Source organism: Pinus tabuliformis, chromosome 3_1, assembly GCF_031772625.1.
Source record: "Pinus tabuliformis cultivar Carrire ecotype Pingquan chromosome 3_1, CPIR1, whole genome shotgun sequence".
Lineage (NCBI taxonomy): Eukaryota > Viridiplantae > Streptophyta > Pinopsida > Pinales > Pinaceae > Pinus > Pinus tabuliformis.
The window spans coordinates 344,244,031-344,388,209 of record NC_142301.1 but is presented as its reverse complement, the minus strand read 5'-3'; positions in this window follow the sequence as shown (position 1 = coordinate 344,388,209).

Sequence of the window (144,179 nt, the reverse complement as noted above, 5' to 3'; positions counted from 1 at the left end):
GTAGCAGATGCATTATCTCGCCAATTTGAGGAGGAAAGTACCCTGCTTGCAATTTCCCTTCCCATTCCAGAATGGATTGAAGAGGCTCGCAGGGAATGGTTTGCACATCCCTGGCTCTCCCAACTCATTACTCAATTGCAGGCGGATCCAAATTCCACCAAGGGCTACTCATGGCAGGATGAGATTCTTCGCTACAAGGACAGAGTCGTAATATCACCAACATCCACCCTCAAAAGCCGTATTTTGGAGGAATTGCACTCATCCCCCACTGCAGGACATTCAGGCTTTCAGAAGACGTATGCTCACACTAGAAGATCATTTTTTTGGACAGGCATGAAAAAGGACATCCTTACTTTTGTAGTGGAATGCGATGTCTATCAGCGCCACAAAGGGGAGACAGTCAAAGCACCAGGCACATTACAACCATTGCCCATCCCGGCATCAATATGGACGAAGGTTTCTATGGATTTCATTACAGGTCTTCCAAAGTCAGGAAACAAGTCAGTCATCATGGTGGTTGTGGACCGACTTTCTAAGTATGCTCATTTTTGCGCCCTACCCCACCCTTTTACAACGACTTTGGTCGCTCAATCTTTCATGGATCAGATCTTCAAATTGCATGGCATGCCCACTTCTATTATGTCTGATCGTGACCCAATCTTCACCAATAATTTTTGGCAGGAACTCTTCAAGCTACAAGGTACCCAACTAAAACTCAGTACTTCCTATCATCCACAAACGGATGGTCAAACTGAAGCAATCAACAAATGTCTAGAAACCTACCTTAGGTGTTTCACTTCAGAAAAGCAACATTTTTGGGTACAGTGGTTACCTCTAGCTGAATGGTGGTATAACACCAACTATCATGCCACCACCAAAGTGACTCCCTATGAAGCAGTTTATGGTCAACTCCCTCCTTCCCCTAATTCTTATATCAAGGGGTGCTTAAAGGTACAAGCAGTGGATCAACTCCTACAAAGCCGCACAACCATGCTCGCCCATCTTAGAGAGAATCTTCATCAAGCTCAAAATCGCATGAAGCAACAGGTAGATCAGCATCGCTCAGAGCGTCAATTTCAAGAAGGGGATCAGGTATTTTTGAGGCTGCAACCATATAAGCAAACATCACTCAAAGACAAGGGTTGTCCGAAACTATCTCCAAAATTCTACGGACCGTATCAAGTACTTCAGAACATTGGAGAAGTGGCCTACAAGCTAGCTTTGCCACCCACTGCGAAAATCCATCCAGTTTTCCATGTCTCATGCCTCAAGAAAGTGATTGGGAACAATTGCAGAATTCAAACCAGTCTACCTGAATTGGATGAAGAAGGGTCAATCTAGCTCCAACCTTAGCAGGTCCTAGACACATGAGAACGGCACCTGCGTGGCTGCATGATCAAGGAAGTCCTCATCAAGTGGAAAGACACCTCTCTGGAAGAGGCAACCTGGGAACCAGCCACTATTCTTCAGCAGTTTCCGCAGCTTCAGCCTTGAGGACAAGGCTATTCTTAAAGGGGAGGGCATGTTAGGGTCCCACCCTAACCCCCTTATTTATGTAGTAGGATCGAGTCATAGTTATAGTTAAGTAAAGATTCAATAAAGCCCATATTAATAATTGTAAGTGGTTAACCCGCATTTAATGACGGGACCACAGTTAGTTGCAAATGGGCCATGGTATTAGATAGATGGTATTAATAAGAACCATGGTATTGCTCCATGGTATTGCATGTATGAGTCATATATAAAGGATAGAGACTCCCTGCGAGGAGCATCGTGTCTTATTCTTGTAATCGAGCTCTGCTCTATTGAAGGTTTCCCCCTCGAAGAGGCAAGTGAACATTGCTTTTTGAATAATAAAATACTCGCTATTGTTTCCACTATTCTATGTTCTAGGTATATTTCTTTGCATATTTTGTATTCTGGTATCATCTTGCAGGTTAAGAGCATAACAAAGACGAGGACCGTACACTGGTAGGTTCGTTGACCGGCTGCGAGCTCGTTGCTATAGTATTCCTGGTCAGGCGGCGGTTGAAAACCGGACTCGGGCGTTGTTCTGTATGAGAGCTCGAGGCATAGTGCATTGCATTGAAAACTCTGTTTTATTCGTTTTATTCAGAAAAACACAGGTGGGTGGGAGTTTTTCATTTAATTGGGCGGATGACGTAAGCAGTACCTGACCTGACGTCAGCGGAGGGCGGTAAGCAGTTTGCTCGCACCTCTTTTGGAGCTGAGTGGTATTGAGTGGAGGGCGAGCAAGCACATTAAACGGATGATGTGTGGCTTTTGTACGGGCAGAAAACCACCTTGTGATCACGAGTTAAAGCACGGTCACAAGGGAGGTCACGAAATTGATGTCAACCATTGGATGAACGAGCGGGGATCAGACGGCAGATGGGTGTTAGCGATGGCAGGATTTTAATGCTGTGGGTCCGACACAATAAACAATGTTTAATCACATCGGGGCACGTGATTGGTTAAGGAAAGGCTATTAATTAACCGGGGTTAACTAATTCCTTTATCGCGGTGGGGATAGGTTATTAACAAATTTTGAATAAATCCATTAATTCCTGTTTAAACTATGACTACGGTCGTATTCGACCGGGGCGGGGTATTTATAATATCGGGGTTTTTTTAAAGTATTTACATATTACGGGATGGGTTACGTTTGTATGGGAATTATATAATAAGTGTTGATAGTTAATATGAAAATGAAATGAAAAAGCGCCAATTCAAAACACTTTACATGTATTTAAACTTAGGCTAAAGTGGGAATGGGGTTTTTAGGTGAGATTGTGCATCTTCCTAAGTAAAAATAGGAATTCACTTAGGCAAACTTTATGAAATGGACTGAATGGTTTATGAGTGATATTAAGCACAGGTCTTAATATTTTAGGGGGAATTAGTGAATGATTAGGGAAAAATATGAAGGGGAGTTAGTAATTCAACCTTGTCTTGCTTGAGCTGCATCAGGTATAATTTCCTCCTAGCACTTGTGATAGAGATAAAGATTAACACATTTAGAGACATAATCTATCACAAGTATCATTCTGCAACACCATCTACCTACCCTGCCTACTTTGGCCTAGCATTTTTTCTTCTTTATTTGGGTGCACCTAGACTGGCAAACCCTTATCAATCTTATTTTCTTTGCCTGGCAAGCCTACCTAAGTCTACACTTATTACATCCAAGGGCTCAGATTAAACTGTTGAGCTCCTTTTTATTTACTCTACCTATCTACTTATCTGCCAAGATTAAACAGTTTGGTCAGATTTTATTCACTATCTCTAAAACATGAAATTCAAATATGAATGAGCCAAGTTTAAACTATTTGACTCTTCATCAATTGTGGCATAAATTAACAAGCTGCACACAATGCTTATTACAGAAAATAAAAAAGTAGTGGCATTTTGGACTTGCACACTTTCCTGGTCTTTCTTTGTTTGGGGTTCATTTCTTTCACTTTTTTTACCATTTTATTCTTTTTACCCTTTGATTTCTCTTTTAGGGAATACCCTCTTTACATTTTTATTTTTTTTTTGATAATATGGAAAACCTTTGCAACAAGGAAAGGTATGAACATATTACAAATCTCATCAAGTCAATCATGAAATATGACACCTATTGGTATAGGAGCATAACACCTCCTACAACAACGCAAAAAATACAGATGATGAGATCCGAACCACGCGACGACGAACCCATGGTAAACATGGTAGTGTGAAGTGGCACAACCACAAGAGAGGTCAATGGGAAAACCAATATGGAAGCTAGGGAAAGCTTCACGGGCGTCTCTACCCAAGGTAGTAGGGATCGACCTGAGCCGGATAGGGATCCCTCGATGTTGACTACCTTTTTAGAGACATGCATAAAACTGCTTCGTGACAACAGGGCAGTTAAAGGGTTACAAGAAGTGATTAATAGGTGCACGAGGTGGGGTGAACCTCGTGCAGTCTGGAAAGTAGGAAGACACACATCACAGATGGGTCGGGAGATGCGGTTAACGGCACAAATTAGCGACTACGAGATGGATCCGGTCATTCTGGACCTAGGCTCATATGCAAACGTATTAACTAAACAGACTTGGGAGCGCATGGGTAAGCTTGCACTATAATGGTCTCCTATCCAATTGCGGATGGCCAATCAGCAGAAGATCTTGCCCATGGGAAGGCTGCAAGGAATTACAGTAGATATTGATGGCGCAAGTACCCGGACGGACTTCGAAGTTATTGAAATCGTGGATGAAAATAGCCCGTACCCTGCGTTGCTAGGGGTCGACTGGGCTACTGACATGAATGGGGTTATTGACCTCAAACAGAGGAAGATGATATTTGAGAAGAAGTCGCTCCATGTAGTCGTTCCACTAGATCCAACAGAAGGACCACGCTACACAGAACCTGTGCGCAACGACGAAAGGGATGATGCATTGGATTGTATCTACAAGATTGTTGCACATAGGCCAAAGGAGGAGAGGAGACCCTCGTGGGGCTACGCCAGCTCATGCACCAGCGATTCAGATGAAGAGGACGAGCAAGGGAAAAACAGGGTGAACAGGGTAACCATGCTACACTATAATATGGTGACAAAATCCTTGTATTGTGTTAAAGATCAGACCTGTGAACTGCCAATGTATGATGGACTAATAGAAGTGGATGAATTCCTGGTTAAATTCAAAAGCACGGTACCATAGTACCAACGGTTTGATGCGCTAAAATGGGCATTGCGCGTGACACCGGCGCGATGGTGGGGTACCCATGAAGGAACCTTTGTAGATTGGCGAAGCTGCAGGTGCATGATGCAGATAAGATTTGGGAAGCTAGCGCTATGAATAACGGAGAAATATGATGGATGAAAGAATCCGCGCACACACCTGAGCAAATGGACCAAAGCTTATGGTATGGAGCGTCAACCAGAATCGGTGCACTTATTCTATCATACCCTGGATGTCATTCCAAGGACCTGGCATACAGAAATAGAGCTCTGACATGGCACCAGCGAGTGGGATATCCTGCGCAAAGGGTTTCTGTCGACATTTCTCTTTGAAGATCAATGGATGGATACCGTGGATGACGCATTATAGTTAGTAAAAACCACCATCTTCAGAACACCGCCGGAACCAGAAGAAGTCATGACGTCAGACTGGTCACGACAATTGAGCCAGGCCTTAACATGTTACAATGTACAAGTAGAAGATGATGAGGATGACCCGCGTAACATCAATATACCTGAATCCAAAGGTAGTCGTGAGGTGCACAACCCCGAGATAGAAGATCCAGACATCACGACGCCATTGAAAACAAAGCAGGTAAATATCGAAACAGAGGAAGAGCCGAAGTATGCTACTCTTGGGGGCTATTGGGATGACGCCATAGTGGAAACGGTCGTTGAGTTGCTCCGTGAATACCAAGATTTAGTCCCTACAAAAATTACGGAGCTAAAAGGAATTCTAGGAGACTTAGGGATGATGAAAATAACTTTGAAGCCAGATGCAAAGCCAGTGAAACAGCGACCCTACCAACTGAATCCAAAATACAAAGCAAAGGTCTGTGAAGAATTGGACAAAATGTTGGCAGCAGGAATTATTGAACCAGTCGAGGAGTCCGATTGGGTAAGTCCTATGGTCGTGTAGGAGAAGAAACAGAAGGGTGAGATCCGCATCTACATAGATCTGTGGAAGCTCAATGATGCTTGTGTTAATGATCCATTTCCAACACCCTTTACAGATGAGGTACTAGAAAATGTGGGCGGGCAGGAAGCCTACTCCTTCACAAACGGATTCTCCGGGTACCATCAGATCAAGATCGTGCCAGAGGATCGAAGCAAGACAACGTTTGCTACCGAATGGGGTTGTTTTCAGTATATGGTAATGCCCTTTGGGATAAAGAATGTGTCAGCGATATTTTCCCGCATTGTGGTAGATAGGTTCAAATAATTTATCCACAAGTTCTTAGAAGTCTACCTGGATGACTGGACCGTATTTGGCTTGGTTAAGAAACACGTCACGAGTTTATGATTGATGCTGGATACCTGCCACTGGCACCAAATTGCGCTCAACCTAAAGAAGTGTACTTTCCTCATCCCTTTCGGGAACTTGCTAGGCCATGTGGTTTATAAGCAAGGACTGATGATGGATCCGGAAAAAATCGTTGTCATACTAAATTTGCAAGCACCGCAAAGTGTAAAGTAGCTACACGCTATATTGGGACACACAGGCTACTACCGGAAGTTTATAAAAAACTACGCCCAAATCACGGCTCCAATGAAATAGTTACTGAAGAAGGATGTTGCGTATTTCTAGAATGAGGAATGTAACAAAAACCTAGAAACGCTTAAGGAAAAGATGGCATATGCCCCTATCTTGGTCTTTCCAAAGTGGGACGTTGAATTTCATGTACATGTCGACGCATCGTGTATCGCATTGGGTGCGGTACTCACTCAAGAAGGCGCAGAAGGAATTGATCACCCGATTGCGTTCACAAGTCGCAAGTTGTCCAAAGCAGAAAAGAATTACTCTACTACTGAGCGAGAAGGATTGGCGATGGTATATGCACTCCAAAAGTTCCATCACTATCTACTTGGCGAACATTTTAAGATGTATATTGATCACTTTACGCTAAAATACCTAGTGAATAAGCCTGTGTTGGGGGGGCGCATCTATCGATGGTTGCTACTGTTTCAAGAATATGACTTTTAGGTTGTTGTAAAGCCGGGACGTCTGAATGCAATTCCGGATCACCTGTCCCGAATTGAGACTGGCGAAGAACCAACAAATCTATAGGAGGGACTCCCAGACGCCCAATTATATGTCGTGCGCATTGTAGATGGCCACTTTGAAGATATTATCCACTTTTTAACTACGGGCACTGCACCGCAGTGGTATTCTATCCAGAAAAAGCAGGAATTAGTGATACGCACAGCAGATTTTACCGTAATTGCAAGCCACCTCTACAAGATGGGAAACGACGAAATATTTTGTCGATATGTACCGAAATTCGAGCGTGGATAGATCCTGGCCAAAACACATGGAGGGGTTGCTGGCAAACATTATGCGAGCCGCACCACAGCCCAGAAGATTCTTCGCACCGGATTATGGTGGCCTACTCTACATCAAGATTCGAAAGCATACTGTCGGGCCTGCGATGTATATCAACAGACGAGCAAACCGTCGCGAAGGGATGAAATGCCACTTCAGCCACAGATAATGCTACAGCCATTTGAGAAATGGGCGATCGACTTCGTCAGGCCTATTGAACCACGAGGAAAGACGGGTGCATGTTATATCATTACTGCGACCAAATATTTGACCCGATGGGCTGAGTCGCGGCTAGTTAAGGATTGCATGGCTGCAACAGCAACAAAATTTTTGTTCGAGAACATCCTTACCAGGTTTGGCTACCCCAAAATTCTCATGAGTGATAGGGGAATGCATTCTCTAAATGAAACGATCAGCGCACTCCCGAAGGAATTTTAGATATATCACCAACAAAGTATGCCCTACCATCTGCAAGCAAATGGGATCATCGAGGCCTTCAACAAATTTTTGGAGACCGCGTTGACTAAGGTCTGTAATGCGCGACGCAATGACTGGGGCTTGCGCATCCCTGCTGTGCTATGGGAATACCAAACAACGTGCAAGAAGCTGACAGGCCAAACACCATTTCTCTTAGTCTATGGCAAGGAGGTTGTTATGCCTATGGAATATATTGTGCCTAGTCTGCGGATCGCGGAAATCACAGGTATGGCAGATCGCGGGGCCCTGGAAGAGAGGCTCGCACAGCTAGAAGAATTGGAGGAGGAATGATTTTTTCTAGATTCCATCAGCAAGTATAGAAACAGCGTGAGAAAGCATGGCACGATCGCCATATCAAGGTGTGCACCTTTAAGGAGAATGATCTAGTATTGCTTTATGACAGTAAGTTTGAAAAATTCCCGGGAAAACTCTGCATGCACTGGTTGGGACCCTATGTCATCAAAGAAGTCACCGATGGGGGCGCGGTTCAGCTGGCTAAACTCAATGGAGACCCCTTCCCAGGAAGAGTGAATGGCAGTCGCCTCAAGCTCTACACGGGTGGGCCGACTACCTGACTAGCCGTTCAGAAGATAGTCTCACCACTCCACCCAGTTGCAAGAGAGCGGGGGACGATAAAGTAGCTTGGGGGACAAATGCACGAGTACTACGGTGCACATACATTTGACCACACACAAGGGTCGCGGTCGCACGAGAAGGCTCATGCAGACGCGCTGATAAAAGGAATGATGACCGTTGATATCACTATTCATGACAAGATGTCTGCATCATGGCAAAAGGGAGCGGGCAGTGGGAAATTAAGAGAAACAATACGAACTAGATATGGAATGAGCTACCATAGGTTTTACACAAAAATTTTACACGAACTGGAACAGACGACAATCAGTGCATTCGAAATTTGCATGGCTTATAAATCACCAAGGGGAATCCACTGGGTGGCCTACACTTCGGAAACACAGATGGATCTATTCATTATCTCTACACAAGGCATGTACCCACAGGTAGTAATCTGGCCAATAGAACAACAGGACTTTCTAAGGAGTATGGGGGTGACAGCTGTGGGCATCCTACAGGCTGCAGCATCACCAATACGAGATGTACCGAAAAAGAGGGAATACGAAGTCAAATTGTTCTGGATGTCGTCGCCTCGCCCACGGTCAGGACGGCGCACTACAACAGAACAATGAAAGGAAAAGACAGACGGCGACCATGGGTAGATATGCAGTTAATAAATCATCTCTGATGTCCCTCGAAGATTGGGATCTTGCAGATAGTAGCCAGGATATTGCAAAATTGCAACACAAGCTGCGGCAGGCAATGTGAAGAAAAGATACGAAGGTCAGAAGTGGCTGTGGTGGTACCAGGATGTACCATATGCGGTTCCCACGCTCGTGTTAAAATATTATGAGGGGGTGTTCTGTGTTAACCAAGCAGAGCAGAATGAGCATCATCGGTTGCGAGATGTGGTAGAAACATCGAAGCAGGAGTCGAACGAAGCGTTGTAGGAAACAATGAAGGAGTAGCAGGACGATGAGCGCCACTCACAAGGAGGCAAACCGCGAAGACAAGGCAGAGCGTCTAGCCATGCCAGCAAGTGACTCGGGACGAGTCACGATGATTGTGTTGGGGAACCGTTGGGTAGCAGAGGTCCTACGAAACGGGTTTTGGGGCAGAAAGCCTAAAAAGTAGAATTAAATTATTGTAAAAACTCCGAAGTATGTGGAGCGTAAATTATAGTAGGATTGAGTCAAAGGGTAGTCCGCCCGAAAATAATGTAAAGAAATATAAATAGAGTCGGCCCGCACAGGGATCGCGGGCCAAGGAAGGGTATAAATAGAGCGCGACTCTATGAGGGAAAGGCAGTTCTTTTGGGGAATATGAAATATAATGGGTTCTTGAAAAGATATTTGGAAAGCATCTATAAGTCCGACTCGAGGGATTGGGGTAGTAGGTAGAGGCTCTGCAGTTGTGTGCGCAGAGGCCTGGAAAATCTGCAGCTGTGTTCGCGGACCCCTGCAGCTGTGTTCGCGGACCCCTGCAGCTGAGTGCACAAGGCGGATATGGATGTATTAAGGACAAAGTGGAAATAAAGATAAGTTTCTTCTAGAATTTTGTGTTTCTTCTGAACTTTCATACTATTTGTTTAATCTCATCTGCTTATGGTTGGAATGAGTATAAATCTGGGGTTATTTTAATACGCGAATCAATTGTGTTGGTTAAATTTTTTTCTTAAAGACCTTGGTAATTGATAACCACATCATCTAATAGAATAGCACACTAATAAGAAAGATATACTCAAGCTGGATCCCTATGAATACTGAGTAGCGCAGAGCTGTAAACCAGTGCCTGAAACCTCCAGACCACACCAAGACATCCCTAGGGTGTGGAAACCTGGTTCTAGCACCCTCCCCTGCTACCTCGGGTGCGACCTCAATTCGCGTTCCGCGGGTTGTTTCCGAAAGGGCCGGTAGCTGAGGGATTTGCTTGGCTAAATAACTCTTCCAAACCTGGGTTAGGCCCATATAATCCAACAGTCAGACCTCCTAATTATCTCCAGCCTCAGTGCTATGGAGCATTTGCCAAACCTCCATAAATCAAAATATTTCAAACAATCTGATATCGTGTTGTTAAATGGGTGTCGTTTCCTTGATCCATCGCCTTCTTTCTTGGACGTGGTGTAAGTTTTTACGTGGTATCTATATTCACCAAGATTCCCCTAGATGAGGCTATTAAGGTTATAAAGGAAGTTATTGATCCAGAAATTGCAAGACTTGTTGAGATTTGTTTGTGGTCAATTGTTTTCACTTTCCAAGGAGGATATTATGAGCAGACATCTGGGGTGGAAATGGGATCACCCCTCTCACCAATTGTGGCCAACTTATACATGGAATACTTTGAAAAGAAATCCCTTGAATCATATCGTTTGAGGTCAGCTTGGTGGAAGCAATTCGTTGATGATAACAACGTTAAATGGACTCATGGTAGGATAGAGCTTGATAAGTCTTTTTATGCACCTTAACTCTATCTCTCCTGAAATAAAATTTACTATGGAGCTGGAGGAGAACAGGAGCATCCCATTTTTAGACATACTTATCATCAGAAAAGAGGATGGCTCTTTAGAGCATAAAGTATTCAAGAAGTCAACTCACACAGAAAGCTACCTCCACGCTGAATCCTACCATCATCTTTCCTAGAAGTTTGGTTTTCTTAATACTCTTGCTATTAGAGCCCTTCTAATATCTGACTCTGAGCATCTAGATGAAGAAAATAAGCATTTATCTTCAGTATTTAAGGGTATATGCTATAAAGAAAAAGAAATTAAAATTCTATATAGAGAGCTAAAAGGAGGGTGTTATCCCAAGAGCCTCAGGCTCAAGACCAACCTCAGTGTGGTAGAGTATTCCTACCATATATTCAATGGGTGACAGATAAGATTTCCAAAATCCTAAGGAGGAAAGACATAGTCACGCAGTTCTCAGCACTTGGAACAATTAAACAAGGTATGAGGTCCATCAAGGATAATATTGATAGACATCAACTCAAGGGAGTTTATAAAATTAATTGTTCTTGTGGAAAGAGTTACATTGGTGAAACAGGTCATTCCCTGCAAAAAAGACTAAAAGAACATGGAGCAGATATTAAGAATGGAAGGTCTCACACTTCGGCCCTTGCAGAACATTCCTCAAAAACTAAGCACAATGTTTGTTTGGAGAGCACCTCAATTATCGTAAAGGAAGAGCAGTATCAAAGGCAGAAGATTAGGGAGGATCTTGAGATTATCAAGCATCTGCAGAATCTCAACAGGGACAATGGGATCGAGATCAGTGGAAGTTGGCTACCTTTCACTAGGTAGATCAGGACCACCAATTCATCTCAAGTATAGCATCTCAAGTAACTGTTTTCCTCTCCTATCCTTATAATAATAATTAGTTATTATTTATAATAATAATTAGTATATAATCTATTACTTAATTAATTATTTTCTCAACATTAATTGTTTCATTAATAATATTAATCAAATATTAATGTTATTAATAAACTAATTATTTCTAATAATATTATTACTAATAACCCTCATTATTTATAATAGTATTTATATCTATATTATTATAAAATCTATAATTATTAAAAACATCAATATAATTGTTTATTAAAAAAAAAAAATCATTTGTTTATAATAACATTATAGCATTATAAATTTATAATAAAAACTTTAAATACTGTTATAAATCTGAAAGAACACGATTGATAATAATTATTATTATAAAATTTTAGGTTTTTAATTTATTAGTGGCCGACCTTTATCTCATCCTTCAAACAAATTATCTTATGACTATTTATCCTCCGATTAAGCTCTTCTATTATCATCATTCAAAAAAGTCTTGATGATGGATCCCTGTAGGGATTTGAAACGTTGACAAAATATGGTTATTACTATGGATACTTTGAAGCTTAACTCAACAGAAATGAACCACAGATGTCTAAAATCTAGATATTTCATTTCCAATCAGTATGGTATGAAGATTTATGGTAGAACCCGAGGAATTGCATTGGAAATCAGCAAAGAGGATTTGAATATATTTGCGTGGAACGGTTGGCTATGGTTTGGTATACAAGTCTACAGAAGATTTCATTTTGGTTGGTTATACAAATTCATATTGGGTTGGATACATGGATGACAAGGAATCAACTTCAGGGTATTCATTTAGCATAGGTTCAGCATGAGTTGCTTGGAGTACTAACAAGCAACCTACAGGTTCTTTCTCCATAGTAGAAGCAAAGTATAAAGCAACCACATGTGAAGGAGTTTGATTGAGAAGAATTCTCGAGGATCTACATGAGAAATAAGAGATGTTGAAAATGGCAACAAGAAATGCTAAAAATAGCATTGCTATAAATAGCAGTTCAGGTACCAGTGTTGGACATAGCAACAAGGAATGAAAAATGGAAGTGCTAAAAATAGCATTGCTATAAATAGCATTTCGGGATGGATTCCAATTTTAGTTAGTCCCTGAACTAAAATTGAGAAGTAAAATCCAAATTTGATCTTAGTAGCTATTTGTAAAATAATTAATTAATTCATCTTGAGTTAATTACTTGGAGAAAATCAAACATGAAGTCTATGTGAAGACATGCAACAATTTCTCCATTGATTGAGGAATTTATCCCTTAGTTAAGGAGATGAGGATGAGTTGTAATTAGTTCCAATAGTTAGATTAGTTCCAACAGTTTGTAGAATTAATTGTGAGTTCAATTAGTTAATGCTTGCATGCATGTAACTGTTGCTCTCCAGATAACTGAATATTCTCTAATAAATAACTCATGCATGTCAATTCAGCCAGAGACCCAGTTGAGATCAGAGGAATGGACAGTGTACTATCAATTGGAGGTTTTTTCCTATATAGGAAACTCATCCATGCAAAAGGAATTATCTCCTTCAGGATTGCCAGTTAGATCAGAGGTTAGTGAGTGTATGAAGAGGCCAATTCACACAGGTGGCAACATTGGACCCCAAGGAAAAATGCGCAAGGAAATAGGAGGCTTGGAGGGCAGAGGAGAAGGTTTGTAAGAAGCCTTTGACTGTCTATGAGTAGCAGTTGTATTGCAGGGAGAGCGGGATATCTTGTGAGCTGACTATTTTTTGTAATCTGAACATATTTCCACTTGTATGATAATACAGAGATTGGGGTTTTAGGCTGAGGCTTTCCCCAAGTTATTCTTTTGTGTTCATGTGTGATTTATTTCTCGTTCTCAATTATATGTGTTCTATTTGATCTTGTTCATATTCGATTAAGCTTCCGCAAAGTTTGTTGTAGAAGTAGATCTTGTATTTTGCTTTAGTGTATTACATAATCTATTGGTCTACAGTGGGAATTTCTACATGGTATCAGAGCAAGGGTGACCAAAGTGAAGAACAGTATACAAGAAGGGAGAAGGGAGAAGTTTGAGGTTCCTGAATATAGAAATCTAGTTCTTATCGCATCTCAGTTTCACCAATGGCGTTCAACGGTTTAATACTCGAGTATGCTGTTGATGGCAGCTCGAATTATATAGCCTAGAAGGATCGCATGAAAGCAGTATTAGAGGACAACGGTCTAAAGGACTTCATTGATCAAGAAGTCCCCAAGCCCAGAACAGCTAATGCTATAGAATTGGAGGAATGGAGGAAACGTGTGGCTAGAGCGAGGAGAATCCTCCTCGAGGGAGTTCAAGACCACATTGTCTCGAGCCTCCATGGGAAGGACACACAGTTTTCGATGTGGAAAATAATGAAAGATCTATATCAGAATAGCAGTGATCAGAGGAAGCTGGCACTAAAAGACAAGCTTCGAAAAATCAATTGTGAAAAGGGCGATACAATCTCTACATATCTTAACAAGCTCACCACCTGCAGGGATGAGCTTGGAAGCGTAGGGATCACAATAGCCGATGACGACATGGTGAGTCTAGCTCTCCTTGGTCTTCCTAAGAGCTGGCATAGCTACAAAGACTCGGTAAACGGAAGAGAGAAACTGCCAAATTGGGAATGAATTTGGTCGTATCTAAAGCATGAGGAGATAAGGAGAAGCACCAGAGATGGTTCTTCATCCAAGGAGGATGAATAAAATTGTGCCTTAGCGAGTATGGCAAAGAAAGGGAAGGAGAAGCTTTCTCATCCCAAATCTAGTTCTTCCCATGGTGGGAAGAAGTTTGACAAATCGAAAGTGCGATGCTTTCATTGTCATGAGGTGGGCCATTTTGCTACAAATTTTCCATTGAATAAATCAAAGAAGGGATCCTTGGAAGGATCAGAAGGTGAGGCACTGGCCTCACAGTTTGAGTTGGATTTCACACTCATCGCATGCATGGTTTCTTCCATGGTTGGATGTGGTTGGTTTCTTGACAGTGGAGCTTCTTTCCACATGACCGGCGACAAGAGTTTGTTCAGTACCTTGGAGGAGAATGATCTCCAGATACTCAAAGAGATGGGTAATGATGAAACGTATAGTGTCTCAGGTGTAGGCATGGTTGTTCTTCAAAGGGAGCATGGAGCTCGCATTACCTTGACCAATGTCAAGTATGTGCCAGGATTGAGGAAAAAATTGTGTCGATCACAATGCTGGAAGACAAAGGCTATGATGTAGTCTTCAGTAAGGGAAAGGTTTTCCTTCGACACATCACCACTAGACAGGTGAAGCAGATCAGTTCACGAGTCAAGAACCTGTATGCACTTGAGGTACAAGATGCATGAAAAGCCTTGAGGAGCAAGGCAAAGGTTATCGACTTGGTGGTTGATATGGAGAGTACATTGCCTATCAATATGCAGCGCCAGAAGAAGTCTCAGACAATTATGGAGGAGCCACAATTGGTGAAGCAGCTTCAGGAGGTTGTGGAGCAGCCACAACTAGAGAAGTCAAGAGGAGACTGAGTGGAGGCATCCACTCATGCAGAGACCTCCAGTAGGGGAAAATTTTTAGCCAAGTGGGTAGAAGGATCACATGCAACCATACCTCTAGGTCGAAGGTGGGGCGATGTGGAGTGACAGTCCCAAAAAGGTTGGAATAAGGGAAAGATCATTGAAGTACCCAACCTCTTTGATTAGACCTTGCTATGGGAGCCCCGACAAGGAGTAGTAGGACTGGCTGAGTGGGTAGAGACATATGCGGATGGAGTGATAGAGAGAGCTACTGTGCAGGAGTCCCAAGACTGTGCAAAGCTAGCAAGCTGCAGCAATGTAAGAGGAACAGGAGTGTTGCACCAGTGCAGGATGGCACAGAGAGGTGTGCAATGGTGAGAGATGCATGGAGTGTTGCAGTAGCTCAGAGGTCACAGAGGGAGCACTTGTCAGCGACAGAGGGAGCTTCAGCATCAGAGGATGTTTCTAGCCCAACAGGGAGGTCAGTTGGGAGATTTTTTTGTTTCTAGAGTTTCTGGAGAAATAACACTTGGGAGAAGTGTTGCATGCAGAACATTCCAAAGGTTCAGGATCGGGTTTGAGTTGAATGCCTTTCTTGTTGAGAGGGAGTGTTGAAAATGGCAACAAGAAATGTTAAAAATAGCATTGCTATAAATAGCAGTTCGGGTACCAGTGTTGGACATAGCAACAAGGAATGAAAAATGGAAGTGCTAAAAATAGCATTGCTATAAATAGCATTTTGGGATGGATTCCAATTTTAGTTAGTCCCTGAACTAAAATTGAGAAGTAAAATTCGAATTTGATCTTAGCAGCTATTTGTAAAATAATTAATTAATTCATCTTGAGTTAATTAGTTGGAGAAAATCAAACATGAAGTCTATGTGAAGACATGCAACAGTTTCTCCATTGATTGAGGAATTTATCCCTTAGTTAAGGAGATGAGGATGAGTTGTACTTTGAGTTGTAATTAGTTCCAATAGTTAGATTAGTTCCAACAGTTTGTAGAATTAATTGTGAGTTCAGTTAGTTAATGCTTGCATGCATGTAATTGTTGCTATCCAAATAACTGAATATTCTCTCATAAATAACTCATGCATGTCAGTTCAATCAGAGACCCAGTTGAGATCAGAGGAAGGGACAGTGTACTATCAGTTGGAGGATTTTTCTATATAGGAAACTCATCCATGCAGAAGCAGTTATCTCCTTCAGGATTGCATAGTTAGATCAGAGGTTAGTGAGTGTGTGAAGAGGCCAATTCACACAGGTGGCAGCACTAGACCCCAAGGAAAACTATGCAAGGAAATAGGAGGCTTAGAGGGCAGAGGAGAAAGTTTGTGAGAAGCCTTTGACTGTCTATGAGCAGCAGTTGAATTGCAGAGAGAGCAGGATAGCTTGTGAGTTGATTCTTTTTTGTAATATGAACATATTTCCACTTGTATGATAATACAGAGATTAGGGTTTTAGGTTGAGGCTTTCCCCAGGTTATTCTTCTGTGTTCATGTGGGATTGACTTCTCGTTCTCAGTTATATGTGTTATATTTTTCTTGCTCATATTCGATTAAGCTTCCGCAAAGTTTGTTGTAGAAGTAGATCTTGTATTTTTCTTTAGTATATTGCATAATTTGTTGATCTACAGTGGGAATTTCTACAAGAGAAACCCACTCAGTTGCTACATGATAATCAAAGTGTTATTCAAATGACCAAAAATCTAGTTTTTCATAAGACCAAGCATATTGATATCTAGTATCATTTTGTTTGAGATTTGGTTCAACAAGGAGTGATCGAGATAGAGTATTGCAGAACAGATGAACAGGTAGTTGATATATTCACAAAAGCACTATCTAAGGGAAAGTTCTACAAATTCAGAGATGATCTTAGGATATTTTCAAATGTTCATTATGGGGGGGAAATGTTGGAATAATTATCCATTTGAAATTATTAAAGGTTTTATTTTAGTGAGAGATTTGTGGAGAGATTTATGAGGGATTGATGAGAGATTTGTGGAGAGATTTAAGAATGATTCATGAGAGACTTGTGGAGAGACTTATGAGTGATTGATGAGAGATTTGTGGAGAGATTTATGAATGATTCATGAGAGACTTGTGGAGATATTTATGGAGTGATTTTTGAGAGATTATAGGAAATGACTTAGAGATCCTCATGTATAAATATATGTTATTGACAATGAAAAATTGTGATTGTGTGTGCATTATAGTTAAATAATTTTGCTCTATCATTTGTCTTTTGTTGGAGTGCTTTTTCATTATTTTCCACAAAAAATTGACTTGGATTTAAAATAATGATTCACCTTATCTTTTAGCCTTTACAGTAGGTTTATTTCTCCACTTAGACTTTTCACTTTTCTCTTGATTGAAACTAAGAATTAATTTTATGACTATATAATTGAACCTTGGAAAAAATAATATATTTAATAAATTTATATCCCTTTAAATGAACCTTGGAACATATTTTTCGTAATAATATTTCAACCTCTTAAGAATGTGAATGTTTTCGCACATTGTTCGCTTTTCATTTCAACTTTGCAAGTTATAAAAGTTATGGACATTTCCACTTATACGTCACTACTTATGAATCTTATCCTAGAGATTTATATTTCCTTTGTTATTCCCCTATGCAAAAATATCCCACATAAAGACTCAAGAGAAGTTTATCTATATATATATATATATCCTTCGCTGAAAATATAAAATGTTTTTGTCATAAATGTTGATACTTCATCATGCAATTTAAAAGCACTTAGAAACTTTCTGTTTTTCAGTCACTTTTTCTATCTATGCACTTGAAAATTCACTTTACATATGCCAACTATGTAATCTTTGTTTGAATTAATTTTTCTAACCATGCACATGACAAATCACTCTACCCATGGAAACTATGTAATTTTTGTTTGACTTGATACGTTTTATGTATACTTTCATCAAAACTTTCCCTTTTTTATTACATTTTATTGCCATGTAAGTGGCAACTAATTTTACTTATTGTCAAATAGGGAATCTTTGTTGGACTTATAATTGTTTTCACAATCACTCTTTTAATTAAATTTTCTTACTATGTGCATGACAATTAACATTATGTAGAAATTCTGCAAATTCTCTACAAATCTCGCTCTGAGACCTCTGTAGAAAATCTAACTGTAGATTAACCCAATAATGCAATATACCAAAGAAAAATACTATAAACTACTTCTACTATCAATTTTGTGGGAGCTTAAAGATCGATTTTGATTTAGAGTTGAACAATATAACCAGAAGAAGAAGAATCAATGCACATGAAACACAGAAAATACTCAGGGGAAAGCCTCAGCTAAAAACCCCACTATCTGTATTATCATACAAGGTGGAAATACATCAGAATTATACAAATCCTTAGCTCTCACAGCTAGCCAGCTCTCAGTACAATCCTCTTGGATGCTCATAGGCAAACAAATCTTCTCACAACCCTTCTCCTCTACCCTCCAAGTTCCTATTTCCTTGCGCAAATTCTCCTGGGTGATCCTCCTATTACCAAGTGGAAGACTGATCTCTCACACTGATCCTACACCCTGTCAGAACTGCGCAATCCTCAAGGAACCTTTTCTTGACTTCATGCATGGGTTTCCTTTATAGGTAAACACATGAAACTGATAGTACAGTATCCTTGACATTTATCTCAACTGGGTCTTTCTCAAAATAGACATGGATAACTTTCTGATGAGGGAACCTTCAGTTATCTGGAATACACTAGTTGAGTGCATGCATGCACCAACTGACTAATAACTCACAATTAGTTCCTCAAACAGTTTGGAACTAATTTAACTGGACTTAACTCAATAAACTGAGCTAACTAATTACAACTCAAATATAACTCAATGTTATCTCCTTAATTAAGGGATAACTATTGCATGACTTCAGAAAGACTTCTAACTTGAATTTCTCCAACTAATTAATCCATAATGAATTAATTGATTATTTCCAAGAAGCTGGTGAGACTAAATTCGATTTTAATTCACAATTTTAATTCAAGGACAAATTAAAATTGGAATATTATGGATTCTATTTTTATCATTTCTTGTTGCTATTTTCAACACTCCCTCTCAACAAGAAAGGAATTCAACTCAATCCCAATCGTGAAACTTTGTAATATTATGCATGCAACACTTCTCTCTAGTGTTGTTTCTCCAGCAACTCTAGAAACAAAAAAAACATCCAACCTGAATCAGTATGATGCATCTATCATCAAAGTCTCAGACTGCTATTGCCTCTATCAACTGAAAACTTTGCGCTTCGGCTGACTCTTCCTTTCTGTACTGTTGTCAATCCTTCTCTACGCTCTTCAGTATCTGACTGCTCTAGCCTCTGTCACTTTGATCTCTGAGTGCATCAATCCCAATGATTCCTCCCGCTACTATGTACTTTGAGCTCCCGTCGCAAGGTACGATCCATGAGATAAAACCTCTCAATGGACCCTGCCCAATTTCAACCTCCATGGGACTATCACTTCACATCGCCCCACCTCACACCTAGAGGTATGGCTGCCTGTGATCCCTCTACCCACTTGGATCGAAATTCCCCCCTAATGGAGGTATCTGTATGATTGGATCTCTTCACTCGGTCTCCCATCTGCTTCTTCAATTGTGGCTCCTCCACGATTGTCTGAGACTTCTTCTGGGGCTGCATGTTGAGAGGTAATTTACTCTCCCTCTCAACCACCAAGTCTCTAACATTTTCCTTGCTCCTCAAGGTTTTGCATGCTTCTTGAACCTCAAGAACATACAGGTTCTTAACTCGTGAACCTATCTGTTTCACCTGTCTCGTGGTGATGTGTCTAAGGAACGCCTTTCCTTTATTGAAGACAACATTGTAGCCTTTGTCCTCCAACATCGCGACTGATACCAAGTTCTTCTTCTATCCAGGCACATACTTCACATCTGTCAAAGCGAGAGGAGCTCATGCTCCCTTTGAAAAGCAACCGTGCCCACTCCTGAAGCACTGTACTTTCCGTCGTCACCCATCTCTATGTGCATATTGAGGTCTTTCTCCTCCAAGGAACTGAATAAACTTTTATCGTCGGTCATGTGGAATGAGGTTCCACTGTCAATATACCAGACACAACCCATCATCGATGACAACATGCATGCGATGAGGGTAAATTCCATTTCGAACTGAGAGGCTAATGCCTCACCTTCTGATCCTACAGAGGATCCATTCTTGGACTTCTTCGATGGGAAATTAGTTGCGTAATGTCCCATCTCATGACAATTAAAGCATCTCACTTTAGACTTGTCACCCTTCATCCCTCCATGAGAAGAATTTGAATTGGAAAGGGAACCCTTCCCCTTCCCTTTCCTTGCCTTACTCACTAAGGGCATATTTTCTTCATCATCATCCTTTGATGAATAACCATCTCATGTGCTCCTCCTGATCTCCTCCTGCATGAGATCCAACCACAGTCGTTCCCAATCTGGTAGTTTCTCCCTTCCATTCACAGAGTCCTAGTAGCTATTCCAGCTCTTTGGAAGGCCAAGGAGAGCGAGGCTTACCATATCATCGTCGGCAGTAGTTATTCCCACACTTCCAAGCTCATCTCTACACGTGGTGAGCTTGTTCAGATATGTGGAAATAGTATCTTTGTTCTCCATCTTGATTCTTCGAAGCTTATCCTTGAGCGCCAATTTCCTCTGGTCACTACTGTTCTGGTATAGGTCCTTCAATGTCTTCCACATTGAATATGGAGTATCCTTCCCATGGAGACTCGAGACAATATGGTCTTGAACTCCCTCAAGGATGATCCGTCTCGCCCTCGCCACACACTTCTTCCACTCAGCCAACTCTTGTGCATTAGTTGAACCTGGCTTTTGGATTTCTTGATCAACGAAATCCTTCAAGCCGTTGTCTTCTAATACAGCCTCCATGTGATCTTTCCATGCTATGTAACTCGAGCTCCCATCCAAGGCATACTTGAGTCTCAAGCCATAGATCGCCATTGGCCAGCCTTGAAGCATGATAAGAATTCGATTTGCACCTGCAACCCTGAACTTCAAACTTCGAACTCTCTTCTCCGTATATTGTTCACTGCTCCGATAAACTTGGCTCCGATAAACCTAGTTCCGATACCATGTAGAAATTTCTCTATAGATCAGCTAGTTCTGATACCATGTAGAAATTCTGCAAATTCTCTACAAAAGCTCTGAGACCTCTATAGAAAATCTGACTGTAGATTAACTCGATAATGCAATATACCAAAGCAAAATACTATAACCTACTTCTGCTATCAATTTTGTGGAAGCTTAAAGATCGAGCTGAATTAGAGTTGAACAATATAACCAGAAGAAGAAGAATAAATGCACATGAAACACATAAAATACTCAGAGGAAAGCCTCAGCTAAAAACCCCACTACCTGTATTATCATACAAGGTGGAAATACATCAGAATTATACAAAGCCTTAGCTCTCATAGCTAGCCAACTCTCAATACAATCCTCTTGGATGCTCACAAGAAAACAAAGCTTCTCACAAGCCTTCCCCTCTTCCCTCCGAGCTCCTATTTCCTTGCGCAGTTTCTCCTGGGTATTCCTCCTGTTACCAAGTGAAAGACTGATCTCTCACACTAATCCTACACCCTGTCAGAACTGCGCAATCCTCAAGGAGCCTTTTCTTGACTGCATGCATGAGTTTCCTTTATAGGTAAACACATGCAACTGATAGTACATTATCCTTGACATTTAGCTCAACTGGGTCTTTCTCAGAATAGACATGCATGAGTTTCTGATGAGGGAATCTTCAGTTATCTGGAGTACACTGGTTGAGTGCATGCATGCATCAACTGACTGATAACTCACAATTAGTTCCTCAAATAGTTTGGAACTAATTTAATTGGACTTAACTCAGTAAACCGAGCTAACTAATTACAACTCAAATATAACTCAATCTTATCTCCTTAATTAAGGGATAATTTCCTTAATTTAAGGGATAATTGTTGCATGACTTCAGAAAGACTTCTAACTTGAATTTCTCCAACTAATTAATCCATAATGAATTAATTAATTATTTCCAAGCAGCTGGTGAGACTAAATTCGATTTTAATTCATAATTTTAATTCAAGGACAAATTAAAATTGCAATATTCTGGATTCTATTTTTATCATTTCTTGTTGCTATTTTCAACACATTATTTATTTCCAAATGTGGAATCTTTGTTTGACTTATGCTATTCACTTGAAATTTTCAAAAATACTTGGAAACTGTTTTTTTTTTATATCAAAAGAATTTTGGCCACATGCTTGGAAATTATTAGCATAATTTTTTTCTTTTTCTTCTTCTTCTTTTTCTCCTCTATAACATCATCATATATTATAAATCATATTTTTCAAAAATAAGTTGGACTAGAAATAGAAGAAATAAAAACCACATGAGAAATGCACTTAGTAAATCACAAAACAAAGTCAACAAAGCTCTCATCAAAAATTAACAATGCACTTAGTCAATCGCAAGAGAAAGTCAAACAAAGCTCTCATCTGAAAGTAGTAAGTCCCCATAATCATAAAATATGATGATGGAAATAAGTCAAATGTCATAAGAGATGACAATTGTAGACAGTTTTTCCCATAATGAATAGCAAACATCACTGCCATCATAAATGAACAACAACCTTAATAGCCAAAAAAATCCATTGATAAAAAAACAAAACAGATTTCTTAGGAGATTACAATTATAGACATTTCCACCCAAAAAGGATCGTTTGGCATGTTTTCCATTAAATATGAAGAGCATCCTTAATCAACATAAAACTGTAACCGTATTGCAAGGGAAATTGATCTTGATAGTTTCAGCCAAAACATTGGCAACAAAACAAGATATTATGTAAAAAATCACACTTCAAAGTTGCAAAGTTATAAGCATGGAAAAGGAAGGCACAAACGGAATTTGAACAAATGAAAAAAAAAAACTATTATTTAGGACAATTTAATCACTTCTCAACATGTGACCTTTGTCACGATTGTGCTCATCATCAGCACAAGTTCCAATAGTTATATTTCTAACTTATATATTATGTTTAGGATTTTCTTTAGTAAAGTAATTTAGATTAAATTTCTCCTTCAAATAAAAGTTGAGGTTTCATTAATAGTGAATATCAAGTTATTTAAATTGCAACATACAGCCATATGTAGTTACAAGAAAATCTAGCTCCAAATGTTGAACATGTGTATGTATCTACATATTTCATAATATCAACAAATGGTGGTATGTAGTATATGGTGTCTTGAGGTGAGACAAATAGACAATTATAGAAAAATTTCCTTAAAATGTTAAATTAGTGTTATACCCTCTCAAAATTCATCTTCTCATACAAACCTGTTGTCCTTGCGATAATGACCCTTCATAATTTTTTCCTAAGTCAATTTTGGAGCCTACATTAATTGTCATTTCAAGCCCCTTAGTGTCTTCATGTTGTTAATTGATTTGTTATTTGTGTGTTTTCTCCTAGTGTCGCATACTCCTATGTGTCGTCACCTAACCCTTAGAAGCGCTTAAGTTATCTAGTCCATTGTTAGGTGAACTCATGACTTATCTTGATTTAGAAACTTTCCTTTTCGTCATGCACACACTGAAAAAAACTCAAAAGCAAAGAAAAATAAAACAAAAGCAAGAAATTGAGTTGAGCTCACTCCTTCGAGTTGAAGAAGTGTGCCCTCCCTTAGCGCACTCCTTAATGCTAAGCAAGTGTGCCCTATCTAAGCTCAATCATTCATGTTGAAGGTATGTGCTCTTCCTGGGTGCATGCATGAGCATCTTGTTGCATGTGGGCGCACTCCTAGAAAATAGGATCCCACTTAACTATCCTTAACTAACCCTTTCACCCATCAAAAAGTGGCGATCATGCATAAATCAATTTTGCATGTAAACAATTTTAAATCAGCCCAGTTAATCATTCTTTTGCATAACCATTCTCATCTTAGTAGAGCGCATAGCTGGAGATCAAGAAACTTTTCATCAACCTGCTTCACAAGTAAGTTTTGCATGTCGAATTTTTCACCACCTTTCATGATTTCACTCTCGTTCTTGCTTCTTCTTTTTTATCGTTCTTTGTTTTTCAACTCGATTGCTAGAATTTCTTTGTTTTTCATCTCAATCAACCTCAAAAATTGTGCCCAAAGTAGCCAAGTTTTCCTCTTGAGTGTACTTATTCACCACAAAGAATTGTACCCTCCCTTAAGCACATGAGCGCACCATGAAGGCTTGAAGCACTTCCCTTCGGCATGCACCAGTCTTCCTTCCTTGCCTTTGATCACATGAGCACACCCTAAAGGCCTTAAGGCTTGCAAGCATATTCCTTCATCCCTTTGAAGTGCGCCAATGCGCCCTCATTGTCTTCTTGAGCGCATGAGCACACTGTGAAGGTATTAAGGCCCAATAACCCATCCTTTTGACCCTTCAAAGTGAACCAATGTGCCCTTGATGGTCTTCTTCAGTTGCTTGAGTGCATGAGTGCACTACAAAGCCATGAATGACCCTTGGCCTTCCTTCTTCCTTTGAAAGTGTGCCCTCCTAGTTTGCATGCAAGTGATTTTTTGTTTCCATTTATAGAATTTCATGCTCAATTACATGTGATGGCTTTTTGTACATGATTTACAAGTATTGTTGCATATTTAGGTTGCTTTAAGATAATATTGTCACTATGTTGCCACAAATAGGGGTTCATGCTACAAGTATTGTCACCTTTTCATCATTTGTTGGAGCCATGCCTCCCCATAAAGTGGCCTCCAAAGAAGTCTCAAAAGCAAGCACTGAGGAACCTGTTGAAGTTACCAAGTGAACAATTCCCATTTATGCAGACAACCGATGCTTCATTGATAAGTCTATTAAGGTCACATGGACCAGTATATACAACACATTCATGCAGAAAACTTTTGATGAGAACTTGGAATATGTGCAACCATACATCAATATCAAGTGGTCAAGGATGCATAGGACCGCATGCCAATTCTTGGTCATTTCCTATGTAGAATAATCAAATGGATCATTACACATATGGATGACTCTCATCTTGTGATTCGCAGTGATAGTGGTTGTTCGCTTGCCACTTATTATGGAGAGGACAAGCAGACATATTACAAGATGCTCATGCCCACATAATATGAAAACAATGACTTCTGACATAGATGATCTCATCTCAACACAAGCAACATTATTAAATCATGGTGTCAATAGCCTGCTAAGTTTCACGATTTCCCATCTTCGGTCTATCAGAAAAAGATTCTCAGAGATATATATCAGTATCTTATAGCCATGTGTTGTCAGTTGCATGGGCACAAGAACATTGACGTGTTTGACAAAAATTGGATATATATGCTCCATATTGTGGTAACCCGTGGTAAATCTTTCAATTGGGGAGATATGTTGTCATTTGAGTTATAGAGCCATGTGGGGAAGGAAAAATAATTTTTGAGGGAAATTCAAGCCTCGGAATTCTACATGTCTGCATTTCTTTTAGATGGAATCCACGCACAATATGTGTTCACAAGAATGTACGAGAATTGGGCCATTAAGGACAAGTTCCATGCCTACTTTCACTGCAGATTGTTATCATAATCAAGCTTTAGAGGTGCATACAACATATTGGTTGGGCACTTCTTTGCAATTATATTTCATATGATATTTGGGATCCATCCTCCCTGCATGATTGATCAGTGAAAAAGTCAATAACTAGATATCGAGAATCGGTTTGTAGTTCCTGATGGTATAAACATCAGATGTCTTGGTTGTCAGATATCCCCTCATCTCATGCTTTGATATGTGACCAATAAGGTGGTCATGCAGGAAGTGGAAAATCAGTTGGATAAGGGATTGTCAGGATTTCTTCACAGGTGGAAAAAAGCCCCTTGGCCCACCTTCCTATTGAGGATCGAACTATATGAGTTGAAGAGCCACAAGGAAGCAGCAACAAAGATACAAGAGCTAGATCGCTTTCACTTCACCACTAAGGATTTCATGGATATGACCCTAGGGGAATATGCAGTCGACATTGTGAAAGGATTGGTCACAGTATAGGGTGTTCTTCTATATCTATAGTAGAAGATGAGTAGATAAATAACTGGTACAATACAAACATGAAGGCACATCCAAGGATGGAAACTAGTTCACCCCAAGATCCACCATATCAAGACTTGCAAGTGAAAGAGGAGGAACAAATAACTCCTCGAGCAAGGAAAGTAGCTCCCAAGAAGAGGATCAGTTATGATTCGATAGGAAAGAGTAGCAGAAAGTGGAAATTTGATCTTATGAACATAGGCATTATTCAAGGAGAATAGAAGAGGAGACAAGTAGGAGAAGAAGAGGAGAAGATTCAGCAGGATGATTTGCTTCAAAAGAAATGAGAAGAAGAGGAGGAGAGGAAAAGGATAGAAGAATAATAACAGAGGCAGTCCCAAGAGGAAGAAGCAACACGGAGATTAGAAGAAGAAAAATTAACTCAAGAGATAGAAGAGGAATTTTTGGAGGAAGAAGATACCATTCAACCCATGGATGATGAGATAGGTACTCTAGAAGAACCTCCCATCATAGGTGGTCATATTCCATTTGGAGAGATGGGGATCACACCTCCACCGAAAGACGGATTCATGGATGTATGCAATGTAACGTTCGATCAACTTAAGAAGAGGATCATGCAATAGAGACATAGATACTTTCCCAATGATCCTCAAAATCCAATCTCAGTTGCTACAGAGAAGGTGATAATTGCCAACACCAAAAGGAATCCTAGGGCAATCATGGCGGAAAATGTTGCTTTTTCCACATTAGCATGTGATAACTTTGAATATCTTTAGAGTGAGAATTTTAGGCTTGGAATAGAACTTGTTGTGATAAAGAACCAGGCAGAACATCTTGCAGTAGAGAATCAATGGCTATCATCATAAATTTTCAACACCACAGAATGGCATTCAGCCATGCAGGAAGAACCAGGACCAATGGAGAACACCATGGTATGGTTATATGATGAGATGCTTCTTCTAAAACAAGTGGTGGATCCTCTCATTGGCATTCAGAAGAAAGCATAGGAAGTGGTGAAACTCCTCAAAGTGGAAAATAGAGAAGTTGACTAGATTCAAGAGTGGGTTTCCAAGTATCCAGGTGCTCCAAAACATTTAGAAAAGAAAGACAAAATTTTCGCAGAGATAGACAAAATTCAGTTGAGACTCCACCATCAGAACTACATGCACCTTGGAGAACACTCGATTAGTACTATTTCTTCCTATAATCAGCTGCACAATTCTTTTGAATCTCTAACACAAAAACATGGGATGCCCACAATAAGATCACTTGAGCAAATCAGAGGTAGAGAAGTCATCTTCCAGGATATCAAGAAATATATTGATCAAAGCAAATAGGAAATAATACAAGAAAGCTTGGAGGTTACCAAAGACATTATTCTACAATACGTCATCACACCAATCAAAGATCATATGAAACTTTCATGGCTATGGAATAATGTATAGTCAAGTTCCAAGACCATACTAACAGAGTCATTGGAGGTGAAGATGCAGTATATAGGGGACTTGCGAGTTCGGGTGGAAGCCATATCAACAGATTTTTGAGCATGGACATCTTACCTTACAAATAAACTCCATGAAGAAGCAAATGATTCATCAATTCTATGAGCATTTTCCCATTGTCAGTTTTGTCTTATTAGGCCATCATCTCATATATTATTAGTCTTATGCAATAAATGGTATGTAATGAAGTCCAAGGGACACATCTGCAATGTGAATAGTCACATATGGAATGTAATAAGTCGTAAATAGAATATGAACAGTCATAGAAGTCAAACAAGCATGAGGAAGCACAAAGGTCGTTGTTATTTGTTATAAATGGCTCCTCATAACTCAAGTGAAAGGCTGTGATTCTTAGAGTCTTGCCTTGGCTTCTCTTGTATCATATAGGAGATAAATCATTCTTTGGAGAAACAAGTTGTGGCTTCATGTTTCTCTATTGGATATAGTGTTTCATTCATGTAATAGTGTACTTGCTACCTTTCACTCTTAATCAGAAGATATATGAGCCAACACTTCTTCATACATGTATCGTAGATATAGTTGGACTATTCTGGTTCTATTTGTAGTATATGTTGCTTTAATTACATAAGTGAATGAGATAATTTGTTGCTTAGTTATGGTTATTATTGAATGTGTTTTATGTTTTTTTTATCATGTGGACTAATCTGCAGGTATTCAACAAGCCTTTCTCTTCCTTCCCAGGTCCCCCTTTAGGATAGTACTATTACTTTTCTAACTAGTGGCTCGTTTTCCCTACCAATTATGGATAATTAGGGGAATTTTCAGCTCTAAAATGGGCATCCTAAGGAAATTATAAAATAATTGTGGAAATAATAAAGTAAGATTAGACTACATCATCAAATTTTAGAGGGGGGAAAAAAAAACCATTTTTTCAACTCGTCTTTTCAACTTATCTCCTTATTGATTTACTCAAATTCGAGCGGCGACACTCGTTGGATGCATAATTTAATTCCTCATCCAAGGAGTACCCATGTTGCGTACTTTTGATGGACCCTGCTACACAAAAATGAGAAATACATGAAAAATGTTATTGCAATCACGTTTTTTCATGTATTTCTCACTTTTCGTGTAGCAGGGTCCATCGAAAGTATGTAACATGGGTACTCCTTGGATGAGCAATTAAATTTTTCATCCAACGAGTACTCCCGCTCAAAATTTGAGTAAAACCTTAGGGAGATAAGTTGAAAATACGAGTTGAAAAAGTAGTTTTATTATTTTATTATTTTTTATTTTTTATTATTTTTACTTTTTTACTCTAAAAATGGTGAATCATCCCCCATGGTTGATGTCATCATCTTGAATCATTTTGGTTCTTATAAAGTTTATTTTAGTTGTACATTTTTCTTAGGAGGCCCATTTTAGACCTCAGGATTCCCCTAATGGTTCCCTCATGCACCTTACATCGAGTCTCTCACAAAGCTCACACACTTGCTGCCCCAAAGGGGTGTTTCATTCTCTTGTGTGTAATCATAACCAAAGCATGTCTATGAAACCTTTCCAATGGTGGTCGAACCATATGACCGGTGAGGACTCCTACACCAAATGGTGTGAGGTCTGATTGGGACTTCACATTGGGGATATCCCCTTACAATGTTGGCAGCATCCAGCACCGTCAACATTTTTGGTGCTAGAATTAGGGGAGATAACAAGTTGAGCCTGTGAAGTTTGTTTGAATCCCTTACCTTTATTGTCTTCAACCGAGATCATAATCACGAGGTGTTTTTTCGAAGCTTTAGATATTTCAACCCCTTTGTACATTTTACATAACTTGTAACATCTTAAATTCGATGGCAAGTGCACAGTAACTTTCCTTGATTACATAATTGGGTTTGTTCAATTTTGTTTTTAAAGTGGTGTTTATTCTGAAGAAATCCTCATGCATTTGTTTAACCTCACATTGGATGGTCATGCGAAGCATTAGTGTTATTCCCTACCCACTTCTTCTATTTCATCTTTTAAACATTTGGTTAACAATCTTTGTCATTTTTTTGACAAATATGAATATCAAGATGTTATTAATGAAATTGATCAACTTAGAATGGAACCGAATGAATATCTTGAGAATTTTGTTGATTGATTCCTTCATCTTTGTTATGAATTCCTGGATGAGGATGTGGACTGATAGTTCTTGGATGAGAATTTTTTATTCTTAGTCTGGATATCAAGGAAATATTTTGAATCAGATTCATCGTTTCCTCCTAATCAAGAAGAATTTCAGCATCTCGATAAAGAATCATATTTGTGTTTTGTCCCATCCCCCTCCCCCCCTTGATGTTTTGTATGTTGGACCTAAACCAATCACTAAATCAGAAGATCAATTTGTTGATGAAGAATTGATTTTTCTTTCACATATTTCCCCTGATGGTGATTCATCTGATCTTATCAATCAACCATCTTTGAATCTTGATATTCCTCTAGTCAATCTTTTACCCATTAATCAAGTTGAACCCTTGGACAACCATGACCCTGATGATTTCCTTTTCTCTTAATTATATGGGAATTATTGTTCAAGTAACATGGATGAATATTTGTTTCTACAAGAAGATTTAGATTTGCAGGAATTTCAAATGGAGTCTGATGCGATTATCGAAGATTTTCTTTTAGGTATAACTCCTTTTGAGCAGGACGGTGATACGCTTATCATTGAAATTTTTTGCAATAATATTGAAAATCTACCTTCTTTTGAATCTCATGATTTAAACAATGGATCTTTCTTTGATAAGAAGTTGATCATGTTTCCACGAAATTGAAACTTAATTCATGTGAGTAGGACACTTGAGCCTACACTGATGGTTATGTCAGGTTCCTGTCACCATGACAGTGTTTGTGATTTCGGTCAACTCATGATTATTTTGCACAAATTTTGCATTAATGTCATCTCGTGGCATGTCAAATTTCTCCTGAGGGATGCTCATTTTCTTCACGTAAAAATTTTCAATCCTCAGGGAAGAAAGTTTAATTTGACTATTGAACTTCCACATCTACATCCCATCTCAAGAAAATATTTAATCTATGATGTGGAAACAAAGAAGGATATTAATGAATCTTTTACATCATCCATCAAAGGATTTCACTCACATAACAGCATGGATTGTGGTTAGCCTGTTAATGTCGCTTATGACATGGATTTATCTTTCCTTAGTCTTTCTTGTCTAAGTTTCCCTAAAGGTTGTTTCCATGATCCTATCATGGACTCATTAGAAGAGTCTTTTTAGTCTGGACCCATGTCTCGTGGCCTATACTTGCATGTGCTTCGTCAAGTCATGTATGGCCATAGGCCTCGTGATTATTTTTGTTGTAGATTATGTTATTTGAAAGAGTAGTTGAGTGTCATACACCATTGTGATCGCACTTTTTTTTTTCCATGTTAGTGCACATATTTTTATGGTATGTCTTTTTCACTACACTAATTTTTGTTTTGATTCTACATGGTCACATCTTTCTACTTAAAGGTCGGGAGCAGATCCTATGGCTGCATTGGAAATTCCACTTCACATGACCTGATCGTGTACTATTTAGTTTAGGGTAGGATAGATTGCACTTAGTTAGATGCATTGCATGTGTGTTTCTTGTTTTGATTCTTTTTCTTTTCTCTAGCCTTGAATAAAGATAGTGTTGAGCTACGAGATGATGTGGCATAACATTTGTGCAAGGAAAGTTGTAGTACCATACAACCCTTGGCTTATATTTTTCCCTCTTCTTTATTTTGTTTTACATCTTTCAAGTCAATGATTTTCCGTTGGAAAATATGATCCTTCATCTAGGAAGTTGTAAGCAAACCATGATGCACGTATATATTTAGGATTCTCATCCCTGCACTTGGTCTTGTTTATGAATAGTGTGTTCTTGATTATCTATCTAAGTAGAGTAAGATAAGTGGAAAACTTTTAGCAATCAAAGCATCAGAGTTCTAAAACCTGTCTCTAAAGGAGAAACCTCTTCTACTCTCAATAAGTCAGGATCCCTCTTCCGCCCATTGAAAAATAATAAGTGCCTATGCACAGTCGTATTGAAAAGAAAGAAAGAAAAAATAAAGGGTCATAGAAGAGAAAGGTTTCCTACATAGGGAGGTGAAGCAAGGGACTTCACCAGGGTATTGTCTAGACTCGCTAGTATTGAAGCAACGTTTGTGTTCCTAAAGTGACTATGTTGAGGTACTGTCTCGACCTGCTAGTAGTGAAGCAATTCCAGAGATGTAAAACTCATACTCTAATTATTTTTAACTCATCGTACTATATTACCCTTACTTACATCAACAAGATAACGATATGTCTTGTTTTATGTTGTGTTATAAAAGTGCACTCCAAGTTGGTGAAGACATGTGCTTGAGTTGAGCGCACTCCTTCGGGTTGAAGAAGTGCGCCCTCCTTGAATAAACTCCTTCATGTTGAGCAAGTGTTCCCTACCTAAGCGCACTCCTTCGTGTTGAAGACATGCGCTCTTCTTGGGTGCATGCATGAACATCTTGTTGCATGTGGGTGTACTCCTAGAAAATAGGAGCCCACTTAACTTCCCTTAACTAATCATTTCATTCATCGACAAGTGGCGATCATGCATGAATTAGTTTTACATGTAAACTCATTTAAATCAACCTATTTAATCATTCTTTTGCAAAATCATTATCATCTTAGTTGAGCACACAGCTAGAGATCAAGAAACTCTTCATCAACCCGCTTCACAAGTAAGTTTTGCATGTTGAATCTTTTCATCGCATTTCATGATTTCGCTCTCACTCTTGATTTTCTTCCTGTTGTTTCTTTTTTTTAGTTTGATTGTTGGCATTTCTGTTCAATCTTCCTTCTACAAGTGTTAATTTTTTGTCACATGCAAAACTCTTCACATTCTTTAACCCTTCATATTCCACCGTGAATGCGACATAATCTATATAAATTTTGATATCCTTCTTCTCCTCATTCTTATCATGAAATTTTTTTTCTTAAACTTGTTTCTGAGCTTCTGGAACCCAAAGCCCAATTAGCCTCGAAAATTATGCCCAAAACGACCAAGTCTTCCTCTTGAGCGCACTTCCTCACCATGAAAATTTTTACCCTCCCTTGAGCGCACCATGAAGACTCGAAGCACTTCCCTTCATCCCTTTGGCATGCACCAATGCATCCTCCTTTCCTTTGAGCACATTAGCGCACCCTGAAGGCCTTAAGGATTGGAAGCATGTTCCTTTGTCCCTTCGGAGTGCTCCAGCATTTACTCCTTGTCTCCTTGAGAACATGAGTGCACGGTAAAGGTTTGAAGGCCCAAAAACCATCCCTTCGACCCTTTGGAGTGTGCCCTTGATGGTATTCTTCACTTGCTTGAGTGCATTACAAAGCCATGAAAGACCCTTGACCTTCCTTCGTGCTTTGAAAGTGCGCCCTCCTAGTTTGCATGCCTATCTTCTCATGCATGCAAGTGATTTTTCGTTGTCGTTGATATATTTTCATGTTCAGTTTCATGTGATGGATCTTTGTAAATGATTTACAAGTATTGTTTCATAGTTAAGTTTCTTTAAGCTAATCTTGTCACTATGTGTGTGCTACCACAAATAGTTGTTCATGCTACAAGTATTGTCAACCTTTCATCATCTGATGGAGCCATGCCTCCCCATAAAGTGGCCTCCAAATAAATCTCAAAAGAAAGCACTAAGGAACCTGTTGAAGTTACCAAGCTAATGATTCCCATTTATTCAGACACCCAGTGCTTCATTGATAAGTCTAATGAGGTCACATGGAGAAGTATATATAACAAAATCATGCAGAAAAATTTTGTTGAGAACTTGGAAGACATGAAAGCATACATCAATATCAAGAAGTCTAGGATGCACATGATCGCATGAAGATTCACAGTAATTCCCTGCACAAAAGTAATTGAATGGATCATTACACATATGGATGAATCTCATCTCGTGCTTCATATTAAGAGTGGCGGTTAGCTCGCCACTTATTATGGAGAGGACATGAAAACATATTACAATATTCTCAAGCCCAAAAAATATTAAAACATTGACTTCTACCACAGATGGGTCGATCTTGACATGAGAAACATTATTAAATCATGGTGTCAAGATCTTGAAAGTTTTCTCCATCGCCCATCCGCAGTCTATCTGAAAAAGATTCTCATAGATGTATATCAATATTTGATAACCATGTTTTGTCAGTTTCATGGGTGCAAGAATGCTTAAGTGTTTGAGGAAAATTGGATATATATGCTCCATATTACGCTAACCTGTTGTAGAGCTTTCAATTGGCAAGATATATTGTCATTTGAGTTGCAGCATCATGTGGGGTAGGCAAAATAATTTTTCAGGGCGAATAAAGCCCCATAATTCTACATGTTTTCATTTCTTTTAGATGGAATCTGCACATTGTATGTGTTCCCAGGAATGTACTGGAATTGGACCCTTGAGGACAAGTTCCTAGTTTAATTTCACTACAGATTGTTATTAGAATCAAGCTTCAAAGGTGCATATGACAAATTGGCCGCACACTTCTTTGTAGTTATATTTCATATGATATTCAAGGTCAATCCTCCCTGCATGTTCGATCAAGTGAAGGAGTCACTATAGGATATTAATAGATTGGTTTGCAGTGCCTGAGGGGAAATACATCAGATGTTTTGGTTGTTAGATATCCCCCGATCTCATGTCGCAATATGTGACCAATAAGGTAGTCATGTAGGAAGTGGAAAATCAGTTGGACAAGGGATCGTTGGGAGTTATTCATAGGAGGAATAAAGCCCCTTGGCCCACCTTCCCATTGAGGATCAAACTATATGATTTAAAGAGCCACAAGGAGGAAGCAACAGATATATAGAAGTTGGATAGCATTTTCTTTGTAACTAAGAATTTTCATGGATATGATCCTAGGAGAATATGTAGGAAATATTGTGAAAGGATCTATCACAGTATGGGGTATTATTCGATATCTACAATAGAATATGAGAAGATAAAGAATTAGTACAATGCAAACATGAAGGCACATCCGAGGATGGAAACCAATTCACCCTAAGATCCACCAGCTCAAGACTTGGAGGTGTAGGAGGAAGAACAGATAACTCCTCGATCAAGGAAAGTAGCTCCCAAGAAGAGGATCAGATATGATTTGAAAGGCGAGAGCAACAGAAAGTGGAAAGTCGATCCTCTTAACACAGGAGTTATTCAAGCAGAACAGGAGAGGAGATCAGTATAAGAAGAGGCAGGAAGAGTTTCTTCAGAAGAAACGTGAATAAGATGAGGAGAGGAAAAGGATAGAAGAAGAACGACATAGGTAGTCCGAGGAGGAAGAAGCAACACAAAGATTGGAAGATGAAAAATTGACACAAGAGATAGAAGAGGAAGAGTTAGAGGAAGAAGATATCATTCAACCCATGGATGATGAGCCAGGTACTCCAGAGGAACATCCCCTCATAGGTGGTCATCTTCCATTTGGAGAGATGAGGATCACACCTCCACCAGTAGACAGAGTCATGGATGTATGCAGTGTAACATTCGATCATCTTAAGAAGAGGATCATGCAGCAGAGGCATAGGTACTTTCTTAATGATCCTTAAAATATAGTCTTAGTTGCTACAGAGAAGGTGATAACTACCAACAGCCGAATGAATGCTAGGGCAGTCATGGTGGCAAATGTTTATTTTTCCATAGCAACACAAGATAAATCCAAATATATTCTAAGTGAGAATGCTAGGCTGAGAAGAGAACTTGTTGCGGTAAAGAAATAGGCGAAACATATTGCAGTGGAGAATCAATGATTGTCATCACAATGTTTCAACACCACAGAATGGCAGTCAACCATGCAGGAAGAACTGGGGCCAATGGAGCACACCATAGTATGGTTATATAATGATATGGTTCTTCTAAAACATGTGGTGGCTCCTCTTGTTGGCATTCAATTTAGAATAAAGCACAGGAAGTGGTGAAACTCTTGAAAGTGAAAAATAGAGCAAATAACCAGATTCAAGAATGGGTTTCCAAGTATCCAAGTGCTCTGCAACATTTGGAAAATAAAGACAGGATTGTTGCAAAGATAGAAAGAGTTCAGTTGAGACTCCACCATCAGAACTACATGCGCCTTAAAGAATAGTCGATTATTTTTATTCCTTCCTATAATTGATTGCATAATGGTTTCGAGTCTCTAACGCATAAACATGGGATGCTTGCAATAGTATCACTTAAAAAAATAAGAGAGGCTAAGAAGTCATTTTCTAGGAGATCGAGAAATATATTGAGCAGATCAAACAGGAAATAAAACAGGAAGGCTTGGATGTTACCAAATACATTACTCTATAGTACGCCAACACACTATTCAAAGCTCATATGAAACTTTCATGGTTGTGGAATAATGTACAATCAAGCTCCAAGAGCATACTGATGGAGGCAATGGAGGTGAAGATTTGATATATAGGGTACTTGCCAGTTTAGGTCAAATCCATCTCAACGTAGTTCAGAGCATGACACACTTACATTATAAATGAGGTCCATGAGGAAGAAAATGATTTATCAATTTGATGAGCATTTGTCCCATTATCAGTTTTGTCTTATTAGGTCATCATCTCATATGTAATTTTTCTTATGTAATTAATGGTATTTAACGAAGTCCAAGGGACACATGTGTAATGGGAATAGTCACATATGGAATGTAATAAGTCATTAATAGAATATGAACAGACATAGAAGTCAAAGAGTCGTGAGAAATCTCAAAGGTAATTGTTATTTGTAGAGCAAAAGGTTGGGATTCTTGGATTCTTGCCTTGGCTTCTCTTGTATCACATAAGAGATAGATCATTCTTTGGAGAAGAAAGTTTTGGCTTCATGTTCCACTATTGGATATAGTGTTTCCTTCATGTAACAGTGTACTTGGGACCTTTCACTCTTAATCAGAAGCTCCATGAGCCAACATTTCTTCATACATGTACCATAGATATAGTTTGACTATTCCAGTTATGTTTATGATATATGTTTCTTTAATTACATACTAAGTGAATAAACTAATTTTTTGCTTAGTTATGGTTATTATTGAATAAGTGTTGTTATTTTTTAACTATTGTTGTTTATCATGTGGACTATTCTGCATGTATTCAACAAGTCTTTTTCTTCCTTCTCGGGTCTCCCTTTAGGATAGTACTAGTACTTTTCTAATCGGTTGCGCATTTCCCTACCAATCATGGATGTTCCCTTAGGCACCTTACATCGAGTGTCTCACAAAGCTCACACACTTTCTGCCCCAAAGAGGTGTTGCATTCTCTTATGTGTAATTGTAACCAAGGCATATCTATGAAACCTTTCCAATGGTTGCCAGACCGTATGACCGAATGGGACTCCTACACCAAACCGTGTGAGGTATAATTGATACTTCACATCGGGGATATCCCCTTACAATGTTTACGACATCCAACAGCATCAACAAAACCCTATGCATAAAAAAAATACTAGGGGTTGGAAAAAAAAATCACTATGCTCAACGTAGGAAAATATTAACCAAAGAATATATATGCTCTTGATGAACCCACTTCTCAATTATATGAACATCAAATCATGATAGGTTTCCAACAATGCTTAAATCGACCGGTGAGGGCCATGTCCATAAGATAATTTCCATGAATACATATAAATGTTGCAAATCCCCAAAACCATCTTTGCCTTAAATAAGAGAGCATAATGGAGTTTTTCTCTCTATTTTAGGAAGGTAGTGAACAATATCACCATCTACACCTTGTAACAAGATGTCCTCTATGTCTAGAACTTTTGTCCATCCAAATAGCATATAATTTGTTGAAGATTTACCTGGAATTACTTTATTAGTCAAGAAGATTATTGTATGATAGTAAGTTTGGTGCTTCAATAATGACCAAAGATATAAGAAACAAAATGTTGCAATAACACTCAAAATATTAAATAGCAAGCTTCACGAATGAAGCAATAAAGCTATAGGAACTACAAAATGTCCAACCACATGAGATATGAAGTGAGAAACCACACAGGAAAGAAAGATAATAAGTCTTTCCTCAATTCATATTATGGAAAACAGTAATCACTATACCATTAATGGAATGTTCATCCTTGCATACATTGTAACAAGGGGAACTATAGTTCCATTGTTTTTTGGAGCTCACATATGGCCATTGAAGAGTTCCCTTTAAGAGAGTGCAAATACACAAAGTAATGATCTCATAAATACCGACATGTGAGACAGGAGGGATTTATTGTATACCAATGAAAATATAGCTAGGAAAGATCCAAACCCACATGTAACCAAACAACACCATGATCAAATCAATACTAATTCACCTAATGTTATCATATAAGGGACAAACTCATCTATAAGCAATACAAAAGATGAAGATATAAATTTCTCAATGGATAACCAATTGTAACTCCAAAACATTAAAGAATGAGAGAGAAAAGTAAATGCATACCATATTAAAAAGACCTATAGAACATATGTTGAAGATGGAGGAGATATTAAATTCTATATCCTCAACCACAAGCAACTCTAAGTTTCTCGATTGCAGAGTACATATATTTTTCAAGAGTGTGTTTGATGCACATAGTTGAGCTTGAGAAAATGGGTTAAAATGGAGGAACTAATTCTCAACATAGGAAAGCAAAGGAGAAAATAATTCTCTGTAACTCAAATTTTTTACAAAGGTTGTGGAGGAAAGTCTTCAACCAAAGCATATCAACTTATGTTGTGTAATCTCATCCACTTGTGAATGCAATCATAGACAAACTTTTGCCTGCAACGTCCAAGTTTTAAATGTAATTCTTTGAACTAAATAAAACCCAAAGAGAAGAGAAACATAGGTTGGCCTAGATATAATTTTTTTTAAATCACTTCAAGGGAGACAAATTTCCCATCTACATAACTTAATCCATGTTATACCAAATATCTTCATGAAAAGAACCGTTGAAACAAATAGCATATACAAAAAATCTCTCACGACCACACACAATTTAATCACATATATATAATGGTAGATTTAAGACTTTTGTGGCTTTTTTTTCTATAGATAGAGAGTTTGGATTTTCCACAGTAATGTATGAAGGTTGTCAATGTTTCGAATCCCAAAGAAGATCCATCATTAAGATAGTGATTTGAAGAAAGAAGAGACAAAAACAGAAAAACTAAATAAACAAATTAAATTAAAATTAATTAATAAATTAACAATCAACTTATAAACCCTAAACCTAAAATGAAAAGAGATATAATTAAATTAATAAAAAATCTTAACCATATAAAATATTTCTTGATATTAATAGGACATATAATGCTAAATATTAACAAGATATTAATAAAACCTATAATTTAATATTAATAACCTTATATATGTGTGTGTAATATTAATGCAATATTCGTAATAACCGATGTCTAATAGTAAAGGATATACTACCTAATGAATAATATTATAATACATAATGTAATATATTAAATGGTATAAATTATAATAACCAATGTATTAGAGTAATAATAATAATACCTAATGTATATTAATTAAGAGCATAACATATTATTTTTTTGTATTAAATAATATAAATAGAATTATAAATCATTAATATGATTTATGCATGTAAATAGTATATTCAATATAATGTAATTAAGTTAGGGTAGAGAATATTATACCTAAGAGGGAGTAGAACTAGAAGAATCAATATTTTGAAATAGAGGAAATCAATTGTCACTAATATCCATACCACCATCTTTGTTGAGATTATATGGATGCTTTGTTATCTCAAGGCTACCTTAATTTTTCTCTTATGATGTGTGTTGGTGTTCAGATATGAATTATGGAATTCACCCTTCCACACATTAATTGTCAACCCGGGGCTCGTTAGTTGTTTCAAGGCTACCGTCCAAAGTCTATGCAAACCACATGTTCCCTACCTAGTAATGAGCAGTCAATCAAGCATAATGATTGAATAATAATAGTAACAACAAGCAATAACAGTGATAGCAAATCAAAGTAACAACAATCTAAATTCATAGTAATGCAGTCAATAAATCATTACAGCAATAAATCAAAGCAAACACAACCAACATAAATCTACGCACACAACTAATCCAACAATTCTTGATCAAGAGAGTGGGCCCGACTCTCCAATCAGGGCTATGGCAAAAGATCGAATATTATTCGGTGCTCAGGAAATCAGAATTGCATTAATCAAAAGAAAATATAGTAAAGTCTATTGTTACACTTCTCAGATCCAGTCCGCATTTCTGACTCCTTAACCATTACTTATACATTGCATTGTTACAAAAATAGTACTAACAAACTCAAAGATTCGATAGCTCTATCTGCTTGCAAATATACAACAATCGTTAAGGCAGAAACAAAATACAAAAGATAGCAATAATATTAATCCATCAGTTTCTTGTTGGTTAAACATTGTTTTAATCCCTGTCCCAGAATAGCATTGCCAGCTCATCAACACTCATGTGCTAGTTTGTAGCCTGTTGGTCATCATTATCTCGATTCTGCAATAAATCTTTAGTTAGCAAGTTGCATAGGCAACGTTCCCCTCAGGACTATGTTTCATTAATCAATATTCAAATAGACATGCCAATTTATCATACCTTCATTGTTGAGACATGAATTAAACTTGCAAAAAGCTATGAAATGGGTAAGGTGAAGGGGATAAAAACGGGAAAATATACCGACCAACATCTCCCCCCAATTGGCTTATCTGCATGTCCTCATTCAGTTCATTTCCTACGAAGGTCTGGATTAGACCCACTATGACAAAAATGGAGTTGTGTAAGATCATATCGTGTGGCCATATTTGTCCCAGGAGGTTTAAATCCATCCGAGCAAAGGGTATCCTTCCACCAATCCTCTTCTCCCACATAAGCCAGTGTGTATTACTCAGAAGGGAACCAAATTATGGGGAATTGAAATCATAGACCTATCCATCAAACCTCACGGTGTCATATGCATGCGCTATAATGTGGAATTCTCTTCAAAGCCCTAGAAAAATTGGGGGCCCCAAAAGGTTCTCTCACATGAACTACTGATGATGACAACATACAACACTTCTGAAAAGCATCTTGGGCTTCCTCCTGACAAGAACAGATTTTCCTCATACACATTTCAACACACCACTTATGTGTTGTCAACATCTGGCCCTTTCATCCTTCTTGCTATAGAAATGTTTCATGTTTGTTATAAATATCCACAGATTGACAATGTTCCATTCTTATCACAAGTGGCCAATTTTCTTAATTTTCTTCAAACGTGTCGAAGGCATTTTTCCACTTAACCTGATTAATAATGAATAATGTGAATGCTCACAGCTGAATGTCTCCGACATACGATACTAGATTCAACGACTGATTATTCTCCAGGATGTAATTATGCATATAAAGCTCACACATAAAACGTTGGTTTAATTTATTGTTGTCTCTCAAAATCCACAAGAACTGCATGGATTCTTCCATATCATGGCTTATCTCCTTATGGGTACTCTCCAGGAAGAAGAACAAGTATTCTTCATGGAGGAACAGGGCATAACAATGAGCAAGAGGTCTACATGCCATGATTTTTTGCGTCAAGGAAAACATCTCGTCTTTGTCTACTTTTAATAACTGGACCTACCCTTGCAACTCCTAAATATTCTTTTGTAGCTTTTCCTGCATCTTCTTGGCCTTCTCCACCTAAGCGATATGATCAACCATCACTCTCACTGCTTGCTCCCAGATTTCCTTCACTCCTCTTTGTTGAGCTTCTATATGAATAGACCCACGCTGAAGGCTGGAAGTTGTAGCCTTCCACTTTTGAATATCCACTGTCAAAAGGAATTTCCAAGCCTCTACCAAATGGAGAAGCGATTCAGTCTGTGTGGATGTCGAGGTCATCTATTTGTATTCTATCTGCAGTGTTGTCGAAGTTGTTCTATTGGTTCCAGGAGTTACAAGAGCTTGAACGGCATTCCTTTTTTGCATTCTTTCCTTTCTCCATGACCGTATCACATGTTTTCTCAATTTAGTAATTTCCATTTTCAATTGAATGTTTTCTCTCAATAGTAATCGATATCGGTTCTGGATGGGGTATATGTTTTTCATTCACTTCTTGATAAATTCTTGTTTTATAACGACCTCCTCTACTCGTCTTGCGGCCGATGTTGGGTTTGGTGGATTAACATCAACAAACTCATCAGGTGGTCCTACTTTACTATCACTTCCTCCACTCATTCAACTACCGGTATCCGTGAAGCGACTCCACCGCCTCCTACTGTAGGTCCCAGTATCACTGGATTTCTTTCTAATGACTCAGGATCCAGTACTAGTCCCTAAAAGGTGGTACCATTAATGTCTCCTTCTTGTAAAGAGTATCTAAAAGATCGAGAACCCTCTTACTATTTAGTAAAGTGGCTCCTTGATACGGTATCTTCTAGCACTTGTTGCACACGTCTACTGCAACTTGGCCTCTCCTCGGGCACTCCTTCAGCAGCTTTATGAACGCCTCCCTTGCAGCCTTACTGATACTTAGAAGAAGATATCAAGCGAACAACTCAACTTAGAGTAAAAAGGTGTGTGAAGCTTTTATTAACTCAAAATAGAAAATTACAGAGCATTACAACTGAAAACAAGAAATCTCAGAGTTTAGAAGCACTCAGTCCAACAATATGGGCTTCTCTTCTGCCGATTTCTCATTTTATAGACTCTCTAACGAATCTACTTTTTCCTAGACATGACACAAAGTGGAAATAATTGAGGGTCCTATCGACATTTCCATAGTCTGACGGTGTCTACTCAATATTCCAGTACAATAATTCAAAAGCACTCTTAGTACAATAATTGAAACTTTCACTATTTACAAAGAATCTAAGGACGATCACCATGGTCCCATAGGGCTGCGGTCTGAGTCGTAATCATCGAACTCATCAGAAGATGGATTCTCTTTTAGATATGCTTCCTCCATTATTTTTAGATATTTGTCTTCGTAGTCCGGCTCGATGGGATCTTGAGCATCTTGGTACACATCTAAAAATAAAGTTTCTTTTCCTTTTGAAGATTCGGTTGTTGTAGGTGTTGTAGCTGCTTTAGAGGACTGTCCGACTTCCAACTTTATTCGGTCTTTGTAGGCATGATGGCTTATGTAGGGTAACTTGAATGGGTCATCTTTCTTTTTCCATCTATTGATGTAAGATGTAGGATTTATCTCAATATCTAAGAAAGAATCTTTATGTGCTTTTGAAAAAGTTGTCATCTGTTGCACTGGTAGTTCTATCCCATCCAATAATTCCCATTTGAAAATTTGAAACATGCTGGTTGTTGTTTCAATGGTATGTTGTACCCAAATTTTACAGTGATCACTAACACCTTCTTTTTCTTGCCATCCAAACTCAAAATTAAATGTTGTGCATACCCTGGTGGATAATAACAAACTAATCAAACATATAGTATCTGCTGTCCAATTTCCTGAACTTACTCCAACTGTGATTAAAGCCTTTTGATTTACTGAAAATTTTAAAACAGGATGCTTTCCTTGTGACTCAGTCAGTTTTTTGATAATATGAATTTTCTCAGCTAGCTTTTGTAGGGGAAATTCTTTTAACCATCCCAAAACTCTATTTACTTCATCTTTATTTTCTGCAAAGGCTGAACTTTCTGAAAACTGATTTGCAAAGACCTGTGAAAAGGGATTTGGCTCAATAGCATTTCTTATTTCTGGGCTTTGAAAGTCCCATGAAGTTGAAAAGATTTTAATATACTGCAGAGTTCTTTCCACGCATTGAGATTGCCTTTCAACCCTTTTCTTTCTGCAATATCCATCCTTGATCTCCCAATCTACAAATGGTTCGAAGATTTCATACTGAGGAAAAGTATCTGAATGCATATAATCTGGATCATTTCTTTGTAAGTATGACGCTTCCATTTCCTCGAACAGATCTGGGATTCTTAAAGTCTGTAAAAATTGACCAACTTCAATTTTGATGTTAATCTCATCAAGGTCCATCATCTTGGCACTTGTAAAGATTTCAAGTGCAAAATCAATACAACCAATCATCTGATAATAATTTAAAATTTGCAATACCCAAATCATAGATTGAGTATACTGTATGGACCATAAATCATCAAGAGTTCTGAAATATAATTTGACCTTCATGTTTGGTAAAGAGTATACTTTTACCAATTCAGCATCCAAACCAAGAAGTGTGCCAATATTCTTCGATTGCCAGGCTTGACATTTTTGAATCCACTGATTTCTTTGAAGCCTGAATCCGACTACCTTTTTTATTTCAAGACAAAGATCTGCAACATGCTTCTCGAGAATTTTGAATCTTTTTGCCAAAGTGACAAGATTATCTGGCTGATCTGGAATATCAAAAATGCTTCCTTTAACTTCTGACCGGCTGCGGCCAATCCTATGGGCTTTATTCATTTCCCTAGTAAGAGCATCAGCAATATAGTTAGAATTTCCAGGAATCCATTCTACATCAAAATCGTATTGCTGGAACCAAATTTGCCATGCTAATAATCTTCCTCTTGCCATTTGTCTTGATAATTTTGCTGACAAGAAATATTTAAAATTCATTGAATCAGTTCTAATCAGGAATTTTCTTGGAGCAAGATACAGTTCAAATTTTTGAATGCCATTAAAGATTGCAAGAGTTTCCTTTTCAGCAGCAAAATAATTTTTCTGATTGGGGAGGAATTCTCCTGATGCATAAGCACATAATTCTTCTCTGTTTTCTAATTCTTCTCCTGTGTTTTCCTCCTTTCTTTCAAAAAGGACGGCTGCCCAAAAATCATATGAAGCATCTGTTTGTAGAATTAATAATCCATCGCCTGGAGGCTACAATTTTGGCAGGGACTTGCATTCTTCTTTAAGATTTTTTACTGCAGCAGTGGCTTGACTAGACCAACCTGATTTTAAATGCTTTCTGATAGGAGCTGTTTTTTCAGATAGCCTGGGAATATATTTATGAATGTAATTTAAAACACCCAAAAATATCTGAATCATTTTAGTATCTTTGAGTTCATCAGGGAACTCGGCAAGCTTTGTCAATACATGTGGCTGCATCTGTATATGTCCATCGATAACATGGATTCCAAGGAAATCAATATCATTTTGGAATAATACCATTTTCTTCTCTGAGAGGACAATACCATGAGCCCGAACTTCTTGAAGGAATATTTCTAAATGAGCCAAATGAGTTTGTAAATTTGGACTGTGGATTAAAATATCATCAATGTAAGTTATGATAAAATCATACTTACCAAAGATAAAATCCATTCTCTTCTGGAAGAAAGCAGGTGCATTCTTTAATCCAAATGGAACAACTTTCCATTGGTAAAATCCTGCAGGGCATGTGAATGTTGTCTTGTGTCTGTCTGCTTCTTCAATCTGAATCTGATAATATCCAGATTTCATATCAAATTTGCTAAAAAATTTACTCTTCTGAATTTTCTGCATTATTACTTCTTGACGAGGTAAAGGATAGTGAAAACTTTGAGTAATTGCATTCAAGGGTTTGTAATTAATCACCATTCTTGCTTTACCTCGAACTATTTCAGAATGATTGTGAACCAAAAATGCAGAACATGAATAATGGGAAACACTTGGTTCAATCAATTTCATCTTCAACAATTCTTCAATCTGCTTTTTGATTTCTTGTTCATCAGAAGGAGTACAAGGAATTAACTTACCTTTGACTCCATTATCATGCATGGTCACAATTTCTTGCTTGGGGCTCTCTTTTTCCCAAAATTTCTGAGGGTCTTCTGAGCAGCTTTTAATTAACCGCTGGTATATGGAGATTTGTTCCTGAGTCCATTGCAGATCTATTACTGCTTTTTGTTTTGTTTTGAGAGCTTCCTTTTCTTCATAAATCTTCAGTACTTGCTGCCAATCTTTAGAATCATCCTTTGGCTTTCGTGTACTGGTCTTCTTCTGGCTTTCTCTTCTAACTTCAGAGTCTGCAATTTTTAGTCTCGGAACAGAGATTGCCTATTTTTTGAAATTTAAAATAACTTTATCTTCACTAATGGTTACGGGAAAAACAGAATTGATAAACGGCATACCCAAAATTAAACTGGCAGATGGGTCATAATGTTGTATAGCAGAAATTTTAACAATCTTCCCACCTACTTTTAAGGAAACATTATCCACATAGTGAGTAAGATTGACTGTACCGCCTATCGTTTCTGAAATTAGGATATTCTGGAGAGGTTTCCATAATCCTTTAAACAATGATGGTCTGGCAAGATTGTTTGAACCACCGGTATCAATAAATGCATCAAGATCTAACCAACTATTCTTAACCTGTACAGAGACTGGTATATACAAAAGATTATTTGTTTTTAGCATTTTCTTCAAAAGACTTTGTTCTGCTGGTGGGTCGTATTCAGGAACTGGCATTGAAGATGTTTGTCCAATATTTTTCTGATATGGACAAAAAGAATTTAACTAGGGAAGAATAGAAATAACCTGTTTTCCTTTATCTTTCTCTGGTGGTAGAGACCAACATAAGGATTCTGATTCACTTGTTTCATCACTGTCGGTGTCAGTCTCAAATTCTTCACTGTAATGCAGTTCTTCTTCTTCATCTTCAATTGAAAATTCATTAGTAGAACAATCATAACAAATATTCATCTTCTGAACAGAACTAACTAATTCTTCATCTTCTGAAAAAGAAGCATCAGTTAACATATATACATCTGATGGTTCTTCTTCTGACTGCACAACAGACCAATCATCACAAAAATCTTCAATATCTACACATGCTTTCAATTTTCTAGATGTGCTTTTAGGACAAACACGAGCATAGTGTCCTTCCTGTTTGCATATGAAACAGCAATTGTTTTTGGTTCTCGGCTGTTTCCTTTTCTTGAGAAACCTGTAATTTTTAAAAGGTCGTTTGGGATTTACAATTTTCTTGGTCTTAAATTTCCCATACCTTTTATGCTTTCTCCTTTTCTTAAAAGGTGTCCATGGCAGAGCAGCATGACAAACATTAGCACTGGGAGTTATATCATGTGCTTGTTTTTGCCAACATAGATATTTCACTTTCTCTTGACACCTGAATAAAAGATCTATCCAGTAAATCTGATCTATTGTCTTGCTTTGAAGCTCAATATCCTTAGAAATCAGATCTCCTAGATTTCCTGGTAATTTTGACAAAAAAGAAATTTTCTGAACTGAATCATTTGAAAGATTTGCTTTGTAGACTTTGGCCATGAAATCTTGACCAAAAGCTTCAAGATATTTCAGATCTTTCAGTTCCATTCTAGTGAGGTCTGTAATAATTTTCTTCTTTTCATCTATTGGCTCGGGAACAAACTGTGTTTTTAATAGTACCTCTAGAGTAGACAGTCCAGTTGCAATGACTGCTTGTCGTTCTGACTCAGGAGGTCCAATCCACCAGTCATAAACTATTCCGACCATTCTTTTCTCCGCTAGAACAAATATGGACATGTTATCAAGCTTTGTTGTTACTTGCATTTGGTATAATGCTCCTATCCATATTCGGATTGATTCAGCTGGATTTGTTGACTTGTCCAAATCTAAAATATATCCACTAGAATTAGAAGCAAACAGATCTTCTTCTATTCTAGGATACTTTTGGACTTCTTTAACAAAATTTGCTTTTTGGATTGAGGGCATGATAAAAGATGGAAACTTAGAAGCTGCATTTTCTAGAGTCACTATTTCTGCTTTTGTTTTTCTTGGCTTTTCTGGAATGGACTCTATTTTCATTGGTCTGATAGGTGTTTCAGACGTACTAGCTTCTGTTTCTTCTAAATCCCAAAAATTGGGAGTCGACATATCTATGGAGAAATTTGAGCTCTGAGTTGCTTTGGATTTTCTTCTTCTTTCCTTTTTCTGCATTCTTGCTTCTTTCTCAGCTCTTTCTTCCTGTTGCTCATCATGTAAGAGCTTGAGATTGGCTAGAATAAGCTCATTCTGTGCACCCAAATCATCTATAGCATTTTCAGCATAAGAACACCACGTGGTAATATAATTACCGATTTGATACAATTGATCTAAATCATTGGGATTTGATGAATTGTGTTCAACTAAAGGGGCACAATCAGCTCTTGTAGAGATTTTAGACTGACTATCTCATTAAATGGTCGTTTAAACCTGTCAATCCTTTAAATGCTCATCATATCGTTTATTGGCCGAATGATTCATTCAAGCGTGGCTTTAATGTTTTGGCGGTTGAGCGTAAGTGAATCGCTATCGGGAAGATAAGGCCTTTAATACTAATTAACCGTAATATCCCGGCTTTATCAATCCTTTTTGAAATCCGTGCTTTTAGCTTTATCGCAATCGGTCGTCGGGGGAAAGCTTAAGTTGTTATATTGGTTCCTTTTGGAATCCCCGATTGCCGATAGCGATATCGCCAATTCGCATCGGGAGTATTAACTGAGGGCTTTGAAAAGCATGCATGGTATATCTCTGATCGCCGATAGCGATATCGCATCGCATCGGAGCAAAAGGGACTTTTGTTATGATAGCTTGTCATTGTCGATATCCGATAGCCTTTTGTGCATTGTCGCGTCGGAGAAAATCAATGGGTCTTTTAAGTCATGCCTCCCTTGTCATTGCGATATGTGATCTTGCGATCGCTTTATCGCAATGATAAAAGATTACTCATTTATATGTTATAAGACCGATTAATTGGTTTATCAAAAAGGTTTTATAATATTTTTATTTTGTTTCGGACCTTTTTGAATAATAATAAGTTGATACCAATTTAAATAAAAAGGGACCCATTTCATATTATAGTTTTGAGAATAAAATTTGTATGAAATGGGGGGGTTGTTGTAGAGCACAACAATTGGCGATTCGCTAGAAGAAATAGTTATCTCTGAAAAGTACTGAAATACTTAAACTTTCTCTAAATAGGAATCTCATCAAAGAGGAAAATTCTAATATAACTAGGTATATATGCATTCCAAATAAAATAAAACTATATTTGCTAATTTCCTCTCTTGTTTAAAATTAGATACATTCTAAGTTTTAAATTGGCCTCTATTGGTTGATAATGATAAAACGGAAAACCTTTCCAAATCAGCTTTTAGAATTGACTCGTCTGTCATAGGTAGAGCCTCTGCTGCCAGCAAACGTTCATAGTTTCGACAGGGATACCTTTTAACCATATTACTGTCCATTATCCCATCCACTTCAGAGTATAATTAACAGAATGAATTCAAAACATGCTTTCATATTTTGTATTTCTTTTACTTTTCTGTTATTTTGTAAGATAAAAAGTCATTGTCCTGGTTTGGTGGCCAGCTGAGTGACAATGCCATTCACAGGTAGTAATCTAACCAAACAAGCTGGCTCGTGATGAGACCCCTTGTCTTATAATAAGCCATTACCCTGTTTTGGTATGCAGTGTTGGTAATGTCGGTTAAACTATTTCCCGATGATCATGGTAAGCAGGCTTGTAATAAGACCTCTTATCTTTTATATCAAATATTTTAGAATTACACTCTGAGTAATTACAAACTTCGATGAATGGGATGGACAATTTTCTCCTTAAGAGAGAACGGATGACAAGGTAAGAGTTGAAGATGCTGAAATTGGATTAGTTTCTGTTTTGATATTGATAACCTTTTTTGTGACCAATTTGAAAACATAAAATGATTTACAATACTTCTAAATTTTGAGAAGAGTTCACAAAAATTGAAATGCGGTTTCAGAATGCAATTATACCTAGTTTCCTAGAAATTATCCCTTTTGTCTAAGGCTTCTATTATTTTAAAAGCAAATATCAACACTACTTCTTTGAGCAACTTTTTCATATAGCAAAGGTCAATGGAAGATACCTTACAACTTTATTTCCTAATGATCCTACAAACTACAAATCAAACTAAAAAGGAGAAGGGGTTACCTCCTAAATTGAAGAATTTCTTTAAGATAAGGCCATTAACAGGGAGAGAATCTCTCAAACCTGATAAATCTTGTAATATGAAGGTTGAATGGCCTATCTTCTCGCAGATCTGAAATGGCCCAAGCCACATTTTCTGGAACTTGGTGTGTTTTCCTTTATCCTCATGGCCTTTGTCCCATTTCAGAACTAAATCACCGACTTGAAACTGTTTTGAACCGGATGAATTTGAATCAAAGGATGACTTGATAATTTGTTGATGTTTTGCATGAATCACCTTGGCTTTTTCTATTTCCTCTTCTAATTTTAGGATTTGATCATGTCTAAGTTGAATAGAAGAAGAAGGGCTTTCCTCAATAAACTGAACTAGGGCTAGAGAAGGAAGGACAAGATTTGTTGGTAGTACTGCTTCTTTTCCATACACAAGATTGAATGGGGAAGAACCTATGGAAGCTTTCTGTGTTATCCTATCAGCCCATAGTGCGAATATTAAAGATTTATGCCAGTTTTTATGATTCTGTTCGATAGTTCGCTTAATAATCTTAATTAGATTTTTATTGGTAGATTCTACTAAACCGTTACCTTGGGGATAGTAATTAGCAGAATATTTCAATTTAAATCCTCTTTTAATAGTGAAATCAAACATAGCATTGCCTGAGAAATAAGATGCATTATCAAAAACAAGAGCATTTGGGACACCAAACCTGGTAATGATGAATTGATCTATGAATTCTATAATTGCCTCAGAATTTGTTGTCTTTAACGGAATTGCTTCAACCCACTTAGAAAAATAATCCGTGGCAGTAAGGATATACTTATGCTGTTTGGAAGAATGTGGAGTGATTTCTCCGATGATGTCCAATCCCCATTGCTCAAATGGTTGTTCAATGTTGACTAGTTGCAAAGGTAAAGCTGGCTTTCTTTGTCTTCCACTAGAAGTTTGACAACTTCGGCATTTCCTTACATATTCATGAGCATCTCTAAACAGGGTGGGCCAATAATATCCAGCATGAATGATTTTGTGGGTTGTTGTGTCAGCTCCAAAATGTCCTCCTGCAGGTCCATCATGTAATTCCTGCAAAACCTTTTGTGCTTCAGGTTTTTCTAGGCATCTTAATAATATTGAATCATAATTTTGCCTAAAAAGTACATCATCAACAATTGTGAAATTTCTTGCTTTCAATCTAAGGGCCCTCTTGTTTTTATAAGACAGGTTAGGGGGTGCATATCCATTTTTCAAATAAAAGATCAAGTCTGCATATTATGATTCAGAATCAACAATACTTATCTGATTGATTTCTTCGAAATGTTCTATATCACCTGGTTGTTGAATGTTGGATGCTCCTGCCAATAACCTGCAAAAACCTTGGCCTCTAACAATCTTTGCTGGCTTGATTTCCAAGTCATATTCTTGAAGTGTTGTAACCCAGTTTGCCCTTTTTTCACCTAATTCCCTTTGGATTAATAGTTGCCTTACTGCAGAGAAAGGAACTATGACTTTTGTATGGGATTTTAAAAGGAAGGGTCTGTAATGTTTGACAGCTTTATATACAGCAAAGGCTTGTTTTTCTACTTCGGAGTAATTCAGTTCGGCACCCTGCAAGTTTGAACTATAGAATGAAATGGGTGCTTCCAAGTTGCGATCATTAATCTGAGTGAGTACTGTTGCATAAGACAAATCGGATGCGATAGTATACAATGTGAAATGATTAGGAAAATTAGGAGTATTTAAAGCGGGGGCATTAATTATTGATTGTTTGATTAAATCAAACGCTTCCTTTTCCGCTGATCCCCATCTAAAAACTGAATTTTTCTTAATCATAGTTTGTAGTGGCAAAATGATGTGAGAAAAGTCTGGAACAAATCTTTTAACAAAATTGATTTGGCCTAAAAATGACTGCATGGATTTTTTATTATGAGGAAAAGGGATTTCAGAGATCTCTTTGATCCTACTCGGATCAATATAAATGCCAACTTTGGAGACAATAAAGCCCAAAAGCTTTCCTTGGTCAAGAGAAAAGAAGGAATTTTTAGGATTGAGTGAAATACCGTACCTTCTGCAGCGTTGAAAGATTTGGTTCAAATCATGCAAATGATTGGTTCTCTTTTTAGAAAATACAGTAATATCGTCTAAGTAGACAACTACTGTTTTATTGATCAATCCTTTGAAAGCTATATCCATCGCTCTTTGGAACGTGGCTCCTGCATTAATCAGTCCAAAAGGCATCTTCTGATAAGCATAAGTTCCCCACCTTGTCCTGAATGTAGTTTTAAGTCTGTCATCAGGATGAACCAAAACTTGGTTGTATCCTGAAAATCCATCTAAAAAGGACATCAATTCAGAGCCTACTACTGAATGGAGTATCTGCTCCATAGTAGGTAATGGGAAATTGTCTTTTAGGCTTGCCTTATTCAGATTTCTGAAATCTATACAAATCCTGATATCACCATTTTTCTTCCTAACAGGCACCATATTGGAGACCCAGTTCGAGTGTCGAACGGGAAAAATAATCTTGGCCTTTAAGAGTTTATTAAGTTCAGTTTTAATTTGACTCTCTAGGTTCGGATGTATTTTCCTGAGCTTTTGTTGAACTGGTTTTTGTTCTGCGAGCATTGGAATAGTATGCTGGATGATAGATGTATCATACGTCTTTAAATCATCATACTTCCGAGCGAAAACATATTTATTCTTTCTTAATAGTCTAATGAATGCCTTTTTTTCTTCCAGAGAAAGTCCTAATCCTAGATTAATGTTTTGAGGATTTTGTTCAGTGCCAAGATTAATCAACTCAAACCTCAAGGTGGAACTGTGGAGCTTTGTATTGATCACAGGTTTAAATCTGTCTTTAATGTCATAAAGATCCTCCAGTTTCACCACAGGCTTCGGTATTGAGTTTTCTTCATGCTTTTCTCTCATCTGAAGATCATGATCGCTCTCCTCTATAATCTGATCATCATAGGATTTTTCAGAAGTCACGAATTGTAAAATGTCTTCATCGTGATTGAAAACTCTCCAATTAGTGACATTGTCAGGAATTGATGGCCTAAAAAGCAATTCTACTGAAAATCTATCTGGGCTATAATCTTCGGAAGGTAGGAGTTTGGAAGCAACATTGGCTAGCAAGTCGGCTGCCGAATTTTGAGACCTGGGAATGGAAGAGATATTGAATGCTGAAAAGTGCGAGGTGAGTTCTTTCACCAGTGATTGATAATGCTTGAGGTGATTTGAAAGACAATGAATCATATTTCTCACATGTTTGACAATAATTTCAGAATCGCCGAATACTTTCAAATATTGCACTTTAAGGCCAATTGCTTTGTACAGTCCTTGGACTAAGGCTTCATACTCAGCTGTGTTGTTTGTGCATTCAAATTCTAACCTACAGGACAGCATTGTTTTTTCTCCTTGCGGACTAACCAAGATACATCCTGCTCCTGAGCCTTCATTAGATTTAGAGCCATCAAAATATAAAGACCAAAATAAAGAATTCTCTACAATTGTATTTACAGTTTTCTCAGTATCACTAAAACATCTTGACCTATCTGTTTGTGAATAATTTTCGATCTGAGATGAAAAATTGTTTACTAAGAAAGGAGATGGTTGGGCTGTGAAGTTGCCAAAGAATGATTCTGACGAATAATTCCCTAAGATATTGTTATTAAATGCTATGGGTTGATTTTCCTGTTCGAATTCTGTGACGGTGTGGGTCATGTGCTTTTCCCGATTGATTTTTATTTGATTTGGCTTTCCATTGTAGGGTAGCCACATATGGGACCAATCGGTAGAAATATACCCATGGAGCTTCTCGGACCAATCCCTACTTAAGATTAAACCATAAAATTCAGGTATATCGGCGATTAGGATATCAATTCTAGTCGCGGATCGGTCGATAACCTGATCGTTACAGAGTTGATTTCTCCTACAACCTATACCTTAGTTCTATCTAGCTGTACAATGTGAATTGCAGATTTCTGGGGTTCAATGTTCAGTTTGGAACAAACCGAAGTTGGCATTATATTTGAGGATGCCCCTGAATCAATCAAACAATTGTGCAGATTACGATTATAAATCTCATAGATTAATAGGAAAGGAGGAGTATGGGAATTGGATCTATCTCCAATCAGAATCGTATCAGTAGCTTCGATCCTGCTAGAAGGTGGTTGTCCTGAATCATTTGCAGCTTTAGCACTGGGAAGAGGTGAGGAAGGAACAGCATTCAATTCTTTGAGAAGCAATTTCTGCTGATGTTTTAGTTTACTAAGTTCAAACATAGTAATGTTTGCCTTAGTTTTCTTCATATCATCAACGATATTGTAATCCATTGAATCAGATACTACTAATGTTTTAGATGTTGAGGGCATATTTGAGGTTGAAGGTTGGTTTTGGGAAACCGTTGCAACTGGCTTCCTTGTGGATACCTTTTCCTTTGTTGTTGTGGCACCTGCACTTCTTTTCTTTGAAGTTGCCTGGATGGGTTCAGGGGCACCTTTACTCCTAGTAGTGACAGGAAAAGCTTCTTCTTCATTTTCTGTATCGGAGTTAGGTAGTATGAAATCCCACATTCCATGGCATTCAACAACTTCCTCTTCATCATCACTTGGTGAGATTGTTTCCTCTTCTTCTTCTTCAGGGTCTGAATCTACATTAGATATAACATTTGGTGGTTTTGATAGAGTTTTCTTGAAAGTTCTAAAGGGCCTTTTAGTTGAGGTTTCTGCTACTTGCTTTTTGATTTCAACCATTTCATTTGACAAAGTCTTAAGGACCTTTTGCAGACCTTCCATATCATAGGGATCTTTTGGGGTTTTCTTCTTTGAATCATCTTTAAAAGAAACTTTTTTGGCTTTTCTATCTTCCAGAGCAGCTTTCTTCTCTAGAGCATTAATACATTTCTCCACAGCAAGTGCTTCTTTCATTTTTTCAGCTAAAGTTGGTTTTGCAACCCTGTCTACAAAAATAGCTATATTGGCAGGTAGGGCAGTTATATACCATTCGCTTCTGATTTGTTCACTTGGTTTGGAGGCCGTTGGGATTTTATTCAAGAGTTTATTGAATCACGCATTGAATTCTTTAATTGGTTCCCTATGCTCTATCCTAAGATTGAAGAGATCATTTATTAATGTGGCTAAAGATCTATCATCTCCATACTTAGTGAGAAACTGTTCTTGGCAAGTGGTCCAAATGGTAATGGAACCAGATGGCAAGGAAAAATACCAGGATCCTGCTGATCCTTGCAAAGTATAAGGGAAGAGCCTAACTACAAAATCTTCCTCAGTTACTCCGTTGAGATTAACTGATAACATGAAGTTATTAATATGTTCCTCAGCTTGTGTTCCATCATCTGGGTTAAACTTGGGTAGCCATTTTTCAGGAGCATCAGGTAATGCATGTAATGGTGCAGGCATATTGACCGCACCAGGCCTGGTCCATGGATTTGCCATTGTAACACCAGTAGTGGATGATACTACTGTTGAAATTCCAGATGTTTGGGAAGAAGTTGATATTGAGGATTGCGCAGGTTGAGATGTTGAAGTTCCTAATCCCTGATGAACAAAAATGTGTAATGAAGGGGTGGATGGTTGACTTCGCACAGGGGAAGATGAGATGGAGGATGTGGATGAAAGTGTTTCACTGTCAGATCCTTCAGTGTTCTTCTTGGCCCTTTTCCTTTTAGGTAAAGGGAATTCAGTGGGTTCAATACCGAGCTTTCTGCTCTGAAGTCTAGTGAGGGGATGAGGTAATTTGAAATGCGAAGTCTCACTGCTTTGAGATACTTCAGATTTTTGTGGTGTTATCGAGAAGCCTTGAAGTTTCTGGATGAGTAATTGAACTTCAGGGGACTCGGGACTTAATCGTTCTGGAGTATTGTGGGTGAGGGCAGTGGTAGTTGATTCCTCTTCTTCTTGCTTGGATACTGGAGAACCAGCATGCAATTGGGAAGTACGAGGTGATGTGGAGGGAGAGTTACTCTGAGAATGGTCTATAGATTTGGATTTGCTCGCCATTCATAGTTCATGCCTTCCGTCTAGCGCCAAAAATGTTGATGCCCCGAAAATCGTTGTATCAACATTGGGGGATAACCACCCGGTCCGGACCTTAATACAGCTCCTTTTCTGTTTGGAATGGTGGCTCCGACTGGATATAATGGGACCAGTTTCCCAATAATGAATAAAAGGGGATGGATGAGTGATTGATTTCTAATAGATGATAATGAATGGATGACCTAATCTATCAGCGAACATGTAAATAACTATTCTATCCCGGGAGGCTTCTATTCTTTGAAGTGCAACGCTTGATAATCTCTGTTCATTGATAGGCATATAGATGACTCTAAGCAGTAAACATAGATATTCATTTACTTAATGATTACTTTGTTCAAATAGTTGAACAAAGTGATTAACACATTGTTACACCTATCTTTTTTTATATTACTGATACATGTATGATTAAAAGGAAAGCATGATGTAAACATCTAGTAGTGGAAAGTATAAAGAATGCTGTTAAAACACATGCATATATCTGATAATAGCAAGAGCGATCAAACAACAATTCACATAAAAGGAATGAACTCAAACATAGATAATAGTACCATATGAGCTGCAAATCACTCCCAATATCAATCGCTATTTGGATTCCTTCTTTTGACGCAGAAACACTTTTAAACAAAGGCAGTAGTGCACATTCACATAAAAGCTTCGTTATCAAAATCAGAATAATTGGCCCAGTCTTTATAAAAGAATATGCCTGAAGTACAGTAGTGCAACTTCAGGTTTAAGTCATATACAAAAACTTACGACCCTTTCTAAATACATGAAAGGGTCTATAAATACTTGATTAAAACTAACTATGAAACTAAAATCCTATTTAATTGGTACAACTTGATTCTGAATATCTTCCTCACGGCAATCTGGCAGTCGGCAGCATGATTCATCACTTAGGTTGTTTGCCTTTAGACCTGAGCTGGCATATTTCAAGCATTGGTTCCACTTCTGGTGGTCGGTTGAGACGAGAATTGAGTTGGGCAGCATAGGTGGCATCTTGTATATCGATAATGATACACCCGATTGCATCTGTGAGGCACTTGAGGGCGGCTCTCTGGCTGTATGGTTTGACTAAGAACAACCAATAGGTGTCCCATGTCAACTGTTAATTCCTGCGATTAATATCCCATTTTTCTCCAGCTCTTGATAACATGACTGCTCCAACGTTTTAGCCGATATCAATTTACCTGGGGTACATTGAGAAATCATGTTAGATAAGTAGAGAGTATCATTAATCAATTCAACCAAATTACTTGTGGTTAATTTGCATCTTGAAACTGCTCTCTCTGCTTTCATTAACTGGGACTGCCATTCCGTAAATAATATCTCTTTATGCGATTCTAGGATTTTTGGAAAATTAGCTGCCTGTCCCTCAACAATGTCTTGCCACTCAAGAAAATTAGTCAAGGTCTCATCGGCCTACTCCAAGTCTGTTCTAGCATCAGCCGATTTATCACCTATTAATGCTGTTAAGTCACATAAAGGTTCTGCTTGGGCAATTTGTTGACATAACAGCTTTATCTGTGTTACCAATGCCTTGTTTATTTGTAATGCCTCTGCTCTGAATTCAGCTGGTTGTGGAAGATTCTTGGTTTTCTCTATTTGGGCTGATAGTTGAGCAATTTGCTCATCTTTCGACTTCAGCATTTGTTCATTCATTGCTTTTAGTTTTTCCAATGCTTCCGACAGCTCTTTCTGCTTTTGAACTGCACTGGAATCAATTCTCTGTTTCTCTTCCTGCAATTGTTTATTCAATTGATTATTTATTTGTTTCTGTGTAAACAATTGTCGTTCTGCTTGTTCTGCCTTCTGTTGTGCCTCCGATAGTTGTGCTTGTAGCAAAAAGATTTCCTGGTCTTTTCCTTTTAATAGATTACTCACCTCTGATGCCTTGTCTATGGTGGCTGCCGAATAGGCTCCAGCATATTGGGACAGTTTTGTTAGGTCATCAGAGGGATCAAACTCCTCCTTCCAAACAACGTTGCCCGTCACTGTTTGTTCAGGGAATAGGGAAGGTTGATCAGTCCTTCTCCTTTTCCGCTATCGTTTTACTATAGCCTTGTGCTTTGGGCTGTAAAAGACATCTAAGGGAGGAATTTCTTCTACTTGCAAAACAATATGATCAGAGGGATCCTTAGGAATTATCTCTATTCCTGTAGAACTGGGTAGGCCGCTGGTTCCACTTGGAACCTATTTAGATGTTGTCTCCTGTGTGTCAGCCGCTTTTGATGTTTCGGCTTCCTTCGAGCACTCAAGATTGCTGATGATTGAGTCGAATTGTTGCCATTCCTGGAGCAATTTCGGGTCAATCTGGGCATCTACATTCACCTTTGTGCTGCTCTGTTCCTGCTCTTTTCTCTGGGTTTCCTCTTGCTCTTTTGTCTGGGTTTCCTCTTGCTCTTTTGCATGCACTTCCTCCTGCTCTTTTGATGTAGCAGGAAGTTCCTCAGTGAGTCGATGCTCAGGCTCGCTTGATTCTGTCGTTGGGGTCGTTGCTAACAGATCTAGAGGCAGAGTTTGCAACCTTTGTTCTCTAAGTTTGTTAAATTCAACTAACCCGTCATCTTGATATTCCATCCTGGCCAGCGTTTTAACTTGGGATATTGACTCGGCTGAGGAGAACAGGTCATCGAACATATCTTCTTTATGATCAAATTTAGTTAATTTTGCATGTTCGAGTCTGTGTAACTCCTTCGGATGTAATCTGATAGGCTACCTCCCTGGCTAACAGTTTATCAGGTATGTACAAAGGGAGGACATGAGGTTTGGCTTGGCTGCCGAAAACTCTTACATAGGTGAATTTTTCTTCTCCGAACCATCTTCCTATGGATGTCAAGTCAACCCCTGCTTGGTAGGAAATCTTAGGAGTAGGTTTATCAAAAATAGAATAGTGAATGGGTAACATAAAACCGTTGCAAACTTGATATAAATGGTGCTTATAGTGAGCTTTCCATAACTTCTGATGGTATATATGAATGGGCATGGGGTCTTGTGGAGTCCATCTCCATCCAAGCACAGGAAATTCAGAATTAAAACACAAGGTGTCCAAGATATAGGCACTATAGTAGAATGGGGGAATAAACCTTTCAGTAATGTGGGATTTGCTTCTAAACTCAAGGACTGCGGTTGCTAGCTTATCAGACAGTATAGTTGCCCAATCCATTATTTCACTATTACATGCTGCCTCCATCAAAGGAACCATTTCTATAGTGAATTTTGCGGAATCATGCAACCCCCACATTCTACACATCATTATCCTGGCATAACAATAAGGAGAACACAAAGAATCAACAGAGTACTTACCCGAAGACTCATGCTTGTGTTTTGTTGTATTTTGCCTCCAATCCCGAATGGGTTCAGATTCAATTTCGTTCTCATTTCTGAATTTCTCCAAGAACGCCTTGTTGTACTTCTTCTCCGGTACAGGCAAATGGTACATTTGCCTCAAATCATCAAGTTGAAATGAACCGAAGATTCTCCCATCCATGGTGCAAAATGTTTTGTTCGTGATTGGGATTTCTTCAATTGCCCACCTCACTACGTCTGTATATGGGAGAATTTGTTCCCGGGCTGCTATCCGATGAAGGAAAGAGTCGGCTAAATCCTTTAGAGTAGCGTCAGATTTCTGAGTCGTGTCTGTTGTGTCTTGCACTGCTGTTACCTCGGGTCCCTCGGCCTCAATTAAATTATAGGTTCTTAGCCAGGTAGTTTTGCCGAGTCCTAGACATGTAGTGTCGGATATCAGTCCTTTTCTTTTTGTTCCTGGATCAGTGGTGGGTTGTCCTGTGGCTGGCGAAGCGGAAGCTGTTGCGGTCTTCTTAGACTTCTTCCCCATTTTGCTTGAATTTACTGCTTCGGAAGAGCTCTGCACAGGAGTGAAAATGAACGTAATGTGGAGAATTGGTGGTGCAAACCAAATATGAACGAGATATATTAATCAATGCATGATGGAGGATTAACTTAAGGTGGCCGCGGATACAATCTGTGAAGAGATTTTAGACTGACTATCTCATTAAATGGCCATTTAAACCTGTCAATCCTTTAAATGCTCATCATATCGTTTATTGGCCGAATGATTCATTCAAGCGTGGCTTTGATGTTTTGGCAGTTGAGAGTAAGTGAATCGCTATCGGGAAGATAAGGCCTTTAATACTAATTAACCGTAATATCCTGGCTTTATCAATCCTTTTTGAAATCCGTGCTTTTAGCTTTATCGCAATCGATCGTCGGGGGAAAGCTTAAGTTGTTATATTGGTTCCTTTCGGAATCCCCGATTGCCGATAGCGATATCGCCAATTCGCATCGGGAGTATTAACTGAGGGCTTTGAAAAGCATGCATGGTATATCTCCGATCACCGATAGTGATATCGCATCGCATCGGAGCAAAAGGGGCTTTTGTTATGATAGCTTGTCATTGTCGATATCCGATAGCCTTTTGTGCATTGTAGCGTCGGAGAAAATCAATGGGTCTTTTAAGTCATGCCTCCCTTGTCATTGCGATATGCGATCTTGCGATCGCTTTATCGCAATGATAAAAGATTACTCATTTATATGTTATAAGACCGATTAATTGGTTTATCAAAAAGGTTTTATAATATATTTTTGTTTCGGACCTTTTTGAATAATAATAAGTTGATACCAATTTAAATAAAAAGGGACCCATTTCATATTATAGTTTTGAGAATAAAATTTGTATGAAATGGGGGGTTGTTGTAGAGCACAACAGGTGGCCATTTGCCTCCTTTTACAAAGCAACGATTAGCATATTGCCATTCTTCAACTGGGGCTATTTGGGAATTAGGAATTCTAAACATCTTATTTACAGCAAGAAAAGGTTTAACTTCAGGTATGTACAATTCATTTGAAGACAGAACAGGCTGACTAGATGTACTGGCTTTTTGAGCAGAGGATTTTGTCGGTTCTGAGACTAGTAATGCATATTTTCTTGGATGAATGATGGGTCGCGGAATAGAAGGCTTTTCTTGAAGTATTCTTATTTTACCTTCTTGTAATGAAGCTCTTCTTGTCAGGCTTCCTGGTTTCTTTTCATCGGCTAAAGACTTGTATTGAAAATACCAGTCGTTTGGTAGACCTATAGAATCATAAGATACTCCTTCTACTTGTGCATTGTTTAAACCGACTGACACACAATCTCTGAGCACTAGTTGTTTCAATTTCGGATGGACTGTATTAGTCAACTGGAAGGATGTATGAATTATTATAGATAAGAATTCACTCTCATCAACCATCTGTAAACCTTGAACTCCTACCATGAGTTTCCAACAATCCTTCAGATGAGGATCCGTGAGACTAATAGAATAATCAGGGAAAATAGTTCCATATTGACAACCAGTAGATAGGTTTCCAACAATGGTACCTATTCTAGCATGATCATAGTTCTGGTGTCTAGTGTCAAAAACTTCAGATATGCACGGAGTATTTAAGCCATGTCTAAACAAAGGGGCCAAACCTATCCTTATTCCTCCAAAATGTAAATAGGCATATTTTTTATCTTTTGCATATTGACGAAATTTTTTGATTTCTTCAGAGGTAAACAGAGAGAGAGAAACGATCTGTACAGAGGGACCTGAGATTTTGATTTTAACTTCCACTTCTTTTAGAAGCATCTTTTTCTGAAATATATTAGAGAGAGGAGTTTTATAAACATCTACTGCATGAAGAGCTGGGGGATTCCAACTTTCAAAGTTTTCTACTATCTCTAATTCCTTTTCAAAGTTGAGTTCTTTTTCAAGAGATCTAGAACCAACTTCAGTAACAACACATCTTTCCAGATTGGAAAAAGATCTAATTAAGCTAGCCATTAGGAACGTTGCAGGGCTTATGAGGCCCTGATTTCTTCTTCTACTTTCTCGGGAATTGATACTGGTCCTTGCAGGTCAAAATCAACGACCACGTCTCTTTCCATTTACTCGGTAGCTGACACTAGTGCTTCTAGAATGGTATCAACAGTAACCCTTTCTTCTATCTTTTTGTCTGTTAACACTGGTTCTTGTGGAGCAGTGTCACCTACAGCATCCCCTTCTATTTGCTCATAATTTGACACTAGTTCTTGTGGCAACGTGTTAAGAGTAACTTCCTCCTCCATTGGTTCGACGGTTGACATTGGTTCTTCTGGGGCAGTGTCAAGAGCGACTTCTTCCTCCATTGGTTCAACAGTTGACATTGGTTCTTATGGGGCAATGTCAAGAGTGACTTCTTCCTCCATTGGTTAAATAGTTGACATTTGTTCTTGTGGGACGGTGACAATAGTGGCTCCTTCATCTGTTTTTCAAACAGTTTACACTGGTTCTTCTAGGACAATGTTGATGCCTCGAAAATCACTGCAACAACATGGGGGAAAACTACCCAGTCGGGGACTTGAATACCGTCCCTTTTCTGTTTGGAATAGTGTCTCAGATTGGATATAATGGGACCAATTTCAAAATAAAATGTGATAAAATAAATAGAGTGTTTATAACCAAAACTAAGTGATATATGGGAGTGATTTATAAACTGAAATACATGTATTAATCTATCTATTACCCGAGGTTACTTATGTTTAAGTGAGCTAAAATAATTGTCCTTGGTGCATGATAATAAAGATTAATCGAACACTTGCAGAAATGAAAAGCATTTTAAGATAATTATGATTAAATAGTTAATCAAAATAGTTGATGAAACTCGTACCGCAGTCAAATAACGTTAAAAAATATCTTATATATGTATTAAAAATGAAATTTCCAACATGTTCAGAAATGAATTAATGCAAAATTGTGTTAGAAAATATACATATAATAAACAATATAAAGAGGAATGGCTATCAATTCAAAAACAAAACAAAAATACAATGATAAAAGTACCCGATGTATGTTACTCTGCTCATGAAAGAAATAGTTCTAGTCCAGTCTTTCTCATTAAGATGGTTTCAAAAGTACAAAAGTGCAAGCTTCCAAAGCCTTCTCTACAAACATTCACGACCCTGATCTGGTCATTCTACTAATATAAGTTTGAAAGTACAAAAGTGCAATCTTTCAAAGCCTTTCCTTATCAAATTTGGGGACCTTTCATTATAGAGATGAAAGGGTTTATATAGAAAAATAAAATATAAAAATAGAAAATAAATAAAAAGTGTTGAGGAGGTCAAAACAACTCTCCTTAAAATAAGAGACAAGAGGACAAAAATAGAGGTTATTGGATTGACGAGCTCATGAATGTAAATGTGTCTATTCTTTCATTCCCTGCCTGAGCTCGTAAATATCTAACATTGGCTTGAATTCAGGGGGCTGAAATGTCCTCTGTGTAGTTGTCTAGTGTACACTGCATCTGAAAGCGTAGGAAGCATATGACTGGATGAGTCAGCAAGGTAACAAAGCATTAGCCACTGACTATGTGGCTTCAAGAGATATTTCCAGTACATTTCCTAGTCAAGTTTTGTCAACTTTTTAGTTGATTCTTCCTTTGCTTTTGAAATTTCCTCCCATTTCCTTTCCAGAACTTTAATATCATTAAGATTACCAGGTGGGAATTCTTGAATTAGGTTGGAATTATGAAAGTTATCATTGATAGTTTCATTGATGTTATTGGTAGCATCGTTTTCCTTGGAGACTCTTCTTTTTACCTGTTTCAACTAAATCTCCCAATCAGTAAAGAGGATTTCCTTGTGATATTCCTCTATTCTAGGAATGTTTACTGTTCTGCCTTCTAGTGTATCCTGCCATGTTATAAATCCTGAGATTTTATCATCAATATCATTGAAATTAACCCTCAGATTAAATGATTGATTCATAAATGAATCACTTTTGACACATATTGGATTGATGATAGATAACTTTTGACAGAATATTGCTTGTTGTTGTGATAACAAAGTGTTTAGTTCCAATGCTTCCTTTATAAAGTCTTCCACTTTAGGATTGTCCTTCAGCTGATCAAGTGAAAATTGGAGTTGTCGGATTTGAGTATCCTTAGTATTGATCTCTGCCTGATGTTGGAGCTTTAATTGATCAAAGTTTTGTTGGAGTTGATACAATTGTGTCTTCACTTGTTGATCGATACTTTTTCTTTCCTCTAACAACTATTGTTCCAACTGTTGAATTATTTCTTCCTTTTCCCTAATCAGTTGTCGAACTTCTGTTGCTTTATCAATCGTAGTAGATGCATAAGCACCTGCAAACTGTGACAACTTTGTTAAATTCTATGAAGGATCAGTTTGTGTATCCTTCCACACTATGTCCATTGGTATATCACCGGGAATGACTGCTGATGATTGCTCCATTCTTCTCCTTTTCCTCTGTCTTTTCACCACAACCCAATGTTTGGGACTATAAAAGACGTCAAGAGGAGGGATTTCTTAAACTTTAAGGACAATTTCAGATGAATGGAATGCCAGGATGATTTCAATTTCTTCTATAGTGACAGCTTTATCAGAATCCCTACCAGTAAACAAGATTTTTCCAGTGTTCTAGGGTGTACTAACTATTTTCTCCAACTCAATATTCTCTACCCCTTGCTGTCATTTTAACTCTTGATCAAACTATTTCCAAACTTCATCCAGTTCATTATTGAAGGGTGTTTTATTAGTATGAATTTCTGTGGATTTATCTTCCACTTCAATATCTTTAGAAACTTCCTGGATGCGGGTGTTTAGCACAGCATATGGTACGAAGGTGGCTAGGTGGGTTGGCGCGTGGCTCACTCCCACCGACATCTGGCCTCGCGTGCTGCTGGCCTTAATACTCACTGCAAGCTCCTTCAATGTTGCGTTATTGCAGCTCATTCCTCCATACCTGCCTGCTCATCCTTTTGATATGGCGCTCCTCCATTTTCTCAACGCTCCTCCCCTGCGTATGTATTGCTCCCTTGCTGCCGCGGAGCCCTGCTCTCGGTCCAGACCGGTTAACCTCTGCGCTCAGGATTGTAGTGTTGATTCTCAGCCGGGATTTCATGCTTTCCAAAGTCCTTCCTGCAATTTTAAGTGTCGCTTGGCCTCTATCACTCTCAGCGCTCCTCTGCGTGCTGAAGCTTTGCCCCTTTCAGTCTCCCACGGCCTGCACAGTCCTGCTGTTAGTTTAGCTCCTACTGCTCCTTTCATCATGCCTAAACTGCGCCAACGAATGGGCTGCAGGAGGGGAAGCTCCCATGGGCGAGTTCTCCGCCAACCCTCCTCCTCTACCACGGATTCCTCGTCTTACTCCTCGGACTTTGGCTTTGATCGCTATCCCGCTACCAGGAGCGGTTGTGGACGAGGTCGTGGGCATCATGGCTTAGCGTCAAGCTCTCATAACTCTCACTCTCACACTACTCGTTTTCAATTCCCCTACACTCTCAGCAATCACTCTTTCATTGCTTTTGTCACAATTGAGCTGCGGGAGGGTACTGGGGGTCTAGTGGCCGCAACTCCAGGAGTAACTATGGAGACGAAGTCGGAAGACTCACCTGGCACTTCACAGATGCACAGCAAGCAGAATAAGGTTCCAAGTCTGAGTGTCCCAACGCAAACTCATGCTGGTCCGAGTGTCCCAACTGTTGGCGGTTCTTCAGGCAAAGAGGGCCATCCCTCTGATGATGATGACCCCTTCAATTATGGGTGTCGTATTGTTGAAGAGTCGCCTTCCACCACTAATGAAGCATAAACAGGTCTGTGCTCTTTGGTTTTTGTTTCCCTGTTGCTCTAAGTTACAGGTACAGTTGCATTTTGGATCAGGTTACAGTTTTGACCTGGGCAGCGCTTCCTTGCTTATTAGCATAAGCCCAGACAATCCGTTTTGGTCCCTGAATTACCTCCAATCAATCTACAGTTTTGACAATGTTGCATTCTGTGTCCATGCACTACAACAAGTCTTTTTTGGTCAATTTTTCAGCTATGTAATCTGATGTATTCTAGTCAGTCTACAACAAGTCTTTTTGGTCAAATTTTTAGCTATGTAATGTGAGTATGCACCTCTCTGACCTAGACTTCTCGAGGTTGCCGCCTCTATGTAAATATTTTTTGTATCAATATAGGAGTAGACATATTCAAAAAATAAAAAAATTAAAAAATTAAAAATAAATAAAAAATAAAATAAAATAAAATAAATAAAAATTAAAAATAAAAATTAAAAAAAAATAAAAATTAAAAATTAAAAAAATTAAAAAATAAAAATAAAAATAAAAAATAAAAAATAAAAATAAAAATAAAAATAAATAATAAAAAATAAAAATAAAAATAAAAAAATAAAAATAAATAATAAATAATAAATAATAATAATAATAAAAAAATTTAAAAATTTAAAATTTAAAATTTAAAAAAAAAAAAAAAAAAAAAAAAAAAAAAATAATAATAATAATAATAATATATATATATATATATATATCTTTAGAAACTTGCTCTGAGTCTTGTTTTGAATTTTGTCCTGAATTCTTATCTAAATTATGTTCTGAATCCTGCTCTTCTTGGGAAATCGGTTGAGAAATCCTCAACAGATCCAAAGGGATGTTCTGCAGTCTTTTTTCCCGGTATTCTTTGAATTTCACTAGCTTTTCTGGATTAAGTTTCAACGAAGACAGGTGTTGTACTTGTGAAAATATCTCGGTAGATTCAAATAGGTCATCATAGTCATCATCTTCATGACTGAATTGCCTGATTTTTACTTGAGCAGTAACATTTTGTGCTACTTTTTTTGGATCAAACTGTCTGCCAAACACAATAGTAAGATTTAAACATTTTATGTTATCAATTTCAAGCGAAGCATGCTTGAAATCATGTAGATAATATACACCACATTGGATAGGGAATGAAGACCATAGAGATTTCTCGGCTTCCTTTAGGGTTTTTGTCAATCCATCCCCTATAGTTTGATAGGCAATCTCCCTAGCTAGTAGTTTATCAAGGACATATAATGAGAGAACACGAGGAGCTTCCAGACTTCCATAAAATCTAACATAGGTAAATAGCTCTTCACAAAACCACCTGCCTATAGGTATGAAATCAATTTTGGCCTCTTCGGACAGTCTTGGGGCTCTTTTATCAAAAAGGGCTTGGTGTATTGGCAGAATGACTCCTTGGCAGATTTTATAAAAACGGGTATGGAAATTAGACTCCCATGGACTTTATTGTACATGGATAGGAGTGGGGTCTTGAATGGTCCATTTCCATCCCATGCTTGGGAAATCTGAAATGAAATAGACGACATCCATGATATATGCACTCATAAAGAATGGTTGAACTACTCTGGTAGTAACATACCGATTTTGTCTGTATTCTCATATTTGGGAGGCAATATTATTTGAAAGGATAGTGCCCCAAGCAATTATATAAGAATCTGATGCTGGATCAATAAGAGGAACCCATTCGACTGATAATTTAGTTGTATTAGGGTACCCAAATAGCCTACACATCATAGATGTGATAAAAGAATAGGGAGAAGCGAGAGACCTAACTTTTCATGTTTGTGTTTGTTTGGGTAGGATCTCCATCGTTTAATTGGATCTTATTCAACCCCGTTATCGCTTGCGAATTGTTCGTGGAAATCTTTGCCATATACCTTCTATGGGCCTGGTATATGGTGCATTTTCTTCAAATCTTGAGCTGTAAAAGACCCGATGACTATTTTTCTTGAAATCAAGAATGTCCTATCTGTTAGTCTCCTGTTGCAACAGGTTTCATATTTCATGATTGACAGTGGAAGTACCAAAAATGTTCATCTTTTCCATGCTGCAAAAGTTCCATTTTTGAATGGTTTCTCAGTTAAGGGGAAGCCAAACAGCTTAAGCTTGGTTCCCCTAGGTTTAAATTTTTTGCTTTAGAATATAGAGAATGTATCTGTCCAAACAGCTTAAGCTTGGCAGAGTAGCAACTAGGTAGAGAATGAAGGAGCCCAACAGCCTAATCTGGGCCCTTGGAAGAAACAGGGGTAGTTTTAGATAGGAAAGGCAGTTTAAAAAAAAAAAACAATCAGGGTTTCACAAGTCTAAGTGCACCCTTCCTGAAGTAACAAAAAAATGCTAGGTGTTGTAAAAAGGGTAGGTAGCTTGGGGTTGCGGAAACAAGATTATCTTCAGTTTTGGTTTTGACAAGGACAGCTCATCTCATCAGTGGCAGAGGTAGCAAAGCAGTGTTTAAATGGCAGAATTTTGGAAGCATGTCTAACTTCCCCTCTCTTCCCTCTCAAACTCTCTTACTAACATCCCCCTAAAGGACCTTGGGATCTGCCCAACAAGTCCTCATTCCATTTCATTTTTTTGAAACATCAAGTCAAAATGTTGACTTTCTTAAATGAAAAGAAGCCACATTTCTTGTCTAAAGTCACTTTTCACTCTCATTTGCCCCTATATCTAAGTTTTACTGTTAAAACTTAGCCTTCTGCTCTTCTTTCACCTAATAATCCATATTAACTCCTAATTTTACTATGTAGCTCCCTAAAACACTCCACTATCCCCATTTACTACAAAAATTATATAAAATCCCAAAAATAATGAATATCCCCTCCCCGGGCACTATAGCCATATGTTCTAAAAGCTAGGGAAATATTAAGTCCATCTGGGACTTATATTTAGCCTTCCTCCTTTCCCCTGGGATCAGTTAACCCCTGGGTAAACTGATAACCTTTCATTTCTACCATCCGCAGTCATTATTTCCAAAGGCTCAATGTTTAAAAAGCTTTATTAAACATTAAATTAACCCCCGCGTGCATATAAACCCAAAACCCATGTTCCAAAGTTTTTAACCCTGCTCGTATATCCCGAAAAACCCACTTTATTAACGTTAAACCCCCCCGCCGTGTGATTAATTAAATTAAATAACGCGCGGGCCCAGTTATTAACCTTCCCCCACCTTACCCGCCCCGCCAGCCGTTAGATCTGGCCCGCCCAAGATCTACGGTGGGCGGGTCCTTAGCACGCGCCAACAGCCCGAGGTTTAGCGTCCGGGAGTTCGGCGGTTTTGTCGTCGTACTCCCGCCACGCGTCAACCTCTCGGGTGTGGCGGAGCCCCCTCCCTCAAAACCACCCAGGCGCTAAGGCGGTGCGCCCAAAACCACTTACCGCCCTCGCCTGTGTGACGTCATCACCACGTCCTCCCCTATGACGTCATCTCCTCGCCTCTGCTGCCGCCACCTCATCCCTTTGTACCTACACCCTGCTACCGTGCCACTGCCACCGCACTGCCACGTCACCCATCCATACATGATGATGTCATCTGCTGACGTCATCCTACCACGTCATCCATCCGTACCCGGGACCCGCCGATGATGTCACGCTGACGTCATCTCGAAAAAGCACCAAAAGCGCCAAATGTCCATTTTTTCTTAAAAGAAGCGCGCTAACGACCGTTACATTTCATTTCTATTGGTTTATTTGAATGCTCTGGTCTCCTGTTTCATTCATTTTCTCACTCCCAAAGCTTCAAAGCGACCAGGCAAGCTGCTGCGGCCTGCAATTCGGCTTCATAGTTTACCTGCGCACCAGTTCGTCCACTTTCGGCGCCGTTTGAACCAGGTATTTGTCGTATCTTCCCCTGTTTCGCTCCTGTTCTTCATGTTTATCCACTGCACATACTGTAAACCTGAAAAAAATCCCCAATTGGTAACTCTGTCGCACCTAAGACTCCATTTAACCCACTGGAAACCCTTCATTTCAGAAAAAGCCTCATAAATCCTATGCCCATTTACAATTTTACTGGCAAATACCATGTTCTGATGTTCAAGTCCGTCCACTGAAACTGCAATTTCCCTCTGCTCCTCTGCACTGTTCCTCACAGTCTCTAGCTCCAGAAATTCACTGAAAAAAGGGAAATTGACCCAAAACTCCGCAAAATTGGTCTCTTACAGCATAAGCTCTCAAGCTGTCCAGCTACTGTTACATTTGAGTTCAGTTCGCCTACTCCTGCTAGTTTCTGCAAGCAAAATCTGTTAGCCAGTTGTTGCATTAGCCCTTCTTTCAGCTCAAGTATTCAAAGCTGCATAATGGCCACTCCATCTGCTCTGAACATTACCCCCATCAACCCACCAAGTAAAGAGCTTGAGTCCATGCCCTTGGCCGATACAGATTATCTTATTCAAGACTTTGTTGCCAAAAGGAATCATCTACACACCTACTGCCAGCTGAGAAACAGTTTCATAAACAAAACTGACAAGTTTGGCATATGGGAGTCCAATCTGCCCCATTTTTTCCTCCCTTCTGTGAATATTTTTCCTGAGATTATTCACCTCTGTGCTGCAAATTATGAACCAAGTCAGAGGGCTGTCAAGTCTTCATCTGGAAGCATACTTTTCTACACCACTCCCGACTCCATCAACCAGATGTTGAACTTCAAAAAGACTCAGACACTACTGCCCTTTTCCATAAATGATTTGCTGGAAGATGCCTCTTGGTTCCCTGGTACCAAGATTGAAATGATTGCTAAGACATTTATGAGGGCAGATTGCCAACCAAAGGAACCACCCCCATTTCCTTATGACCATTTCAATGAGGTGGGCCAACTGCTGGTAGATATGATATCCTATGTGTTGGGCTTCACAACAACTGAACTTGTAGACGAGACAGTGCTGGTTATATTGTCTTCTTTCAGCCAAGGACAGCCTCCTGCTGTCAAGTATAATTATGCCAGGTTCATATCAAATAAAATCCACGACCAGCTCACTAGACTAGATAGGCAGGGAATTTTCAAATATTCCTCCTATATCTATCATTTGTTCATGTTTTATCAATCTGAAAGCTTCCAGTGTCCCATCAAGAAATTGGATTCAAAGGGAGAAAGGAGGTCTGTTGTCTTTTGGTCATCTATATTTCATCAAGTCCAGCACTCTCCATATTCATACTGTGAGTTCATTGACCAGTTTGTATACCCTGTGTCCTGCCTCTTAATGAAGGTTCCTCCTCCCAGAATAACCTATGAAATGCAAAAGATCTTACAGTTGTCTAAGAATTACAAAGTAGGTGATTGGTACCTATATCAAGACCATACTGTCATCAGAATTTATGGCTGTGAGCTGTGTCCTTACAGGCTCCCGAGATATGTGCCAATGAGGCTGTTTGCACTAGAATACTACAGGCAGCTTATAAATTCAGATTTGACTCACTTCCACAGCACCAAGAAGAAGGCACAACTGAAATTCAAAGACCGCCTAGGCCCCTTCATCATGAACAAGAAGGATGGTTGGCAAGATGCTGACCTGATACTCAAAGATCAATTTAAGCTGAAAAGGAGTTTCTGGTGGGTCCCTTATGACCCTCTTGGCTTTATTAGTGCTAGAAGAGTCAAATATAGGTTAACACCCTATGACCACTGCAAATACCCAGACATTGAAAAATATGCTAATCAAGATGCATGGGCACATGGGACTTTAGTTGAAGAATTTACTCAAGAGGAACTTTTGGAGCAAACTGCTAAGGATCTTGAAAAGACTCTTGACTTGGATTCTGCTGACCAGGTAAATCTCAAGCTGCCTTACCAAATTGAAGAGGGCACTTCTACAGCTGCAGCTTCACAAGCTGCCCAAGGAGCTTCTACATCAGCAATAGGTACAGCCAAAGGGAAGGAGCCGATGGAGACAGAGCAAACGGTCACGGAACAGCCGGTCACCTCAATGGAAGAAACTCAAGTGCAAGCCCCTCCTCACCAAATGGAAACACTGCAAGTGCCACCTCTGCAAACTCTGATCAATGAAGAAAGAGGCAGAAAGCGAGACCGAGAAGACTCCACACCTGCTAGTGGGTCTACACAATAGCCTGAATCAAAAAGACAAAGAGGGGACTCTCCAATTGAGGAGGAGGTCAATGAAGAGGTCATAGAAAGCCCGAGAAGGGAAGCAAGCCTGCATACACCAACAAGCTCTTTTCAGCAAGAGCAAGATAGACAACACGGCATGGAGGTGTCTTCCTCCACACAAAAAGGCAAGAAACCAGCCAGCACCAAGGCCAGCTTCAAAGAAATCAAAGCTCAAAATGAGCTACTAAGAGTGCAATTGTATAAGCAATTCCTGAAGGCAACACCTGCCAAACAGGAAAGATTGATGGCAGCATTTGATATCAAACAAGAAAAGATGATTCTCAGCCATTTCAAACCCAAGGTTCAGCAGCCATAGTCAGCTGCAGATTTTGTTAAGACAAGGTTGGAGGTCCTGGCCAAGGACATTCACCCAATGGATCAAATAGAATTACACAAGAAGACAACCGAAAGGCTTTATGCCACCCTTGCAGAGAAGGCCACATTGGCCCATGAGTTGAAAGAGTCATTGAAGAATACTAACACTCAGCTGGATTTTGAAAGACTGTCCTCCACAGCCAAAGATAATAGAATTAAAACACTGGAGGAGATTATTGTGGACTTGGGACATGATCCTAAAGATCCTAAGGGTGTGAGAACCCTTATGAAAAAGAAAGATGATGACATTGCTGCATTAAAGAAGAGATTGAGGTTGCTTCCTACTGAGCATCCTCAAACAGAATAACTGCAGAAGGAGAAAGAAGTTGAGGATCAGTTGGATTTAATGATGAAATTAAACCAAAGAGTAATTGATTTGGAAGGGGAATTAGAGAAAGCACTGCAAGGAAAGCAGGGAGAGTCGACCTCCCAGCCTCCTCAAACAATCCCAACTGTTGTTGATCCTCCATCACAAGTAGCAGTGACCCCTCCAATTATTCCAGCCACAACAACAGCGACAGAAGCTACAGCGGCAGCAACAACAGTTCCTGAGTCTAGCACGAGTGTGGATGAGTTGACAAGAGCTGTCAACGAGCTAAAGCTACAAGCAACAAAAATAAGGGAGGCCAAAGAAAAGCTGGCTAAACTAGAAGAAAAATATGATAAGTCCAAAATGACAGTGGCTGAACAGACAAGAGAAATTAAGGCCCTGAAGGACAGAATCAAAACCCTGGAGAAAGAGTTATCCTTGGACAAGACCTTGGCTGAAATAAAGAAACTTCTGTGGGCCAAAATAAATCAGTCAATCACCAGCCAATGGAGGTCAATTCAAGCAATATATGAGCAGGTGGAACTGATTGGCCATGCTAAGCTTGAAAACCAGAGAGCCAAGGCAGCATTAGGAAACATGCCTGAGCAGGCTAACAGAATGATCAACTTTCTGAATCATCAGACTAGGGAAGAGCTGGCAGCACTCCATATCATGAACAGAACAGATGCCATATTAACAGCAAAAAGTGTGCTCACATTGAGAAGCTTGGTGCAAACTCTGGAGGTAAGATGTCGGGATATACAGAGGGATGTAGACAATTTTGACGTAAAGCTTGCAGCACTACATATTAGAGGATTGCCCAGCCTGTTGACCAGCGCTGGAAAGCTATTGACATGTGACCAATATGCTACCAGGCTCAATAATTTTGTCACAAATCAGCTTACTATTGCATCAAGTTCTACAGCAGAGGCAGGGCCGCCTACAGGACAAACACTCTACGACAGGCTGGAAAGCTTATTTTACCTGGAGCATGAGGTCAATCATCTGTTTGAGATGCCACCCAGTTATTACAAGTACACAGAGGCCAATGAAACACTTTTCAAAATACAAAGGCATCAGTTGCCTTCTGAGAACTGGTGGCAGGCAATGATGGCCGTCTTGCCCAAGTAGCGTCAGTTTTTCCCCTTTTTTGTTTATTTTAAAAATCACAGTCAGCTGCAGGTCACTAGCAAGCACAGGTTAAGGCACGAGAGCACCAGGCAGAGCAGTCAAAGAGCACGCCGAACAGGTTGAGGCAGTCACAAAGCAAAGACGTTGGGGCAGCAAGCCCCAAAAAGCGCGGATTTTTAGAGCACGGCCCCAACCGACTCAAATGAAATCAAAAGTCAATATTTCCTGGCAGAAAAGAACAACTGTTACATTTGTATTTATTTCAGCATTTACTTTCTCATCAACCGCTACTTAGGAGTTGGCAGAGAAGTTATGAACTATTAAATTCCGACTCAGATATTTTTGCATCCAATTTTTGTATATATACCTCCCCTTACATTGTTAGAAGGGTTGGTCGGCTAATGTATCCAGGAGAGACTCGCACTGTATTACTGATATTTCTCTATAATCAAATACTGCATGCAAGCTTGGAGGATGGACTGTTGATGTGTTATTGATGTCTCTGAAGAGTTAAATGAGGAATTCTTGTGCTGCAATATGATACAATAAGTGTTCCCTACCTCTGTTATTTCATTTTCATATATGCTCAGGTCGCAGAACAAAAGATTGGTCTAGAATTTGCTTAAATGCACTCTATGCTCAGTTTCTGTGGCTTCTCAAATGTTTTCCTCTTGATCTAGACATAAATATGAATTCCTTTTGTGGCTCATGTTTGATCTATTTCACATATGAATGACTGATTATCTAAGAATTCTTAACTGCTCCTAGATAAGGTTTATTCATCTTCATTCTGCTAAATTGTTGGAGAGATTCTTTGTTGCCTCTCTTTCCTTAACTTTCATTCCATCTTTAAGCTTTAAATGTTGTTTCATGAGCAGCTACCTTGCTCCTCATTTCTCTTGTGACCAAGAAAACGCACCAGCAGTCTTACTCCATGACTCCATGCCCAATGGTTTGAAACTTACCACACTATGCATTACCTCTCTACTTGAAAGCAATTTCCTTCCCACCAAAATACAAAAACCCCTGAACTCAATAGCTAGCCTAAAATCATTTCCAAACAAAGCTAAATCATAAAGAGAGAGCCCTCTCTGATTGCAGGTGGGCTAGAACCTGCAGTCCAAAGTTGGTCTGTTGTTACCTCGGCCGTATCCTTTTCCGGAGCTTAAGGACAACCTGAGTGATAACGTAATGGCGACTCCACTGGGGACTTTCCTCAGATAATTTCACAAAGAAGGTAAGAAAGCTTCACTGAGAGAACCAGACCTTGAGAAGTTTCTTTCTCATTTTCTTTGAGAGAAAGTCATCACTGTCCTTCAGAAGCATTTTCACAAATTCAGTTATGATCTGTGAGGGTGGACAGAGATCAGGCACTTCAGAGTTGAATCACCCACCTGGCGACTCCACCTTATTTTCAAACAAGACTCCACTGGAGGAGCGAACCTGAAAAGGGAATACCTAAAATTGTTCTTTAAAGATCTAAAGCTTCAAAGTTTCAGAACACCACTTCGGCTAAGTAATCCCAGGTCAAAGAGCTAATAGTGAGACAGGATGACTGGATGTGTGGAAGATCTTGCAATAGAGCAAGCTTTAGATGAATTCAGGAAGCTGCTATCCCAATCTGAACTTGATCAAGATTTTGTTAGATCTGTGCTGTTAAAAGTCAAAACAATAGAGCAGCCTCAAATCAGAATATCTTTCCTGGACCTAGTTGTTGAAGAACATGAGAATGAGATTGAATTTTTGCATTCTCAAATTCAGTCATATGATTTTCCTAATCCTAAAGAGTTCTTCCAAAATCTTCCTTCTCCTAGTCATAAGGAAATTTTATTACCTTCTGACTTACAGACTAAAGATGATCAAGCTTTCAAGAGAAAGAATGAAGTATTGGCTGTAGAGGTCGTTACTAAGGATGCAGCTATTCCATCAGACAAAGCAAGCCTAGAAGAAACTCTCCCACATAATGCTTTTATAGATCCTGTAGCTGATTACATGGAGGATCTTTTCAGCTCAAAATCTGTAACAAATTTTCTCTATGAAGACCATGAAGTTCAGCAAATACCTTCATATGTCACAATCTTGATTATAGGAGCACATGACCAGACAATGTTTCTGATTTCACCAACTATCAGTCAAACAGTTTGTTTTCTTCTACAAGTGCTAAAGTGGTTGCACTGGTTGTTTCATTTTACCTAACCAGCAAACAAGTGCTGATTAGGGTAGGTAGGTAGGATTTCAGTTTTCTGTTTGATAGCAGCTTGATGCGGTTGATGCCCGAAGTGAAGGCCCTAAGCTCTTCAACTCTGCTGTTATATATATAAATAAAGCAGCCAGCAAAAGGAAAGTTTTTAGAGTACAGAAGCAGTTGAAAACTAAGGCAGTCTGACCTGCTGTTCTTGGCTTTTCACAAGGAAAAGCCATCCCCAAGTGGAGCCACTGTTAGCCTCCTGTTGCAACAGGTTTCATATTTCATGATTGACAGTGGAAGTACCAAAAATGTTCATCTTTTCCATGCTGCAAAAGTTCCATTTTTGAATGGTTTCTCAGTTAAGGGGAAGCCAAACAGCTTAAGCTTGGTTCCCCTAGGTTTAAATTTTTTGCTTTAGAATATAGAGAATGTATCTATCCAAACAGCTTAAGCTTGGCAGAGTAGCAACTAGGTAGAGAATGAAGGAGCCCAACAGCTTAATCTGGGCCCTTGGAAGAAACAGGGGTAGTTTTAGATAGGAAAGGCAGTTTAAAAGAAAAAACAATCAGGGTTTGCAAGTCTAAGTGCACCCTTCCTGAAGTAACAAAAAATGCTAGGTGTTGTAAAAAGGGTAGGTAGCTTGGGGTTGCGGAAACAAGATTATCTTCAGTTTTGGCTTTGACAAGGACAGCTCATCTCATCAGTGGCAGAGGTAGCAAAGCAGTGTTTAAATGGCAGAATTTTGGAAGCATGTCTAACTTCCCTTCTCCTCCCTCTCAAACTCTCTTACTAACATCCCCCTAAAGGACCTTGGGATCTGCCCAACAAGTCCTCATTCCATTTCATTTTTGTGAAACATCAAGTCAAAATGTTGGCTTTCTTAAATGAAAAGAAGCCACATTTCTTGTCTAAAGTCACTTTTCACTCTCATTTGCCCCTATATCTAAGTTTTACTGTTAAAACTTAGCCTTCTGCTCTTCTTTCACCTCATAATCCATATTAACTCCTAATTTTACTATGTAGCTCCCTAAAACACTCCCCTATCCCCATTTACTACAAAAATTATATAAAATCCCAAAAATAATGAATATCCCCTCCCTGGGCACTATAGCCATATGTTCTAAAAGGTAGGGAAATATTAAGTCCATCTGGGACATATATTTAGCCTTCCTCCTTTCCCCTGGGATCAGTTAACCCCTGGGTAAATTGATAACCTTTCATTTCTAACGTCCGCAGTCATTATTTCCAAAGGCTCAATGTTTAAAAAGCTTTATTAAAACAGTAAATTAACCCCCGCGTGCATATAAACCCAAAACCCATGTTCCAAAGTTTCTAACCCCGCTCGTATATCCCGAAAAACCCACTTTATTAACGTTAAACCCCCCCGCCGTGTGATTAATTAAATTAAATAATGCGCAGGCCCAGTTATTAACCTTCCCCCACCTTACCTGCCCCGCCAGCCGTTAGATCTGGCCCGCCCAAGATCTACGATGGGCAGGTCCTTAGCACGCGCCAACAACCCGAGGTTTAGCGTCCGGGAGTTCGGCGGTTTTGCCGTCGTACTCCCGCCATGCGTCAACCTCTCGGGTGTGGCGGATCCCCCTCCCTCAAAACCACCCAGGCGCTAAGGCGGTGCGCCCAAAACCACTTACCGCCCTCGCCTGTGTGACATCATCACCACGTCCTCCCCTATGACGTCATCTCCTCGCCTCTGCTGCCGTGCCACGTTGCCGCCACCTCATCCCTTTGTACCCGCGCCCTGCTACCGTGCCACTGTCACCGCACTACCACGTCACCCATCCGTACATGATGATGTCATCTGCAGACGTCATCTTGCCACGTCATCCATCCGTACCCGGGACCCGCCGGTGACGTCACACTGACGTCATCCCAAAAAAGCGCCAAATGTCCATTTTTGCTTAAAAGAAGCGCGCTAATGACCGTTACATTTCATTTTTATTGGTTCATTTGAACGCTCTGGTCTCCTGTTTCATTCATTTTCTCACTCCCAAAGCTTCAAAGTGACCAGGCAAGCTGCTACGGCCTGCAATTCGGCTTCATAGTTTACCTCCGCACCAGTTCATCCACTTTCGTCGCCGTGTGAACTAGGTATTTGTCGTATCTTCCCCTGTTTCGCTCCTGTTCTTCATGTTTATCCACTGCACATACTGTAAACCTGAAAAAACTCCCCAATTGGTAACTCTGCCGCACCTAAGACTCCATTTAACCCACTGGAAACCCTTCATTTCAGAAAAAGCCTCATAAATCCTATGCCCATTTACAATTTTACTGGAAAATACCCTGTTCTGTTGTTCAAGTCCGTCCACTAAAACTGCAATTGCCCTCTGCTCCTCTGCACTGTTCCTCACAGTCTCTAGCTCCAGAAATTCACTGAAAAAAGGGAAATTGACCCAAAACTCTGCAAAATTGGTCTCTTACAGCATAAGCTCTCAAGCTGTCCAGCTACTGTTACATTTGAGTTCAGTTCGCCTACTCCTACTAGTTTCTGCAAGAAAAATCTGTTAGCCAGTTGTTGCATTAGCCCTTCTTTCAGCTCAAGTATTCAAAGCTGCATAATGGCCACTCCATCTGCTCTGAACATTACCCCCATCAACCCACCAAGTAAAGAGCTTGAGTCCATGCCCTTGGCCAATACAGATTATCTTATTAAAGACTTTGCTGCCAAAAGGAATCATCTACACACCTACTGCCAGCTGAGAAACAGTTTCATAAACAAAACTGACAAGTTTGGCATATGGGAGTCCAATCTGCCCCATTTTTTCCTCCCTTATGTGAATATTTTTCCTGAGATTATTCACCTCTGTGCTGCAAATTATGAACCAAGTCAGAGGGCTGTCAAGTCTTCATCTGGAAGCATACTTTCTACACCACTCCCGACTCCATCAACCAGATGTTGAACTTCAAAAAGACTCAGACACTACTGCCCTTTTCCATAAATGATTTGCTGGAAGATGCCTCTTCGTTCCCTGGTACCAAGATTGAAATGATTGCTAAGACATTTATGAGGGCAGATTGCCAACCAAAGGAACCACCCCCATTTCCTTATGACCATTTCAATGAGGTGGGCCAACTGCTGGTAGATATGATATCCTATGTGTTGGACTTCACAACAACTGAACTTGTAGACGAGACAGTGTTGGTTATATTGTCTTCTTTCAGCCAAGGACAGCCTCCTACTGTCAAGTATAATTATGCCAGGTTCATATCAAATAAAATCCACGACCAGCTCACTAGACTAGATAGGCAGGGAATTTTCAAATATTCCTCCTATATCTATCATTTGTTCATGTTTTATCAATCTGAAAGCTTCCAGTGTCCCATCAAGAAATTGGATTCAAAGGGAGAAAGGAGGTCTGTTGTCTTTTGGTCATCTGTATTTCATCAAGTCCAGCACTCTCCATATTCATACTGTGAGTTCATTGACCAATTTGTATACCCTGTGTCCTGCCTCTTAATGAAGGTTCCTCCTCCCAGAATAACCTATGAAATGCAAAAGATCTTACAGTTGTCTAAGAATTACAAAGTAGGTGATTGGTACCTATATCAAGACCATACTTTCATCAGAATTTATGGGTGTGAGCTGTGTCCTTACAGGCTCCCGAGATATGTGCCAATGAGGTTGTTTGCACTAGAATACTACAGGCAGCTTATAAATTCAAATTTGACTCACTTCCACAGCACCAAGAAGAAGGCACAACTGAAATTCAAAGACCGCCTAGGCCCCTTCATCATGAACAAGAAGGATGGTTGGCAAGATGCTGACCTGATACTCAAAGATCAATTTAAGCTGAAAAGGAGTTTCTGGTGGGTCCCTTATGACCCTCTTGGCTTTATTAGTGCTAGAAGAGTCAAATATAGGTTAACACCCTATGCCCACTGCAAATACACAGACATTGAAAAATATGCTAATCAAGATGCATGGGCACATGGGACTTTAGTTGAAGAATTTACTCAAGAGGAACTTTTGGAGCAAACTGCTAAGGATCTTGAAAAGACTCTTGACTTGGATTCTGCTGACCAGGTAAATCTCAAGCTGCCTTACCAAATTGAAGAGGGCACTTCTACAGCTGCAGCTTCACAAGCTGCCCAAGGAGCTTCTACATCAGCAACAGGTACAGCCAAAGGGAAGGAGCCGATGGAGACAGAGCAAACGGTCACGGAACAGCCGGTCACCTCAATGGAAGAAACTCAAGTGCGAGCCCCTCCTCACCAAATGGAAACGCTGCAAGTGCCACCTCTGCAAACTCCGATCAATGAAGAAAGAGGCAGAAAGCGAGACCGAGAAGACTCCACACCTGCTAGTGGGTCTACACAGCAGCCTGAATCAAAAAGACAAAGAGGGGACTCTCCAATTGAGGAGGAGGTCAATGAAGAGGTCATAGAAAGCCCGAGAAGGGAAGCAAGCCTGCATACACCAACAAGCTCTTTTCAGCAAGAGCAAGATAGACAACACGGCATGGAGGTGTCTTCCTCCACACAAAAAGGCAAGAAACCAGCCAGCACCAAGGCCAGCTTCAAAGAAATCAAAGCTCAAAATGAGCTACTAAGAGTGCAATTGTATAAGCAATTCCTGAAGGCAACACCTGCCAAACAGGAAAGATTGATGGCAGCATTTGATATCAAACAAGAAAAGATGATTCTCAGCCATTTCAAACCCAAGGTTCAGCAGCCACAGTCAGCTGCAGATTTTGTTAAGACAAGGTTGGAGGTCCTGGCCAAGGACATTCACCCAATGGATCAAATAGAATTACACAAGCAGACAGCCGAAATGCTTTATGCCACCCTTGCAGAGAAGGCCACATTGGCCCATGAGTTGAAAGAGTCATTGAAGAATACTAACACTCAGCTGGATTTTGAAAGACTGTCCTCCACAGCCAAAGATAATAGAATTAAAACACTGGAGGAGATTATTGTGGACTTGGGACATGATCCTAAAGATCCTAAGGGTGTGAGAACCCTTATGAAAAAGAAAGATGATGACATTGCTGCATTAAAGAAGAGATTGAGGTTGCTTCCTACTGAGCATCCTCAAACAGAAGAACTGCAGAAGGAGAAAGAAGCTGAGGATCAGTTGGATTTAATGATGAAATTAAACCAAAGAGTAATTGATTTGGAAGGGGAATTGGAGAAAGCACTGCAAGGAAAGCAGGGAGAGTCGACCTCCCAGCCTCCTCAAACAATCCCAACTGTTGCTGATCCTCCATCACAAGTAGCAGTGACCCCTCCAATTATTCCAGCCACAACAACAGCTACAGAAGCTACAGCGGCAGCAACAACAGTTCCTGAGTCTAGCACGAGTGTGGATGAGTTGACAAGAGCTGTCAACGAGCTAAAGCTACAAGCAACAGAAATAAAGGAGGCCAAAGAAAAGCTGGCTAAACTAGAAGAAAAATATGATAAGTCCAAAATGACAGTGGCTGAACAGACAAGAGAAATTAAGGCCCTGAAGGACAGAATCAAAACCCTGGAGAAAGATTTATCCTTGGACAAGACCTTAGCTGAAATAAAGAAACTTCTATGGGCCAAAATAAATCAGTCAATCACCAGCCAATGGAGGTCAATTCAAGCAATATATGAGCAGGTGGAACTGATTGGCCGTGCTAAGCTTGAAAACCAGAGAGCCAAGGCAGCATTAGGAAACATGCCTGAGCAGGCTAACAGAATGATCAACTTTCTGAATCATCAGACTAGGGAAGAGCTGGCAGCACTCCATATCATGAACAGAACAGATGCCATATTAACAGCAAAAAGTGTGCTCACATTGAGAAGCTTGGTGCAAACTCTGGAGGCAAGATGTCGGGATATACAGAGGGATGTAGACAATTTTGACGTAAAGCTTGCAGCACTACAGATTAGAGGATTGCCCAGCCTGTTGACCAGCGCTGGAAAGCTATTGACATGTGACCAATATGCTACCAGGCTCAATAATTTTGTCACAAATCAGCTTACTGCTGCATCAAGTTCTACAGCAGAGGCAGGGCCGCCTACAGGACAGACACTCTACGACAGGCTGGAAAGCTTATTTTACCTGGAGCATGAGGTCAATCATCTGTTTGAGATGCCGCCCAGTTATTACAAGTACACAGAGGCCGATGAAACACTTGTCAAAATACAAAGGCATCAGTTGCCTTCTGAGAACTGGTGGCAGGCAATGCTGGCCGTCTTGCCCAGGTAGCGTTAGTTTTTCCCCTTTTTTGTTTATTTTAAAAATCACAGTCAGCTGCAGGTCACCAGCAAGCACAGGTTAAGGCACGAGAGCACCGGGCAGAGCAGTCAAAGAGCACGCCGAACAGGTTGAGGCAGTCACAAAGCAAAGACGCTGGGGCAGCAAGCCCCAAAAAGTGTAGATTTTTTAGAGCACGGCCCCAACCGACTCAAATGAAATCAAAAGTCAATATTTCCTGGCAGAAAAGAACAGTTGTTACATTTGTATTTATTTCAGCATTTACTTTCTCATCAACCGCTGCTTAGGAGTTGGCAGAGAAGTTATGAACTATTAACTTCCGACTCAGATATTTTTGCATCCAATTTTTGTATATATACCTCCCCCTACATTGTTAGAAGGGTTGGTCGGCTAATGTATCCAGGAGAGACTCGCACTGTATTTCTGATATTTTTCTATAATCAAAGACTGCATGCAAGCTTGGAGGATGGACTGTTGATGTGTTATTGATGTCTCTGAAGAGTTAAATGAGGAATTCTTGTGCTGCAATATGATACAATAAGTGTTCCCTACCTCTGTTATTTCATTTTCATATATGCTCAGGTCACAGAACAAAAGATTGGTCTAGAATTTGCTGAAATGCACTCTATGCTCAGTTTCTATGGCTTCTCAAATGTTTTCCTCTTGATCTAGACATAAATATGAATTCCTTTTGTGGCTCATGTTTGATCTATTTCACATATGAATGACTGATTATCTAAGAATTCTTAACTGCTCCTAGATAAGGTTTATTCATCTTCATTCTGCTAAACTGTTGGAGAGATTCTTTGTTGCCTCTCTTTCCTTAACTTTCATTCCATCTTTAAGCTTTAAATGTTGTTTCATGAGCAGCTACCTTGCTCCTCATTTCTCTTGTGACCAAGAAAATGCACCAGCAGTCTTACTCCGTGACTCCATGCCCAATGGTTTGAAACTTACCACACTATGCATTGCCTCTCTACTTGAAAGCATTTTCCTTCCCACCAAAATACAAAAACCCCTGAACTCAATAGCTAGCCTAAAATCATTTCCAAACAAATCTAAATCATAAAGAGAGAGCCCTCTCTGATTGCAGGTGGGCTAGAACCTGCAGTCCAAAGTTGGTCTGTGGTTACCTCGGCCGTATCCTTTTCCGGAGCTTAAGGACAACCTGAGTGATAACACTATCAATGATATTGATGTTGTCAATTATCCATTTCACCATATCAGTATAAGGAAGGATATTGGGTTGAGCAGTGATCCTGTGAAGAAAAGAGATGGCGGCTTCATAATTGGAGGCTTCAGAAGATGAAGCAGCATTCGTTGTTGCCACTCTCTGAATTACCTTGGGTCCTTCACTTTCAAGCAATTTATATATAGATTCCCATGAGGATGTTCCACTGTCTATCATGCATGTAGTGTCTGAGCAAAGCAGGGGCATTCATGTTACTTTGAAAGCAGGAGATGTGGATTGTGAAGCTTCCATGGCTTCCTTTCCTTTATTTGCTTTGGTCATTCTGTTACAATGTTGCCTTTCAGGATTAACCTGCAATTGGAAACATAGAGGAATGAAGAAAAACAGGTTTGAAATGCAGGAGCGTTTGAACATACAAGCTTTGAAATGATGGCGAATATAGTTTAAATGTGAACAAATTTGAAATATCTACATACAGGCCATCAAATCACCTTGGGGCTTTAAATCATAAATACCGTTACAAGTCCTTAATAACCGAAATCATGGTTTTACGTGATAATTTATTATTCCACTAATAGATCGTATCACAAAAACCTTTCAAACAGTAATCGTAAACATGTCTCAATGTCTTTTCCCGATATGTGATTGCGATACCATTATATTGACGGTTTGGGTATTGAAAGTATGTGATGCGATGATTGTAATATCGCAATCAGGGGTTTGGAGCAAAGGAAAATGGAAATGACCAAAGGCCCTTTGCGATTGTGAAGTCACGAGGAATGATATGGTAGCAGAGCGGGCCCAACCGATGACTTACTAAACGTGTTTTTCCTTTTTTTTTTTTTATTCTTATGATTTTGTTAAAGTTGCGCTTTAATAAAGAGCTGTATCGCAATCAAAAGATCAGAAGTGAATGGAGCGGCCTGCCTTTTGCTAATCTATGATTCATCTAGACATGACATATTTATAGGGTTGTGTTAATTGTTATATCAGGTCCGGAAGTTTTATCGCATATCGCAATCAGCGTGGTCCTCGGGGCTTTTTAATATCGCACTCATTATAAATTTTGTGATGCAAGTAAGATCCAATATAGAGTGGATATGTTAACAATACTTAAGGTTTTTTAAGTTTTAAGTATGTTTATGTTCTCGGGGGCTACTTTATCGCATTGCATCATTTCAAAATGATAAAATGGGGAATTGTTCATTAGGACTTGCGAAGTGTGATAACATTGGGATTTCTTTAAGGCCAGCTCGTTTGAGTTGTTTGGGCCAATGAAATTTGGGTTTTTTATTCAAATAAACTCAAATTTTTCCTTTTAAAACACTAAATGTTTTATTTATATATGATTTAAAAATTTAAAGGGTCCCCATTATTTATATAATAATTTCCTAAGAGATTTATATATAAATAAATAGGGGGTTGTTGAATAGCACAACAATTGGTGATTCACTGGAAGAACCAGTTATCTCTTATTTATAATAATGAAATTTCTAAAACTTTACTAAGTAAAAATAATTCAGGAAAGGAAAACTATTTTCGAAATATTTAGATAAGTAAAATTACTCTGAATATAAAAAAACTCACTTAATCATAATTCCTTTTAAATCCTCTTATAGATGAAAATACATTTTGTCTATATCAGTCCTTAATTGGTTGTAAATATAAAGTAGGGGGCTTCTACAACTTAGCCTTTTAGTATAACTCATTTTCATAGGTAGAGCCACTGCTGCCAGCAAGCATTCATAGCCTCGACAGGGTTACCTTTTAACCATCAATGATTCAGAATCCCATCCATTTAAGAGTGCAGTCTTTAGAGATAATTTCAAAAGTATATGTATATTTTATTTTTTTATTTGTTTACTTTTCTTTTGATCTTTTTTAGCAATACCTAAAAGCCTTTGTCCTGGTTTGGTGACCAAAAAGTGACAATGCCATTCACTGGTTGTAATCGAACTGAACAATATGGATCGTGATGAGACCCCTTATCTTAAGATTAAAATAATCATAAGCCATTACCCTAGTTTGATATTCAGTATTGCTAATGTCAGTCTATCATTTCCCTATGATCATGGTAAGCAGGCTCATGATGAGACCCCTTATCTTTTAAGTTTAATATATTTTTGAATTACACTCTAAAAAAAGTAAAGTTAATGGATGGGGAGAATCATTGACTCCTTAAGAGTTTTGGATGACAATTTTAGAGTTAGAGATGCTTAGTTGTAAATAGTCTTTACTTTGTTAAAGATAACCTTTCTTGACTGATAATAGAATAAAAGGATTTTATAAAGTTTGAGGCTTCAAAGAATTTACAACTTCAATGAAAAAACAAAATCAGATTTTTATGACACTTATCTAATTTTCACTGTTGTGATCACTTCCTTAAGAATTCCTACTTTCAAAGTGAAAGATCATAAAATGTTTTAAGAGATTCTAATGTAAATCCAAAAGTATGTTATTTAACATTATTTTCTAACAGAACTAAAAATGTAAATGCGATAATGTTATAATAGAAGATATTATCTTCTAAGAAAATAATTTTTTCAAAATAAGCCCATTGACATGAAGAGAATATATCTTTCCTGATAAATCTTGCAATATGAATGTTGATGGGCCTATTTTTTCAACAATTTGAAATGGTTAGAGCCACATTTTCTAGAATTTAGTATGCTTTCCTTTTTCCTCATGTGCCTTGTCCCATTTAAGGACGAGATCTCCAATTTGAAAAGATTTTAGGGTAACAAAACTTGCATCAAAAGAAGATTTGACTATTTGTTGATGGCGAGCATGTGTAAGCTTGGATTTTTCTCTTTCTTCTTCTAATTTAAGGATTTGAGATAGTCTTAACTGTAAAGAAGAAGAAGGTGTTTCTTCCATAAATTAGACTGGGGCTAATGAGGGAAGAGATAAGTTTGAAGGAATGATAGCATCTTTCCCATATACTAGATTGAAGGGAGAAATGCCTATTGAGGCCTGCTGCATTATTTGATCTGCCCATAGAACAAATTTCAAAGATTTGTGCCAATTCTTTTGGCTTTGATCAACCATTCTTTTAATAATTCTTATGAGGTTCTTATTAGTTGATTCTGCTAGACCATTTCCTTGGGGGTAGTAGTTAGCAGAGTACTTAAGTTTAAAACCCCTCTTAAGAGAAAATTCAGTCATATTATTTCCTGAAAAGTAAGATGCATTATCAAACATAAGTGAAGTTGGTAAGCCAAACCTAGTAATAATGAATTGATCAATGAATTCAATGATGGCATCGGAATTGGCTACCCTTAGTGGAATTTCTTCCACCCACTTAGTAAAATAGTATGTATGTAATATCCCCAGTTTTGTAAGCATGGGAGTCACTAAGGAATTTTACTCAATTTTAGTAATATTAATTAAAAAGGGGCAAATTTTATTGGAGAAAGGTGGCTAGTATTATTTTATCGGAGAATAGTGGAAAATTTATTTTATTAAATAGTGGCAAAAGTGACTTAGAGGAAAATGGCCCCCACCAATAAAATAATATTAAAAAAAGTCTAGAGGCATGAGGAGAAATTATAAAAGGAGGATGGAATCTTTTTGTGGATTATCTTTGGTCATTTTACAATTTCGACATTAGTTCTCTTAAGCTTTTTAGCCAAGACAACCGTGTTGTTTAGCACAAGGAATTTCCGAGTGGGAATTCCACCCCTACCTTTGATGAACTACGAGTGTCACCCTAAGGGAGTAAGAAGGATTCCATCTCAGGGCTTCTCTAGGAGCTACATTGTAGACCATTTCCAGCTTGAGAAAGCTTCCGTTAAGGTGCACAAAGAAATTTGAAGGGGCTGAGAGAAGATATCAAAAAGTGGAGCTTTGGACAGAGAATTTATAATCCATAGGGAGGACGAGTTTTTCCTTGGTGATTTGCAGGGCTGACAGTGTTGCATTTTGGAGGGTCGAATTTATCTATTTCAGGGGTTTCAAGACAGCTACTTGTGCAATCATTTTGATAGGGAGATTTGGGGAGTTCAAGCTAAGGAGAAATAAAGAGGCTTGGAGGAGTGATTTGCAAGGGTTGGAGGAGGATTTTCCAATAATTGATTGGACTTATACAACAAAATTCTTTCTACAGGGTGTTTTTCCAGCGAGTTAGAACCATGCACATTTCTTGGGGTCATGGGGGCACTTTGAATTCAACGCAAATCCTTTCTAGGTTTTTGTGGGTTTATTGAGTGGAGTCTCCAACTAATTTTCGGGTAATATTCAGGCCTGAAATCCTCATTATTTGATCTGAAAATGTGATCTTAGACTAATATTAAGGTATTACAAACTCATATGCAAGATTTGCCTATATTACTTAGTGCGATAGATCGAAAAGATTGCGAATAATATAGACAATGAAGCAGTTAAAGAAACATAATAGACAAACACTCATAACACAGCAATTAACCAAGGATTTCACCCAAAACTCTTGGGCTACATCTCCTGGTCCAGCTTTCAGTGGTGACCTCTCTATTATGTCTTCAAGAGCAGAGTTTTTACAATTGTGAGCTCAAATTGAGTCTCAACACAATAGGAATACAACAACAGGGCTTTACTTGGATCCCCCAAGTCTTTTTTAGTACACAGACTCTCCCTCTTGCTCTCTGTCTCTGTTTTCTCTCTGTCTCAGCACTGCTTGCTTCTATCTCTGTCATTTTGTGGCTTTTAAGCCATTCGGAGTTGTCTGTTCGTTTCCTCTTCTAGGCTCTCTGGCTCCCAGTCTCTGTTCGCTCAAATCCCCTCTGAGCGTTAAGCAATCATTGTTAAACATCTCCAGGGATGGTGGCCACCTGTTTTGTAATGGAAGGGACCATTGGCGCATTAGAAATCCTGAAACAGCCGTTCTCTGTTTACACAGAGAAATACACAGAAACACTATAAAAATCCACCCAAACGCCTTTTATCGGACCTGAAATATTATCAATTCCACCTTATAATCCTATTGGGTCCACCTTTGGGTCGCTATTTCATGCCCACCATGGATCTGTGTGATCTTGATCCAACGGTTGATATTCGTTTTGTAGAAATTTTGAATAATATGACACTTATTCACAGAGATTATCCTGATTATACACTATTTGCAGAATGCATGCATAATACATAACCTCCTCTACGTTGATCATCAATTTGCAGAATCAAAACATTCGCATGCGCACATTGAAACACATCAATAACACATATCAACACAGTATGTAACCGGGGAAAGCATACAGCTGAAAACCCCCAACTATCTGTATATTATAATGATAGAGAACATGTAACAATACATAGTACAATACTCCTCACAAGTACTCAGTACTATCTCCACCTACTACACACAAACTAGCTCAGATCTGAATCAAGTCACAGGTTCAAATCTCCTCCGCTGTCTGCCTGCCTCTACTATGCAATCCAAAGCAAGAATAGGAATGATCCAAGCTCATTTTCCTTGGCTTGTACTGCACAATCCTCATTGGCAATCTCACTCAATGATTGTGCAAATCTCATGCACAGCTATAGTCACAAATGATAGTAGTCTCCACCTCTAACACCTGTCTCCATTGAACTGTCCATGCACTGAGTTAACTGATGTATTCTTTAGTTGCTTTATGAGTTAATAATTAGTAAATTAATTAATAATTAATTCACATCACTCATCACTAGTGTATTCTGCAGTTAGACTAAATACAACTAGTTCAACCAAGTCAAACTAAACACAACTCCATCAACTCCTCAATCAACTCCACCAAACTCAATCTCTTGAGTTCTAATTGAAGTCCATCATGCAATAGCTCAAATGACCCATAAGAAAAGCGTATTTCCTTCTGGCAGTTGCATGTGCCACATCTGTAGCTCGAACTGAAGTGCTCCAAGAGGATAAGATAATGTTTATAGTCCAAATATTATTATGAGCTAATAATATTCGACTGTTCTATTTTTAGCCTGGCAGTCTAAAAATAGACTCTGCCCATATGTCTAAAAATAGAAGTCCATCTATTTTTACCAACATGACCAATCATCCACAAATAGCATCCTACAACTCATAGACCATGATCCATATGTCTAAAAATAGACATAGTCTAAAAATAGACTTTGCGCCAAAAATAGCCTGCAGGCCCACTTAGTGAACGCGACTCCTTTCCACTAAGCTCCATCATCTTGTTGCATTTTCAACACTCCCTCTCAACAAGATATGGATTATCTGCAACCCCTATCTTGCCTTGGTGGTATTCGAATTTGCTCCTGGTGAGCGCCTTCGTCAAGATATCAGCATCCTAATCCTCCGTTGGAATTTATGAAAGTAACATGATTCTCCACTGCACACAATCTCTGATATGATGGTACCTAATGTCGATGTGCTTGGATCTATCATGAAATACTAGATTAGCCGAGAGTTTAATGCAACTCTGGTTATCACAACAAATCATTGTAGGCTCCAAGTGTGACCTGAACAACCTGACCAGGATCTTCCTCATCCATATAGCCTCGCATGCAGCCAAACTTGCTGCCATATACTCGGCCTATGCTAAACTAAGTGCCACGGATCTCTGCTTCCTACTATACCAAGAAACTGTTGTCGACCCGATACTGAAAATCCCTCCAAATGTGCTCTTTCTGTCTGTTGGGCTCCCTGCCCAATCTGCATCCGTGAAGCCACATAGCTTCACCTCATCCTCCTGTTTGTACCACAATCCATATCCCGATGTGCCTTTGAGATAACGCAATACATGCTTGCCTGCCTTCCAGAAGAGCTTGGTTGGCTTAACCATAGCTTGTGAAAGCTGGTTAATAGCATAGCATATATCAGGTCGTGTATTGACCAGATACATAAGAGACCCCACCAACTATCGATAAATAGTGGCATCCACTACTTCTGCTGAAGTAGCATCCTCCTTCCTCCAACCTCCAAGAAGAGGAGTATCAACAGGCTTGCAACCATGCATGTTGAACTTCTCCAGTATCTCCCGAGCATACTTACCCTGAGAAACAAATAGTCCATCACTAAGCTGCCAAATTTCCAATCCCAGGAAATAATGAAGGAGGCCCAAGTCCTTCATCTCAAACTCCCTAGCAAGATCATCCTTGCATGAAAGTATCAACAGCTCATCTCCCGTCAAAATCAAATCATCTACATAAAGTACAATGATAAGCAACTTACCCTCCACCACAATCTGGTATAGGTTAGGATCCGCCTCACTCTTGGAGAATCCAAGTCCGGTGAAATAATTGTCTATCCATGTGTACCAAGCACGTGGTGCTTGTTTCAACCCATACAGCGCTCTCTTGAGCCTGCACACATGCGACTCGCTGCTGAAGATCTCGAAACCTTTGGGCTGCTCTATGTACACCTCCTCCTCAATGACTCCATTGAGGAACGCAGTCTTCACATCCATCTGATGAATGTGCCACCCCATCTGCACTGAGAGAGCAAGAATCGTCTGTATGGAAGAATACCTTGCGACAGGTGCAAAGGTCTCCTCATAATCGATCCCCTCTATCTGTGAAAAGCCTCAGGCAACAAATCTTGCCTTGTACTTCTCCACACTCCCGTCAACTGCCTGCTTCACTTTGTAGATCCATCTCGAACCCACCACTGATTTCCCCTCTGGTCTTGGGACAATCTCCCATGCACTGTTTCTGACAATCGAATCATACTCTTCCACCATGGCATCTACCCATGCGGGATCCTCCACAGCTTCCTCGAAAGAGGATGGCTCAGTCACAACACATTTTCTCATAAGAGCCATGTATCTAGTGTACCGATCAGGTGATTGTCTCTATCTGCGTTGTCTTGTAGGTGGTCCTACAACCTTCTCTGCATCTTGAGCCAGTCGCTGAGCTTCTGTAGTGTGCTTTCGCCCTATGATGGTTGGCGTTACATGAGTGGTCTCTTCCACTCCATGAACTTCATCTTGTGGTTGATCCACGTCCCAAAGCTCATCCTTAGGAACTAATAGCTCCTCATCTGCATGCAAGTGTGGCTCCCTCTCAAGCGAACACTTCATGGCTTTCTCCTCCTGAAATTTGATATCCCGTCACACAACAGTCTTGCGACTGTCTAGCAAATACACACGATAGTTGTGGGGCGTATCAGTGTACCCCACAAATATCCCAACCTCTGCAGTCAGCTCCAGCTTCTTCTTAGCATCCTTCGTCACATGCATGTAAACGTTAGAACCAAAAATCCTCAAATGGGAAATATCAGGCCTCTTACCAGAATAAGCCTCCTCGGGTGTACTCATGCCAAGTATCCTGTGAGGACAACGGTTCTGCACATATACTGCAGTATTGCATGCCTCCGCCCACAAGTGAAGGGGTAGGCCCTGATCATGCAACATCGCCCATGCAGCACCCACGATCGTTTTGTTCTTCCGCTTAGCAACCCCGTTCTATTGTGGGTTATGGGGAGCTATGAGCTCTCTTCGAATCCCTTCTGCGCTGCAAAAGTCCTTGAACTCGCCAGAGATGAATTCACCACCATTTTCTCTCCTAAGAGCTTTCACCTTCTTCCCCAATTCCTTCTCGACCAGTGCTTTGAACTCATAGAACTTTGAGTATGTCTCGCTCTTCTTCTACATGAAGAAGATCCAGCACTTTCGAGAGAAATCATCAACAAAGAACACATAGTACCTGTGCTTTGCTGTCGAAGCTACTAAGAAAGGTCCACACACGTCTGTGTGAATTCTCTCAAGGATCATTGTGGCGCGACTATCCTTCTCGTGAAAGGTGGCTTTCACAAATTTTCCAAAAGTACACCCCTTGGACTGATCTGACTGCGCAAGAGTGCCTTTAGGAAGCCCAGTAGTAATCTGCTGCAGTATCTTCAAGGCTCCATGGTGAAGGTGGCCCAATCACCTGTGCCACAGCTCGCCATCATCCCGGCTCACCAATCCTTCTGCCTTGCATGCCACTGTTGCACAGCCATCTACATGCAACTGATAAAGGTTCCTGACTCGAACCCCTATCTTCCGGGTTTCTCCAGTTGTCTTACTGCGCAGGAAAGCCTTTCCCTCGCTGGAAACAACATCATATCCCTTGTCTTCTAACATCGCCACAGAGATAAGATTCTTCTTCAATCCTAGAACATGCATCACTTCCTTCAATACAAAGGGTTTACTAGACTCCCTCTCAAAGGAAATGGTACCGATATTGGTCGCATTGTATCTACCATCATCGCCCATCTCGATGTGCACTCCAAGATCTTTCTCCTCCAGATCAGAAAACAAATCTCGATCTCATGTCACGTGAAAAGACGCACCATTGTCCAAGAACCATACCGATCCCATCACACTTGATACCAAGCATGCGATCAACAAAAATCCAGCTCAAACTGCGAGGCTAAGGCCTCTCCCACTGCAGATCCAGCAGCTTGCTTATTTTTCTTCTTCTGCGGACAATTTGTGGCATAATGTTCGTGCTAGTGACAGTGAAAGCACTTCACCTTGGACATGTCTTGCTTCTTGCCTTTCGCATCGGAATGAGAAGCTTTCTTGTTCTTCCCCTTCTTTGCTTTGGCAGCCAAAGCGCAATTTTCTTCATCAGGTGCCTTTGATGAAGATCCATCCCTGGTATTCCGCCTGATCTCCTCTTGCACAAGATCTTACCAAAGTCTCTCCCATCCTGGCAATTTCTCCCGACCATTGACAAAGTCCTGATAGGAATGCCAACTCTTCGGAAGACCAAGAAGAGCCAAGCTCACCAAGTCCTCATTATCGACAGTCACCCCCACACTTCCCAGCTCATCCCTGCATTGGGTGAACTTTGTGAGATACTTGGGCATACTATCTCCTTTCTCACACTTAATGTTTCTGAGTTTATCCTTGAGCGCCAACTTCCTCTGGTCACTCTTGCTTTGGAATAAATCTGTCAACGCTTTCCACATCAAGTATGGAGAAGCCTTTCGATGTAGGCTGGATACAATGTGATCCTTCACGCCCTCCAACAGAATCCTTCGACACTTTGATGTCTTCTTTTGCCAAACCTCAATGTGAGCAGCATCAGTAGGCTTTGGGACCTTAGACTCTATGAACTCCTTCAGCCCATTGTCATCTAACACCGCCTCCATCCTATCTTTCCATGCAATATAATTCGAGCTGCCTTCAGGAGCATACTCCAATCGCAATCCGTTGAAATACATTTCAACTTTGACACCAAGAAAACACTGCTGCAAATTCGAATTCCACCAGCTCAAGACTCAACCGCTTCTGATCTAAAATTCGTGAGAACAAAGTATTTCTCGTACAGAGATTGACTGTATGGGATTTTACCAGATATCTCACCTTCCAAAGGAAGATGAATCCAAAGGCTACCTGGCCCGATTACAGACTCTGCCTGAAGAAATAAAATGTAACCACTTTCTGAATAATAGATCTGATGATCAACTCTGCTCTGATACCATGTAGAAATTTTGAATAATATGACACTTATTCACAGAGATTATCCTGATTATACACTATTTGCGGAATGCATGCATTCTGCAAATAGTGTATAATCAGGATAATCTCTGTGAATAAGTCATATTATTCAAAATTTCTACACGTTTCAGGCGGCTTATGCGTACGGAGATTACTCACCCGAAAAGGCGGTTTTGTCAAGCCACGTGTCGGCCAGTGGATGGGATCAAGCGGAGCCTGTCTAATACCACTTACCGCCTAAGGCCCACCCGAAATCCCACTCATTATGGAACTAAAAACATATATCGTTGCATGTATAAACCCTCTCGGGTCCGTTATATCGCTCCATTCACATTTCCTTTATTTTTTGTTTATTTAACGAAAATGCAAAATATCTAGAAAAAACCCTTTTACCGGAACTCAAAATATATTAAATTTCATCCATAACCCCGTCGGGTCCAGCTATCACAAGTTGCATTTGTATCGGCCCCGCTCCTTTGTATTGCTCCGATGCGATATTGTGATGTGATATGTCACAATCGCATATCGCATAGTCCCCGGGCCTTTGGTAAGCATTGTTGTATTTTGTCGATGCAATATTGCGAGTTAACCTGGGCCGTCAATCTATGCGCTTGATCGATGGTCATCATTGACACGCGCTGATCATTGTCACAACTTTCATATGGTAGCCTCCACTTGCCATCTCCGATTGCGATATGCCGATCGGATCTGGACTGTTGATCGGCCAGATCTGACGGCTTGTGTGCATCGTTGTTCAAGCCTCCAATAAACTCTATTTTTGGCCATTTTGCATGGTTTTTCCTTTGTGATAGTGTTTTCTGCCATTTGCTAATGTTTTCCCCTTGCGATAGTTTTTAAGTATATGAATACTTAGAGGGTTTTAAGATCCATTTTGGATCACGCCTTCCCACTAAAAAAGCTTTTGGACCACCAAAAGTTGGTTTTTAAGCATCGATCAAGTGAGGATACAGCTTCCTCACTTGTCCAATCTCTATCCATCGTGCACTGCTTGTTTTTGAACCTTTGAATCTGATTCTCAGGTACTCAACATCCCCTCTACGCGTCGTTCTCACCTTCCTGTCCAGAACTGTGTCTTCTTGCAACTCATTGAGATATTCAGGCAATAGATCATCAATAGAAGGCAACTGACTTTGCTCTTCGGGATCTTCAATCAATGAAGGTTCATATAGCCTCAATTTCTCTGCATTAACGACTGAATAGATATGCATATAAGCTAGCAAATCAAGGCGAAAACCGTTTTCACCAATTTTCTCAAGTATCTTGAAAGGCCCATACCTTATTGGCTTTAGCTTCTTACCTTCACCTTGCATTTTTTATTTATTTATGTACAGCCAGACTTGATCACCAACCTGGAAGCTATGCTTAATTCAATGCTTGTCATGCCTTGCCTTATACTTGGCCTGGCTTCTTTCTAGTTGTTCCTGCACTGCCTGGTGAATTTCTTGGATCTGTTCAATGAACTTGGTTGCTTTATCCACATCACTATGTCCATCAATTGCTATGTCTTTTCCAAAGACGAAATCCAAGGGAGACTTTGGTGTAAAACCAAAACAAGTCTCAAAAGGAGATCTCTGAGTAGAAGAGTGCTTAGCACGGTTGTAAGCATGTTACACATAACACAAATGTTCATCCCAAAGTTTGGGATGCTTGCTGCAATAGCCCCTAAGCAACTGGATCACTGTCCTATTGACCACCTCTGTTTGGCCATCTATTTGTGGATGAAATGTTGTGCTCTTCTTCAATCTAGTGTCCATCAATTCCCACAGACTTGACCAAATCTTCCCAACAAATCAGGGATCTCGATCAGATACAATGGAAGTGGGTAACCCAAAATGAACCCATACATGCTGAAAGAACAACTTCGTTGTTTATTCAGTTGTAATCTGCTTGTTACAAGGTATTAAAATACACATTTAGCTGAACCTATCCACAATAACATACAAATAATCATGACCTTTTCTAGACTTTGGCAATCCCCCAACAAAGTCCATGGAAACACTTTCCCAAGGACGAGAAGGAACTGGAAGTGGGGTGTACAAGCCTAATTTTCTATTACTGGGCTTGCTTTTAGCATGCATAGTACACCCTTTAATATTTCTAGAAACTATTTCATGCATTCTTGGCGAATAACAGAACCTTTGCAGCTGTGCAACTGTTTTACTTACACCAAAATAACCTGATATAAGAGAAGTATGTGCTTCTAAGATTATGTTAACTCTTTCAGTTTGTGGAATGTATAGCTTTCCCAAATGATACAAGAGTTGGTCCTTAACATAATAATCCAATTCTTCTACTTGTTTGCCATGACTTAAAGCTGCATATAAATCTTTAAAGTCTACATCTTGAGCATATTTTTCAATGTAGCTTTCATGCATTACTGATTTATGCTTAAGTATAGTAGATATATTTATGATTGGTCTGGATAACATATCTGCAACCTTATTATGTATGCCCTTCTTATATCTGATGACAAGATGAAATTGTTGTAGAAAACCCATCCACCTATAGTGTCTTGATTGCTGCAATTTAGTTTGTGAGTGAAAATATTGAAGTGGTTGATGATCTATATGTATGATTGTTTCTTTGCCCATTAGGTAATGTTTCCACTTTTTCACACTCTGTACTAATGCATACAATTCTTTATCATATGAGGGATAATTAACTACTACAGAAGTAAATGTCTCATAATGATAGCATATGGGTTTATCGTGTTGCATCAACATTGCTCCCATGGCATAGTCATTGGCATCTGTTTCAATATTAAATGGTCGTTGAAGATCTGGCAATGCTAGTACTGGTGTTGTACTAATTTTTTATTTTAAGGTGTCGAAGGCTTTCTGCTGTTTTCCTCCCCACTGAAACACCTTATTCAATCCTGTTAAAGCATGTAAGGGAGCTGCAATCAAGGAAAAGTTAGCACTAAACTTTATCCAGTATTGTGCTACTCCTAGGAAACTCCTAACTTCTGTAGCATATTTGGGTTTAGGCCAGTTCACAGTGACTTCAACCTTAGAGGGATCTATCTTCAATTCACCACCCCCTACAATATGACCCAAATAATTTAAAGATGTTTTGCCAATTCACATTTTGATAACTTCACATAGAGATTTTCTCTTTTCAAAACATCTAAAGTCTGCTTTACATGCTTCAAATGTTCTTCCCATGTTTTACTGAAAACAAGAATGTCATCTAAATATACAATTACAAAATCTTCAATAAAAGGTTTGAGTACACCATTCATAACTTTCATGAAAGTGGCAGGAGCATTAGTTAAGCCAAAAGGCATAACCAGCCATTCATACAACCCTTGCTTTGTTTTGAAAGCAGTCTTCCATGCATCTTGTTCTGCAACTCTGACCTGATGATAGCCACTATGCAAGTCTAACTTGGAAAAGTAAACTGCTTCTTTCAACTGATCTAATAGATCATCAATGCGAGGAAGAGGATAACGATTCTTGATTGTTATTTTATTCAGTGCTCTATAATCAATGCACATCCTCCACGAACCATCTTTCTTTCTCACCAGTACGATTGGAGATCCACATGGTGATGTGCTTGGTCTTATGAACCCTTTATCGAGCAGCTCCTGTACCTGCTTCTTGATCTCTACATTCTCTAAAGTGGATAACCTGTACATTCCGATGTTAGGCAATGGAGCATCTTGCTACAAATGAATATCATGTACTATTTCCCTTTTGGGTGGCAGACCTTTAGGTTCTTGAAATAGGATATCATATTCTGAAACAACTTTAACTAAATCAACTTTCTGTTTAGCATCACAACCTTCAAATACATTGGTTTTATCAGGGTTCTTTTCCTTTACAACCATTAGTAAAAATTGCTTGCATGAATTTACAATTCTTTTCATCTGCCCTGAGTTTATGAGAGAATAGTTATTTTTGAGTTTATGAGCTCTTACAATATATTCTATTCCATCTTTAGTGAGTTGATACTTATTTTCAGCTCTATAGAATATGGCTTTTCTATCATACAAGTAAGGACTTCCTAAAACAATACCACATATATCCAAGGGAACTATATCTAACTCAACCTCATCTACAAATGTTGACCCAATAGCAAACCTAAGTTTACATTGTCTAGTCACTTGTAGCTTTGCTTTATCACATACCCAACCTAATGGATATGACTTCTTGTGAGGTGTTGTTAGTAAGCCCAACTTCTTTACAATTTTTTCAAGAATCAAGTTTACTTGTGATCCACTATCAAATAAAGTATCGATCTTTTGGTGCTTGGGAATAACTCTAATATGAAAAAGCTCATGTCTTTTCCTCTCGTTATCTTCATTATCAATAGATTGTGCAGAATTACTTGTAGATGCTTCAGAATTTTTACCTTTTATACATGTGGCTGTGACCGTTGTTTCATCACCTGAGTATGACCCCAAGTCTTTCTGAATAGCAGCAACAGTCTTCTTCTTCTTACCACCGAACTTCTTAGGTTTCAGCTTCGGATACAAAGACCAGCATTGTTCATCATCATGTCCATCCTTCTTGTAGTAAGTGCATGAAGGCTTGTCCTTCTGTACAGCGTTTGTCTTCCTCTCCTTCCATTTCAGCTTCTTCTTTTCCTTGTTCTTGCTTGCAAAGGGTTTTGACGATCCCCCAATCTCTGGGTTCACATTCTTGTCTCTAGCATCTAGATGTGTAGCTTGAATTGATACATCATCTAGGCTAGTGAGATTAAACATGAGAATGGTGTGCTTCAAATAGATATGCAGACCACCTATATACTTCAACAAAGTTTCAGGTGAGTCTAGAGAAATACCTAGAGTTAAAGCTCTTTTTCTAAATTCCTGGGTATAGCTTTGTACACTTTGGCCCTCTAATTGGCAAAGAGTTTGCCAACTCGTCATTGCTTGCTACATATAAGCTAGAGGATAGAATTGTTTTTTGATGGCAGAAACAAATTAATTCCAGGTAGAAAGAATTTTACCATGTCTCTTCAGATCAGCTTGTGTCTTGCCTTCCCACCACACTAGTGCAGTTCCTCCAAGGCGAAGGCTAGCTATCTGAATCAATGTTCTACACCCTTCAATACACATCAATTTGTTTAACCCAGTTATCTAGCTTTTCTGCATTTAATTCTCCATCATAAATTGGCAAATCAAACTTTACATCTAATTTAATCAAAAAAGTTTTCTTCTTTTTCTTTTTAGGGATAGATGGAGGTGATGGTGGAGGAGATGATGGAAGAGGCTCTTCCCCTTTCCCTTTGACTTCTGGATGGGAAACTAGAAGAGGTTCCTCTGCTCCTTTGCCTTGTTTGGGTGTTGAAGTGCTTTCACCTTGACCCTTCTTGAATTCTCGATACATCTCTTCCACCATGGCTCGCATGGCCATAAAACTGTCCATGAATGTAGATTCTGATTCCAATGGAATTTCTTCTGCCATTCTCCTCTGAGGATAGACTCTTCCAATCTCTGGATTAGTCTCAACAAGTTTTCCTTCTCCTAGTTTGAGCTTTGACTAGTTAGCATTCAATAATCCAACACAAGCTTGTCTAACCTTAGCAAACCTAAAGCTCTGATACCACTTGATCTGAAAATGTGATCTTAGACTAATATTAAAGTATTACAGACTCGTGTAGGATTTGCCTATATTACTTAGTGCAACGGATTGAAAAGATTGTGAATAATATAGACAATGAAGCAATTAAAGAAACATAATAGACAAACATGCATAACACAGCAATTAATCAAGGAGTTCACCCAAAACTCTTGGGCTACGTCTCCTGTTCCATCTTTCAATGGTGACCTCTCTATTATGTCTTCAAGAGCAGAGTTTTTACAATTGTGAGCTTAAATTGAGTCTCAACACAACAGGAATAAAACAATAGGGCTTTACTTGGATCCCCCAAGTCTTTCTGAGTACACAAACTCTCCATGTCGCTCTCCATATCTTTTTTCTCTTTGTCTCAGCACTGCTTACTTCTGTCTCTGTCATTCTGTGGCTTTTAAGCCATTAGGCACTGTCTGTTCATTTCCTCTTCTGGGCTCTCTGGCTCCTGGCCTCTGTCCACTCGAATCCCCTCTGAGCGTTAAGCAATCATTGCTAAACATCTTCAGGGATGGTGGCCACCTGTTTTGTAATGAAAGGGACCATCGACACATTAGAAATCCCAAAACAGTCATTCTCTGTTTACACAGAGAAATACACAGAAACACTGTAAAAATCCGCCCAAATGCCTACGCCTTTTATCGGACCTAAAATATTATCAATTCCACCTTATAATCCTATCGGGTCCGCCTTTGGGTTGCTATCGCATGCCCAACGTGGATCTGTGTGATCTTGATCCAATGGTTGATATTCGTTTCGAGTGGCTTATGCGTATGGAGATTACCCACCCGAAAAGGCGGTTTTCTCAAGCCACGTGTCTGCCAGTGGATGGGATCAGGCGGAGCCCATCCAATATCACTTAACGCCTAAGGCCCACCCAAAATCCCACTCATTACGGAACTCAAAACATATATTGCTACATGTATAAACCCTTTCGGGTCCGTTTTATCTCTCCATTTGCATTTCCTTTGTTTTTAGTTTATTTAACGAAAATGCGAAATACATAGAAAAAAACCCTTTTACCGGAAATAAAAATATATTAAATTTCATCCATAACCCCTCAGGTTCGGCTATCGCAAGTCGCATTTTTATCGGCCCCGCTCCTTTGTATTGTTCTGATGCGATATTGCGATGCGATATGTCGAAATCGCATATCACATAGTCCCCGGGCCTTTGGTAAGCGTTGTTGTATTTTGCCGATGTGATATTGCGAGTTAACCTGTGTCGTTGATCTGTGCACTTGATCGACGATCCTCATTGACTCGCGCTGATCATTGTTGCAACTTTCATATGGTAGCCTCCACTTGCCATCTCTGTTTGCGATATGCCGATCAGATCTGGACTGTTGATCAACCAAATCCGAAGGCTCGTGTGCATCGTTGTTCAAGCCTCTGATAAACTCTATTTTTGGCCATTTTGCATGATTTTTCCTTTGCAATAGTGTTTTCCACCATTTGCTAATGTTTTCCCCTTGCAATAGTTTTTAAGTATATGAAGACTTAGAGGGTTTTAGGATCCATTTTGGATCATTATTATAGCAGGGTGAATTGCTAGTTAGTTGGGGAATTTGCATCACTTGGTGGGCTCAGTTTTGGCTTGGAGTTGGGCCAAACCCTTTCTAGGTATTTCTGGGGTTTTGGAGGGGAGACTATGGCTGCGATTTCAGTATGATCCGAGCATTCTTCAAGGGCGGAATCTTCAGTCCCATTCCAGTAGCATTAGTTATAATGTTTTGGGTAGTGCATGTACCATCTTGGGCCAGTATTTCCTCCAGATCAAAGTTGTACTACATGGGGTTTGCATAGATTGCATAGCAAGCCCAAGTTCCAAAACTTCAGCTCATTTTATGTACTCTTTTATCATAAAATTAATAAAATGGCTCAAATTGTGTTGTTGGACATTTTGGTGTTTTAATTATTGTGTATGAGTTCCAATTTATTTATTGTTCCCAGTCCATTGCTTGGTATTAGCTATTAAATTCCAATTAGGAATATTACATTGGTATCTGAGCATGATCTTGGCCAGCTATGGGGGAGCTAACAAGATCATAGAGGTTTTGGTCATGCATGCATAATGACTAGTGAATTTATGGGCACTCCAATGATAGAGAAAGAGAAGAGTACACAAGGAATCATGGAGGAGTTGATTAGGCAGAACCAACATTTGAGGAGACAAAACCAACAGGTCCTAGAGAGGATGCAACAAATGGTGGGTGTTAGGGTCCTATAATTTATAGGATCTCAAGGTAATTGAGTGATGTATCTCAAGAATCCTATTTTGTAAACACTTTTCAATCAGCTAATGATTTCCAAATAAAAAGAAAAAGTGAAATAAAAATGAAAAGAGGGTATAAAGAAGAAGAATAAAGAGAAAACCAAAAATATTAAAAAAGGAAAGAGATTGAACCACGCCAAAAAGAAAGGAAATAAAAAAGAGAATAATATTGAAAGTGTTGCAAGTCTAAATGCCACTAATCATACATAGTTTTTTGTTTCATTTATGTAAAATAAAGTTGTGTGCAACTTGTTCAAAATGCCACAATCAATTGCTTTAGGTTAATCATACTCTTTAATCATGATTAGACTTCTTTAAATTTCTGTAAATTAGATAGAGAACGAAGGTTTATCCAACAGTTTAATCTAGATAAATCATTAGTTAGGTAGAAAATGGCATTGACTAAACAGTTTAATCAGGGTCAATAGGAGAAATAAGGGACATGTTAGATAGATTTTTCTTTCTGCATAAAAGAAAATGAAAATGGGTTTGCTAGTCTAAGTGCACCCTAGAGATTAAAATAAAAAAATGCTAGTCTAGCTAAGGGTAGGTAGATTTGGTGGTTTCCTTACATATCAGCATGCATTAATTTTATCCTTAGTTTGAGGATAGGGAAGAAGGGCGAAAGTGCAAGTTATCCCTTATGTATTTCAAATCTTTATTATTAATCCCTTATCCAAAGTTTAAAAGATAAATTAATGCATGGGCATAAAGTATTTTGTTTCCTTGTATCTCCTCTTTATCCTAAGTCTGAAAAGAAAATCATATATGAGCAAGTGGACAAATCACTCTTGTCATTTGTGATTAAACCACCGTCGTCTTCAACACCTAGAGATTCGGTCCCCCATTTCATCCATGACCATCATCCTTTTTCGTCCCCCCCTTCGCATTCTCCCTTTACCACCGGGGGGGTCCGGAAGGCGGTTTCTTCCGCCGGGACCTACTCCCTACGTGGCACGTCCTTGCGATTTCACACCCCCCCTGTTGATACCATTTACCGCCCATCACCCCTCCAGAAACCATCATCCTGCATCCGCTCCTGCTGCACCCCCACCAATCCTCCTCCGCCACTCACTACCTGCCACATGTCTCGATCGTTGCTCCATTTAAATGCCTTCCCACTTTATACCCGTTTCACATTTAATTTTCCTAGGTAACCATTCAGTAACGGCCCTACGCCATTTCCAACGGGAATTTTCCTCTACATTTAAATAGATCCATAGCCCGTCATTGCCAATCTTTCACCTCTCATTTTGTTTATGCTATTCACAATTTCTTACCGTAGTCTCTATCAGAGCTCCTCGCCACCAACATCCTGATAGTCGCTGACCTCCCTGTTTGTTTTCGCCTAACAAATTGTTTTTTTCCAAGCCCGGTAAGCCCCTCCTTTGTTTATTCATTTGTTTCAGAAACAGTTGTAGCCATGCCTCCTAAAGCTAAGACCCAAGACCAGGCCATTAACCCATTGATTTCACCTTTTGTAGACCTGGATCACACACCATTGGCAGATAGGGATTACCGGATCACTGAAACACTATGTGACTATGATTTCCTCGAGCTATATTGCTAGTTAGAGGAGAAACACTTTGATAAAACTGATGAGATAGGACTCTGGGAGTCAAACCTTCCCCACTATATCTTTCATGTGACTTTTCAAGCCCCAAAATTCACTAGAAGATGCCAAGCTTGCTATGTCCCTGCCCAAAGAGCCATAATTTCACCTACAGGGGACATCCTTTTCACCATTACAGCCAAATCTATTGACCAAATGATGTTGGCCCCTTCTGTGGAAAATGTTGCCCCTTTCTCCCTAGAAGCCCTCACCCAACTTTATCAAAAGCTGGATTTTGCCACCAGAGCTAGGATTTTTGAGATTTTCCTGCCAAAGAATGCCTAATTGCCCAAGAAGAATCCTCCTTATCCTTCTTCCATTTTCCCTAATCATGCCAAACAAATTATTTCTATCATTTCTCATATCCTAGGCTACCATTCTGATCAGTGGGTGGATGAGCCTATTTTAGGATTCCTTTCCACATTTTCCACAGACAGCAAGCCCTCTACAATTTTCAATTTCAGTCAATTCTTGGCTGAAAATATCCATGAGCAGTTCATCAAGTTTCCTACAGAGCAAGTGTTCAATTACACCTCTATTTTAGTTTACATGTTCATCTATTACCAATCAAAAAAGTTTAGTTTTGCATTGAAAAAATTGGATGATGCAAGTGATCAACAACCAGTGATCTTTTGGACATCACTGGTCATGAAAGAACAACAAGAATTCACCTACAAGCAATTTGTAGAAGACTTTGTTCATCCAACTATGAACATTATCCACAGTGCAGTGTAGCCCAGGATCATTGAGGATATCAAAGAAATACTACATCTATCAGACCAAGTGAAGACCGAAGATTGGTACTTGTACCAAAATTACACAGAGATTAGGGTCTATGGATGTGAATTGGCCCCCTACAAGCTCCCCAAGTACCTCCCAATGAGGATCTTTGCACTAGAATATATCAAGCAAATGTTGAACTTAGATGAGATCCACTTTGTAGTAGCAAAGAAGAAGGCACAATTCAAGATTAAAACACAGGTAGGCCCATTTATATGCAACACAAGAACAGCTGGGGAGGAGGCAGATAAGATACTAAAGGAAATGAAGTTCATCTTGAGCTTCACATGGTCTTATGACCCTTGTGGCATCATTTCAAAACTCAGAGTGGACAATAAGAACACTCCCTACATTCATACTTCTAGGCCAGAGATAGAACAGTATGCCAATCAGTTGGAGTGGGCAGAAAATACCCTACAAGAAGCTGAAGAGCAGCTGGTTTCCACTTCTAGTTTGTAGACTCTTGTTCCTCAAGAAAAATCCAACAAAAGGCAGAGGGAGGAAGGGTCATCATCTACAATTTGGAGTGAAGCAAGAGAACTTAGAATCAATTACAGAAAGAGGCCAAGGCGACTCACATACCAGAAGTAGATAAAGAAATGGAAGAACAGGCAGCTATCATCATCACAAATTCTCCACCAACCACCATGAAGTTCACTACTTCTCCTTCTGAACCTTCATCTTCACAGGGTCATAAGGAGACCGAGTTGGAAACACACACTGTCCAGACAGAAAAAGAAAAAACAGTGTTTGACAGGTACAGGGAAATAAAGCTCAGAAATGAGATTTTGAAGAACAACACCTATAACCAATTCTGGAAGCAGACTTCCAGTTCAAAAAGTAGACTTCTATCAATATATGATACTGAACATGGCAGAATGCAAATGTCCTTCCTTGAGGCCCAGACTTCACAACCCAAATCAGCAGTTGACTACAAGAGCACCACCTTTGAGTTTAGCACAAAGGACATACATCCCATTGATCAAATGGAGATGCACAAACAAAGTGGTGAAATGATATCCTCCACTCTCACTAACACTGCCATGTCTTTATCCAAATTGTAGGTTTCTTTTGCAAATGTGCAGTCACAGTTGAAGATGGAGAAGGTCTCCTCCTTGGCCAAAGACAACAGGATCAAGTCTTTGGAAGACTTGGTGATTAAGATAGGATATGACCCTAAGGATGTTATTTCTATTGAAGAAATTATTAAGAAGAAAAACTTGGACATTGCAGCATTGAGGAAACAGATCAAGCTGCCAGCTACAGAAGATCCAATGACCAAGGACATTGCAGAAGGTGAAGCTCAGAAATCAGATATGATGAAACTAATTATTGACCAAAACATACAGATCAAGCAGATGGAAGCAGAGTTGGAAAAGCTGATAAAGGAGAAGGAAGACAGCTTGAAGATGGCCATTGTTCCCTTGGATGTTGTACCTCTTTCTCAACTTCCATCCACAGGAACAACTACTGTGCCTACTACTTCTACTCAAACTCCCTGTGCTGAACAGGTCACGCGGACATTGCAAAATATGTATTTGCAATCAAAGGAAATTGAGACCTTACAAGGACAACTCAAAGTTTTAGAAGTCCAAAAGGCCAAATCTGAAGCTGCTCGAACTGTTGAATTGGACAAAAATCAGAGACTTTTGGAAAATCTATGCCAGGTAGAAAGAGATACTTCTATTGTCCAAACCTTGGCCCAAGCCAAGGAAACAATTTGGATGAACATACTTGACTCAATGAATGAGATTTGGCCTTCTATTCAGATTATATTTGAACAGAAAAAGTTAATAGAGAAGGCTACTGAGAGCATTATGCAAGGAAGGGAAAAGCTAGGAGAAATGCCAACTGAAGCTGCCAATATCATCAGGTTCTTAAATTCAAAATCTAGATATCAGCTAGAGGAAGTGGGAGTTAGTGATAGAACTGCCACCATTCTAGAAGTAAAGAAATTATTAACTAAAAGAAATATTATTGACCAGTTGGAGGAAAAGTGTGAGACCATGGAGCTACAAGTGAACAGATTTACCAACAGGATTGAAACCTTAATGCACAATGGGCTACCTAGTATTTATGTTATCAATGACAAGTTGATCACTCAGGAGGTTTACATTCAGAAGATGAAAGAGTTAGCCAAAACAATCATTAAGTTCAATGGAATAAGAGGAAGTATGACAACAAAAGTCTTTCTGGAAACCATGTCAAACGACTTCCATGTGCAAAATGAGGTAAAACATATTTTTTCCATGGAACCCACTTTTGCTAAGTATACAGAGGTAGATGAAATCCACTGCAGGGTAACAAAGTTAACAGTGCCAGATGAAAAGAGATGGGAAGATTTACTTTATTTACTGAACTAAGCTGTAACTCAGTAATAGTGAAAGTTTTTTCCAGGACAACAGCCAGCGCAAGTTTCAGTTCAGCATCGCATTCTATTTTGAATGACTCGGCAACAGAAACCACCCAAACAGGGCCACCGTTTTCGTCAACAGCCTACGTGGCCTATCCTTTAGCCAGGATTAGATTATATTAGTTGGTAACTAGGCTAATAATACATTGTCGGTTTGACAACTATTTTGTAAAGCATTATTGTAATTTTTTATTATAAATACTTCATTGTTTGAAGTATTAGTGTTGATTTCCGAATGTAATTTCCATTGCACATTGTAATTTTGAAGTACTGGAGCATCAATAATATAGGGACCTTTTATAGTATTCATGTGGTGTCTTGAATGGTGATGTGTTTCTTGTCTTTATCTGTTTAAGCGTTGTTATTTCTTTCCTCTATTTTTCTAAATCTGAATTAATCAACAGAAACTGTGATAAATAGGATTCGTTATCAAGAGTGCCCTATTTTGGTTGTTGTTAATTTTAATGTTTTCTACTGAAGTCAAGATAAATAATTCTTAATTGCTCTTTGTTCTCTACTGAACCTTACACTTCTACTTTTCCACCATCCATTTAAACTCTGAAAAGATCCATTTATTGCAACCTAGCTTGCCCTGTGAGAACTCCTTTAAAAATTGATGAACAAACTCTAGTTTAGTTTATAGACTCCATAGCCCAATGGAATTATAACACTCAAATCAACCAAACCAATCAAACAAAACAAAAAAGTACAATCATAGCTAGCCTAAAACTTACAATAAAAACAAAGCTAAATTAAATAGAGAGATCCCTCTCTGAAGCTGGCAGGGCTAGATCCCAGCTTCCAAAGTGGTTTTGATGTTGTCCTATGTGTTTACTCCCTCAACCTCAAAAATACAGAACAACAACAGTGGGGACGTTGATTCATACGCAACAGAGAAGCCATGTGCATGCACGCACAACCCAACAATACAACACCCATACGTATGGCCAATTTGGTTGTACTACCATGCATCATTTTTTGGATGAGCCAAAGGAGAAGCATGGGTCAAGGAAGACATCATCCTATAGAGGAGGGCAGTTAGATGGTGAGACTATGGGGGATTTCTGTTGGTGGAGACCGAGATTTAGATGTTAGGAGCCTAAGGAGGAGGTTGAGAATGAGAACATGCAAGATGGTGAGGGGCACATTGATATACCCAATGTGGTGCATGAGTCACCATTGTTATAGACCTCTTTGTTAACACTGGTTGACACCTTGGTGGAGCAAGTAGAGCTTACACCCCTAAAGCCATATGTTGATGAGGTGTTGTCCCTAGGTGAGGTGCTAAGAGACACAGAGGTACCCGGAACCATGACTGAGTTCCCTGATGGTAGCCACCTATAGCAGCATGGAGAACACATAAAGGGGCGTGAGATAGTTAGGGAGGGGCAGGTTGTGACCCATGTAGATCCCATGGTGGAGGAGGATGAGTAGTCATATTTTGGGCTTGCCACTAATTTAGAGCATACAGATGCACTGACTGTCACCAAAGCCATAATACTTCCAGACAGTAGCTCTCTTCGGGCCTATATAGATGGGACTTGCAGCATTGCTAGGCTACCTTTGTACACTGGAGAGGGAGATGCAAAATTACACCAACAAATTTTATTTACTAACCAGGTCAGTGTGATGAGACGACATGAGCTACACAGGGAGAAACATTCACAGGATGGGCGATTGGTTTCATGTATGGTTGTTCATGCATTCGATCCCTCTCTCAGGGTTGGATGGTGAGAGATATTGAGTTGGTATCTGGTGGAGCTGGCTAGGAGGTTAGATGCATCCGTAACCATAGTTCAACAGAGGCTATGGATTACCAAAGGGGATAGAGAGCCAAATTGTTGTTGGGATCCAAGTGGGATTATCTTTCACATCGTGGAGTTGGTAGGTGATGATAGTAGTTGCATGATGGACTCGGTGGTTGGGCACACACACCATTTCATATCCCCTGTAGAGTTCCTGATAGCACTAGTGACAAGAGGGATTGACAGGTGAGGAGGCAGATTTCATGAGTTGTCATGGCATGTTCATGGGATTGTAGGATGATTAACCTACTTTGGCAGGAGTTGGTAGGAGGAGGTGGCATCAGCAGGCCACCAAATAGGGTATTGTATGGAGACGTTTCTCTCTCACTGGTATATTGGACACCAGAGCTATTGAGGATAGGCTCGGTAGTGTTATTAACGTTATCATGTGAAGATTTAGGCCACTTAGGTCTAACTGTGCAGATGAGGAGATATAGCTCACATCATGGAGGGCTTACCAGCAGAGTGGTAGTAGAGATGGTGACCCTGACAGGATGCAGGATGATGCCTATGGACTCAGTCTTAGACCTTGATATCCAGGGGTGTATAAGGGTATGGAACGATGCACAACAATATGTGGAGGAGCATGAAGGTGTGCAATGGTGAAGTGTGATGTGTAGGGTTGCATCGTTGTGTAGGAGGAGAAGTTCACATATTAGTGCATTCCCTCATAGAGTGACACACACATCGATATAGGAGGGATACCAATTGATACTAGATGATGCAGCAGCATGTAACAGGGTCCGATGGTGCATAGAGATGTGTGATTGGGTGTAGTTGTATGCCAGGAGACACGAGGATACATGGTTACATGCAGTAGTGTGCAGGGTTGCACTGCGGGAAGAGGGAGTGTTACTAGCAGGGAGATTTCTTGACGAGGATGTTAGGCATGTCATTGGGGTGGATATACCTAGGTTGGGAGAGCGAATCGGTCATGAGATGGGTCGGAAGTGTCCACATGGGTTCTTGATCATACCCATTGGAACCAACACATCTTCCACTCGTTGGCAACACGTGCACTTGAGGGGAGCCTTGTTGTGTTTGATATAGGCCCATAGGGTGGATAGCAGGACTTGGGGGATTTTCCTAAGACGACACTATGAGATTCAGTGCCTTAGGGGCACAATGGATATTCTACAGTGGAGGAGTAGGGTCGATGCGTGAGCTGAGAGCCACGGGTTGGGAGATGAGGTGATCTTCTACAGGGGTGGCATATCGTTCATCACTGAGCTTACACCTGGGCAGTTGGTCATGGGAGAGACATGTTCCACTCTTCCCACAGGATATGTCGAGATCCTGCATGAGCATAGGATACCATGTATGATTGAGGCAATTTTCCAGTGGGTGTCCGGGCTCCAGACAATGTATTGGCACATTACCGAGAGGGTGGGTGGCAGAATTAGTGGTGATGGTTGGCAAGAGCAGGATGGATCCACATACATTGAGTCGATTGTGAGAATTAGAAACCCATATTTTAGTTGCATTCAGTGGGTATCTATTTGGCACATGCAGTTTTTAGTGATCATCAGTAATATGCAGTGGCAGGAACAGGGAAGTTTAGCATGCATCAAATTAGTTCATGATATATGGAGCATATATATTGATTGCATGCAGGGACTAGAGACGAGGCACAGATGGATTCCAACAGTTGTCCAAGCTATGTCACAACATGTTTGGCTATGGGATTCAGGGATTTAGTTGGTTGATATATCACTTTGTCTCATGATGAGAAGATTCATGGCAAAGAGTGATCTAGTTCACTCCTCGGTTGACACATGGGGGTTCGTGGAGGCCTTCATCATATGGCGAGGTAGGCTTTCCCTATTGTTGCACAGGTTCATGGTTACCTTTGGATGGGTAGGCTTTGGCATCATGGAGATGCTTGGGCAAGATGTATTTGGCTTTTGTCAGTATTTCACTATTGGGTTCCAAGAGAGGAGGAAACGGTATGCACATGATGGGTAGTCAGTTGTAATCAGAGCGGTGCAGTGTTGACATGGTGGCATCTTTTTTAGATTATCATGGGACCCTGGTATCGAGGGATTCATTTATGATAGGATGGTGCAGGGATTCAGGGTGACTCAGTGGCACATTTGGGACCTCGATATTGTTTGCAGTGATAGATTGGTTAGCAAAGAGAGAGCATTTGCTCGATCATTGCTTGAGGACAAGCAATTTTTAATGGGGAGGACTGTAATATCCCAATTTTGTGAGCATGGGTGTCAATAAGGAATTTTACCCAATTTTAGTAATATTAATTAAAAAGGGGAAAATATTATTGGAGAAAGGTGGCTAGTATTATTTTATCAGAGAATAGCGGCAAATTATTATTTTATTAAATGGTGGAAAAAGTGACTTAGTGGACAATGGCCCCCAACAATAAAATAATATTAAAAAAAAAAGAAGTCTAGAGGCATGAGGAGAAATTATAAAAGGAGGATTGACTCATTTTGTGATTATCTTTGGTCATTTTACAATTTCAACATTAGTTCTCTTGTGCTGCTTAGCCAAGAAAATTGTGTTCTTTAGTACAAAGAATTTCTGAGCGGGAATTCCACCTCTACCTTCGGTGAACTTCGAGTGTCACCCTAAGGGAGTAAGAAGGAGCCCATCTCAGCGCTTCTCTAGGAGCTACATTGCAGACCATTTCCAGCTGGAGCATGCTTCCCTTAAGGCACAGAAGGAAATTTGAAGGGGCTGAGAGAAGCTATCAAACAATGGAGTTTTGGACGGATAATTTACAGAGATTTATCGATAGGGAGGGTGAGTTTTTCCTTGGTGATTTGCAGGACTGAGAGTGTTGCATTTTGGAGGGTCGAATTTATCTATTTCAAGGGTTTCAAGACAGCTACTTGCACAAACATTTTGACAAGGATATTTGGGGAGTTCAAGTTAAGGAGAAATAAAGAGGCTTGGAGGAGTGATTTACAGGGGTTGGAGGATATTTTTCCAATAATTGATTGGCCTTCTACAACAAAATTCTTTCTACGGGGTGTTTTTCCAGCTAGTTAGAACCATACACATTTCTTGGGGTCACCGGGGAACTTTGAATTCAATGCAAATCCTTTCTGGGTTTTTGTGTGTTTATTGAGAGGAGTCTCCAACTAATTTTATAGATTTTTTCAAGCAATATTTGGGCCTGAAATCCTCATTCTTATAGCAAGGCGAATTGCTAGTTAGCTGGGGAATTTGCATCACTTGGTGGGCTCAGTTTTGGCTTGGAGTTGGGTCAAACCCTTTTTGGGTATTTATGGGGTTTTGGAGGGGAGTCTGTGGCTGTGATTTCAAGAGAATTCTTCATGGCGGAATATTCAATCCCATTCCAATAGCAGTAGTTGTAATTTTCTGGGTAGTGCATGTACCAGCTTGGGCCAATATTTCCTTGAGATCAGAGTTGTACTACATGGGGTTTGCATAGCTTGCATGACAAGCCCAGGTGCCAAAAATTTAGCTCATTTTATGTACTCTTTTATCATAAAATTAATAAAATGGCTCAAATTGTGTTGTTGGACATTTTGGTGTTTCAATTATTGTGTATGAGTTCCAATTTATTTATTGTTCCTATTCCACTACTTGGTATTAGCTATTAAATTCCAATTAGGAATATTACACTGTAGCTATAAGGATATACTTATGATGCTTGGAAGAATGAGGAACAATGTCACCTATGATGTCTAGTCCCCATTGTTCAAAAGGTTATTCAATGTTGACCGGTTGTAGAGGTAACGCTGGTTTTCATTGTCTTCTAGTAACAGTCTACCATATTTTTCATTTACTTACATATTCATGGGTATCTTTGAAAAAAGTTGGCCAATAGTACCCAGCATGTAGGATTTTATATGTAGTAGTATCTCCTCCAAAATATCCACCAACTGGTCCATCGTGGAGTTCTTGCAAAACCTTATGTGCTTCAGACTTTTCTAGGCATCTTAATAATAGAGAATCATAATTTCTTCTGAATAACACATCATCAATGATCTCATATTGATTGGATTTTAATATTAAATCCCTTTTACTTTCGTGATTGAGTTCAGGGGGAGCATATCCATTTTTTAAATAGAAAATGAGATCAACATATTGGGACTTAGAGTCGTTTAGGCTTACCTCAGATATGTGTACAATATTACCTAAGTCCTCATCAGCTGGTAGATTGGAAGCTCCTGTAAGAAATCTGCAAAAACCTTGCCCTTTGACAATTTTAGCTGGTTTAATGTCAATATCATATTCTTGCAGGGTTGTTACCCAATTTGCTCTCTTTTCTCCTAATTCCCTTTGCATAAGAAATTGTCTCACTGCTGAGAATGGGACTATTACTTTAGTGTGTGTTTTTAGGAGAAAAGGCCTAAAGTGCTTTACAAATTTAAAAATAGCAAAATCTTTCTTCTCCACCTCTGAATAATTTAGTTCAACACCTTGAAAATTAGAACTAAATAAAGAGATGGGTGCTTCAATTTGTTGATCATTAAGTTGTGTTAGAACAGCAACATAAGATGTTTGAGAAGCGAAAGTGTACAAAATGAAATGATTAGAAAAATTTGTAGTTAAAGAGGGAGCATTCATAATGGCTTGTTTGATTAAATCAAAATCTTCCCTTTCGTTATGTCCCCACTTAAAGACCGAATTTTTCTTAATCATGGTTTGTAAAGGTAAAACAATTTGGGAAAGTTCAAGGATAAAACTCTTAACAAAATTTATCTGACCTAGAAAGGACTGCATAGGTTTTTATTCTGGGACAAAGGAATTTCAGAAATTTCTTTTATTCTATCAGGATCAATACAGATGCCCTTTTTGGATACAATAAACCCTAAAAGCTTGCCTTCATTTAGAGCGAAATAAGATTTCTTTGGATTTAATGAAATTCCATACTTCTTGCAGCGTTCAAAGATTTGTTTCAAGTCATGCAAATGGTTGCTTCTCTTCTTGGAGTAAAAAGTTATGTCATCCAAGTAAACAACAACAGTTTTGTTTATCATACCCTTGAAATATATGTCCATAGCTCTTTGGAAGGTTGCCCCTGCTTTTATTAAACCAAAAGGAATTTTTTGGAAGGCATAGGTTCCCCATTTAGTCCCGAACATAGTTTTTAAGCTATCATCTGGGTGGACCAAGATTTTATTATACCCTGAAAAACCATCAAGGAAAGACATTAGTTCGGAACCAGCTACTGATTGCAGTATTTTTTCCATGGTCGGTAATGGGAAATTGTCCTTCTAACAAGATTTATTGAGATTCCTAAAATCTATGCAAATACAAATATCACCATTTTTCTTCCTAACAGGTACTAAGTTTGAAACCCATTTTGAATGCCTAACAGGAAAGATAATCTTGGCTTTAAGGAGTTTATTCAGCTCAGACTTGATTTGGCTTTCTAGATTGGGGTGAATTTTCCTTAATTTATGTTGTACTGGTTTGTCATTGGATATCATCGGAATAGTGTGTTGTATGATGGAGGTATCATATGTTTTAAGATCATCGTAGCTCCAAGCAAAGATACCTTATAATTTTTTAATAAATGAATGAAGGCTAATCTCTCATCAGGTGAGAGACCAAGTCCTAAATTGATGTTTTGGGGTTTGAGATCAGTTCCAAGGTTTACTAGTTCAAACCTTAAGGTTGAACTTTGGAGTTTAGAATTAGTAACCTTCTTAAAATTGTCTTTTAAATCATAAAGATCTTCAAGCTTCACCATAGATTTAGGTATGGGATTTTCAATGGGTTTATGTTTCAATTGATTGTCATGATTGTTTTCATCAATTATTTGATCATCATATGATCCTTCATATGTTAAAAATCTATATTTTCATTGTCATTAAACACTCGCCAATTGGTGACATTATCAGGAATCGATGGTCGAAAAATTAATTCTATTGAAAACCTATATGGATTGTAGTCTTCTGATGGTATAAGCTTGGATGCTATATTAGCCAGAAGGTCAGCACTTGCATTTTGATGTCTAGGAATAGGAGAGATGTTGAATGCTAAAAAATGTGAAGGTCGGTCCTGAACCATTGATTAATAATGTTTTAAATGTCCAGAGAGACAATGGATGGTGTTTCTCACTTGTTTGATAACAATTTCAGAATCTCCAAATACTTGAAGATATTTTATATCAAGAACTATTGCTTTATACAGACCCTGGACCAGTGCCGCATATTCAACAGTATTGTTTGTGAATTCAAACTCCAACCTACATGCTAGCATTATCTTTTATCCTTTTGGACTAATTAATATACAATCGGCTCTTGCACCATCATTGGATTTAGATCCATCAAAATATAATGTTCAAAATAAATATTTAACTAATGGTTTATCTACAAGATTTATACATTTCGAAGAATATGTTTGTGAAAAGTTCTCAATCTAATAAGTAACGGAATTATCTAAAAAAGTTGACTTTTGTGCATTGAAATTTCCTAAAAATGACTCAGCAAATTATTTTCCAACGATGTTATTGTTAAAATCTACTGGTTCATTTTCATCTTCAAAATCAGTTACTGTATGCTTCAAATGTTTTTCTCAATCAATTCTGATTTGATTTGGATTTCCATTGTAAGGGAGCCACATATGAGAAAAATCTGTTGCAAAATAACCATGAAGTTTCTCAGACCAATCCCTGCTAAGAATTAAACCATAAAATTCGGGAATATCAACAACGAGTATGTCAATTACTTGAAAAACTTTTGGATTAGAAGAAATCCTAATGTTGATTGAATTCATTTCCCCTAAGACCTCGACTTTTGTTCTATCAAGTTGGACAATGTGAACTGCAGACTTTTGGGGTGAGACATTTAATTTCATGCAGATTGATCTTGGCATTATGTTTGAAGAGGCCCCTGAGTCTATTAAGCAATTGTGCATATTTTTATTAAAGATTTCATAAGTCAAGAGGAAAGGGGGACTGTGTGAGTTAGATCTATTGCCAATTAAGATAGCATCGGTGGATTAAACCTTGTTTGATGAATCATTGGGAGGCTTACCCATTCCTCTAGAAGCTTTGGATAAAATAGCAGCAGGAAGAGGAGAAGCAGGAACTTCTTTTAATTCTTTGAGTAAGAGCTTTTGTTGATGTTTAAGCTTACTGAGCTCATGAAGAGAGATATAGCTTCTTTCATGTCCTCCACTATGTTATATTCCATAGTATCTGCAACTACCAAGGTTTTGGATGAGGATGGAGGATTAGATGAGGATGGGGTTGGTTGAGGAGATGTGGAAGAAGACTTTTTATTGACCACTTTATCCTTAGCAATAGAGGTTGAAGGCTTTTTCTTTTGGGTTGATTGTACAAAATCAGCAGGGCCTTTACTCCTAGTGCTAACAGGTAAATCTTCTTGCTCATCTTCATTATCAAAAGTAGGTAGGATAAAATCCCACATCCCATGTACTTCAACCAATTCTTCATCTTCAGATTCATCAGCAGATAATGTTGTTTCTTCATCATCTTCATCCAAATCAAACTCAGCATTAGATATTGTATTTGGAGGTTGAGGATTAGATGTCTGATTTCTCTTGAAGGATCTAAAAGGTTTTTTAGAAGAGGATTCAACTACCTATTTTTTAATTTCTACCATCTCATTTGACATGGTTTTAAGGACTTTTTGTAAGCCTTCAAGATCGAAGGGATCCTTAGCGGATTTCTTCTTTGATTCATCATTAAATGTATCCTTTCTTGTCTTTGTTTCTTCCCGGGCGTTCTTCTTTTCTAACGCAACCATTCTCTTTTCTACAAACAGGGCTTCCTTCACGTTTTCTACTAAAGTAGCCTTATTGGCTCTATCCACAAAAATCACAATATTGGAAGGAAGAGAGGAAATATACCATTCGATATGTAAATCAACACGAGGGCTTGATGTAATAGGGATTTTGTTTAGAAATTTATTAAATCTGTAATTAAAATCTTTGATATTTTCTCCTAATTTTGATTTTAAAGTAGAAAGATCATTAATAAGGGATGCATTTGTGCGGTCAGCACCGAATTTAGCTAAGAATTATTCTTCAAAAATGTCCCAATTAGTAATAGACCCTGGTGGTAATGAAAAATACCATGAACCTGCCGATCCTTGAAGGGTGTAGGGAAACAATCTTACTACACAGTCTTCTTCAACTACTCCATTAAGATTAATGGCTAACATATAATTGTGGAGATGCTATTCTGCAGGTAATCCATCATCAAGATTAAATTTTGGTATCCATATTTCAAGATGTTTAGGTAGATCATGGAGAGGTGTTGGCATTTGCACAACTCCAGGATTGGCCCATGGTCTAATTGGTGGTGGGGGTGGATGTTGTTGTCTTCCTGCCATTATTGGAGTTTGGGAAGAGGTGAATGTTGAGGGTGATTGTGTGGAAGAAGAGGCGGGTTGTGTATTAGTTCTAGATGAACTAGCACCAGTACTTTGAGAAGAAGGGGTATTAAAAGGATTGATTGGAGGGAATGAAGGAGTTTGTGGAGGTGAGTTTGACAAAATCTCACTAGTGGATGTTTGTGACTCAAATTTTTTAGTATTTTTCCAAAAATAAGGAAGAGGAAACTCAAATGGAGGAACCCCAAGCTTCTCGCTTTGAGAACTAGTTAAAATCTGAGTGGATTGTAAAGTAGAAGTTACACTTCCTTCAAAAGCTTCAGATGGCATAGGTTTTTCTCCCGAAATAGAAATTTCTCCCAATTTCTTTATTAAATTATGGACTTTAGGTGATTCTGGATTATAATCTGAAGAGGGTACTTCAAGAAATGTACTAGGAGATTTAGGAGGTGATTGCTCAACTTCTGATCTAGAAATAGGAGCTTCGGATGAAGATTTAGAAGTTGGGGGTGATCTTGAAGGTGAGTGACTCTTGGAATGGCTTTTTAATTTAGATTATTTTTCAATTCATAGTGAGAGGCCCCTCTTTCTAGCACCAAAATGTTGATGCCTCGAAAATCACTGCAACAACATGGGGAAAAACCACCCGGTCAAGGACTTGAATACCATCCCTTTTCCGTTTGGAATAGTGGCTCCGACTGGATATAATGGGACCAATTTCCCAATAAAATGTGATAAAATGGATAGAGTGTTTATAACCAAAACTAAGTGATAGATGGGAGTGATTTATAAACTGAAATACATGTATTAATCTATCTATTACCCGGGGTTACTATGATTATGCGATCTAAAATAATTATCCTTGGTGCATGATAATAAAGATCAATCAAACACTTGAAGAAATAAAAGAATTTTAAGATAATTATTTTGATTAAATAGTTAATCAAAATAATTGATGAAACTCGTATCGTAATCAAATAACATTAACAAATCACTTATATATGTATTAAAGATGACAATTCTATCATGTTCAGAAATGAATTAATGAAGAAGCGCATTAGAAAAGATACATATAATGAACAATACAAAGAAGAATGACTATTAATTCATAAACAAAACAAAAATACAATGATAAAAGTAATTGATGTATGTTAATTTGCTCATGAAATAAATAGTTCTGGTCTAGCCTTTCTCATTAAGATGGTTTCAAAAGTACAAAAGTGCAAGCTTCCAAAGCCTTCTCTACAAAATTTCAGGACCCTGATCCGGTCATTCTACTTAGATAAGTTTGGATGTACAAAAAAGCAAGCTTTCAAAGCCTTTCCTTATAAAATTTGTGGACCTTTTCTTTGTAGACATGAAAGGGTTTATATAGCAAAAATAAAATATAAAAATAGACAATACATAAAAAGTGTTGAGGAGGTTGAAACAAATCTCCTTAAAATAAGAGACAATAGGACAAAAATAGAGGTTGTTGGAATGACAAGCTCGTAAATGTAAATGTGTCTATTCTTTCATTCACTGCCTGAGCTCGTAAATATCTAACATTGGCTTGACTTCAGGGGGTTGACCTGTCCTCATGTGTAGTTGTCTAGTGTACACTACATCTGAAAGCGCAAGAAGCATATCAATGGATGGCTCAGCAAGGCAACGGAGCATTAGCCACTGACTGTGTGGCTTCACAAGATATTTCCTGTAAATCTCTCAGTCAAGTTTTGTTAACTTTTTAATTGCTTCTTCCTTTTCTTTTGAAATTTCCTACCATTTCCTTTCCAGAACTTTAATATCAGGATGATTAGCAGGTGGGAATTCTTGAATCAGGTTGGCATTATGCAAGTTATCATTGATAGTTTCAATGAGGTTATTGGTAGCATCGTTTTCCCTAGAGACTGCTCTTTCTTCCTATTTCAACTAAATGTCCCAATCAGTAAAGAGGATTTCCTTGTGAGATTCCTCTATTCTGGGAAGGTCTGCTGCTCTTCCTTCTGGTGTATCCTACCATGTTATAAATCCTGACATTTTATCATCAATGTCATTGAAATTAACCCTTAGATCAGATGCTTGATTCATCAGTGAATCACTTTTGACACATAGTGGATTGATGATAGATAAATTTTGACAGAATATCGCTTGTTGTTGTGATAACAGAGTGTTTAGTTCTAATGCTTCCTTTATAAAGTCTTCCACTTTAGGATTGTCCTTCAGCTATTCAAGTGAAAATTGGAGTTGTCAGATTTTAGTATCCTTACTATTGTTCTCTGCCTTATGTTGGAAATTTAATTGATCAAATCTCTGTTGGAGTTGAGACAATTGTGCCTTCACTTGTTGATCAATACTTTGTCTTTCCTATACCAACTATTGTTCCAACTATTGAATTATTTCTTCATTTTCCCTTATCAATTGTCGAACTTCTATTGCTATATCAATCATAGCAGATGCATAAGCACCCTCAAACTATGACAACTTTGTTAAATTCTCTGAAGGATCAGTTTGTGTATCCTTCCACACTATGTCCATTCGTATATCACGGGGAATTACTGTTGATGATTGCTCCTTTCTTCCCCTTTTCCTTTGTCTTTTCACCATAGCCCGATGTTTGGGACTGTAAAAGTCGTTAAGGGGAGGGATTTCATCCACTTTAAGGACAATTTCAGATGAAGGGAATGCTGGAATGATTTCAATTTCTTCTGTAGTGACAGCTTTTGCAGAATCCCTATCAGTAAATGAGTTATGTCTAGTGTTCTGGGGTGTGTTGACTGTTTTCGCCAGTTCAATATTCTCTGCCCCTTGTGTTGTGGGGAAAAATGCCTATGCAGGACGATCCTATCCACCTAAGGTGTGACAGTGCCTTAGCAATAAACGAGTACGGCTACACTGATTTCTTCCTTTATGAAATGTGAAAGAAGAGAGATCAATAGACTTACCGGTGTCTTCCGTTTGTCCCTCGATCCAATCTCCCTTCTCTTTGGGTGTTCACAGCTACTTGCCTTCTTGCTTATCCATTCCTGCAAGATCACAAGAGAACATCTACTTGCGACAAGAGAACAGCTACTTGAGACAAGAGAAGAACACTACACAAAGACAGATGTTCACATTCATAACTAGTTTAGGATTAGAAATAAACCAAATACACTAATACATTTATACATCAAAATACATCAGCATATAGGAGAAACCAAGATAGCTTTATTGATGAATAACAAGGTTCAGGAAGAGATACAACCCAGAGGGCTCCAATCCAGCATCTCCTTCCCAGCAAATGGAATTCCTATCTTCAGCCCCTTCAAAGCATTAAGCACCCAATGATTCCAGTCTCAAACCAACAGCAATTCTTTGCAATAATAAAATTCCAGCCTCTAGATCTCATGGAGGAGAGATCCATATATAGATGTTTGGAGAGAGGATGAGTCAGCTTGAGATCTGACTAGTGTTCTCTCCCTCTGTCATTTCTTGAGTCCACTTGGAGGTTCTTGCTTCCACTTGGAGATTTGGAACCTCTTACTCATCACCAGTCGAATTCCCTGAGGCAAGTGTCATTTTGGAAGCTTCCTGGGTTCTGACACCTTGAGGAATGAGTCTCCCACTTGTCCAATCTCGCTCAGCGCAGGTAGCCAGTGTTGGAGTTGACATTCAGCGCAGGTAGCCAGTGGAGCCATTGACATTCAGCGCAGATGGTCAGTGGAGCAGTTGACATGATCCTGAATTGACTTGTTTTTGAGCAGTTTCAGGTGGAGAACTTTTGTGAATTGTTGTGGTTTGTTAGCCTTGTTCCTCTAGGGGTAGGAACAACATGTTTAGGGACTTTGGATCCCTTAGATTATGGACATTTCATGCTCAATGTTGTAAGGCACAAAAATGTCTATAACAGTTGCCCCCTAAAGTATGAGGCTGTTTATCGGGCGAAATGCTTTATCAGGGGGATCCGAAGTTCATCCAATGCTGGGGGGAGACCTGTAATACAATACAATACAATACATTATTTTCATACTGCTTTCATGATCTAGCTGAGGCGGGCATCCCCATGCTCAGCTTTATAAATTCATTTTTCTGTACATAGAACAGACAATCGTCTGATGATAGACTGATAATTTTGATGAAATTATCATCCTTTGAGTAGGATGATTATCTGCTGCAATGATGTACATGTCAATGTCTTTATCTTTCCTGAATATATATTGCAGTCCGGATGGATGAAACTAGATCCGGGGTCTTCAAACTCGTTCGATCTTCACTCTAAGTACAAGTCGATCCATGTGAGAATTGTTCTGAAGTCGAACATGGAAAGACGTCGCTTGATTACCGGTCAATGATGTAAACCGTTAACAAGCGCGAGAGGAATCACCGATAATGATGATGACCCTCAAGGTACTGCAGTACAATTCACGTGGTGTGAATAAAGGACTTGGCGTCGAACACCACGCAAAATCTTTCGGTCGAAGGTCATTGATGTATACCTGTCGCCGGAAGTGAGAAACTTGCCATTGTGGCATGCAAGCTTCAAAGTACTGAAGGGGTTGTTCCTAGATCAACTTCTTGGATAATGAGCTGATGTCGACAAGAAGCGATCCGTCACAGGAGGGCCTTAATGAATCCCACATCAGTGACACGGAACGGAGCTAATGATTTTAATGGAGGTGAAAACGATCTGTGACATATGATTCAGGGTGGCGTTCATGAATGGATGAAGGATAATGTATGGCAGTGGATGGGACATGGTTGACTCTTTTTGAACGACTTCTCTTGAACATATGGCGACACTGATGCGATGGATTGGTAGCATTACCCCAAATATGGATGGTATGGCGAGACCATGGTGATGTGACCGGTGAATGAAACAACCCAACCCGATTGTGGTACGGAGGAAAAGTGTCATGTTCAAGAGCGACTTGCTACCATCAAAGTTTTCTTTAGTTTCTCCCAATTTTTCCCCAGTCATTGCTGACCAGTACCTCTTTATTTTTGTCAAGCTTGAGGAGGATAACATATGCTTGTTCTATAACCTGCCCTTCGGGCAAGCCCATCGCTATGTTTTAACGAGCCTAGCGATAGTGAAACTCGTTCTCGTCTAAAGACAAGTTTGTCGCTATTTAATAATTTTAACGAGTCTAACGACAAGGATAACTCGGTCCTTTTCATTTTTAGAGAGTCTGAAAAGGTACATAAAGTCAACTCCAAAATTCCTTTTTCGTCATCTAATCCCTCAAGTCCGAAAAAGTATAAAACAATACAGAAGGGATGAGTTTTCGATAGTTTTAACGAGCCGAATAAAACAAGCGCTCGATCTTTTTGTGCAATAATCCCTCAGGTCCAAAAAGATTAAAATCTAGAGGAGGGATAGCTCTTCCGGTCGCTTTAATGAGCTGGAAGGCCAAAACTCGGCAATCTTTTCATATTTTACGAGTCAGTTGAAAAGAGCTTAAAGAAGACTCGTCTTTTGAGGAACGAGTGATAAACAGGGTTAGCAGCTGATTCCAGGTACAGGTTGGAATTTTCCAATCACGGCAGTGTCACAAGGATGGCTAGGTGAAATCACTCTTCGCAGCTGTTCCTCAAAATGGGTAAACAATCATATGGAGGTGAACGATCGGCCAAATGAAAAGTGGAGGTGACAGGTGCAAACACGACCAAGGCTTTAATGGCTGATGATATTACATTCACGGTGGTTATTTACCGGGTAGGTTCATTTTTTATTTTAAAATGAGCTTAAACACTGGAGGAAACTCTTGCTCATTGCTTATGTTTATTTTTTAACGAGCATGAAGTCCGCGTTAAAACTGCTCGGATCTTGCGTTTATTTTTTAACGAGCATGAACTTTATGCTAAAACTGCTCGATTATACCAGTCATATGATAAGAGTGTCTCATCAAGATTCTATTTTTTATGGAGCTTCATCTCACTAAGCTTTGCTCCGGATCCTTTCTTTATGCAAGTTTGGAAACGACTAATCCTACGAGTTTAAAGGGTTAGAGGTCCTAAAAATTTAAAAAATAAATAGTTGCCCCTTGCTTGCACTCCAAAAGGTTTGCATGCCCCCAGGTATAAAGCACGATTTCAAGGTTACCTCTACTTCACTTCCGCCAAAACATTTGTTTTAACGAGAGAGGCTTACCTCTTTCAGGTTACCCAAAGATTGTCTCGTTCACGGAGCAAACAAAACATTTCTTCGGCGATGTCTACCGAAATAGGCAAAGGTGAGCGACGTAGCCCGCCAACTCACATAACTTTAACAAAAGAATCTTATTCTAGAACAACCCTCTTCCTAGACGGACGGGGTACGGACTAGTCATATTCTCCCGCGGAAACCTACCCTATACCCAAAGTTTTCCTGCCGAAGCAGACCAGGACGCATGCCCCCTGGGTTCCAGTCATATCCTCCCGGATTACTCGCGCTCATCAGGAGGACGGACCGTGGGTTGAGACACTTCTTGCGTGAATAGACCATTTAGGGATGGTACATGACTATTTGCGATGCGTGATCCGGGAAATGAAAGTTGGTCCACGAGCTTGACCACTCTTCCTTCGTGCGGAAAACACATTACTCTAAAGAGTGAGGAGACGATGGCCCCCATGCAATATATATAGTCTCGTCCAAGGAGTAGGTTATAATCCAAGGGTCCTTGAACGACCATCACGTTCATTTGAACGGTCTTCCCTTTCAATGTTATGGGCACATTGGGGAGGATCCCTAAAGGTCGACTGGTTCCTTTATCAAAGCCTGATAGATTTCTCATTTCAGGCAAAAGCGCAGGCGAACCAAGCGCTTTCCAAGCAATAGAGGAAAGGATACTCACAGATGCCCCTTCATCAATGATAGTGCCAGCCATTACCATTCTGTATATTTGGACAATAATTCTGAATGGTATACTGGCTGGCAACCGGGGTCTGCCTAGTTGGTTCCAGTCGAACGAGACAACTAGGTTGCTTGGTGGTGGGACCGAGTAGACGGCCGGATATCGCTCTGATGAACTTCCTTCCTGCGATAAAGGAATGGTGGCATTGCCCCCTTGTTCATCAGAGTCAGTGCTGATGAAGAGAATTTGGACGGTGTCGTCTTTATTCTCCTCTGTGATGGTATCATTCGAAGATAGAGCCTCTGAAGGCAAAACCGGGTCAACTGCCGTTTCAACCTTTAGACTTTCGTCAGGTATGGATTCAGATGGTTCATCTTCAATGACAGGTGCTTCGGCTGACCACCTGGGCGGGTCAGCCGGGTTCTCAACTAGCGAAGGACTTGGCAGGAGTCTTTGATATCCAGGAGGAAGTTGCGCTCGTAAAATCGGGCGATCTTCCAGAACTCTTTTTGCCTCGTCTAAGAAGGGACAACGGTGGATGGCATGATCGCCTTCACACGGTCTACAGGGAAATTTAGCTTTCCCTCTCTGTCCTGGGGCTTCACTCCCACTAGTTGACGGTGAGCAATCAACATGGCTATCAGAGGTTGATGCTACCGAATTGTGCAAACGGGGAGACCAGTCCCTTAGTATTCGAGGGATACAGGGACAATCTCTATGGAAGTGGTCTCCCTTGCATATGACGCATGGCGATTTAGGCCTGGTTAGTGCTGTGTGTGGATTTTTGTCAGACGACTCTCATTTGCCCCCAGTCGCCTTTGGCTCCTTCTTCTTCTTTTCTTTCTTCTTCTTCTCCTTCTTCTCCTTAGGAGCCTGGTTTTTGGTTTTACCAGTTCCGTCAAGCGAAGAGGAAGGAGGAGAGGAAGATGAAGTAGAAGGCTGGTGGGCGACTCTGGTCTGGTCTGACTGTTGACTCGACTGTTCAGGAATGGTGACGTTCTGAACGACATTGGTTGAAAAGAGCCAGACTGGCAGGCCAATTGTCAGTCCTGGAAGCGACAATGTGGCCATGTGGGGCGCACCAACATCTCCCCAAGAGGAGAAGGGACTAGGATTTCCACCAAGGGGAATTCCTTGGTTGGTGTGCTCCATCTTTCAACCTAAAGATCAACGCAGGAATTAAAGGGTGATTGTTCCGTTTAAAATAAATTTTAACGACGCTTTAGACACAACTTGCTTTTTCAGTTTTAAAGAGTCGAGAAAAAGCTAAAGATGACTCTAGTCTCCTTCGATGTTTTAACGAGCCCGAAGTGACAAATGCTCGGATGGACTTTTTCTATTATAGAGTCTGAAAAAGGCCAAAAGAAAATGCTCTGGAGTTCTAGGCAGAGGGTGTGCCAAACTTTTCACAAAACCGCAGAAGACTTTTTAAGGTACGGGCGGTCGATCTTCGTGAATGCTGTGTTCACTGCATTGCGATCAGTAGGGCGGCCGACACGGCTTCCTAAGGATAAAGGATATATGCCTATAGGGGTCTCCCCATATATACGCGACAGTACGTGGGAGCACAATCCGTACTAGCGCTATCGTCCCTCAGGAGGAATCACCCACCTTCCACGAGATCGACAGTCACTAGGCTTAACGACGCCGGAACACGTCTCTAGCCTAGACCTCTATGTTGTGCGTTATGTTACAAAGCGTTGTTAGGTTCATTCAGTTTATTTTAAGTTGATCTTTTTAAAGTTTGCCTTTCAAGGTTCACCACGAGATGTATGATACAAATTCCTAAATGCAGTCTAAAGATGATAAGCAAGCTTTATATCTTTTCAACTTTGAAAATCCTAGCTACTAAGGGAAAAGAAAGACACCATCTTTTCTCAAAGAGCAATTAGCACACTCTAATGCACTTTTCCTAAATCCAACATGCAAACTATCAAATGCAAAATGCACAATGCAGGTGTTTGTTTTCCGCTTTCTTAGTATTGATGCCTACAAAGAAAGCTTTTTGTACAACTTTGAATTTGCTTTTAAATGATTAATACAAACAAGTTCACTTTTTCGAAATCAGAGAAGATAGAAGAGATTACAACACTTAACGATTTTCGAAATAAATACTTGTTTTGACACTTCAAAAGAGACAAATTAAAACCAATAAGCAAAAGTAAATGTATAATCAATCTGCAAATAGCCAATGAACTCTCTTCTAAGATCACAATCAATCAGATCTGAATCAAAGGCTACAGGATGACTACTTTACTCATGCAAAGGAAAATTGTAAATGACGCCACAAACACATAAAAACACTCACAGTATTTTTTTACAAAAGGAGGCGGAATCTAAGCAAAGAAAAGGAGTTATTTGACTGGTACCTATGCTGGTTAAAGGCTGCAAAAACAGAGATCAAAACAGGGCAACAGAGAGCAGAGAACCCCAGCTGCACAAGGCCAAACTGGTTCAGCGCAACCTCAACACTGAGGATTTGACATTCAGCGCAGGTAGCCTTCACGGGACCTGCGTTGAAATGCAGACTGCCTTCACAGCAGTTGCGCTGAAGGAGAAACTCTCGTTTCTCCTGGGTTCTGGGTCACAAATTGCTCAAAAATCAACAGTTTCAGGGCAAATCAGAAACACAAGCAAGGTATAATCAAAGGGATGCTTTGAAAGCTACTAAGATCTATCACAAGGATCATCAAATCATTTTTGAACCCATTGTTCAGATCATAGACAAGTCCAGCTACTGGATCAAAGCAGCAACTTTCTACTTTGCATCCGGGAAAGATGCAGTTCGATTGTTGCTGTCAAGTCTATGAAGTAAACAAATGATATAAACACAAATAAAATGACTAAACAAATCTCCCCAGCAGAGTCGCCAATTTGTTGTGGGGAAAAATGCCTATGCAGGACGATCCTATCCACCTAAGGTGTGACAGTGCCTTAGCAACAAAGGAGTATGGCTACACTAATTTCTTCCTTTATGAAATGTGAAAGAAGAGAGATCAATAGACTTACCGGTGTCTTCCGTTTTTCCCTCGATCCAATCTCCCTTCTCTTTGGGTGTTCACAGCTACTTGCCTTCTTGCTTATCCATTCCTGCAAGATCACAAGAGAACAGCTACTTGCGACAAGAGAACAGCTACTTGAGACAAGAGAAGAACACTACACAAAGACAGATGTTCACATTCATAACTAGTTTAGGATTAGAAATAAACCAAATACACTAATACATTTATACATCAAAATACATCAGCATATAGGAGAAACCAAGATAGCTTTATTGATGAATAACAAGGTTCAGGAAGAGATACAACCCAGAGGGCTCCAATCCAGCATCTCCTTCCCAGCAAATGGAATTCCTATCTTCAGCCCCTTCAAAGCATTAAGCACCCAATGATTCCAGTCTCAAACCAACAGCAATTCTTTGCAATAATAAAATTCCAGCCTCTAGATCTCATGGAGGAGAGATCCATATATAGATGTTTGGAGAGAGGATGAGTCAGCTTGAGATCTGACTAGTGTTCTCTCCCTCTGTCAGTTCTTGAGTCCACTTGGAGGTTCTTGCTTCCACTTGGAGATTTGGAACCTCTTACTCATCACCAGTCGAATTCCCTGAGGCAAGTGTCATTTTGGAAGCTTCCTGGGTTCTGACACCTTGAGGAATGAGTCTGCCACTTGTCCAATCTCGCTCAGCGCAAGTAGCCATTGTTTGAGTTGACATTTAGCGCAGGTAGCCAGTGGAGCCATTGACATTCAGCGCAGATGGCCAGTGGAGCAGTTGACATGATCCTGAATTGACTTGTTTTTGAGCAGTTTCAGGTGGAGAACTTTTGTGAATTGCTGTGGTTTGTTAGCCTTGTTCCTCTAGGGGTAGGAACAACATGTTTAGGGACTTTGTATCCCTTAGATTATGGACATTTCATGCTCAATGTTGTAAGGCACAAAAATGTCTATAACACCTTGTTATCCTTTTAACTGCTGATCAAATTGTTTCCAGGCTTCATCAAGTTCATTATTGAAGGGTGTTTTATCAGTATGAATTTCTATGGATTTATCTTCCACTTCAATATATTTAGAAACCTGCACTGAGTCCTATTCTGAATTGTGTGCTGAATTCTTCTCTGAATTCTATTTTGAATCCTACTCTTCTTGGGAAATCATTTGAGAAATCCTCAACAGATCCAAAGGGATGTTTTGCAGTTTTTTTTTCCTGTATTCTTTGAATTGAGCTAGCTTTTCTGGATTAAGTTTCAATGAATGCAAGTGTTGTAAGTGTGAAAATATCTCGGTAGATTCAAATAAGTCATCATAGTGTTACACAACATTTTGTCACTGTCCCTGTACTCTCGTTCCTTGATCTTGGAGGACCTCTACAGTGAACCCCACATGCTTTTCCTTCATGAAGAAACTCCCATTATGTCCCTCTTCATGAGCAGATAAATTCCCTTTTGCACCATTTCCCCTGAAACTTCTGTTTTGCCCAGTTTACAAGACTAGCACTAATGGCCTTTGTCTCCCCCGTGCCGATGTGCAGAGATTAGCACTACTCCTCATGCCGACTAGAGCGACTAAGCTGTGTTTTAGTCACGCCAGTCCTGTTATGGAAAGTTTTTTAAATTAGAGTCGAAGCTTCTAGCTCTAGAAGCTTCGTAATGGAAGTTTGGTAAATGGTTCGGCCGGATGGAGTCACAGTTAATAGTTTTGGCTGAGTGTGAGTGTTATAGTTGCAAACTGTTGATGTTATTTTTGAGTAGACAAGCAAGTTATTACTAGTTGTAGCTATCTAGTTGTGTGAGTGAGAAGTGTGTTTTTGGAGTGAATCCTAAAGGGAAGAGCTTTAAAAATATTGTTGTTTGAAGCCATCGTGGAATGCTAGCAGAAGTGTGTGGGAACCTGGTCTTGTCAAAGGAATACTGCAACGTCAAGATGAATGGTTGTAATCTCTCTTTGATATTAATATATGCAACTATCTTTTGATTTCCTACATGTTTTGTAATATTACACATTCATGGCTTAATGTTTCTTGACTTGTTAAGTAGGTTGAATTTCAATTTGTTTATTATCACGTTTGTTGTCTGTTGTTGTTTACTTGTTTCAGGAGCTTGAAGGAGGAAGCGAGAGATAGCTGCAGCGAGCAAGCGAGGACATCATCAAGCAGGATAAGCGACCAAGAGGCTAGCCCTCTTAATTGATTCTAACCTAAGGAAATCTTCTACAGAATGTATCTGTTGTGGCTATACCCATTATCGGGCTAGAGGAATTCGTTCGTGTCAGCACTTATAATTTTACTTCACCACAATAGTCATCATCTTCATGACTGAATTGCCTGATTTTTACTTGAGCAGTAACATTTTGTGTTACTTTGTTTGGATCAAATTGTCTGTAGGCACAGTAGCAGATTTAAACATTTTATGTTATCAATTTCAAGCGAAGCATGCTTGAAATCATGTAGAGAATATACACCACATTGGATAGGGAATGAAGGCCATAGAGATTTCTTGGCTGCCTTTGAGGCTTTTGTCAATCCGTCCTCTTTAGTTTGATATGCAATCTCCCTGGCCAGTAGTATATCAGGGACATATAATGGGAGAACATGAGGAGATGCCATACTTCCATAGACTCTAACATAGGTAAATAGCTCTTCACCAAACAATTTGCCTATAGGTATGAAATAAATTTTGGCCTCTTCGAACAGTCTTGGGGCTCTTTTATCAAAAATGGCTTGGTGCATTGGTAGAATGACTCCTTATAAAACTTTATAAAAATGGGTATGGAAATTAGACTCCCACAGGATTTTATGGTATACAAGGATAGGAGTGGGGTCTTGAATGGTCCATTTCCATCCCATGCTTGGGAAATCTAAAGTGAAACAAACTACATCCATGAAATATGCGTTCATAAAGAATGGTTGAACTACTATGGTAGTAACATACCAGTTTTGTCTATATTCTCGGATTTGGGAGGAAATATTATTTGAAAGGATAATGACCTAATCCATTATATAAGAATCTGATGTTGCCTCAAAAAGAGGAACCCATTCGACTGAGAATTTAGTTGTATTAGGGTACCCAAATAGCCTACACATAATATCTGCGATAAAAGAATAGGGAGCGACGAGAGAAGATAAAGAGTACACACCCGACTTTTCATGTTTGCGTTTGTTTGGGTAGGGTCTCAATCGTTTAATTGGATCTGATTACACCTCATTCTCTCTTGCAAATTGTTCGAGAAAAGCTTTGACATATACCTTTTTTGGGTTGGGTATATGGTACATTTTCTTCAAATCTTGAGTTGTAAAAGACTCGATGACTATTTTTATTGAAGTCAAAAATGTCCTATCAGCGATATTGATGTTGTCAATTATCCATTTCACCATATCAGTATAAGGAAGGATCTTGGGTGGAGCAACGATCCTATGAAGAAAATAGTTGGAGGCTTCATAGTTGGAGGCTTCAGAAGATGAAGCAACATCCATTGTTGCCACTCTCTGAATTACCTTGGGTCCTTCACTTTCAAGCAATTGATACATAGATTCCCATGAGGATGTTCCACTATCTATCATGCATGTAGTGTCTGAGAAAAGCGGGGGCATTTCTATTACTTCAGAAGCAGGAGGTGTGGATTGTGAAGCTTCCATGGCTTTCTTTCCTTTCTTTGCTTTGGTCATTCTATTACACTGTTTCTTTTCGGGATTAACCTACAATTGGAAACACAAAGGAATGAAGAACAACAGATTTTAAATGCGGGAGCATTTGAACATACAAGGTTTGAATATAGTTTAAATGTGAACAAATATGAAATATCTACATACAGGCCATCAAATCACCTTGGGGCTTTAAATCATAAATATCGTTACAAGTCCTTAATAACTGAAATCATGGCTTTATGTGATAATTTATTATTGCATTAATAGATCGTATCGGAAAAACCTTTCAAACAGTAATCGTAAACATGTCTCAATGTGTTTTCCTGATATGCGATTGTGATACCATTATATCGGTGGTTTGGGTATCGGAATTCTGTGATGTGATGATCGTAAAATCGCAATCGGGGGTTTGGCGCAGAGGACAATGGAAATGACAAAAGGCCTTTTGCAATTGCGAAATCACGAGGAATGATGTCGAAATGGATTGGGCCCTATCAGTGACTTACTAAACCCGCTTTTCCTTTGTTTTATTTATTCTTATGATTTTGTTAAAATCATGCTTTAATAAAGAGTTTTATCGCAATCAAAAGATCGGAAGTGAATGGAGGAGCCTTCCTTTTGCCAATCTGTGATTCATATCCAGACGCGACATATTTATAGGGTTGCGTTAATTGTTATATCGGGTCCGGGCGGTTTATCACATATCGCAATGGGAGTGTTCCTTGGGGATTTTTAATATCATGCTCATTATAAGTTTTGCGATGGGGGTAATATCTGATGTAGAGCGGTTATGTTAGCAATACTTAAGGTTTTTTAAGTTTTAGTCGGGGGCTACTTTATCACATTGCATCATTTCAAAAGGATAAAACGGGGAGTTGTTAATTAGGACTTGCAAAGTGCGATAATGTCGGGATTTCTTTAAGGCCAACTCGTTTGAGTTGTTTGGGCCAATGAAATTTGGATTTTTTATTCAAATAAACTTAAATTTGTCCTTTTAAAACACTAAATGTTTTATTTTTCTATGATTTAAAAATTTAAAGGGTCCCCATTATTTATATAATAATTTCCTAAGAGATTTATATATAAGTAAATGGGGGGTTGTTGAATATCACAACAAATAGTGACAACAGTGGCTCCTTCCTTTGTAATTACTCCAACAAATCTCAATTTTGGAGGAAAAATTCTTTCTTTCACTACGCGGGTAGGAGTAGGAGAACGAAATTTCCTTTCCCCCCTCGATAGGGAAGCGAGGAGTGGAGAACGAGGAGTAACATCTTCAATTCCCACCCCACTAACACCTTCTGCCTCAATTTCCTCAGCTTCGCCCCTATCCCCCACATCATCTGACTGGTTTATTGTCTCTTCTTCCCTTTCTTTCTCCGCTCCCTCCAGTGATTGTTCCATTACTTCCTCCATAGGTTCAACAGTTGACATTGGTTCTTGTGGTGCAATGCCAACAGTGACTTCCTCTTCTTCCAACAATTATTCTTCAACCCTTACTGGCATCATAGCTACAACCTCTTCTTCTGCTAGCTCAACCAATTGTTGCCAAGTCACAGGAGTTTGTGATAGGGCATGCATCACTAACAATCTGACGAGTCCATGATTTGTGAGGACTGCCAATGCTTGGCATGACCGGCGTGCAAACCGTGCCATTAATTGAATATTGTTCCAAAGAAAGAACAGAATATCTAAAGGATGAACTTGACGAAATCGGAGACATGCCAAAAGCTTAAAATGATACTTAAAAAGGGTAGAGAAGCGACCTTCACAGGTAATGTACCACATTACAAAGTATGCAACCTCGACCCATGGTTGTGGCAACGATTTTCGATCATATCCTTTCCCCTTATGTACCACATTTTCTCCTTCCTGCAGAAATAACTCCAGGCGAACCACTTTTGTCCTCCTTGCAGCAATCCACTAACAGTCGAAATAACTTCTTGTGTCACCTGAATTTCTAGTCTACAAACTCTGGAAGGATTCCCTTCCAAATTTAGCGCTAACTCAATTGTTACCCCTTCATCAAACCCCTGTAACCTTTCAAAATAGATATGCCATCCTGTGTCCTGAAAAATATGCCATACATCTGCTTGATGTCGAACCTGCACTGTGTTTTCTAGCTCGTGTCTAATGGCCTGGATGCCCATTTTATCCGTTGTTCTATAGTAGCACTCGGAGTAGCAGCAAGTCGTTGAGGGGGTTGTTAGCCGGTTAATTTTGCAGTAACAGGGATGACTATAAATCTAGGCAAAGGTTATGACAAGATTCATGGTAAATGTGTTGTAGTTATGGTAATTACTCCAACACATTGGAAAAGACTGCAAATTAATGCATTCCTACATATTCATACAAAATGTCATTTATGATGTGCATGGATATATGTGAAGGGTACGACAGGAATATAAAAGGATCATGGTAATGATGATCGATTAAAGCGAGGTTTAACAATAATGATGAAATAACATCATTATTATTAAATATGAGATCCCCCCCCCCAACTAAGCTATGACCATCCTCAGTCATGATAGGTCATGTCATAAATGAGATACCAATCAAATCCACGGAGTTGTTCGGGGACGTACCTGGCAACTTACCTTAGCGGAGTGTCAAAATCAGCGAAGTAACAACACCAGTGGAGTAACAACACCAATGGAGTATCACCATCGGTGGAGTAATAGCACCAATGGAGTATCAACATCAGTGGAGTAACAACACTAGTGGAGTATCAACATCAGTGGAGTAACAACACCATTTGAGTATCCACATCGGTGGATTAACAACACCAGTGGAGTATCAGCATTGGTGAAGTAACAACACCCATTGAGTATCCGCATCAGTGGAGTAACAACACCAGTGGAGTATCAGCATCAGTGGAGTAACAACACTAGTGGAGTAACAACACCAGTGAAGCAACAGTACCATTGGATCATCAACATCAGTGAAGTAACAACATCAATGGAGTATCAGCATTAGTGGAGTAACAACACTAGTGGAGTAACAACACCAGTGGAGCATCAGCATCGGTGAAATAACAACACCTGCAAGAAAAAGAGCGCTACTGATGGAGTAGCAGCAGAGTTATATATATATATATATATATATATATATATATATATATATAGATATATATTATTATTATTATTATTATTATTATTCAATGTGCGGTGCAGAGGAAGTGTTCTCTGCACTAATGATTTCAAAACTAGAGTTATCATAAATATGCTTAACAAAGGAGTCCCTAGAGGTCGGGCGATGATATAATCTAAGGCGATGTCCATTTACAAATAAAGGAGTGTGTGCCTCATCTATTGTTGTAAGTCTAACAGTCCCATTTTCAAATATTGCATCAATTTCATATGGTCCCATCCACCTAGAGCAGAGCTTTCCCTTGAAGTCCTTGAATCAAGAGTCATAGAGTAATGCCCAATCACCTTTTTGAAACACCTTTTTCTTGATGAATTTGTTGTGCCACTTGGTTCATTGCTGCTGAATTGCAGTAGTATTTTGTACAACTATCAAGCGAATTTCATCTAACTCATTTAACTATTCCAGTCGGTGTTTCTGGGCTGCAATAAGATCCATACCTACTTCAAGAGTTGTCCTGAGCGTCTTAATTTCAAATTCCACCGGAAACAAAGGGGATTTTCCATAGACAAGCTCATATGGTGAAAATCCCGTTGTATTCTGGCATGTCGTTTTATACGCCCAAAGTTCTTTAGGAAGTTTTTCCACCCAGTTTTGACAATGCTTAGATATAGTATTTGTGAGGATATTTTCTAGTACCTTATTTGTGCTCTTGACTTAACCATTCGCTTGAGGATTATATGGAGATGTCACCCTATGTTTGATCCCATATTTTTCCATAAGTGATGCTATAAAATGTGATGTGAACTGTGTTCCTCCGTCTAAGACTATCTCTCTAGGAGCTTCGTACAGTGTGAAAATTTCTTCGAATAAAAAGTCTAAGACAACCTGTTTTGTGGCTTTTGCAACAAATTTGGCTTTCACCCATTTTGTCACATAATTTGTGCAGACAAGAATGTGGACTTTCTAATGAGAAGGAGGGTTAAATGGCCCGACAAAATCAATAGCCCACTTTTCGAAAGGATCTAAGACTAATTGAGGTTGCAGTGGCATTTCATCTAACAGACCAGGCTGACCCATCCGTTGACAACTGTCACACTCCTAAACATATTTCCTGGCATCACGGAAAATAGAAGGCCAATAGTATCCCATCTGCAACACCTTATGACCAATTCTCTTATTTTCAAAATTCCCTCCTCAAGGACCATCATGGGCAGCGTTTAGAATATTATAAATCTCTTTCTCCCCTACACGGCATCAAATCTGTTGATTTGGTCCAATGTAGAAGAGATATCCCTCTATCAATGTATAACAAGCACTTTGCTGGATAGTTCTTCGTTTTTCCCTATATGACAAATGATGAGGTACCTTTCCTGTAATAAGATAGTTAGCAACATCTGCATACCAAGGAATGTAAGTATAAATTGCAAAGAGATTCTCATCAGGAAAACTATCCTCTATAGGTGTATCTTCATCATTAGTATTCAGCCTAGACAGGAAATCTACTACCACGTTATCTTTTCATGGTTTATCTACAATAGTAATATCAAATTCTTGTATCAATAACAACCATCTTGTAATTCGACAAGGAGTTATCGATTTGTTCATCGAATACCCGATGGATGAATTGTCTATGTGCACAAATGTGGGGTACCCTATAATATAATGCTGAAATTTTTTAATAGCATATATGACAGCCAAAAATTCTTTTTTTGCTACCTCAACCTTGGCAGGATCAACCCGTATTCCTTCAGCTAAAAGTAAGTGCCCCAGAATTACCCCTTCTTCCATCATCATATGAAATTTCACTATACTAAGAGAAACATGATTCTACTTGCATTGTTTAAGTATTTTTTCTAAATTCTCCAGACCTTCTTCGAAAGAATCCCTGTATGGGGTAAAGTCATCCATGTAAATTTCAACATTGTTATTAACTACATCAGAAAAAATTCCCAGTATTGTCTGTTGAAAGGTAGCAGACGCATTACAGAGGCCAAATGGAAGGAATGGTATGCAAAAGTTCCCCAAGGGCAAGTAAAAGTAGTTTTATCCTGATCCTCAAGAGCTATCTGGATCTGGTTATATCCACTAAATCCGTCCAGAAAGGAGAAGAACTTCTTCCCGACTAATGTGTCGAGGACCTGGTCAATAAAAGGTAAGGGAAAGTGGTCTTTTTGAGTTTCTTTATTCAATTCCCTGTAATCAACACAGATCCACCACTTGCCATTTTTCTTTGGAACAATGACTAATGGGGATACCCATTGACTGTCCGAGATTGGATAAATAAACCCAACATCCAATAGCTTCTGCAGTTCTTCCTTGACAATGTTCTTCAAAGCAGGATTCATCCTTCTTTGTGGTTGTTGAATAGGTCGACATTCTTCTCTTATGTATATATGATGGGTACATAGATTAACAGGGATCCCTTTCATATATGTATATTCCCAAGCGAAGGATTCCTTATGATCCCAAAGGAATTTCAACAATTGTTCAACTTGGGAAGGTGAAAGATTAGGATTAACATTTAGCATTTTCCTTGGATCGATTTCTATAGGAATACTGTTATGGGGTACAATGACAAGAACGTTTTTTATTTTTTTTCTGGTTCAATAGTTTCCTGCGTAATGCAGCTCATGATAGATTCTAATAGTTGTCGAGTTGAACCAGAAATGGAGTTGGGACTACTAATAAATGTGCTAATAGAATCATCTTCCATTTCACCCTTAAAACAGAGAGCTTCACTAATGGTAAGAATTGGTCTAATGTCTTCATTTCCAAGTTTAGGCTCATCCGAGGGTGGAAACTTTTGTGCTAAGGTAAACCCTGGTTTTATTGACGGGCTTGGTTCTGCCGGTGGGTAAAGAACAAGGTTCTTTGTGATTTCCCCATTGGATATTACCATATTTCTTGATGGACATCCAATGTAAGCATTTGCAGTAGCAAGCCAAGGTATACCCAAAATCAAAGGATGCCCTCTGGTTGGAGATTGAGTATGCAACACCAGAAGATCGATAGGGTATTGCCATGAGTCTACAGAAATAATCCCGTCTTCCAACTTCCCTATTGGTCTTACAGTGGATAGGTCTACAAGTCTTAGGACTGTAGGAGTTGGTTTAAGATCAAGTAAGTCCAAGGTAAGTACGATTGTGAAAGTTATAACGTTAATTGCAACTCCTAGGTCTACCAGCACATTTGGGGTGTCCACACCGTTAATTTGTATTGTGAGAATCGGGTTTCCTGGATCACCATATTTGATGGGTGTAGTTTTTCCCAACATTATGTCTAATAATTTTCCCATGACATGAATAGTGGGTGGGTCTTTTGGTTTTCTTCCAGGCTTTTTGGAGAAAATTTCCTTAATCATTTTAGCATAGATTGGTACATCCTTCATAGCTTGTAGTAATGGGATTTTGACAAATAAGTTTTGTAATTCCCCCAAAAGATCAAATTCAGGTTGGGGAATTTGTTTGCTCAAGGATAGCCTCTCAGGGTACGGTGGGCCAGTTTGGCATCCTCGAGTGATAATTATTTGAGTAGGGGGTTGTTGTTCCATGGTAATATGTGTCGAATCACCTTGGTCCTTCTAAGAACAAAAAATAAACAATGCAAAAGCATAACACATAAAACACAAATACACAGAGATTTTCCCCTGGATCCTAAAACCAGAACTACCTGCTTATTTTTTCATTATGTTCCTTTCAATGTTACAATACATATTTATACATGCCGAAGCATCCAATACCATGGACCAAAAACCATCGCACCCAAAACCATGAGCGAAAACCATGCACAAAACCATAGGTAGATCCGCCCACCTAATATAGGGTCCAAAAAAATATTTCCTCGTGGCGCTACCCCAGACCCCGTAGAGGGGGGCTACCCACCCCCCTCAAACCCCCTAGTGACCCCCCCGTTGTGCAATGAAGGGGGAGCTCCACCCCCCCTCTAACCCCCTGGTTAAATAGGGGATCTAGTCATGGAAAGAATATAACACAACCCAACATGTGCAAAGTCTATGTAGGCCACATGTTCCCTACCCAGTATTGAGCAGTCATCAAGAAAAATGATTGAATAACAACAAGCAAAGAATATTAATACATGGTCATAACAATAAAGATAGAAAAAAATGATGGTCGCTTGGTGGAGGCGGGATGATGGGTGTCGACAGTCGGTTTCGATGGCTGGGCTAGGTCTTTTTCGAAGTTCTTCCTACTAATCCACGAGCGAACAGTGCTAACGCAGCTAATAGCTTATGGGTCTTCTTTTTTCCTTGGGTCTACACTAAGGCGTTGTAATTTTTCATCCCCTCACCCAATGCGGTTTTTATACTAACCGGCGCTTGGTCACGAGGTGGGTTTTTCTTTGTTTTATTCAGTTTTTTTACAAAGATTGGTGGGGCTTTCTACCATTATTATCTCCACGAGGTTTTTCTATGGCACTGTCAGTGGTTGGAAGGCTCCATTCTTGTCGGGGTTTTACCTATCCGATTACAGTTTTTGCCCTAGCTGCTTGTGAAGGGTTTCCTACTAGCCGGTCACTGGGTTCCGAGGGTTCACTTTTCAACACTGGTCAACAGACAACAAGGTTTGTTACCTGTTTTACCTCAGAACGGTCCTTAGTTATTTATGGAATCTGGAGTCTGGATGGATTCTTCCTATACTACTCCTCTGACTCATTGACCCCAGAAGACATCTGGATTGATTACATACACCCGTCATCAGCTGAGTCTGCACCAAAGGAAAACTATTTACCGGCTTCTCAGGTCACCAAACTCTCCTCCCTAATGAATGAGATGGAGGTTACACTTTAGGGTATGGGTAATAAGCAACTAACAACTGTCATTTCGGAGGGTTTGTTTAGTCTGGGCGAGGGTTTTGAATCTCCCTTTTTTCTATACCATCACCATATGAACTTCAAGACTGGTCTCAGGCACAGCCGAATATTTCCAACTCTCAATGGGGCGTGGGAGTCACTATGGCGGGTATTAGTGGCTTGTTTATCGAAGAACGGGGTTTATCTCCATCACATGTTGGTCTCCTCAGTTCAGCGCCCATTTTCTCCGCTCAATTGTTATCTGTTTCTTCACACCCCTCTGGGTATTTTAATGGCATACCTAGGCAAGACACTAGCACTAAGGAAAATAGGTCCTTGGATTCAGACGAGAACCCACAAGCGGAGGACGCCCCGACAGCATAGCAACAAAGATAGAGAGAAAAGAAAAAATCCAAGCACTCAAAAGTCCGGGAACAGGACCGCTGTCTGATGTTTGGGGAGGGCATTTCAATGGCCCAAGCGGCCCTAACAGAGAACACATTGCTTGTGGGCAGGGTTCAAGGCATAAATTATACACCTGGTTGCCTGAGGAAATGAACCGCGAAGGTATGGGGGAATTTGTTGGTGCAGCTACCTGGTATCATCACCTTGTCTTAGAGGTGGTTTTCCCTTACCTTTTCATAGCCAGACCAGGTGGATTGGGTATTAACAAGGTACTGGCACATTGAAATGACCCTGATTCTACTTAAGAGATGGACACCGCTTTTCAACCCTGAGAAAGAAAACCTAGGAGCTGGTCTGATTTGGGTCCACCTTCCGGGTCTTCCGCTCCAGTTTTTGGCTGAGGAGATCTTCAAAGTTATTGGCGATGACTTAGGGGTGTATCTTGACCACGACAGGGCTTACCAGGACACTGGCTATATGGCTTTAGCCCGCATTCTGGTGCATCTTGACACCAGAGAGGGCCTAGTGGAGAGTTATCTGCTCCAGATGGGCGAAATCACTAGAAGACAGATTCTCGACTATGAAGGCATCCCCTTTCGTTGTCAACGGTGCCACGAGGTGGGACATTTGTACAAAGATTTCCCCTTACTATCTAGGAAGCAGCAGGAACCTCCTAAGTCATTGTTATCGGCTAGCACTCAAACAATGGAAGCGGATTTCCATTCATAGGCGGAACCTCTATAAGATTCGGAGCCTCACCTGCATGGTTCGGAGGTGCCATCCTCTCAACTGGACTCAATGAGTTTAGCGGCTCCTCTCACCAGAGCACGGGCCAGAGAATCGGCTTTCGCGGGGAAAGGAATGAGATCGTTGATTTTCTTTCCAAAGTGGCCACGCAGCTAAATAGGGGACAATGGAAAATTCAAGAATTCAGAGAGGGTGTTTTCTATCATTTCTTCCATCGTTCGTTCATCGAGATGAATGGGAATCAATTAGAATGATCACTCAAATCATTCCTTTTTTGGTTTTGTTTATGTCATAACAGTTTTTTTTTTGGGACATTACTATGTATTTTGTTATCTCTGCAGTTATTATTTCCCTCTGCTACTATGATGTAATCTGTATATAAGTTTCACAACTCTTATGAATTGTTTCTACAGTGAATGCATCTCATACATGTTGAATGATACAACATGTAATTTTCTTAATATACTTAATGAAAATTGTGCCTTTTTCCTTGGAAAAAACAACAAGAAAATAACAATAACAGTAACAAATCATAGTAACAGTAATCTAAATTCATAGTAATGCAGTCAATAAATCATTACAGCAATAAAGCAAAGCGAACACACACAACTAATCCAACAACACCTAATCAGGGGAGTGGGCCTGACTCTCCAATCAGGGTTGTGGCAAAAGATCGAAGATTATTCGGTGCTCAGGAAATCAAAATTGCATTAATCAAAAGGAAATATAGTAAAGTATGTTGTTACACTTCTCGGATCCAGTCCGCATTTCTGCCTCCTTAACCATTACTTATACATTGCATTGTTACAAAAATAGTACTAACAAACTCAAAGATTCGGTAGCTCTGTCTGCCCACAAATATACAACAATCGTTAAGGTAGAAACATAATGCAAAAGATAGAAATAATATTAATCCATCAGCTTCTCGTTGGTTAAGCATTGTTGTAGTCCCTGTCCCATAATAGATTTGTCAGTTCATCAACACTCGTGCCCTGATTTGTAGCCTGTTGGTCATCATTATCTCGATTATGCAAGAAATCTTTAGTTAGCAAGTCGCATAGGCAATGTTCCCCTTAGGACTACGTTTCATTAATCAATATTCAAAAAGACATGTAAATTTATCATACATTCATTATTGAGACATGAATTAACCATGCAAAAATCTATGAAATGGGTAAGGTGAAGTGGATAAAAATAGGTAAAAACAGGCAAATCTAGCGACCACCAATGTGCTCCTCCCTAGCGAAGATTCTAGCATTTTCCAGGAAAATTTGATGCTTTTCTTTTGAGTGCTCAGCAAGAGTTGAAGTGTGATATCATTCATTTTTAATGTTTTCTCCATGCTCTTTTAGTATTCTTTGCAAGTAGCATCACGTTTTTCCAATATAACTCTTATTAGTCATTTGTATTGTTTGATCCATGCTCTTTTAGTCTTCTTTGCAAGGAGTTTCTTGTTTCTCCATTATAACTCTTACCGTTCATTTTCAATGTTTTCTCCATGCTATTTCAGTATTCATTGCAAGGAGTATCTTGTTCCTCCAATATAACTCTTACCATTTATTTTTAATGTTTGCTCCATGCTCTTTCAGTCTTCCTTGCAAGGAGCGTCATATTTCTCCAATATAACTCTTACCATTCATTTTTAACTTTTGCTCCATTCTCTTTCAGTCTTCTTTGCAAGGAGCAACCTATTTCTCCAATATAACTCTTACATTAAAAATGAACGGTAAGAGTTATATTAGAGAAACATTATGCTCCTTTCAAAGAAGACTAAAAGAGCATGCAGCAAACAATAAAAATTAACGGTGAGAGTTATAATGGAGAAACATAACGCTCATTGCAAAAAAAACTAAAAGAGCATGGAGCAAACATTAAAAATGAACGATATCACACTTCGGCTCTTGTTGAACACTCCTCAAAAACTAAGCATCATGTTTTCTTGGAAAATACTAGAACTATCGCTAGAGAGGAGCACTATCATAAGAGAAAAATCAGGGAAGCCCTTAAGATAATGAAGCATCCATAAAATCTCAACAAGAATGGTGGTATGGAGTCTAATGGCAATTGGTTTCCTCTAATTCAAAAGATTGGTTCTTTTAGTTCTACTTCCTCTTAGGTATAATACCCTCTCCCATAACTTAATTACATTTAATATTAATTACATCATATTGAATATACTAATTACATATATAAATCATATCACTGATTTATAATTCTATTTATATTATTTAATACAATAAATATAATACATTATGCTCTTAATTAATTTATATAATTAATATAAATTAAGTATTATTATTATTATTACTCTAATACATTGGTTATTATAATTCTATACCATTTAATATGTTACATTAGTATTACATTACATATTATAATATTATTCATTAGGTAGTATGATTGTATATCATTTACATTATTATTATACATTTTAGTTGATTATATATATATATATATATAGATATTTTTTTTTATTTTATTTTTTTTTTTTTTTTTTTTTTTTCCGTAAAGAAAATTCATAATTTCATTGATGAAATTACATGTTGTAGATGCCTGAAGGCATATGCTGTAACGTGGTTGTCTATCCACTGTTATAAACTAATATTTACAATGAAACCCAATGGGTGTACTGTGTTGGTTCAAGACCTCAATAAAAAGTTCAAAAATATTCACCCACGCGGGTGTGTATTATGCTGTCCATATTTACAATCATTTACTCATAAATACTAATTAAAAAATAGTATCAAATTTGCAAAAAATTTCAAAATCAAGATGCTGATAATTAGGGACTGTTGCCCCTCTGTAGTCTCCCATCGATGTATGGCCTGTGGAAGAAGTGATAGATTCCTGCAGGTGTATGTTCAGCGATCATCCACTCTCCTAGAGGATGATGCGTCGCTTCTTTCGATAGCCTGTCTGCAGTTTCATTTCTTTCCCTGTAGATATGAGAAACAGAAATCTGATCAAAGAATGTTTTGAAAAAAACAATTTCTTCCATAATAGATCTCAAAGAGTAAGCATTACAAACAGCTGTGTTGTTAAACCAATCAGTCACATTCTTTGAGTCCCCAAATATTTGTATGTTTCAGCATTGTTTCAGAATGGCAAAGTATATCAGGTGGCGAAGAGATATCAGTTCAGCATGATTATTTGTGCCCGGTCCCAATCCCATACTAATCTGGAAATAGTGTGATTCTGATAGGTAAAAACATATGCCTCCCCCACATCCATGCTGCTGGGCAGCACCATCAAAATAGGCCCAAGGTATTGTTGTGTTTATCTGTTCCTGTCGAATATTCCTAGGTCTCTTTTGGCACTCATCATTTGGTAGCTCTTCAAAAGCAGCGCAGATTTTCGGAGGGAGCAGGTTCCAGTTCACCGGCTTGTCTTCAAATATTTTGATGTTTCGCTTGAGCCATATGTGCCATGAGACCAAAAGGGGAAGGTTTCTTGTTTTTTCCACAGTAGTAGTACCCCACCAGCTGTCCCATGCTGTTATAATATCTGCACCCTGCCAACTCATATTCAGATTTAGAGTTTGTAGGACTTGAGTCCAAATGTTCCTGGTGGTCGGACATGAGAGAAAAAGATGTTGGGTCGATTCCTCCTCTTGGAGGCATAGGACACACCAGGTAGGTCCCAAAAATGCCCTCTTTTTTAAATAGGTTCCAGTGGGGATCTTATTTTCTAAAATATTCCACATCAACAGTCTGGTGCGCAATGGAGCTTTTAATTTCCATATTGATACCCACCAGCTCCTTAAGGCCTCCGGTTTTTTATCTGCAATGATGGTATCATAGCCCTGCTTTGAAGAGTATTGTCCAGATTTTGAGTGTGCCCATATGAGTTCATCCTCTTCATTCTTTAATCTAACATGTGATTCTGTGAGTGCCTGGATATAGTTTTTCCATGTTCTGCTCCATTCATTTGGTATGTTCCAGTTCTGCTCAGTCAGCCATGCTTGTGTATGAAAAGTAGTATTTTGTTGATCACCTATCTGCCCAATATACTTAATGCCCCTGTTGTTTAAATGATTTATCAGCCCAATTGGTAGCTGATGGGAATTTCCACTTCCAGTCCATGGATCAATTCCAATGCGAACTGAGGCTCCATTTCCAATTTTCCATAACAGTCCATCCTTGATAATGGGAAGTGAATTAAGTATGGCCCTCCATATCACCGAAATACCTTTTCTGTTCCATGTTGGACTTCTAATCCAGTCTATAATAGTAGATGGCCAGATATATTTATGTAGGATAACCTCAGTCCAAAGACTTTTTTGCTTTAGTAGTAACCAACTCTGTTTTGCGGCCAAGGCTTGAGCAAAGGCAGGAAGTAGTTTAAGGCCCCAACCTCCCCACTTCTTTGGAGTAGCAATTTTGATCCATTTAACCCAGGCAAAAGGTTTGCCCTCCTTTCTTCCATTCCAAAGAAATTTGCAACAGATTTGTTGAATTCTGTGAAGGACCCCTCTTGGAATCCAGGCCAGTGACATCCAGTAAACCGGGGTGGCTTCAAGGACTGATTTGATAAGAATTAGTCTGCCAGCCCTAGAGAGGAACCTGTGACACCAGCAGTTTATTCTCTTCTCCACTTTTGTGATAAGCCAGGTCCAATTAGCGATTTTGTACCCATCTGGTTTTAGCCTGAAGCCCAGATATTTGAGCCCCTCCATCAGCTCAGTAGCTTGAAATGGAAATTTTTGTATGGCTAGCTGTGATTCCTGTTGTGTACAATCAGATAGAGAGATGGTGGATTTATCTCTGTTAATTTCCATTCTCGTTGCTCTGCAGAAGAGGTTTAGAATCTCATACATTGAAGTGGTGTCCAGAACACTACCATTCAAGAAAATCAATATGTCATCTACAAATAGTAGATGTGTCAGATAGTAGTGGTCCATAATTTTTAGCCCTCTGAGGCCCCCTCTTCTTTTTTCTGAATCAATTAGCCTGCTCAATCCTTCCATAACTAATAGGAAAAGTAGTGGTGATAAAGGGCATCCCTGCCTTATCCCTCTATCTATATTAAAGGATGTAGTTGCAGACCCATTGATGAGAATGGCAAACGATACAGAGGAGATGCAACCCATGATCCAGTTGATGAGAGCTGGGGGAAAACCCAAATGAGTGATAATCATCTTGATGTATAGCCAATTCACTTTGTCGAAAGCCTTTGATAGATCAATTTTGAGAGTAAGTCCCTTGAGATTTTTGTGCTTAATGGAGTGAAGGGCTTCCTGGGCTGAGCCAATAGCATCCTGAATATGTCTATGGTGGAGGAAAGCAAATTGCTCCTGAGAGATATGGTTAGATAAAATGGGCTTGATGTGGTTGGCTATGATTTTGGAAATAATTTTATACAGACAGTTGCAAAGGGATATGGGGTGGAAATCGTTAAAAGAGGCTGGTGAATCAATCTTAGGGATCAAAGCCAAATAGGTGAAGTTTATGGGCGGGTGGATGTGTCCTGTAATTCTACTTTCTTCAATGACCACCAGCAGGTCCTGTCCCAGAAGCTCCAGAAAAGCCGTGTAGAATTCAACCGGCCAGCCATCCGGACCAGGACTCTTGTCCTTCTTGAACCATTTAAGTGTTCCTTCCAATTCCTCCATGGTGACAGGTTGTATCAGATCCTCCACATCATCCGGATCCACAAACCTAGGGAAGTGGCCAGCCAGGTTAATGATGTCCGGGAGGGTGATGGCTGCCGGCGCAGTAAATTGACTTTTGAAATGGGTATTCCCCAACCTGGCTAATTGAGGGTGAGTAGAGGCCCATCCGTCTAGGTCACAGGGCAGCTGCCAAATGGTGTTAGTGGCCTTCCTACCATTGGCAAAATTGTGGAAAAACTTAGTATTTCCATCTCCCGCTTGTAGCCAAATAGCCCTACTTTTCAGCCTCCACTGTTCTTCCTTTTCAAGTAGAATCTTTGCCTTTTGGTTTTCCAGACTTATCAGTTGGAGTTTAGTGTCATCCGTTAAGTATCCAAGCCCCTTTTC